General features: G+C 49.8%; 6 protein-coding genes and 1 long non-coding RNA gene across 11 annotated transcripts in view; 6 read left to right on the top strand and 1 right to left on the bottom strand.

Moving 5' to 3' along the window:
* WDR81 (WD repeat domain 81) overlaps positions 1 to 3161 on the bottom strand; it is a 14257-nt gene extending 11096 nt beyond the window's left edge. The window contains exon 1 of the mRNA XM_049636747.1: positions 1 to 3161. This exon is cut by the window's left edge and continues 771 nt beyond it. Coding sequence (XP_049492704.1) covers positions 1 to 2905 — 2905 coding nt within the window. The 5' untranslated portion in view covers positions 2906 to 3161.
* A 4368-nt stretch (positions 3162 to 7529) lies between these two features.
* Positions 7530 to 13085, top strand: LOC125926871 (uncharacterized). Its single transcript, XR_007459187.1, has 2 exons — positions 7530 to 8633; positions 10672 to 13085. It is a non-coding gene; the product is annotated as an uncharacterized LOC125926871 (long non-coding RNA).
* A 1261-nt stretch (positions 13086 to 14346) lies between these two features.
* Positions 14347 to 21416, top strand: TLCD2 (TLC domain containing 2). Its single transcript, XM_049636757.1, has 4 exons — positions 14347 to 14752; positions 15106 to 15188; positions 15392 to 15474; positions 16039 to 21416. Exons 1-4 carry the CDS (start codon positions 14583 to 14585, stop codon positions 16489 to 16491), a joined length of 789 nt encoding a protein of 262 aa, XP_049492714.1. The 5' UTR covers positions 14347 to 14582; the 3' UTR covers positions 16492 to 21416.
* Positions 21417 to 35660: 14244 nt separating this feature from the next.
* PRPF8 (pre-mRNA processing factor 8) lies at positions 35661 to 67246 on the top strand. The gene is made up of 43 exons (XM_049636746.1): positions 35661 to 35767; positions 35959 to 36069; positions 36565 to 36733; positions 38113 to 38277; positions 38356 to 38574; positions 38698 to 38910; positions 39037 to 39162; positions 39243 to 39348; positions 40247 to 40437; positions 40567 to 40686; positions 40777 to 40966; positions 41102 to 41221; positions 41331 to 41465; positions 41823 to 41952; positions 42355 to 42551; positions 43077 to 43283; positions 43411 to 43574; positions 43727 to 43853; positions 43990 to 44182; positions 44458 to 44645; positions 44811 to 45049; positions 45284 to 45430; positions 45621 to 45831; positions 46035 to 46151; positions 57439 to 57686; positions 57788 to 57967; positions 58162 to 58297; positions 58417 to 58586; positions 58726 to 58855; positions 58980 to 59126; positions 59611 to 59771; positions 59960 to 60151; positions 60465 to 60702; positions 60834 to 60962; positions 62078 to 62191; positions 62271 to 62444; positions 62743 to 62936; positions 63664 to 63903; positions 63998 to 64139; positions 66043 to 66183; positions 66319 to 66458; positions 66563 to 66765; positions 66910 to 67246. Exons 2-43 carry the CDS (start codon positions 35970 to 35972, stop codon positions 67062 to 67064), a joined length of 7008 nt encoding a protein of 2335 aa, XP_049492703.1. The 5' UTR covers positions 35661 to 35767; positions 35959 to 35969; the 3' UTR covers positions 67065 to 67246.
* Positions 67247 to 68063: 817 nt separating this feature from the next.
* Positions 68064 to 71993, top strand: RILP (Rab interacting lysosomal protein). Its single transcript, XM_049636756.1, has 9 exons — positions 68064 to 68482; positions 68557 to 68650; positions 68735 to 68841; positions 68933 to 69178; positions 69488 to 69615; positions 70000 to 70122; positions 70801 to 70884; positions 71165 to 71251; positions 71283 to 71993. Exons 1-9 carry the CDS (start codon positions 68255 to 68257, stop codon positions 71386 to 71388), a joined length of 1203 nt encoding a protein of 400 aa, XP_049492713.1. The 5' UTR covers positions 68064 to 68254; the 3' UTR covers positions 71389 to 71993.
* A 41-nt stretch (positions 71994 to 72034) lies between these two features.
* Positions 72035 to 82464, top strand: SCARF1 (scavenger receptor class F member 1). The gene is made up of 11 exons (XM_049636748.1): positions 72035 to 72233; positions 72556 to 72617; positions 72876 to 72977; positions 73848 to 74373; positions 76359 to 76577; positions 76986 to 77114; positions 77925 to 78028; positions 78513 to 78633; positions 79959 to 80080; positions 80165 to 80311; positions 80995 to 82464. The coding sequence occupies exons 1-11, from the start codon at positions 72133 to 72135 to the stop codon at positions 81852 to 81854; spliced, it is 2493 nt and encodes an 830-aa protein (XP_049492705.1). The 5' UTR covers positions 72035 to 72132; the 3' UTR covers positions 81855 to 82464.
* Positions 82465 to 90205: 7741 nt separating this feature from the next.
* SLC43A2 (solute carrier family 43 member 2) lies at positions 90206 to 128089 on the top strand. 5 transcript variants are annotated; one of them, XM_049636744.1, is made up of 14 exons: positions 90206 to 90280; positions 91157 to 91354; positions 100065 to 100272; positions 101556 to 101611; positions 102754 to 102830; positions 116069 to 116161; positions 117560 to 117693; positions 117777 to 117979; positions 118434 to 118580; positions 121669 to 121807; positions 123108 to 123237; positions 125279 to 125352; positions 126653 to 126776; positions 127267 to 128089. In XM_049636744.1, exons 2-14 carry the CDS (start codon positions 91195 to 91197, stop codon positions 127426 to 127428), a joined length of 1707 nt encoding a protein of 568 aa, XP_049492701.1. In that variant the 5' UTR covers positions 90206 to 90280; positions 91157 to 91194; the 3' UTR covers positions 127429 to 128089. The 5 variants fall into 5 exon arrangements, with proteins under 5 accessions (XP_049492701.1, XP_049492697.1, XP_049492699.1 ...); XM_049636740.1 differs by lacking the exon at positions 90206 to 90280 and adding an exon at positions 90370 to 90759; XM_049636742.1 differs by lacking the exon at positions 90206 to 90280 and adding an exon at positions 90669 to 90988.
* The last annotated feature ends 10692 nt before the right edge of the window (positions 128090 to 138781 follow it).

Raw genomic sequence — 138781 nt, 5'->3', positions numbered from 1 at the left:
CAATGAGAGGCTTCAGTAGGTACTTATTGGCATTTTTGGGGCCCAGGGCCTTAGCGACAGGTTCAAATAGGTACCAGGCTGTGTACACAGCCGTGTGCTCCTCAGACATGAGTGACAGCACGAAGGGCAGCAGGATCTCCAGGCCCTCCGGGGTGATGTCACTCAGCACCGCACCCAGTTGCTGCCACAGAGCAAACACCAGCTCCCGCCCCTGGGCCTCGTCCTCCACGCGTCTCGCCTGATACAGGAGGATGAACTTGTGCAGGGCCGGGAAGTACGGAGGGAAGGGAACCACGGAGCTGAAGGGGCTGAGGAGCTGGGCCGGACAGGGTGGAGGCAATCCCCGGGAGATGGGCCTGTACTCAAAGAGTGGGGCCAGCTTGCCCCTCCCTGCTGTCACAGGGCCTTCGGGTCCACTGAGCTGCAGGAGCATGTCCAGCACGGGCTGCAGAGACACGGGGATCTCCTTGGGGTGGCGTGTGCAGAGGCCCCGAACGGCCTCGAAGCGTACCCACAAAGGCGCGTCAGGCTGCAGTGTCCGGACCCTGGCGGCAAACACCATCTCAGCCAACAGGACACCCAGCGCCTGCATGTCCCGATGGAAGAGGTCCTGCAACTGCACAGGTGGCTGGACCTGGGCATGCTCAGGCACCTCCAATTGGCCCCCTAGGCCTTTGGTCAGGAAGTTGCCTAGTTTCTCCAGCCCTTCCAGAGCCTGCACAGGATTGAAACCCTCGGGAAGAAGAATCTTCCCCTCCTCACCTTCCCCAGGGTCGGCCCCAGCAGCTTTGTTCCTGCGGCCTGCTCGAGAGGCCGAGGCCACTGAGAAAGACAAGAGGCCTGGGGAAGCTTGACTGGAGGAAGATGAGGAAGAGCCCAGCTGGTCACCTGCTTTCCCTGCGAGGGAGATAGAATCCAGAGCTTCTGTGGCCTGTTCCAAGTCATCTTCCCCTGCCACGGGCCTCTCCCTGGCCCAGCCAGCCTCACAGGGAGTGGCCTCCAAAACCAGCCTGCCCACCCCATTTGTAAGCTGTCCTGGTAAGTCCTCCCGGCCTATGCTCTCCTGGATGGTCTGGAACAACACTCTGGGGATGAGTGGAGGCTCAGGGGCCAGGGCAGGAGCCCCAGCCAGGCGTTGGGGGTGTGGCTGATCGAAGAGCTGCACCACGCCATAGCTGGTCAGGTGTGTGTGGGCATCCACCAGGTGCAGGCACACATTCTTCTCTTTCACAGCCTCCTTGCCCTGGAGTTTGTAGCCAAATGTGAGGTCAATCCAGTGGTGCAGGTCCTGGGACACCTCTCGGCTCTCCAACAGTGCCCGGTGTGCAGACACGAACTCCTGACTGGAGCCACACCAGGCTGGCACATCTAGGTCAGGCATGTCAGGGTGGATGGAACAGAAGATAGAGGGATCGGTGTAGAACTCAGGAATGCACTCGTCGGGTGTCCAGTTCTGCATACGTTCCATGCTGGCGGGATACTCATGGGGCTCCCACTGCGCCCGCACATGTCCACAGAGCACCGACCGGGATGTCCTCCGAGCCTTGTACACATAATATGTGATGTCGGAAAGCACGTCCGAGATGTGGTGAGGAACGTGAGGTGGCTCCCCGCCACCCGCACCACCTGCTACAAATGCCTGCCGCGTCATCTCGTATGTGAAGTCCAGCTGCTTATCCCCCTTGTTGAGGCGGAACTTGGACTTGCGCAGGTCTCGAAAGCGCCCGTGGGGTGTGGTGAAGTCCACCACCCAGGGCAGCACTGGGTGGTAGTTGGGATCCCCCTGCCGCCGACCTGCCAGCCTATTTAGCTGCATGAGGTAGTGAAAGTTGCTGATGCGGCCATGGACCCAATCCAACACAAGGCCTCTAAGTTCCTCCCGGCAGGTGGGACACCCAGCCCCCCCACCTCCCTCCTCTCCAAGTTCAGTGCCTGGCCCAGCCCTCGATACAGGGGTCTCCTCATTCTCATCCTCCCTGGGCCTCTCGTAAGCACTCAGGTCCAGCCGGAGCTCGCTGCAAAGCTTCTCATCCACAGCGATGTGGTGCAAAGTTAGGGCCCCGCAGGCCAGTCCCTGGCGGTGACAGGCATCCATAGCCCTCAGCACACGGAAGAGAATGAAGAGCACCTTGGCTTGGCTGTTGGTCAGCTTGGCAGGGCTGAAGGTGACCACATCGTGCAGGGAAAACTGCACATAAGGGTGCACCACGTACAGCATCTCTGGCGACTCCAGCAGGGCCTCAGCTCGCAAAAGACTGGGACAGGCCAAACTGCCCCGAGGGGGACAGGGACCATCTCTTGTATATGATGGGCACTGGGTAAATTCACCCACTGACAGGAAGGAACAACCATAGACCCTTTGCAGAGCCTGTCGTACTAAGTCCAGGGCAGGGACAGCTGAAGGGGCAGGGCTATGACTATACGGCTGCCCATAAGTACGATAAGCATGGCGCCACAGGTTGCGATAATTCTGGGCAGCCACATCCTGCATGAAGCGAGTGAGGGTCTCAGGGCTGCTGGACCCTTCCTCGAAAGGCAAGCCGCCACGGAGCGGGTAGGACAGCCTCCGCTTCCGCAGCCCGTGCACCTCCACGCGCGTCCAGCCGGGGGGCAGCTTCTGCACGGAGCGTTGCAGAAGAGTCCTCACTTCCGCCTCGCTCAGGCCCTCTGCCCGGGGGCAGGGTCCCAGGGGCAGCCGGCGCTCGCGGAGGCTGGCCAGCCAGCGCGCGGGCACTAAGGCCACCACGTGGGTGCCCCCCGGGGCCGCAGCCAGCTGCCGGGCATCGATGTTCAGGTCCCTCTCCACGCTCTGGAGCAGCTCCTCCATGTCGGGGCTTGGGGGCGGGGACCAGCCTTCGGCCCCGTTGGTAAGAGCGACTTCCCGCCCCCTGCTCCCCGGGGCCATCCCCTCCTGGCCGCCTGGGGGCAGCGCGGGGCTGAGCCCGGCCACGGCCCTTCCCGCGACGGCTTCCGGGGTGCCAGGCCGGGCGGGTAGGGACGGGCGAGGGACCCGGGCTGAGGCAGAGGCGGGGGCGGAGGGGCCGGGGACAGAGGAGGGGAGGGCGGGGACGCTCTTACCCCACTGCAGGGTCCTGCGCTCCGGGCACAGCCGGGCAGGGGCTGTGGGGCGCCCGAGCCTGGCTCTGCCGTGACCGGTCAGCTGACTTGGCTCACGTGATCGCCCCGGCACGGAAACAACCGCACGTGGCTCAAATGGGCCGGTCGGACCGCGCCTCCCGCCGGCGCCACCGCCTGGCAGGCCTCGGTGCCCTCCCTCCCAGTGCAGTTGTGGCTTCGCTCTCTCGGGGTGCAGGAGAGGGGGATGCTGAACAGCCCATGAGATTTCCCTCCCTGCTTCCTCCTGCACGCACCAGGACGTGGATTTAGGAAGGATTTTGCCGGAGATCCCAGCCTTTAGCGGGCTGATACCACCGCCCCTCTGGTTTTGCAGATAAGAAACCGATGGCAGAGCCGGGCTTTTGACATTAAGTCCCTTCAGCGCCTCCATGCTGCCTACCAAGAGAAGGAGCTTTTAATTTTCCAATACATTTAATCAGTAGCATTCCATTTGGCTTTTACAACACCCCTAAAATACAGAAGACAGTTAATACTCTTTATATTTCACAAGTCATAACCAAGAGCCGCCAAAGAGACTTGCCCAAGTGGCAGAATGGCAACTTAGAAGCTGGTGCACACACTTTCTGTCCTACAGTACCCCCCCCCTCCCCAGCCCTCTCAGGGCTCTTTCTTTCTCTCTTTCAAATTCTGAGCCATCTGAGAGGGAGAAAAGTGGCCCAGGCCCAGAGGCCTGTAGTTCTTGGGAGGAAAGGTTCCCCCCAAGACTTCCCGTTGAAGATCTGCCTCTGAGGTGCCAGAGCCTGCCTGCTGTGGTCAGAGCCTTGCAATTGCTACCTTGGCTAGGGGAACGGTGCAGCACAGGACAGGGAGCAGAAACCAGACAGCTGGTGCCAAAACTATCCGGGGGGTCTCGGTTCTGACCCATTTGAAGACATTGTAGCAAAACCACTGGCTCTGTTTTTTTGAGTCTCACTCCTAGCAGATTTTGCCTCAAGTAGGAGTTTGGTGTAGAGGGAGGAATCCATAAAGGCACTCAAGAAAAACTACTGTCCCGGGGCTCCTGGGTGGCTCAGGCGGTTAAGCATCCATCTCCATTTCGGCTCGGGTCATGATCTCATGGTTCATGGGTTCGAGCCCCACATTGGGCTCTGTGCTGCACTGAGTCTGCTTGGGATTCTCTCTCTCCCTCTCTCTGCCTCTCCCTTGCTCATGCTCTCTCTCTCTTTCAAAAGTAAATAAATAAAACTTAAAAACAGTTTTTTAATTAAAAAAAAAAGAAAAGAAAAACTACAGTCCTAATTAGAGAGGAAACAAATGGTTCAGCTATGATCTGATTCCATCTGCATCCTCTTGAAGACACAGTGGGAGCCCCGGATGTGCTTGTTCACATGGCCTTGGGCAGTTATAACTTACAACCATCATTCATGGAGCACTGATTAGGAGCCAGGCACCCTGCTAACACTTTGCATATCTTGTTTTGTTTAAGGAGTTATTTTTATAACCATTTAGGATGAGGAAGCTGACTACCTTAAGCAACTTGCCCAAGGTCACACTGCTAAGAGTTGGTAGAGCCAAATTTCAAACCCAAACTATCTCATTCTAAAACCAATGTTCACTGTGCTCCTTGGCCATGAAGTTTTATTTTTTCACCTGAGAAATTAGGCGTTCTTTGACAGTCTCGCATCCCGAAGTTTGGTCTGAGTACCTGAGGCCAGAGAACGGGTTTTGATGGTCAGTGGGTAGTGCCTGCTTCTTAGTACCAATAAAATTGGGTCCACCTGGTCTTTGCTCGGGTTTGTTTACCTAGTCTGAATAGGCACTACTTTTTCTTTCTGTAAGTTCGTGTATGTCCTGCCCTCTAGTGGTTTTGGCTTGCAATACAACGATGACCTTGAGTGTAACTAACCTTACGAATTCTTTTCTTCCTTTGAATAGGATGTCCTTACAATGCTGGGCACTAAGATTTCTGGGGCACTGACACCTTCCCCAACCTGAGGCCTAAAACAGTGGTTTTCAAACTTTATGATGTACTTCTGATTCAGTAGTCCGGAATGAGACCCAGGGACCCGAATTGTTAACAAGCACCCCAGTTAATTCTGATGCAGGCAATCTGCAGGCCACATTTTGATACAATGCTCTGTAACAGCTCAATTCCCAAGTTTCCCTGGAATCCCAACCCAAGCACCCTTGGGCTTTGGAGAATCTGGGACCAAATTAGCCACTCCCTTTCGCCAACTTCAATATTGAGTTTCCTGGAGGTCATGGCTTGGATAGTCAAAGAGGGAAGTTGCAGCTGCCCCGGCAGTCAGCCCATGCTGAGTGAGGTTAGTTTTTGCTGATCTGGCAGGGAGAAAAGTGAAGGAAGCTAACATTTAGTGTGCCAACTGTGGGCCAGTGGGCCAGGTACTGTGCTAGGTGTTTTCGAACATAATCCTTTTCCGGGCACCTGGGTGGTTCAGTAGGTTTAAGCATTTGACTTCAGCTCAGGTCATGATCTCACCATTCATGAGTTCAAGCCCCTCACTGGGCTCTCTGCTGTCAACACAGAGCCTGCTTCAGATCCTCTGTCTCCTCTCTTTCTGCTCCTCCCCCCTCATGTGCTCTCTCTCTCTCTCTCTCTCTCTCAAAAATAAACATTTTAAAAATTTTTAATAAAAACAACATAATCCTTTTTTAATCCCTACAATAAACTCTGAATTTATTATTCACTCTATTTTGTGGATGAGGAAATTGAGGTGCAGAGATGTTGAGCATCTTCAAGTTCAGAGCTGGTAAGAGCTGGAATTTGAATCCAAGTTTGTTGATTTCGGTAGTTCTCAACTGGGGGAGATTTTGGCCCCCAGGGGACATCTGGTAATGTCCTGAGACATTCACGGTTGTCATAACTGCAGGGTGGGGGTGTTGCTAATTCCATCTAGTGGACCAGGGATGCTGCTAAAATATGCTACAAACGACAGCCCCCACAACAAGAAATTATCTAGCCCAAAATGTCAATACTGCTGAGGTTGAGAAACCCTGGACTCAAAGCCTGTGCTTTTGCCCAATGGGGTGGGAGGGGTGAGGGGGAATGGAGAGTTAGCAGAACAAAATGGACATGGGCCTACTCCGAGGGTCTTGGATAAGAAGGGAATGAGACTTCCACTGTAAGGATAATGGATAATGGGGGCAGCTGGTGAGGTTCCTCTTTCTTCCAAGCTTGGCCAAGGCCCTGCTCAGTTTCTCCCAACCTTGCCAAGTCAGTCCTGGGACTTAACACTAAGCTTGTCCTGGAATGACCCTGACTCCCTGCTCAGGGCTGGGGTAAAAATATTTACCTGGGTCTTCCTGCAGGACTTCCCAGCCAAAGCCTCTGGTTTCTGGGATCAGTGCATTCCACTTGCAGTCTCTGGGAGGCTCCACATTAGCACGCCTGCTGTGGAGGGTGAGAGTGTAAATAAAAAAAGGGCCAGGTGGCATCTAAGTTATAAGTGGAGTGAATGGGTGAAGCCAAGAGAGTCCCATTAGCTAGTCCCAGTGTGGGAAGGAATAAGGCAACTTGAGTAGGGAGTAGGGGGCAAATGGCCTGCGGAGCAGGTTTCTGGCCCCAGGAAGCGTTCTTTCCATGGCTATTCCTCTCCTCTAGGTTTGGTTTGCAGCTTCGCTGGACCTTTCCCAGTACCATTCCTGGAGCACCCACACACCCAGCCAGCCACCATTCTGAGCCTCCCCAATACTGGCCTCCTTCTAGACCTGGGAAGGCGGGTATGAGCTGAGTGTGAACTGGCTGTGCAGACAGGAAATACCGCTCGTTCCAAGCTCAGACCTCTGAAGAGCTAAACAGCAGATGGGAGGTTGGAGGGGGGGAGATAGTCTTGGAGTGAAAGAGGAAAGAACATACAAGCAGGTCCCCCATATTTGGGGTTCCATCTCCTGTCTCTCCTGAAGACCCAGGAGGGTTGGGGCGGAGGTAGAGTGGGGGGTGGGGTGGGGATAAGGGGATGGAGGAGGGCAGGCCAGGAGGAGGATGTGGTAACAGCTGATTCGTCCCCTGAGGTCACACTTTCCAGCAATCAGCTGTTACTGGGGTGGAAGGCAGGAAGTTTCCTTAAAGGCACATTGTTCTGAACACAGGCTGGGAATTCTGGAGTTCCTAGGAACCACAGCAATTACTTGGTGGAGCCTATATTTGATACAGAGGAACTGTCTCTCACCCCAGGCTGATCCTTTTCGGTATCCTCATACTCAACTGGGAGTCTATGGAAAAGTCACGGATCCTGTCTACACGTTCCTCTTTTTTGGAACGGGGCGGGGGGGGGGGTGATAAATTGCGATGCGTCCCAGACTTGGCCCTTTAAAAAAGCGGTTTAGCAGCTTTTGCCAAGTCATTGGGTTCCTCTTCGTTTTGCCCATCCCCCGCCCCCCTAGGCTCTGATTGGCCCCTGGGGAAAGGGGCAGCCTCCCCATTGGTCTCTACCTTTGAAATCTCTTCCTAAGTAGGCCCGAGTCAGTGAAAGGCTTCTGGAGGGCGGGACAGAATAGGGGTATTAGGCGGAGGATGGGGTTACTTACCAGTTGACACTCTGGCAAGACCCATCCCCTAGTTTCCCACCACCAGTCTTGCTTCTACCCTCAAGTGAGGACTGTACTATGAATCTTTTGTTAGGAAGCTGCTGCTTGAGAGGCTCTGCCTCTATGCGACTGGGACGAGACCTACTCTACAAGAAAAATCTCCTGGTTATTAAGAGCCCGCCAGGAGAGGAGGACTAGATCTCTCCAGTGAAAGCTGGGACCAGGAGAGGTGGACAGTTTTCCCTCCCCCAAAAGCCCTCAAGAGTCCTCATCCAAAGGAAGAGTCTGCTGCCCGGGAGGCTGATTTCCACCTTCAGTTCTACCCACTCCTGCTTCGCCTGCTCCACCTTTCCCTAAAGAACTATCGCCTCATACACAGAGGTCAGCGAATCCATTTTGGGGTAGTGTAAAACAAGCACGCACGGCCCAAAAAAGGAGGGGCTGTAGCCCTTTAAGGACTTCGCCAGGATGGATTCGGAGAGGAGTTTAAAAATGCCAACTCACAGAGCGCGCTGGATTCTGGGAACGAGGTGCCAGACCGAGAACTACATTGACCAGTGTGCAACGCAAACACACACGCCTTTACTTCCTTTTGCTCTTTAGGACTCTGGTTTGACGTAGCGCTCCTCAAAGCAAGCTGCCTTAGGCTTATGGCTCAGCCACACCCTTTCACCTATTGGTGAGCTCGTGAGTTGGTGGGCGTGGCCTAGCGCAGCTCACCCAGGCAAAGGGGTGGCCTCCTTGCCAATCAGAGCTAAGACGGCCGGAGAGGCGGGACCTGGGCGAAGTGCTGGCGCCCCAGAGTGGGTGTGGTCACGCTGCCCAGCAGTGGGCGGTGATTGGCCCTGGGCGGTGCAATCGCAGCTTGTGCGTCACGACGCCGCCAGCTGATCGGAGCCTGGAGCCGGTGTGTGCTGGGCGCAGGGAAGACACAGCGCCGCCGGCCGTGGGGGACGGACGCACTGATTTGCTCCCCTACCCTCAGCAGCCCCCCCACCCAGCACCAGGTGGGTGTGAGCTGGGGTCTCCGCCGCACAGGAGGGAACCGTGCTAACAGGGTAACGGGGGAAAGTAGGGTCCTGGTGGCCACACCCTGCCCTTCCGGGGGAGGGGAGAGGGGGCGGCGGGGGTAGGGGAGCTTTGGGGCAGAGGGGCCTGAACTGACTGGAGTAGTGTGGCAGGAGGTTTAAAGAAGGAGCCAGGACAGCAGTAGTGGCGGAAGGTTTTGCAGAGTGGCTAAAAGGGAGACGAGGGGCTGGAGGGCTGGGGGCAGCTAACCTGGGCGCCCCCTGGTCAAAGGATATGAGAACTGGCCTTCTAGCTTGCGGAGGGTTTGGACGCGGCGGGTAGTGAGGAGGTAGTTTTCCTTTACTGGCAGTCAGTGGGTCAGGGCCAATTGAGCGCCCTGGCAGGGAAGGGGTCTCTGGGCGGGCCGGCCCCTCCTCTCGTTCCCTCCAGGGGATGTTATGTAAGGGGGGAGGGGAGAGGAGTAGGGGGCGGCGGTGCGGGGGCCTTATGCAACCCAAAGGTTAGGGTTTCACCGCGGTTGGTGGGGGAAGCGGGCTGGAGGAGGACCTGGAAACTCTAACCCCCCCTCCCCAGCCTAACTGGCCGTCTTGGGCCCAGAGAAGGTCACCTCTGCACCTCCCCCCAGCATGTCCGGTTGTGGGGCCCCTAGCCCAGGCCTGGCCCTGACCGCCTGGGAAGCCGGCTGACTGGGTGGGGCGCCTGGGTTAGTCATCACTGGGCTCCCTCTCTCCCCACCTCTCGGCCAACTCTTGGCCCCTCCCTATGGCCTCTCGCTAGGCTATCGCCCCCACCTCCCTCCGGCCCTAGTTACAGCCTCCAACTCATTTGGCCTGTCATCCTGGCTGTCAGACTGGGCTAGGAATTGTCAGGGTGCCAAAGGGTTGATGGAGCAGCTGGTCAGAGGGTCAGTGCCCTGGGCCCACCCCGCCCTGCAGCCAAGGGCACCTGCTTGGCACAGACTCTGAGCAGCCGCTGAGTCCTATGGGCTGAACAGAGCTGGCTCAGACAGAGGAGAGTGGGAAGGAGTTGGACTGGTCACCTGGGGGAAGGAAGATACCACAAAGTTCATGTCTCCCAAGAGGGTTTTGTAATTTGAAAACCTCCCACCCCCACCCTAGTCTTTCTTATCCACTGAGTATAGAAGTCTGAAAGCAAGACTGCCTTGGCCGCTCACACTGGCATGGGCCATGCCCTTGGACTGAGTGTCAGCACAGACCCGCCCTCCCCAGCTCACAGCCCTCTAGCCTGCCACGCCCCCAGCCCCCTCCCTGGGCCATGCTGCAGGGCCCGGCTTTTCCTGCTGATTCATGCGTTGGAACTGTGGGGGCGGGGCTTGGAACTTGGAACAAAGTTCAGACATGGAGGGGCCGGCAGACAGCCTGGAATTCATACCAGATGTACCCGGAATGCGCAAGCGGAATGCCTGGCATTTGAGAGTCTTGGGGAAGCTGCCCATCCACCCTGCCCATACCTCCCTCCCCTCCAGCCTTTGGTCCCCTGTCCTCTCCTCACAGTCCCTGGAGCCTCTGCTGGCCTTCCAAACACTTCCTTACTCTTCCCCAGATGTAGGCCCCCAAAACTCTTCTAGCTGAACTCTTTGGGAACAAGTCAGTTGGGCTGAGCACTGAACTCACATTTTTGGACCTAAGGTACAACTTCTCACCAAGTACCTGGGAGATTGGTGGGACGTGTCCAAGGTTCTAAGTCCTGCCCTCTCTGAATGCTGAAGAGGAGGGGCCCTCCGTGGGTAGCTGAGGCAAGGGGTGGGGGGTGGGGTGAGAGCAGGCCTGGGTCTCTACAGCCTTCAGTTCTGGAAAGAGGTGCAAGGAGGTATGTTTAGAGCTGCCTCTTGCTTCTCACTGAAGTTAACCGCTCCTGCAGGCCCAAGTCAAAGCCAAGAACCCTTTGTTACAAGGTTGAGCATCTGTTGGAGCTGGACTTTGATGCCAGTGGGACAGTGTCCCTGTGACATGGCCCTGCTCAGATCCTTCCCATTTTTCTTCCCTTTCCTTTTAGGAGCCTGTCCCTCCCACATCCTCAACTGGCTGAGCCGCAGTAGTTCTTCAGTGGCAAGCTTTATGTCCTGACCCAGCTAAAGCTGCCAGTTGAAGAACTGTTGCCCTCTGCCCCTGGCTTCAAGGAGGAGGAGGAAGAGGAGAAGGAGCTGCTTTCCCCCTCATCTGGAAGGTGATGGAACTGGGGCTGGGAAGGTCAGAACAGCGGGAGTGGTGATGCCTTTTGGAAAAGGGAACCTTGTTCAGTTGGAGACCCTTCAGCCAGATTGGCCCAGCAAGAGAGAACAGTTGTAGATTAGAGACCCTCGTTGGGTTGGGGACTAGATGGCTGTGACTACCCAAGGTTAGTTGGTCTACATGAGTGTGCGACAAAGGGAAGACAATGGGAGCAAAGAAAACTGGCAACACCTGTACTCAGATGTCTTTCTTGACCCTCCTTCCTGTCTCCCTTTCTTTCCTACTGCCTTTCCAGGTGAGGTCCAAAGTAAATTTCATCTTCAGGGAAGAGCTCATACTGAAACTCCCGTCTGAGTAGTCAACCCCATGCTCTTAGCTTTCCCTGTATTTCCTCAGACTGGCCTGGACTCCAGTTACAGGGATAAATCACCTATATGTGGGACCCTTGGGCCTCTTGTCTCAGCTTCAACACCTGTGAGATGCAGAATCATACAGTTGAATGTGCAGGAGGGAATCAGAAGCCTACTGTGCAGACTCAGAGCCCGGGCTCTCCTCTCCCTGTGGGTGGGAACAAAACAGCTTTTCATATAAGCTGTTGCCCCTCCCCCCATCCCTAACCAACACAACCCCAGGAGCTGGGGGTGGGGGGAAGATTAGAGGGAGGGGGCTAGAGTTAGACCAGGGCTAGGGGCTGGAGGAGCTCAGTCTCTACATTGACTTCCCACCATGCAAAGGTGGCCCCAGGTTTCCTCTGCCACCCAAAACAGAACTGCAGCCCCTGATGGGGTTCCAACTGCTGTTCCTCTGTTTCTTCTCTCACTTTACCTTCCAGGATAATTTGTGAGACTCAGCTCAGGCTTACGAGGCAGGAAATTCTCTCCAGCAACCAGGCGAGATGGGTTGTGGGATGTGACCCCCTCTGGGGAATCAAGCTGTGTAAACCTAACACCCCTGGCTCCTGATGCCATGTAACTCTTGGGGCTCAGGCTCTGGTGTGGTTCAACCGTGGCCCAGCCTCCCTGCCTGAAGGTGGCCAAATTCAGGGGCTGCAGAAAGCTGTCCCGCTGTGGGGCACAAGATGTACAGGTAGCTGGGTCCTTTTCTCCATTTATGAGAGAGATTTAGGGGAGAGTAGATCATTGAACCCACCCTTCTGCAGCCTAGGCTGGATGTGTGTGGGACTGCGGCGGAGGGGGTGGGTAGACTGGGTCCACTCATAGGCTGCAACAAAGATTGTTCTGTCCCTGGACATTGCTTCCGTCCTTTCTTCCCCTCTCCGCTTCACTGGCCACAGTGTCTCCCTCCAGCCCTGGGTCTGTGGCTCTGCCATCCTCACCCGTCATGGAGCAGAGATGAGGAAGAGCAGCCTGGGAACACAGAGGCAGGCAGAAGACCAGTGAAGGACCAGGCCCGGAGAGCACAGGGTCCTGTCTGGGCACCCCGCAGAGGGGACCCATAAAGGCCAGGAGCACCCCAGGAGGAGGGAGGACGGCCAGCCTCCATCAAGAACAAGCTCCCGGCCACTGGCTTCATTCACTATTTCTCTCCAGTGTCACTACCTCCCTGAGATATGAGACTGTGTTAAAATGTCCTGTCACTTCATCCTCTTACTTCTACTCCCTACCCTATAGAGTGATATAAAGCAGCCTCAAGGAGCAAGAACCAGCTGTGAAAGGACATATGTAGGGAATTCATAGAAGAAATTCAAATGGATAAAACCATGAAAAACAATGTGTGCTTCATTAGTAATTAAAGAAAGACAAGCATAGCTGAAAGCATTTTTCCCTCGGCAAACTATATTTTAAAAAATAAAAAAAGGAAGACCCAGTATCGGCAAAGGAGCACTAAAATAACACTCCCATACCTTGCATATGGGGGTGCAAATTGGTATAGCCTTCCTGGATGTCAGTTTGGTAGTATGTGTCAAACATTCTAAAAGTGTCCATCGCCTTTGACCTAGTGATTCTACACTTGGGAATTTATCCTAAGAAAACCATTAAAGATTCAGTTACAAGATGCTCACCCCAGCATTGCAATAGAAAAAATGAGAAGCAGTTGTCTGATTGGGAATTCACTTCTTCTTTGCTGTAATGAAAATTTGCAATGGGGGATTGCTTAAGTAAATCATTGTATATCCATCCAGATGGTGGAGTACTGCACAGCCATTAGAAGTCATGTAGAAGAACATTTGACTGGAAAGAAAAATGCTCTTTGAATATTAAAAAGGTTATGAAAATAGTGTCTATTATGTGATCTCAATTTTTTTTAATATGGGTATATTCTTGTATATATAAAACAGATAAAGACTAAGGACATAACTCTTAAATGTTAATGATAGTGATTATCTTTGGATGGTGGAACAAAATCATTGTGATTTTCCTCTTTGGCTTTTCTATTTTAAAATTTTCTACATTGTGTATGGTTCTCATATAATAAATAAAATTTGAAAGAATCAGTGTAATTGTTTTAAAAACTTGGAGAGGCGGGTGTGGAGGAATGAAGGGATGCCCCTAACCCTTTGGACGAAATGGGGTTTTGGTGAAGAAAAGGGGTTGTGAGAATGTGAAGAACTTCATTCTCCAGGAGTAAGTAGCTGGAATCTACCCTCTCCACCTACGAGAAACAGCTCTCTGAATTGCTGGCTTTCAGCCAGCTGAAGAGGTGTGGTGTGGAGTAAGGAAAACAGTAAAAACCTGTCACTCCAGGAGATGGAAGGTGGGGGCGTCGGGGAAGATTTTATCTCCAGGCTGAAAGGTTCTAGAATCCTATCAGTCTTTGATTTTCTCTTTGATTCTGCCCCAACCTGGAGGTGACCCTGCGTGACCTCTCCTTGCCACCTCAGATTGGAAGAGAGAATTCTATTCACCTAACTTGTACCAAGCCCTGGGGGGAGGGGTGCTTTTCAAGACTTGAGCGCTAAGTGGTCTCTTTTTCCCTCCCCTCCTAATAGCAAGGGTCGTCTGTAGGGCCCCCAAAAGCGGTTGGGGGGAGGAGTCCCCAGCGGGTCGCTTCTCCAAAATGGGAGCTGTTGTTCCATTTGAAGGCACTGTGTAAGGGGACAGGACTATTGGGATTAATAGGGTTGCCATGATGTGTTAAAGGTCTGGAAACCTCGCAAAGTGGAAAGGGTGGCTCGAAGGAAATGAGGTACCCCCACAGCTGAGACGGGTTGGGGGTGATGTGGGGCAGTGCGGTGATGTTTAAGCAAGTGGGAGTGGGTGTGCGCTGGCCTCTACCCTCAGGTCGGTGAGCGTGCCAAGAGTGGGATGACCAGCAGGTGAAAGGTTAGTATAGGGAAGAGGAGGTGAAAGACAATGGGGCGGGGCCTCTGGGGGTGTCAGGTGAGTTTAGCGACCTATTTCGGGAGTTCCGAAGGGTTTGGGACACAGGAGTTGGGGAAGAACCCTGTCGACAGCCTGGAAGTCCCCCTGAGCTCCGTTGCAAGGCGTGGTCCCCAGGAGCCCCCAACCCGCCACCCACCCTAGGGCGGGACAGGATCTGTTGGCTGTAGCTCCGGGGCGTGGCTCCTCGGCTGCTCCAATCACCACCTAGCCGAGTGATGGGGGCGTGGTCGAAGCCTAGAAAAGTTAAAGCGGATTCCAAAGGCGCGGTGGGCTGGGGAAGTCAAAGACCCGTTCTTGCGCGAAAACCAACTCGCAGCCCCCGCAGCTGACATTGGGTGCGTCCCAGCTGAGAGCGCCGGCGCCCAAGGGACTAAATCGGACCTGCCAGGCCATGTGGGGGCTCCTTGTGACCGGCGCCTCCTTCGCCGCCTTCCGGGGGCTGCACTGGGCGCTGCAGCTGCTGCCCACGCCGGGATCTGCTGCCCAGGACCGTTGGAAGTGGCGGAACATCTGTGTCTCCCTGGTGCACAGCCTGCTCACAGGGGTCGGGGCGCTGCTCGGGTGCGGGGCTTAGAGGTTCGGGAGGCACCGGGGTGAGGGGGAGCGGTCGAAAGTTGAGATTAAAAGACCCATAGGGGCACCTTCAAGAATCGAAGCAGGACCTTACACAACCCTTTTTCCTTTTCCTTTTCCTTTTCCTTTTCCTTTTCCTTTTCCTTTTTCTTCTCCTTCTCTTCTCTTCTCTTCTCTTCTCTTTCCTTTTCTTTTCTTTCCAAGTAGGCTTCACTCCCTCGAAGCGGGACCTTGAAAGTCTGACACTGGGTGGGGGCTGTGAATGGGTGGGTGAGCGTGCACAGCGGGAGAATGGGGTCTGAGTCTGCACGATGCCGACTATGGTCCCCCATCTCCTACAGGCTCTCGCTGTACCCTCAGATGGCTGCCGACCCGATTCACGGCCACCCGTTCTGGGCCCTGGTGCTGGTGGCTGTGTCCGTGGGTGAGTCTGCAGGGAAGGTTGGGCAGGCTTGGTGGGGAACAACCTTCCGATGGTAATTCCAGGTCCCCAGGGGTCAAATGTTTCTGGCAGCTTTGCTGAAGGAAACTAAAGACCTGGAAAAAGGAGGGGATGAAGATTCCTCTCCAGGAGGTACAACAACTTGGGGAGGCCTAATGGTCCTCCCCCTCATACCATGCCCATAGGTTATTTCTTGGCGGATGGAGCTGACATGCTGTACAACCAGACCTTGGGCCAGGCCTGGGAACTTCTCTGTCATCATTTGGTGGTGAGACTTGGGGAATGGGAGACAGGAAGGGTGGTATGCTCGGGGTGGGGGCCCCCAATCTCTCTTCAGGTTTCTGTCCAGTGACTTTCCAGAGTCTCTGACCCTGTTGGGGCTTGATCCTCCCAACTTTGGGCTGGTTTGGGGGGAGAGGATTGACTGCTAGCCACAGCTGGAGTCTGAGCACTGCCTAGGTAGCTTGGATTCCCTCAGGTGGCTCATAGATTGCAGAAATGTTGAATAGGGAGATTTTCTGAGAAGGGGGAGTCCCAGTACAGGGAGTGGGGATGGGGCATCAAAACCCAGGATTGGAAATCGGGGCGGGGTGGGGGTATACTGTGCAGACGCTGCTGCTGCCCCAGGGGAGACAACCTCTGGGCCGAGGGTTATTATGGAAGAGTTATTTTAATGCCATTTAGGCCCCCAACGTAAGGGTAAGCCTAAAGGGCAGGTTTTTGATAGCATACCACAAAATGCTTAGGAGCCCCTGTCTTAGGGACTGAGATGTTGGCAATGATGGTCAGCAGTTCCTGGAAGGTCCTCTGACCTCTGACCCCTGTTCCCTAGGTAGTGAGCTGCCTCAGCACCGCCATTCTGTCCAGCCACTATGTAGGCCTCTCTATGGTGTCTTTGCTCCTGGAGCTGAACTCTGCCTGCCTGCACCTACGAAAATTGCTGCTGCTTTCCCACCAGGCCCCATCCCTGGCCTTCAGCATGGCCAGCTGGGCCACCCTGGCCACCCTGGCCCTCTTCCGCCTGGTGCCTCTGGGGTGGATAAGTCTGTGGCTGATCCGGCAGCAACACCAGGTGCCTCCTGCTCTGGTCATCCTTGGTGGAACTGGACTGGTGACTGTGGGTGCCATGAGCGTCATACTGGGTGTCCGTATTTTGGTCAGTGATGTCCTACGGTCTCGGCACCACCCGCCCATCCCTGGGCACAAGGAAACCAGGGACACAAGGAGATGTTGTGATGGTGAGCTTGTCACCAGGGATGGTTCCATTCTCAGCCTGAAAGACTAGAGAGAAGCGTCAGGCTCCTCTCCGGCCAGTCCTGGGGGAGACATGGCCAGGACAAGGACATGGTGGTCTACAGTGCACTGTCCCTCGATGGGGTAAGGACCGAAAGGAATTTTCAGTATCTCAATTCCTTTTCCGGCTAACTCACACCCCTCCCCATTCCTAGGATCTAAGAAGAAATGCTGATGCTCATGATGGGTGGGAAACCGGGATCCTGGGCTATTGTTCACTGAATCCCATCATCAGATGACCGCTTCGTCCAGCAGACTAACTCAAGAGGTACAGCCAGTTCTACCAATAAGAGGTGGCAGGAGGCATGAAGCTAAATGAAACTACCAATGAAATCCTTTGCTTTAGCATGGGAACAGGTGAAGAAAGGTGAGGTCCTGTTAGGATCAGAGAGATCTGGCATAGAGGGGGTGGGGTCAGAGGAAGAAAGACCTCAACTGTGACCAAATTCTAGCAATGGGAGGAGGCCACACAGGTGCTATCAGTAGCCAGTGGGGGTGGACATAATAGTCACCAAGAGACAGAAGAACTGGGCCACTACAATTGCTGCTGATATTTCTGGTTCTCAAAGCCACACTACTGTGTTTGTACTTAATGTTAGTTCTACTGCTTTAAAAAAATTTTTTTCTTAAGAGAGAGAGAGAGTGTGGGGGAGGGGCATAGAGAGAGAATATTTTTGTAATGTTTCTGTATTTTGAGAGAGTGCATGCAAGCAGGGGAGGGGCAGAGAGAGAAGGAGAGAGAGAGGATCTCAAGCAGGTTCCGTGCTGCCAGCACAGAGCCTGATGTAAGCCTCCATCTCACAAACCGTGAGATCACAAGCAGAGCTGAAATCCAAGAGTCCGACGCTTAGCTGACTGAGCCACCCAGGCACTGAGAGAGAGAAAGAGAGAGAGAGAGAGAGAGAAAGAATCTTAAGCAGGCTCCGCACTCAGTGTAGAGCCCAACTCAGGGCTCAATCTCACGACCCTAGGATCATGACCTGAGCCAAAATCAAGAATTAGATGCTCAATGCACTGAGCCACCAGGTGCCCCTGCCTTCATAATTTTTAAAAAGTCCAGCATCTTCCTTTTAAATTTTCTTAGTATCTTCTGATCTTTTCAAAGATTCTTCTTTTTTAATTTTTTTAAATGTTTATTTAGTTTTGAGAGAAAGAGAGTGTGAGCAGGGGAGGAGCAGAGAGAGAGGGAGACACAGAATCCAAAGCAGGCTCCTGGCTGTGAGCTGTCCCCACAGAGCCCCACACAGGGCTCGAACTCAAGAACCGCAAGATCATGACCTGAGCCAAAGTCAGATGCTTAACTGACTGAGCCACCCAGGTGCCCACCAGGTCTGTCTTCTTAAGACAGCACTAAAGCCCAGAGCCACGGCAGGGACTCAAACACCTGATCTGGGTGCCGACTATAGGGTTTTCCCAGGCCCTGTCTTTCATGGAAGAATGAGGGCAGAGGCAGAAGTAGATGAGGGAAGGCTTCCACTTGGCTGCAGAGGGACTAAGGTGTATCTGACTCCCTTCCAGGATTCCTTTGCGAGCTCTCCCTCTCCTTTCTCCCCTAACACTTCTGCTGCGCTTTTGTTTTTCACCACACAAAATCTCTTTTCTTCAGGCAGAACAGCCAGGTTATGGGAAGTGTAGAGGGGATTAAGTTTACTATTCTACAAAGCAATGGACAGAAAGAGATGACCCTTAATCATCTACAGAAAAAAATACATGAGCAGAAGCAAGAGACAGGAAAATTAAAACAAAAAAATCCTGCCCCAATGCTGAGCTAGAGAAAGACAAAAGGGATAGGAGAAGTGGACATACATAGATCAAGGGACAAATAAAAGGATCACCTGTATGGAAGAGACAGAGGTGAAGACAGATGGAGGGCAAGACAGGGAATCTTTGGCGGAAACGTTGAGAAAGACCCTCATGGTTGCTGACAGGAAGCAGTCACAGAACTGGTAAAATGGTCATAAACAAAGAGGACAAGGACGAGGAAAATCAGTATAAAAGCTGACAGGAAGGGCCCCCAAGGGTGCAAGGCACAGATGGTTTAGACAGAGAAATAGAGTGAGTGACAAGGAGGAACGACCCGACTCAGGAGAGATGGAGGTAACAGAAGCCTTTAGAGAGGTTAGCAGAGCGAGAGAAGAGAGAGGTGGAGATAGAGGCTGAGGGGGATTCGTCAGGGGAGCTGAGAAGCAAAAGAACAGAAGGTGGAGAGGCACTCAATGGGAAGATTCACTGGCAGAAAAAGAAAGTAGGAAATATGTGGCGTTGGGGACAGAAAGACAAAGGACAAACGGCTACACTGTATAACACAAAGCCAGAGACTGCCAGGAACTGTTAGGCAGAGACTGGTAGGAAGATGAGGAAAAATAAGAATCAGGGATGTAAATTGACATAGAAGAATAGGCAAAGGGACTGAGGAGAACCACAGAGGGTGAAAGAAGGGGGAGGGGTGGGTGGAGAGGGGAGCAGACTGAGTAAATAAACATCCAAAGGAAGGGGCACCTGGCTGGCTCAGTTGATGGAAGATGCGTGATCTCAGAGTTGTGAGTTCGAGCCCCACGCTGGGTGTAGATATTACTTAAAAAAAAAAAAAAAAATCTAGGCGTGCCTGGGTGGCTCAGTTGGTTAAGCGTCCAACTTCAGTTCAAGTCGTGGTCCCAGGGTTTGTGGGTTTGAGCCCCACATCAGGGTCTCTGCTGTCAGCACACAGCCTGCTTTGGATTCTTTGTCCCCCTCTCTCTGCCCCTACCCCACTTGCTCGCTCTCTCTCTCTCTCTCTCTCTCCCCCTCTCTCAAAAGTAAATTAAAAAAAAACATTAAAAAATAAATAAAATCTAAAACAAACAAAAATGCCCCAAACCAAACCAACAAAACATCCAAAGGAAAAATCAAGGAGAAGGAGGGAACAGATGAAGAAAGAAAGAAAGAAAGAAAGAAAGAAAGAAAGAAAGAATAGAGATAGGGAAAAAAGGAAGGAGGGATAGTGACAGATACCCATCAGAGATCATTAAAGCACAAAGTGGGTGGGGCACCTGGCTGGCTCTGTTGGAAGAGGATTCAACCCTTGACCTCAGGGCCAAGAGGTTTTTGTTTTTTGGGTTTTTTTAATGTTTATTTATTTTGAGAGAGAGAGACAGAGAGAGAGACAGAGCACAAGCAGGGGAGGAGCAGAGAGGGAGAGGGAGACACAGAATCTGAAGCAGGCTCCAGGTTCTGAGCTGTCAGCACAGAGCCCTACGCAGGGCTCGAACTCACAAATCGCGAGATCATGACCTGAGCCAAACTTGGATGCTTAACTGACAGAGTCACCCAGGTGCCCCTCGGGGTTGAGAGTTTGAACCCCATATTGGGACTAGAGATTACTTTATAAAATTAAAACGTCTTTTTAAAAAAAGTTTATTTATTTATATCTCTAAGTTTATGTATTTATTTATTTATTTGGGAGACAAACAGAGAGAGGGAAAGAGAGGCTCCTAAGCAGGCTCTGCACTGTCAGCAGCTCAAACTCACGAACCACAAGATCGTGACCTGAGCCAAAATCAAGAGTCGGACGCCTAACTGACTGAGCCACCCAGGCACCCCCAAAATTTGAAAATCTTAAAAATTTCCAAAAAGCACAAAGGGAAAGAACAACACATAGAGGCTGAGAAGAAATTGCCACAGTTGGAAGCAAACACAGGCAGACAATAAGAGCAGAGACATCAAATGTAATCAGACAAAAGCCAGAGAGGCAAAGGTATAGAAGTTGAGACAGAGAAACAAAACAGAGTTGTGTCAGAGAGGTTGTCCTTGATAGAAGTAGTATCTTCAAAACTCAATTCGCCATCTTAACTGAATACCTTCATTAACAAAAACACTATCTTGAGTTTTCAAAGCAAAAGAAATGTGACAAACTCACGGAAGAAATCCGTTCCCTAAGTATGTGTTGAGGTCAATATTGATTTGTTCCAAGCCCTGCATGTTTTCTTGTGCTGCCGACACAAGTTTATGGTTCAAGCGAGTACCCCTCAAGTGACTAATTGATAGTATCTTGTGAGAGATGCCAAGACCTTGACCATTATGGAAATATAGCTGTTCCTGTGGGTTAACTAGTAAAACTTGTACAGGAAGGGTAAGATTAGCTACTAGGTAGGGGTAGGACATAAGCAAACACTTGAAGAATTTGGGATCAGACAAATTTTCATCACAGTGACCCAGTGAAACTTCAGGAAGGCAAGACTGCATTATGATTGTAATTGATTAAGTAGATATCTCATCACAGAGACCAGTTATAGATGGTGTGGACCAGATATAGATGATGGGAATTGGAGAGGCATGGTCAGTTGGGTCCCTAGAAAAGAGAAACTCAAAAATGCAGAGGTTGGCAAATGCTGCATTTGGTACAATGAGTTGGGTCACCGTGGCAGTGACCTGTCAGACCTCACCATGGCCTAGTGAAGTGGCCCTCAAGACTGACTCCATGCCTACCAAGCTATCGGCTGATGAATTATTTGTCCTCTGGCACAAGGGAGTGGCTTCCGGGATGGGAGACATTGATATTTTATAGTCTTGAAACACTATCCTGATCATAAATTAATAAATTGCTATGCACATAATTGCAGTCTTTTATGAATGCGGTTTCTTTGAGTCATGTTTTCTTGGTTCCAATGGCGGTCTGATTTATAATGAAATGCTGGACTGTGGAAGCTTTGCCTTGGGAAGGTCTCGTCTTGGCACCAACTTTTTGACCCACAAAGCCCTAAAGTGTTGGAAGATCCTCTACTATCAAGAAGCAAACCCAGAGCACCTGGATGGCTCACTCTGCTAAGCGTCGACTTGGGCTCAGGTCATGATCTCACGGTTGGTGAGTTTGAGCCCTGCCTTGGGCTCTGTGCTGAGAGCTCAGAGCCTGGCGCCTGCTTCGGATTCTATGTCTCCCTCCCTCTGCCCCTCCCCCACTCATGCTCTGTCTCTCTGTCTCTCTCTCTCTGCCTCGCAAAAATAAATAAATGTTAAAAAAAAAAAAAAAAAACAACCGCGGGGCGCCTGGGTGGCTCAGTCGGTTGAGCATCTGACTTCGGCTCAGGTCATGATCTCGCGGTCCGTGAGTTCAGGCCCCGCATCGGGCTCTGTGCTGACAGCTCCGGAGCCTGGAGCCTGTTTCAGATTCTGTGTCTCCCTCTCTCTCTGACCCTCCCCTGTTCATGCTCTGTCTCAAAAATAAATAAACGTTAAAAAAAAATAAAATTAAAAAAAAAACCAATTTATTCAATAGAATGGGCTTAGAGCAAGAGAATGGAATCAGACAATTTAGAGTGATTTGTCAATGCCAAGGTTTGAAACCAAAAGAATCTTTTAGCCAAATTAATCTTGAGTTAACAAGAAAATTAACAGAAATCTCTATACCTGAATTGTCAAGGCTTTATCGTATATAAAATCTGGATTTCTCAGGCTGAAAATTAGGAGCCCTCACTAGACAGGAAATTGTATAAGGGAAGTTACTCTTTTTTTTATGTTTATTTTTAAGAGAGAGAAAGACAGAGCACGAGTGGGGGAGGGGCAGAGAGAGAGGGAGACATAGAATTTGAAGCAGGCTTCAGGCTCTGAGCTGTCAGCACAGAGCCTGACAAGGGAGCTTGAACCCAAGAACTGCAAGATCACGACCTGAGCGGAAGTCAGATGCTGAACAGACTGAGCCACCCAGGCACCCCAGGGGAAGTTATTCTTTAAAGAGTTGCACTTACATTGAAATGTTTATTAGAATCACTAACTTAAAGTCACAGCTTCCCAAACTAAACATTTGCCATGCCTCCACCACGTCATGTCATCAGTCACCTTTTATGCTTTATCCTATCTAACCCCACTCAACAGAGATGAATCCCATTATTTAGTTGAGAAAACAAAGGCTCAGAGAGGTTGAATAATTTGCTCAGGTTTAACTAGCTAGCTAGTGGCAGGGTCTGGACTCAAACCCATTTTTTTTCTATGATCCCACCTGTGGTCAACATCTGCTATTTTTGCCTGCCTAGCAGTGTAGAGATTTTCCTTAGAAAACCCTCCTCTCTCACTCCCCTCTCAGTGGGCATGTGACCTAAGCCTAGCCCATCAAAACACCATATCCTCTTTCCCTGAAATGAATGCTTAACACATAAGCAGAGCTTATGAGCCTCAGCACCTTGACTTCTGCTTGACCTTTTAGCTACGTGCACTATGTGTGCTAACATTGCTAAGCCAGTAGGATGTGAGGGAGCATCCCTGAACATGAAGGCACCACAACAAAGAGGGGTCAGAGGTGGAGATCTCTAACATCATCTGAGTGTCTAGATCAAGCTCTGCCTGAAGCCAGAACTTTTCTCCTGGACAATTCAGTTACACAAGCCAAAAAACTCCTGATTTGCTTAAGTGAGTATGAATTGAGTTTTCTTTTGTTTTTTCACTCGTAACAGTGAGTCTTTGTTAATACATCACCTTCAAGACTATTCAGTCTTCCTACTTCAATTTGCAGGAAATTGAAACCTAGAAAAGTTAAGTGACCCATCCAAGTACACCCAGCCGGTTTGTGGCACGGCCAGACTTAGAATCCAGGTCTCTGCTTTGGTTCAGGCCTCGTTGTTACACACTATGTTGTCTTTTTCTTTATAGAAAGGCCGAGGAAGGGAGAAACATCAAGGTAAAAAGATAGGAGGCAGCTGACAACTGAAGATCTATCAGATCAGATAAATTGCCTCTGGAGTGGCTGTTTCTAAGTCAGAATGCTTCAGTTTGAAAGCCAGACTTTTATATTCACCAGGTATTGATCCCTGTGCTTTTCAGGAATGTAGCAACTGCCTCTCAGAGGTCCATTTCAGCTTTCCCCTGCAAATAAGAACACCACTTAACTCCATGGTGTGAGCATATTCTTTCCCCACCTCTAACCGGGTGGGAAACCGCCCTTCTTGCCACATCTTCTGCAGGAACATTCTGCAGGAATGTGTAGGTTTGACACAGGTGAAAGGTTATTAGACACGCCATTGTGCCATAAGGATTATTCTGAGCTGAAGTCAATTGAGAAACAGATACAGGAAAAGTTCTCTGTCCTCTCCATCTCTGCCTAGAGGCAGAATGTAAATTTCCCTTTTTTTGTTTTTTAATTTATTTATTTTTGAGACGGGGGAGGGTCAGAGAGAGGGACACACAGAATCCGAAACAGGCTCCAGGCTCTGAGCTGTCAGCACAGAGCCGGACGCGGGGCTCGAACCCACGGACCGCGAGATCATGACCTGAGCCAAAGTCAGACGCCCAACCGACTGAGCCACCCAGGCGCCCTGTAAATTTCCCTTTGTGAAGGTGTGAAGGTGTGAAGGTGTCCACCCCGCCCGGCGCCCACCCCCCACATCTTTTATCAGGAAGGGGAGAATGACTCCTAATCACCAGAGACACTCTTATCACACCGGAGGTTGAATAAGATTTAATAAGGTCTGCATAGCAGACCTTATGCAAATAACCCTTATTATCGCGGAAGTGATTCTTAGAGTGAGTTCAACTGAGGATGCAGGCCACGTGACCTTTGGGGGGGGGGGGAGAAGAATGGGAATTCGTTTGTGCAGTGCGACGGGAGGGTCCCTGCAAAGGGCTCCCTGCCTACCACCGCCCACCCCCCAACTCCCCACTCTGGGGTAGTATCTGACCTTCCAAAGGACCCCTTCGCCTCCTTGAACTTCACTGGTTGGCATTGTGCAATCCTGGGAGCTGAGAGACTGACGCGGTGTGTGCCACAGATCTCAGGTTGGGGCATGGCTGCAGGAGGACCGAGGGGCCTGAAGCACTGGGCTGCCACAAATTCCTGCTGCTACTCTGCTGTTGTTCCCTAACCCTAACTCTTCACAAAGTCCAAAGGATTCCCGGACAGCAAGCAACGGTGAGGAGCCAGGGAGATGACAGAAACGGGGGGCAGGGACACAGGGGGCACTGCCCAGGGAGGGCAGCTACAGCAGCATTGCCTTGACGTGTATTAAATTTTAGACATTCAGGTGAACTTTGCATCCTGCTTCAAGGTCTATTCATATCCGTTTTAATATAAAATACCATTTGCAATTACTTAGGGGTTATGGTCCGTGATTTTAAAAATTTTTACAAAATGTCAAGTGAAATTGTCGGTTTTACCATTCAGGAGGATTGCCATCGTTTTTAAAGTTTATTTTATTTATTTTGAGAAAGAGAGAGAGAGAGAGAGAGAGAGAGAGAGAGAGAGAAAATGATTGGGTGGGGGAGGGGCAGAGAGAGAGGAAGCGAGAGAATCCCAAGCAGGCTCCGTGCTGTTGGTGTGGGACCTGATGTGGGGCTTGAAACCATGAACCATGAGATCATGACCCTAAACCAAGAGTCAGGTGCCTAACCGACTGAGCCACCCAGGTGCCCTGGAGATGTGCCATTTTATTCTGTGGCTCCAACAATCAATGGCATGCTTCACTGTTTCTTTATTTCTCCTTTCAACAAGAACTTATAAAGTATAACATTGAGTAAACAAGCCATATCTCTCGCAGGCTAGGGGAAGCCTGCAACCAGGATTTTGTTAAAGTGGGAAATTGGGAAAGAAAGAATCATCCGGCGGAGGGAGACCAGGGGTAAGAAATGTAGAAACAGATCACCGTGAGACTGAGAACAGACAAACGACGTACAGGGAGGTTGGGATTGTTGCATTCTGACATCCGAGGGGTTGTCCAGAACCTAACTCGGGATCTTTCTTCCCAGACCTGCATCCTTCCCAGTGTTCTCCCAGTCTTCCAGTCTCCCGGTGCATGGCACCGCCATCAACTCACTGTAGAAGTCAGGAATTTAAAATCGTCCTCAAGCATGCCACCCCATGTCCACCCCATACATACGTATCTGATTATCACTCAGTTGGGCATGGATCCCACATCCATTCATTCCTTTTTATTTCCTGCTTTCCCACCCTGGTCAAAGTCACCGCCATCTCTAGCCTGGGTGACATGACGATGACTTCATAACTATCCTCCACGTAGCAGCCAGCCTGGGATTGTTAAAATGCAGAGCTGATCCTGTCATTCCCCTGCTTCATACCATCCAGGTGCTCCTCCTTCTTTTTAAGATAAAGGCATGACTCCGGGCACCTGGGTGGCTCAGTCAGTTAAGTGTCCGACTTTGTGAGCTCAGGTCATGATCTCATGATTTGTGAGTGCAAGCCCATGGTCGGGCTCTGTGCTGACAGCTTGGAGCCTGGAGCCTGCTTCGGATACTGTGTCTCCTTCTCTTTCTGCCCCTCCCCCTCCCTCAAAAAAGAAATAAACATACATACATACATACATACATAAAGATAAAGGCATGACTCAGAGGCTGTCCTATCGTGTTCTGCATAATCTCCCCTTGTCTACTCTCTGGACTCTTGGGACTTTCTGTTTGACTCTTTGTCTCATGCTTCTTTCTCAGGACCTTGCACAATGGCCAATGCCTGGTAGGCTTCCCATTATCCCCTGCTCCTGTCTTTCTGGCTGCCCTCCTGCTGCACCCCCTGTATCTTACACACTCTCTTTTCTTTCTCTCTCTCTCTCTCTCTCTCTCTCCCTCTCTCTCTCTCTTTTTTTTTTTTACATTCTTACTTTTCAGTGCTCATTTCCAACATGTCTTTTTCCGAGGAAAGTTCCATGACCCTCCCCCTATAATTAGGTCAAATCTCTCTGTACTTTTCACTGGAAGCACTTATTACAAGTTTAATTGAAGAACCGATCGTGCTCATTTGAGGAAAGCCTCTAACATGATACATGTAGAAAAAGAAAAGGGAAAACACGCAAAAAGCAAAGACTGCATGGAGAATAAAACTTCAGAAAAGCTCTTAATTGTTTTCCTCAGATAGACAAGAGAATATATTGCAACCAAGACATAAGAGCATACTAGCAAAAAAGAAAGAAAGAAAAGCATTCAGAGAAAACCAAAAGGATATTTTGAAATTAAAAATGTGACACCGGAGGGGCTCCTGGGTGGCACAGTTGTTTGGACTTCTAACTCTTGATCTCGGCTCAGGTCACGATCTCATGGTTCAGGAGTCTGAGCCCCGCATCAGGCTCTCTGTTTCGGATTCCATGTCTCCCTCTATCTTCCTCTCCCCTATTTGTGCTCTCTCTCTCTCTCTTAAAATAAATAAATAAACTTAAAAAAAAATGTGATACTGGAAATGAAAAATTTATGGAGGAGTTGGAAGATAAAGTTGAGTGAATCTCCCAGAATTAGGACAGAAAAGATGAGACAATCATGGGACCAGTCCAGGAGATCCAACATCAAAATAATGGAAAGGGGCACCTGGCTGGCTCAGTCAGTAGAGCCTGTGACTCTTGATCTCAGGGTCATGAGTTCAAATCCCATGTTGGGCATCGAGTTTACTTAAAAAAATAATAGGGGCGCCTGAGTGGCTCCGTCAGTTGAGCATCTGACACTTGATTTTGGTTCAGGTCACGATCCCAGGGTCATGGGATTGAACCCCACGTTGGGTTCCGTGCTGAGCGTAGAGCCTGCTTAAGATTCTCTCTCTCTTAGGGTGCCTGGGTAGCGCAGTCAGTTAAGCATCTGACTTCGGCTCAGGTCATGATCTCATGGTTTGTGAGTTTGAGCCCCACTTTGAGCCCTGCGCTGGGAGTGTGGAGCTTGCATGGAATTCTCTCTCTCTCCCTCTCTCTCTCCCTCTCTCTCTCTGCCCCTCACTTATTATTGCTGTCTCTCAAAAGTAAACTTAAAAAAGATTCTCTCTCTCTCCCTCCCTCTGCTCCTCTCCCCCACTCATGCTCTCTCGCTCTCTAATTCTATAATTAAAAGAGAAATAGTAATAATAATGGGAATCCCAGAAAGAGAGAACTGAGGAAAGAAAGACAATCATCAATGAAGTAATAAAAGAAAATTCCTCAAAACCAAAGAACACGTGTTGCAGGTACTACATACTGATGGGTCCGTGGACCAGTGAAAGAAAATAGATTCACATCAAGCAACATTATAGGTAAATTTCAGGACATTGAGATTAATGTTCCAGTGGGGAGGGAAAAGTTATATACAAACACCAGGCTGGGTGGCTCAGTCCGTTGAATGTCCGACTCTTGATTTCAGCTCAGATCATTTCACCATTCATGAGACCAAACCCTGTGTTGGGCTCCATGCTCAGCATGGATTCTTTTTCTCCCTCTCCCTCTGCCCCTCCCTGTCTCATGCATCTGCGTACTCTCTCCCTCAAAATAAATAAGTAAACATTTTATTTTAATTTTTTAATGTTTATTTATTTTTGAGATAGAGTGTGAGCAGGGGAGGGACAGAGAGAGAGAGAGAGAGGGACAGAGGTTATGAAGTGGGCTGTGAGCTGACAGAAACGGAGCCCAATGTAGGGATCAAACTCATGAACTGCTAGATCCTGACCTGAGCTGAAGTCAGACACTCAACCAATGGAGCCACCCAGGCTTCCCAACAAATAAACATTAAAAAAAAAATGACTTTGGACATCTAAACAGCACATGGGAACTAAACAGTAATGGAGTGATGTCACCAAAAATCTGAAGGAAAATTATTTCAAACTAGGATTTGATACCAAGCCAAACTACCAATTGGGTGAGAAGGTTGTCCTCCAAAATTTATTTTCCATGCACCATTCAGAAAAAGCTACTGGAAGATACATTCCACCAAAAAGAGGGAGTTAAACAAGAAAGAAGAATACACGGATAATGAAAACAGGAGATTCAACATAAAAGAGAAGAACGGACTTCGCAGGATAATGTTGAATGGGGATCCTAGGAAGAGGGCTGTATGGTAAGCCAGTAGAGAGGGAAACAGGTGCATTCTACAGCGGGTCATAAATCTCCAGAAGATACTTTTTTGGGAGACTATCTTATATGTCTGAATATTTGGGAAGAGATTTAAAAACTAATGAGGAGCCAGGGGAAACATTGCGAGAATCTATAGAAAATTGAGCAAATGCATCTGTCAATTATAGACAAAATGAACAGTTGCTTAGGAAAGGAAATGCAATCACACTTTATTACATGAATGAGCCGCAGATCCATGGGTACCATTTGCACAGACAGGCACAATAAAGTTTTCTTGTTTGGTGGGTTTTATTTTTATTTTGTTTTGTTTTACATTAAAACCTTGTGTAAATTACTGATGATAGACACACAAATGGCAGCTGGAGGTGAGTGCACTAAACGGGGGGATAGGAGGGGTAATAACTTACAGGGAAGGTTCAGGGGAGGTATAGATTCCCCCCTATTTTTCTGAGTCCCAGTATCTTCATCTGTGCAATGGAATGACAGTAATAGGATTATCATGAGAATTAAATGAATTGACATGTGCAGTGTGCTTAGACAAGGGTCTAACACAGACTACATGCTATGTAGTGCTATTGATATTGCATGCACAATTACATAAGCTTGCTTGTTAATGTTGCCAAAATTATAATATAAGCAGGCGGGGAGGATGAGGTGGTGGGAAGGGCATGCATATGTATGGGAGGCTAGGGGGAGTTGGATCTCCATTTTCTACAGTGGGAAGTGAGTGGATAATCTCTAAAAGCAAAAAGTCAAGTGGCTCAGTTGGTTGAGCAACCGATTCTTGGTTTTGGCTCAAGTCATGATCTCAGGGTTGTGGGATCAAGCCCTGCTTTGGGATCTGCGTTGGGTGTTAAGATTCTCTTAAGATTCTCTCTCCCTTTCCCTCTGCCCCTCCCCCTACTGGTGCATGCACGTGCTCTCTCTCTCTCTCTAAAAAAATAAAATAAAATTGGGGCACCTGGGTGGCTCAGTTGGTTAAGTGTGTGACTTTGGCTCAGGTCATGATCTCACGGTACATGAGTTTCAGCCCCACATCAGACTCTCTGCTGTCAGTGCAGAGCCTGCTTTGGATTCTCTGTTCCCGTCTCTGCCGCTTCCCCACTGGTTCTCTCTATGTCAAAATAAATTTAAAAACTTAAAAAAAAATTTTTTTTTTTTTGAGAGAGAGATAGAGAGTGAGCTGAAGAGGAACAGAGAGAGAGGGAGACACAGAATCCGAAGCAGGCTCCAGGCTCTGAGCCGTCAGCACAGAGCCTGACCCGGGGCTCGAACTCACGAGTCATGAGATCATGACCTGAGCCAAAGTCAGATGCTTAACCGACTGAGCCACTCAGGCACCCCTCAAAATGATTAAATAGACTTAAAAAAAATAAAAGCAAAAAGTCAAAAAGTAGCAATACACACTTGTTTGGAGATATGAGAATAAATGCCAAATTAATCAGCTAAAATTGATAGCTGGGAAAGGAGAAATGGGCAGGGGAAGCATAGGCAGCTGTTCTTTGTCACAGATTCTATGAGACTATATAACTTTGTAAAAACTGAAACTACAAACATTCATCGTATAACTAGCTGTTTAATATCCGCAGGCAAGCTCTGAGCAGGCACGGCCTGGGTCTGGTTGGCTGTCTTCTGTACCCTGGCACCCTGGCAAAGCCAGCACCTGGAGGTGTGTATTCAACTTTTGTAGAAATAAATCTTTAAGGGCAGGTATGCTTTAGAAAGACTTACTGGATTGAATAGGAGTTTGGACAAGATGATCTCTGATGTCTCTGCCAGTTCTATGATTTTAATCTACCTTGCCTCTTATCTCAGTTTCTCTCTCTCCCTCTTTTTTAAACGCTTATTTATTTTTGAGACAAAGAGAGACAGAGCATGAACAGGGAAGGGTCAGAGAGAGAGGGAAACACAGAATCTGAAGCAGGCTCCAGGCTCTGAGCTGGCAGCACAGAGCCCGACGCGGGACTCGAACTCACAGACCGCGAGATCATGACCTGAGCCGAAGTCAGACGCTTAACCAACTGAGCCACCCAGGAGCCCTTTATCTCGGTTTTTCTTAACCCTCTTGCTACAGTCCAAATTCTTGTCTTTCTTTTATGCCCAAATTTTCAAATGAACCGTAGATTCCCCCCTATTTGTCTCCGTAGGAACCTCCTTGGCAACCGGCAACCTTATTGTCCCATAATTTTTCTGAAACTGCTCTCCGAGGTCAGAGAATTCTTTCTTGCCAAGATCGTGACTTTTCTTAGTCTTCCTCTACTTGCATCATCTAACATGGTAGAGGGCTTCCTTTTCTTGAAGCTCTTCCTTCCTGTGGGCCTCTCCCAATCTTTCCAGCTATTACTTCCCCAGCTTTTTCTGGCATCCTCCTGTTCCAGACCGTGTGTCCAGGCTTTCTCATCTGCTTTTCTGTTATTCTTTTCATGGCTTTACTATCTATCAGCTTTGGTCTGTCTGGTCTGAGCTCCTAGACTTCACACTTGTGTATTTCTAGCCAGAGGACTCCTTCATTTATATGACCCACAGTCACCTTCAAGTCCAGTTTTAAACTCCTTAAACAATGAGGAGACTGGTTTGGCTGCAATGAATGGGTCCATAATAATGGCAGCCAATATTGTCCCTTCAGATCTGTTCCCAGCTTTGTCACTTTGCTACTCAACTGAGCTCCATCAGACTAACTCAAGCTATGTTTGACCAGTGAAGAGAACTTAAGAGAAGTTCTTAATTCTTTAAGTCTTAAAGTTTCTTCATTTGTAAATTATTTCTTTTTTTAATATTTTATTTTTATTTTTTAATGTTTTTAGAAATAGAATTTCGTGATTCATCAATTACATGTAAGGATATACCCTGTATTCATCCCAACAAGCATCCTCCTAATGCCTCTTGCCCACTTAGTGTAAATTACTTAATTTGCACAAATGTTTTCCAGCTTTAAAAGAAAAAGCTTGGAAAACATTGGCAAATAGATCGAATCATTGGTAAAAAGTCCAAGTGCTGCCTGAGCTCTGGAATTCAAGACCAGCTACAACTTAGCCCAAATTTTCCCATCCAACAGTATGCTTCTTGGCATGACCATAGAAGTTGATGTAGCTGTATGGTCAAGAACATAAGCCCCCTGGGCACCTGGCTGGTTCAGTCGGTAGAGCGTGCAACTCTTAATCTCAGGGTCGAGAGTTTGAGCCCCATGTTGCGGGTAGAGTTTACTTAAAAAACAAACAAACAAAAAGCCTGTAAGCTCTGGATCCAGTCGCTTAGGGTGAGACGGAGGCTTCATTATTTACTCTCTGTGGGGACATTATTTACTGTCTGTGAGCAAGTTGTCAGTTTCTTTATCTACAAATGAGGCTAATAAGAGTAACTACCCTGTTGGATTATTGTGACAATCAGGTGAACTAATGCATATAAAGTTGTTAGAACCTACACATACTTCATGTAATTAGCCATGTAACCCAAGACAGATTACTCGACCATTCTGAGCTTGGGTTTCTCATCATTAAAATAGGGATAATAATAACATCTATCTTGTAAGGTTCTTTTGAGGATTAAAGTCGCTTATTTATTTATTAACTTAAAAAATAATGTTAGGCTCACATGAAATTTGCAAAAATAGCACAGAGAGCGCATAAAGAGAAACAGATAGATCAATGGAATAAAACTGAGAGTCAAGGAACGAACAAATGGTCAACCGATTTTTGTCAAGGGAGCCAAGACAATTCAAAGGGGAAAGAATAGTCTTTTTAACAAATGGTCCTGGGACAACTGGATATCCACATGCAAAAGAATGCATTTGGACTCCTATCTCTCACCACACGTAAAAATGAACTCAGTGACTCAGTGTGAATCGTAGACCTACATGTAAGAGCTAAAACTATACAACTCTCAGGAAAAAACATAGGAGTTCATGTTTGTGAGTTGGATTAGGCAATAATTTCTTTCATTTTTTTCTCAATATTGTTCAGGTTTTTTTAGATTTATTTAGAGAGCGAGAGAGCACGCACGTGAGCTCACATATACCCGTGTGAGAGCATGCACTGGAGAGGGGAGGGGCAGAGAGAGAGGGACAGAGAGAATCCTAAGCAGGCTCTGTGGAGTGAGACAATGCGCTGTCAGTGAGGAGCCCAACTCAGAGCTTGAACTCATGAATCGTGAGATCATGACATGAACCAAAATCAAGAGTCTGATGTTTAACTGACTGGGCCACACATGTGCCCCTAATTAGGCAATAATTTCTCCAAGATTTGATGCCAAAATCATAAGCAATAGAAGATTTGATAAGTTGAACTTTATCCAAATTAAAAACCTTTGTTCTTCAAAGAACACCGTGAAGAAAATGAAAAGATAACCCTAAGAATGAAAGAAAATTTTTGCAAATCATGTAAAGGACTTATATCTAGGATAAAGAACTTCCAGAACACAATAATAAAAAGACAACTCAATTTCAATATGGGCAAAGGATCTGAATAGACATTTCTCCAAAGAAGATTTTGTATATATGTATATGTATGTATAGGTATACATATGTGTGTGTGTATGTATGTATGTGTATATTTTGAGGACGAACCTCAAAAACATGCTAAGTAAAAGAAGCCAGTCACAAAGGATCACTATTCTATGATACTAATGATGAGAAATGTCTAGATCAGGCAAAAAACTATAGACACAGAAAATAAATTAGTGGTTGCCTAGGGCTGAGGGGTAGGAGGTAGGAGGAAATGGGCAGTGAGTGCTAATGGCTATGAGGTTTGTTTTGGGGATGATGAAAATGTTCTGGAACTAGATAGTAATGATAATTTCATGACTCTATAAATATGCCCAAAGTCATTGGATTGTACACTTTCAAGAGGTGAACTTTATGGAATGCAAATTATATCTTAATAATGCTGTTTAGAAATAGTACAGGGGGGGCACCTGGGTGGCTCAGTCGGTTAAGCGTCCGACTTCGGCTCAGGTCACGATCTGGCAGTCCGCGAGTTCGAGCTCTGCGTCGGGCTCTGGGCTGATGGCTCAGAGCCTGGAGCCTGCTTCTGATTCTGTGTTTCCCTCTCTCTCTGCCCCTCCCCCGTTCATGCTGTGTCTCTCTCTGTCTCAAAAATAAATAAATGTTTAAAAAAAAATTTTTTTAAAGAAATAGTACAGGGGCTCCTGGCTTGGTCAGTTGATGGAGAACATGACTCTTGATCTTGAGGTTATTAGTTTAAGCCCCAGTTGGATGTAGATTATGTAAAAATAAAATCTTTTTTTTTTTTAAATAAAGAAATAGTACAGGGAATTCCCAGTAGCTTGCTACCTTTCACCCAGTAGCAAACTTCTTACATGACAATAGCAGAACAACTGAAACCAGAAGTTGACATTGGTACTATTGACAAAACTATAGACAATACTAGTGATTGGGAAAAGTCTGTTATATGATGGCTGACAGTACTGATAAGGGAATTTCAGTCCCTGCCTGAAGACTTCCCTTCTGGGTTCTTCTTCCACCCTGCTTGCCCCAGGCTCCAAATTACTACTAATGAGGAATGCAGAAGTAACAGATTATAACTTGTCCCCTCTATTGATGTTCTGGGCTCAGACCTCTGGAGAATGATCTCCTCTGAGCCCACCGGTGTAAAATAAGCCTCCTGCCTTCTAACCTCTCCAAGTGCCACTTGGTTCTTCTGTCAGGTGATCCAGACCAGTTTCCATAACACCAGTTTCCATAACTGGTATTACCAGGGTTTAGAACAATACCTCCCACCCAACCTTATGCAGGTGGAAGGACTCCACAACAATGACAATGATGAACATAATAATGACAAGAGTGGAATTTCTACTGCTGCCAGATTGATTGGCTGTTTTCAGAGCATGCCATATTGGTTCCTCTTTTTTTTTTTTTAAAGTTTATTTATTTATTTTGAGAGAGAGAGAGCGACTGCACATTATCTGGGGAGAGGCAGAAAGAGAGAGAATCGCAAGCAGGCAGAGCCTGATGTGGGTCTCAAACCCACAAACTGTGAGATCATGACCTGAGCCAAAGCCAAGAGCCAGATGCTTAACCGACTGAGCCACCAGGCACCCCTATTGGTTCCCCTTTCTTTTAAATTTTTTTTTCAACGTTTTTATTTATTTTTGAGACAGAGAGAGACAGAGCATGAACAGGGGAGGGGCAGAGAGAGAGGGAGACACGGAATCTGAAACAGGCTGTAGGCTCTGAGCAGTCAGCACAGAGCCCGACGTGGGGCTCGAACTCACAGGCCGTGAGATCATGACCTGAGCCGAAGTCGGACGCTCAACCGACCAAGCCACCCAGGCGCCCCTGGTTCCCCTTTCTAAACTTCAACTCTAGCAGTTTCCACCACCTGGGATTTCTTTCTCCTTCCTCTTTCTTTACCCCCATCAAATCCCTCACATCTACCCATTTCCATCAAATCTTTACTAATCTTTACTTGTCTGGACTCTCCTTTGCATTTTTCTCTAATCATTTCACCTTTGAGTCCTACATTTTCAACCAGTTTGAGAGGTTGTATGGGTTACAATTCCTCTGCATACTCCACAGTAAACTGTGTGAGTTCAAACAAACTTACCTGTTGACTAAGTCAGATTTAAGGTTGTTAGGATGCAATAAGAGAGATAGAAAGTGAAACCAGGATGGCAGGAGATGGAGAGCAATCCAAGTAGCAAGACATAGGCAGAGCCTGAGGGAATCAAGAAGCATTTATGTCCAGTATATACTCAGTGGTATATAATACACTATATTACACAGTGTGATCATTGCCAGAGACAGAGAGAGAGAGAGAGAGAGAAAGAAAGAAAGGAGAAGGAGGGGAAAGGTCACCCAGCAGTGTTGATCTCCATGGCCTCTTTATTGTTCTAGGTGCATTGACTAACTCCTTGACTTCACTGGCAGGGTTAAAATGTCCTGCCCCTGAATTCCCATCACATTGCATTGTAAGATCCTGGATCCTTTGGCCGCTACCCTGTGAGTTCCATGAGGTTGGCTTCCCCTCCCCCCTGCTGTTTCCAACCTCTGATACATATTGAGCACTCAATAGATGGCTTAGTGAATGAATGCATGCATGAACAAAAGAAGGATGGACTCCGAGCTAGCGGACCTCAAACCTACATTTATGAAACTAGACACAGTATAACGTGCAGATTGTTACAAATTTATTTTTCAAAACTAAGGTCTGTCGTAGTCTGATGGACCCCAATAGCAGATTAAAGTCTAGATCCGTATACCCCAGGTCCCAAAAGCAGCCCGAAAAAGGAGGGAGGCGGGGCTTGCGCCTACCCGACCCCACCCTCTTGCGTTTTAATATTTCCGCCTATGGACCGCCCCCTCTTGTCCTATGTGCAACTCTAATTGGTGAGCTCTCTAATCCGTCTGGGCACTTGGGCGCCTATTGGGTCGACTGCTGAACGAGAGTTGCGTACTTCCCGGCGTTGGGAACGCACAGCGGACGTAGGCTTGCCGCCATTGTGTTGCGAAGAAAGCGGCTACCTGTGTGGGGGCCTTTGGGGGTTCGTGGCGGGTTTTAAGGGCTGTGTTGCGGGAGGTGTGAGGGGGTCGGGCTGAAAGGCCTGAGGGTTGGGCTGGGCCGGGCTGGGCATACTCTGAGCAAGGAGGAACTGCAGGTCGGGGGTGTTGACGCGTTCCTGCTGGGCCCGGGCCCTATTGCTCGATACAGTTTTTCTTTCTTTGCCCCCCCCAGATCCTCCGGGAATGGCCGGAGTATTTCCTTACCGAGGGCCGGGTAACCCGGTGCCCGGCCCTCTAGCCCCGTTGCCAGACTACATGTCGGAGGAGAAGCTGCAGGAGAAAGGTGAAGAACGCGTGCGGGAACGGCGCCTGCGGGCCGGGAGGCTTAGGGCGGGTGTGCGCGTGCGCGCAGCGGGTTTGCTTCTTTTCCCCGTTTTGTTAACTCGGCATGAGGTGTCAGCTCACTTATAACCCCATTTGTTTTTTAATCTAATAGGGTAGTTAAAGGTATCTGTTATTTGCAGGCACTGATCCAATGGGGATACAATTGCAATGAAAAAAAAAAAAAAGCCCTACTCTGATAAGGGTTAAGTTGCAATGAGTGAGGTAGACAATAAAAAACTTAAACATGTGTAACAGGAATGTCAGACAGTCATAAATGTGATGAAGGAGATAAAGGAAAAAATAAAGCAGAGTGAGGTAAGAGAATTGGCAAGGAGTGCATCTACTGTATGCCTGCCCCTTCTTCATACATCCTGACAGGAGCTTACCCTGGGGCAAGAGGTGGGGATGATTAGGCTGAGGGTGTGTAGGTCTTTAAACTGAGTTGTCTTTGTAGCCCGAAAATGGCAGCAATTACAGGCCAAGCGCTATGCAGAAAAGCGGAAGTTTGGATTTGTGGATGCTCAGAAGGAAGACATGCCCCCAGAACACGTTAGGAAGATCATTCGAGACCATGGAGACATGACCAACAGGAAGTTCCGCCATGACAAAAGGGTCTACTTGGGGTAAGGAACCTCTTGGAATTATGTCATTTACAGTTTGGCCCCTCTCCTTTGTTCCTGTCCCATAGGTTGTAGTCCTGGATAGCAGCTCTCATTTGGGGACAGGAATCCTCAATGACAGCCCATCTTGGTGGTTATAAGCAAAGGGAGAAAACTAGGATTCTGTGATAATTTTCAGATCTTGCAGTTATTCTCTTAAAAAAAATTTTTTTTAACATTTATTTATTTTTGAGACAGAGAGAGAGAGCATGAACAGGGGAGGGTCAGAGAAAGAGGGAGACACAGAATCTGAAACAGGCTCCAGGCTCTGAGACGCGGGGCTCGAACCCACAGACCGCGAGATCATGACCTGAGCCGAAGTCGGACGCTTAACCAACTGAGCCACCCAGGCGCCTCTTGCAGTTATTCCCTTGATTGCCCTGATTTCTTTTCTTGATCTGCCTCTAATTCGTCCTGTTGAAGCTATGTTAAGATGTCCCTATATTTGAAGGGGTTGAAACCCAGAACAGGACACTGCTTTCTTATTGTTAGTAACTCCTCAGTGACCAGAATCCTGAGGTTCAGGATATTTAACTCCTGAAACCTCTATACTTTTGTTTTTCTCTGCTCCCAAGCTGAGTAATTACAGGTATAAGTGCCTTAGCAAATCTCCTTTCTATTTGGACACAAAAATGTTAGCCACTTAATGGTCTAAGGTGGCCATCTAAAAAAAAGAGGGCCATATGTTCTGTTTATCTATAAAAAGTATTTTTTGAGAAGTGTGCTAGGGATAGAGCAGTGAATAGGAAGTAATGGCCTTTCTGGATCTTCTAGTCTAGTGGCATGGCCGATATGAGACAGATGGTTACAATAAAGTACGACAAATATTTTATTATTTTTTTAAGATGAATAATTTTATTTAATATTGGTTTCTTTTATTTATGTTTTTAATTTGGGAGCAATAGACTGCAAGCGGGGGAAAGGGGTAGAGAGAGAGAATCTCAGCACAGAGCCTGACATGGGGCTCAATCCAGTGACCCTAGGATCATGATCTGAGGTGAAATCAAGAGTTGGACGCTCAACTGAGCCACTCAGGCGCCTCTTATTATTATTTATGGGAAGGTACAGAGAACGTAGAATGTGTGACAGCCCGAAAACTATCTCTAGAGGAAAAGAAACCCAATACTGTAGGACTGTGAAGTTTAAGAGGAAGAGTGGCACAATTGGAGAGGAGGAGGCAGGGCTCCTGGTCAAGGAAGGCCTGTGTGCTAAGTTTGGGAGTTTGGACTGTAAGGCAGGCTTTTCTGTGGAATGCTGTACTCTGATAGCATGTGGCTTCTCTGCATGGCACAGGTAGCAGAACACCTTGTCACTTGCAATCGTCTTTCTCCCTAATGTTGCAGTGCCCTAAAGTATATGCCCCATGCAGTCCTGAAACTCCTGGAGAACATGCCTATGCCTTGGGAGCAGATTCGAGATGTGCCTGTGCTGTACCACATCACTGGAGCCATTTCTTTTGTCAATGAGATTCCCTGGGTCATTGAGCCTGTCTACATCTCCCAGTGGGGGTAAGAAGGGCTGGAATGGGGGGAGGGTGGTTTGGGGACAGTGAACAGAAACCATAGTATGACATTTTTGGCTTGTAGGTCAATGTGGATTATGATGCGCCGTGAAAAAAGAGACAGGAGGCATTTCAAGAGGATGCGTTTCCCCCCTTTTGATGATGAAGAGCCACCTTTGGATTATGCTGACAACATCCTAGATGTCGAGCCACTGGAGGCCATTCAGCTAGAGCTGGACCCTGAAGAGGATGCCCCTGTATTGGATTGGTTCTATGACCACCAGCCACTGAGGGACAGCCGGAAGTGAGTGATGGTTAAGTTACTGCTCCTGTGAGAGTTTTGGAATTCCAGGAGTCCTGGGAGAGCAATAGGTAGAATGGCTTGGCTAGCTGGTATACCTAACTGACAGAGGCCTTTTTTTCCTAGGTATGTGAATGGCTCCACTTACCAGCGCTGGCAGTTCACACTGCCCATGATGTCCACTCTCTATCGCCTGGCCAATCAGCTCCTGACAGACTTAGTAGATGACAACTATTTCTATCTGTTTGATTTGAAGGCCTTCTTTACCTCCAAGGCACTCAATATGGCCATTCCTGGAGGCCCCAAATTTGAACCTCTTGTTCGAGACATCAACCTCCAGTAAGTTGAAGAGAGTGGGGATTTTAGGCACTTTGGGTTGAATAAGATCTAATCTTGATCCTTGAGAAACGTTTGTAGTTTCCAAATTCCCCAGCTGGTCTGCTCATCCTTGATTTTGTACCCTAGGGATGAAGACTGGAATGAATTCAATGATATTAACAAGATCATCATCCGGCAGCCTATCCGCACTGAATACAAGATTGCTTTCCCGTATCTGTACAACAATCTTCCACACCATGTCCACCTCACCTGGTGAGAGCTAGAATACATGTTGGGGAAAAGAGAAGGCTGGAGAGTCAGGAGAACTTGAGCTGATTGTTCTTCCATTTTAGGTACCATACTCCTAACGTTGTGTTCATCAAAACTGAAGATCCTGATCTGCCAGCTTTCTACTTTGATCCTTTAATCAACCCAATTTCTCATAGGCACTCTGTCAAGGTGAGAAGAGGGAACATTTGACCTTAGTTCTTGCAAGAGAAATTTCATGACTGTGGCTTAAGTGTTACTAGATGGAAATCAGCTAGAGGGAGACATGTTTGTCATCTGCTTTAGTGTTCCCCTTGAGCTTGAAGCTGATTTGACACTTTGGCACTTGGCTCAAACCAAGTTATTGGTGTTTAATTTGTGTTTCTGTGATTGGGGCTTTCTGTATAGTCTCTTCTGGTCCGTTTGCATTATGGCTTTTTTTGGAATCCTTTTATTAAGATAGAGTTCACATACCATGTAACTCACCTATTTAAAGTGTACAATTCAGTGGTTTTTAGTGTATTCTGAGTAGTTCAGCCATCTGTACAGACAATTTTAGGACATTTTCATCATCCCAGAAATCCCTGCACCATTAGTAGTCACTCTATTTCTGTTGAACCTCCCTTGCCTAGGCAACTACTAATCTTTCTGTAGATTTGCCTATTTTGGAGATTTCATATAAATGGAATCTTCCAGTATGTGATCTTTTGTGATTGACCTTTTATACTTGAAATAATGTTTTTGATGTTTACCCATGTTCCATAGTGTTAACAGACCTCCTTCCCCCAGCTCAGGTTTTGGAGCTTGGGCAGGAGGTGATTGCATTGTGTAAGGTACTGGGGCTCCTTGGGAGGCCCTTGGTGATGAGCCATTTGGGGTGTGAGGAGTGATGCTTGCTTTCCTGATTGGCCCTGGCTTGTTCTCTGCTCCCTTGGCCCCCTTTGCCCTGGCTCTTTAGGGCTTTTCTTGTCTGGCAGCCTAGTTTCCATGGCAGATGTAGCCACTGTGCTTGGCCCCAGAGAGTTTTCTTCTCATCCCAATTCTCTTCCAAGTTCAGTGGGAGCTGAACCCTTGGGCATTCTCGTTTCAGAGCCAGGAACCGTTGCCTGATGATGATGAGGAGTTTGAGCTCCCAGAGTTTGTGGAGCCCTTCCTGAAGGACACACCCCTCTACACAGACAATACAGCCAATGGCATTGCCCTCCTCTGGGCCCCACGGCCCTTCAACCTACGCTCCGGTCGCACCCGCCGGGCCCTGGATATCCCCCTTGTCAAGAACTGGTAAGGTTTCTATCTGGGGAGATGGTAATGGATGTATTGGAGAGAACACTACAACTGGGTGGGATTGCAGCCTTTACCAGAGGGACTGGAAGGAGAGATGGGCTAACTCTGCTTGGCTTGTTTTCCCAGGTATCGAGAGCATTGTCCTGCTGGGCAGCCTGTGAAAGTGAGAGTCTCCTACCAGAAACTGCTTAAGTACTATGTGCTGAATGCCCTGAAGCACCGGCCCCCTAAAGCCCAAAAGAAGAGGTAAGGTGCCTGAGGGTCATTGCTCAGACTTCTTTTGTTCCAAACATAATCAGGAGCTAACTCTCACTCTCCCTCTTATTCCCACCCCAGATACCTGTTCCGTTCCTTCAAAGCCACCAAATTCTTTCAGTCCACGAAGCTGGACTGGGTGGAGGTGGGGCTACAGGTTTGCCGCCAGGGCTACAACATGCTCAACCTTCTCATTCACCGTAAAAACCTCAACTATCTGCACCTGGATTACAACTTCAATCTTAAGCCTGTCAAGACCCTCACCACCAAGGTGTCTGCATTTCACCTTAAGGGTCTTCTGGGTTTGAGGGATGTTACTCGTTTTGCTCTGTCCTCTGGGGAAGGAGTACATCTAGTTTGGACCATTGCTAATTAATGTTTTTTCTATTTTTGGTATCTTCTCCAGGAAAGAAAGAAATCTCGTTTTGGGAATGCTTTCCATCTCTGTCGAGAAGTTCTGCGTTTAACTAAGCTGGTGGTAGACAGTCATGTGCAGTATCGTTTGGGCAATGTGGATGCCTTCCAGGTGAGGCTAGGTATCCTTGATCCCTGCCCCAGGGGGGAAGCTCAGTGAAGCCTGATCTCATCATGGAACTGACTCTAGCTTAAAGCCTGATGGGGTAATTGTGTTGCAGCTGGCAGATGGGTTGCAGTATATCTTTGCCCATGTGGGGCAGCTGACGGGCATGTACCGCTACAAGTACAAGCTGATGCGGCAGATTCGCATGTGCAAGGACCTGAAACATCTCATCTATTACCGCTTCAACACGGTGGGACCCTGCCCTCACGCACTTACTTTCTCCGATCCATTTTAATTTTTATGTCTAGTCAGGGCTTTTTCCAGGGACCTGTTTGGAGAGAGGCCTTAAGTATGTCCTTACTTGCCCTCACTGTGTGTACTTTAACACTTCCCCTAAAAGTCCACCTTTAAATAGGGAATTTCAGTTACTGGTTTGTACCTTAGAATTTCTCACCTATTCTATTTTAGATGTTGAAGTCCAGGAGTTTTGCTTCTTTTCCTTTTATTGTCTTTGATATGTTTCCCATGACCCTACCTGTGCCCAGTTTTCAATTGCTCTCTAAAAGAATTGCTAACTTACTTTCTTGATTTCTGCTTGGGGCCACAGGGCCCTGTAGGGAAGGGCCCTGGCTGTGGCTTCTGGGCTGCAGGCTGGCGGGTCTGGCTGTTTTTCATGCGTGGCATCACCCCTTTGTTGGAGCGGTGGCTAGGCAACCTCCTGGCCCGACAGTTTGAAGGTGAGTGGTTTTCTCTGTGTCCAACATTTTTTTTTTTTTTTTTTTTTAAATCCCTTCAAGGGTAGATCATATGTTCCCATTCTGTCCCCTCCCCTTGTTTGAGACTGAGAATCCCTTCCTGCTGGATTGCCTCTAAGTCCCGCTCTTCAGTGATTCTGACTTGGCACTGTGTTTCTTGGGCTTCTCTCCGGGGCCTTGAGGCTATCTTGGATTTGTAGGATGGAAATTCCTCAGAAGCATTGTTGTGACTATCTGAGGTAGCTTGTCTTTTTTGCATGTGCTGGGTGTGTGGACACTTTGTTTATACTTGTTGATTTCAGTGTACCCATGGTTAATGAGGGGACATGATGGTAGAGACTCACTGAGAGCAATGAATCTTGCCTTTAATCAATTCACTTCTAGGCCGACACTCTAAGGGGGTGGCAAAGACTGTAACAAAGCAGCGAGTGGAGTCACATTTTGACCTTGAGCTTCGGGCAGCTGTGATGCATGACATTCTGGACATGATGCCTGAGGGAATTAAACAGAACAAGGCCCGGACGATCCTGCAGCACCTCAGTGAAGCCTGGCGCTGCTGGAAGGCCAACATTCCCTGGAAGGTGGGTTGTCACCCCAACTCTGAGAAGGCAGGAACGTCATTTTCTTAGGGTTAGGGTTACCGCTCCCGGGGACACCTGGTGAGCTCGATTGAGCATCCGACTTTTGATTTCAGCTCCAGTCATGAACCAGGGTTGTGGGATGGAGCCCTGCATTGGGCTTCTCTGTCTCCCTCTTCCACTCTCTGTCTGTCTGTCTCTTTCTCTCTCTTAAAAGAAAAAAAAAAAACTTTGGGGGGGGCGGTGCCTGGGTTGCTTAGTTGGTTGAGTGTCTGACATCAGCTTAGGTCATGATCTCACAGTCTGTGTGTTCAAGTCCTGCCTCAGGCTCTGTGCTGACAGCTCAGAGCCTGGAGCCTGCTTCAGTTTCTGTGTCTTCCCTTCTCTTTGCCCCTCGCCCGCTCACACTCTTTCTGTCTCAAAAATAAATAAATGTTAAAAAAAAAAAAAAAAGATTATCATTCTCAGACTCCCTTTGGGAGCTATGTGGCTCCTGTCACTTTCTCACTGTGCCTTTTGCACTTTCAGGTACCTGGGCTGCCAACACCCATAGAGAATATGATCCTTCGATATGTGAAGGCCAAGGCTGATTGGTGGACTAACACTGCCCACTACAACCGAGAACGGATCCGCCGTGGAGCCACTGTGGACAAGACTGTTTGCAAAAAGAACCTGGGCCGCCTCACTCGGCTCTACCTGAAGGCAGAACAGGAGCGGCAGCACAACTACCTGAAGGTTGGGCAGCTTAGGCTGGGCTGGGCGTGGGGAGTGGGCAGGAGAATAGACCGCAGAATTGGGACTATGCCTTGTCCTGTGGGGATTAGGCTACACTGGGGGGCTAATTATCATGTCTCCTTTGCAGGATGGGCCGTACATCACAGCAGAGGAGGCGGTGGCAGTGTATACCACCACTGTGCACTGGCTGGAGAGCCGGAGGTTCTCACCCATCCCGTTCCCCCCACTCTCCTACAAGCATGATACCAAGTTGCTCATCTTGGCCTTGGAGCGGCTCAAAGAAGCGTACAGGTAAAGAGTAGAGAGTGGATTCCTTTGGGAAGGTGAGAGCGGGAAGGACAGCATCATTGTCACAGTCCAAAGAAAGAAGGTTTAGCTTCCGTGGTTTCTGGTTTTGGTTTCCTTCTTGGTTTTTCCATTCATCTTTCCTGTTTCCTTATCAGTGTGAAGTCTCGGTTAAACCAGTCTCAGAGGGAGGAGCTAGGTCTGATCGAGCAAGCCTATGACAACCCCCATGAGGCATTGTCCCGCATCAAACGTCACCTCCTCACTCAGAGAGCCTTTAAAGAAGTGAGTAAGATGCTTCCCACCCCCCCCCCAGGTTGTCTATTGCTATTCGTTCATGGCACCAAGAGTAGTGGGTCGCTACCAAGAGTAGTAGTAAGTGATTGGTGGATCCGTGTAAGCCAGCTTCCCTGTTCTGCAGGTGGGCATTGAGTTCATGGATCTCTATAGCCACTTGGTGCCGGTTTATGATGTGGAGCCACTGGAGAAGATCACTGACGCCTACCTGGACCAGTACCTGTGGTATGAAGCTGACAAGCGCCGCCTTTTCCCACCGTGGATCAAGCCTGCTGACACAGAACCACCCCCTCTGCTTGTTTACAAGTGGTGCCAAGGTAAAGTTTTTCTGGGTTTGCCCTTGGGAATTGAGGTGAGTTGGGTTGATTTGAGGTGAATTAAGTTCTGCATTAAAGTTCTCATCCAGGCAGTGTAGCTGACTCTTGCTGCGTAGTGCCAAGGAAATAGTATTGACGTGAAACTGAGCACCGCTGGCACTCCTATCAGTCCACACGTGGGAATGGAGGGCAGTGTGATGAGGTTATGGACTGTGGTAGCTACCACGGGATGGGAATTTCTAACCTGCTGGACACCTGTCTTGACTACTTCTCAGGCATCAATAATCTGCAGGATGTGTGGGAGACAAGTGAGGGTGAGTGCAATGTCATGCTGGAATCGCGCTTTGAGAAGATGTATGAAAAGATCGACTTGACCCTGCTTAATAGGCTGCTGCGACTCATCGTAGACCACAACATAGCCGACTACATGACTGCCAAGAACAACGTGGTCATCAACTATAAGGTATGTCTTAGGGGCAGGGTAGCAAGGAATTGGGGAAGGGGTGTGTCTGGGTCCCTGAGGTAGGATTTGCTGAAGGGAGGACAAAAGAGGATAAGCCCCCAGAGAGGCTTCAGACATGGCCTTGGGTTAAGAATTGCCAAGAGTTTGTAAATCTTTTCTTTCTAGGACATGAACCATACAAATTCTTACGGGATCATCAGAGGCCTGCAGTTTGCCTCATTCATTGTGCAGTACTATGGCCTGGTGATGGATTTGCTTGTGTTGGGATTACATCGGGCCAGTGAGATGGCTGGGCCCCCTCAGATGCCAAATGACTTTCTCAGTTTCCAGGATATAGCCACCGAGGCTGCCCACCCCATCCGTCTCTTCTGCAGATACATTGATCGCATACATATTTTCTTCAGGTGAGGACCTTGCCTGGAGTCTTATCTTTGCAGGGCATCAAGACGTGTGCCCAGCCTCTGGACACAGCTTTTGTTCCTTAGTTGAGGAACTAAGGTTCCTGCTGCTGGATCGGGGCTCTAAAATGGAATGAAGTCCCGTGAGTAGGGTGGGGGTTGGAGGTGGGCTCTACAAAGCTGTAGGTCTCATGAGGTTCCAGTTTATTTGGGTCTCAGCCACGCATCTTGCTGGTATAGGTTCACAGCAGATGAGGCTCGGGACCTGATCCAGCGTTACCTGACAGAGCATCCTGATCCCAACAATGAAAATATCGTTGGCTATAATAACAAGAAGTGCTGGCCCCGAGATGCCCGCATGCGCCTCATGAAGCATGATGTCAACTTGTGAGTTTAAGTTGGGGGCTGTGGAAGCTGGAAGGACATTGGTCTGAGGGACCCAGAAAACAGGGAATTTATGACTTTGTGTCCTGTGTGGGAGGAGTGTACTCTGTTAGGATATTGTCAGTCTGGCCTTCTGAGGGAAATTCCTTCAAGTTCCAGGAAACTAATGTGACCATATGTTCCCTGTGAGCAGGGGTCGGGCAGTGTTCTGGGACATCAAGAACCGTCTGCCACGATCAGTGACTACAGTTCAGTGGGAGAACAGCTTCGTATCTGTGTACAGTAAGGACAACCCCAACCTGCTGTTCAACATGTGTGGCTTTGAGTGCCGCATCCTGCCTAAATGCCGCACCAGCTATGAGGAGTTCACTCACAAGGATGGGGTCTGGAACCTACAGAATGAGGTACAGTCCGGAAAGGGGCTAGAAGTAGCATTTTCACCCCCGTACCTTCGGGATACATAGGGTGAGGAACATCACACCTTTTCGTTATCAGTCATTTGAACTTTGTTGGGTGGTAGGGCTTAGTGAGGGGTTGTGGTGTCAAGAGTTGGTCCTTGCTCCCGTAACAGTATCAGAGACAAATTAACCTCGACCTTGTGATTTAGGTTACTAAAGAGCGGACAGCTCAGTGTTTCCTGCGAGTGGATGATGAGTCAATGCAGCGTTTCCACAACCGCGTGCGTCAGATTCTGATGGCCTCTGGCTCCACCACCTTCACCAAGGTATATAAGTCAGTCAGCCCCAACCTCCTTCACGTCCTCTATCCATCTCCTATCCTTTTGAACTCTTCCCTTGGTTTGCTCTCCTTTTTTCCCAGCTTGGCTCAGTGTACCAGTTTCTATGCTTTATGATATAGAACCTTAGAGTGTCAAATCAACTCAGTTCCTTTCTGAGAATACCCTGTAGGGATTGTCCGTGTGATGACTGAGTTAAGGTAAGAGTAGAAGTGGGATTCTTTAATTGGGACAAAACTTGACGTTTTTTACATCTTCCCAGGGGGCTTATTGTCTATTCATATAGCTCATTTTTTAACCAGTAACTGTGTATGTTAAAAAGCAAGTATAACTAGTATTCATTTTCCCCTTCAGTTGCTTCCAGACACCCACCTGAAGGCAGCTGGAGTTAAGAAAAAATAATCTGGAGATTTGTTAACAGTGCATACCTAAGCTTCTGCGAGGTTTACAACGTCACCTTGTTCTTCCTGCTGTCTTTCCATGGTGTCGTAAAGGTGCACATAATGTCTTGGCTGATGCTCTCAAGAACATCAATAATGCCAAAAAGAGAAATTCAGGTTCTTACTAGGCTGTGCTCCAAACAGCGCTTTTAAGGATACATTTCTGTATCTTAGTTTTTATGTTTTATGTAAGTAGTCTCTATACCCAACTTGGGGCTCAGACTGTTCACCTTGAGATCAAGAGTCGCATGCTCTTCTGGCTAGGTCAACCATGAGCCCTTTAGTATTTCTTAAAATTTCTTACACATTTTGAGTATAGTACAAGGGGAGAGTTTACCTTTTCAGGTCTCTCTAAGGGTCAGGTAACAAGAATTCCGTAACTCATTCATTCCATTGGTGTTTATTGATAACTACTGCGTTCAAGGCTCTGTGCACACTGCATGTACCTTCGAGCTCACCTACCTAGTTGGAGAGACAAGATCCATAGACAAGAGAACTATACTAGGATGTAGTGTTTATAAAGCTATGGTGTTATTTGGGAATCTGTGAGAACACTCAAGTTAATGACTAGCCCAGTCTGGGAGAAGGAGAGGAGAGTCTTCCTGAAAGAAGTAATGTGTGATGAGGTAGATGAGGGAGGGCCTTCCTTCAGCCTTAGGTATGGAGAGGTAACTAGCATGAAATGTGTGGAGCTGTGCAAATTCAGGGTTTACTGGAGTATAGTTATGGAGTAGGGACTGTTAGGAGATGGGGGCGAGACAGATCAAGAGCCAGATCATGGAGGGGATTGCATGGCTTGTTAAGAATTCTGTGAGGGTTTTTTTTTTTTTTTTTTTTAATGTTTATTTATTTTGAAAGAGAGCACTTGCACCCGTGTGAGCGGGAGAGGGGCTGAGAGAGAGGGGGGGAGAGAATATCAAGTGGTTCTGTGCTGTCAGCACAGAGCCTGATGTGGGGCTCGATCTCATGAACTGTGAGATCATGACTTGAGCCAAAATCAAGAGTCAGATGCTTAACCAACTGAGCCTTCCAGGTGTTTAAAGAATCCTATGAGGTTCTTAAGCATGGGAATGATTTTCCCAGCTTTCTGTGTTAGGTCCTTCACTCTTGTAGCTGTGGGGAAGATGGGTTTAGAGAAATTCGGTGGGAGATCAAGTTTGGGGATTTCTGCTGAAGTCCTGATGATAGAGATGAGAGCAGTGAGGAGACAGGAGTAGATCTGAGAAGTAGTTAGCAGGTGAAATCAGCAGCCTCATTTTGGTGGGACGCCAGAGGGAAAGGAAAATAACACTCAGTTTTTGGCATGGCTGACTAGGTGGATATCGGCACTGCCAACTGGAAGAGTACAGGAAGAAGAGCAGGTTTAGGAGGGAAGATAAATGGATTTCGTTCAGGATGTAAAAAGTTTGAGGTTCCTAAGAATATCCAGATGGAGCTGTTTGGCAGGCACTTCTTATATCCTCTGTTTTCAATTCCAAGATGAGTGTGTGTGTATGTGTGTGTATATATGTATATGTATGTATATATACAAATGTATACACACACACGTGTGTGTTTTTTCCACCCTAGTGATGCCTATTAAATTGATAATCTCTTAGATTTGCTGTAAAATACTTTGAGCTTGAAGCTTCAGAGAGAGAAATGAAGTGAGAAGATGAGAGCAGTCAGGGATAACTTCGAGGCTCCTGTAGGATGTCCAAGTGGAGATATTTTGCAGTCTGAAGCTTGGAGAAGATATCTGGGTTGAAGATGTAGGTTTAGGAGTCTGGTGGTTTAGGAGGTGGTTTAAAACTCAAGAGCGAGCAAGATTTCACAGGGTAAGGAATGAGAAGAGCAGAGGGACAGGTTTGGAACCATAGGATACACTGAGCAACAGCATGGCCAGACTGGGAGAGTGCTGGGTCATGGGAGCCAAGGATGTCAGGAATTGGGGCGGGCATTTAACAGTGTCAGTTGCCTAAGAGTCTTTCAGTTAGATAAGGCCTGAAAAGTATCCATTGGATTTGGCAGTCAGGACGTCATTGGTGACCTTAGCAAGAGCTGTTTCAGAAATAGTGGGGATAGAAGCCAGATTGCAGTGGGTGAGGCTTTATGGGAAGTGGGGGAGTGGAGACAGCAAGGACCGTCAAATTGCCAGAGCTAGAAAAAGAGGAAGGGCATGAGATGCCACCTAGAGGGAGATATAGGTCAAGGCAGTATTTTTAAATGGTGTTGAGTGAAGAATGTTCTGATTAAGAAGGAGCCAGGAGCAGTTCAGGGTGTAGTAGACCAGTGTAGTAAGTGATGGGCAGCGTTCCCCAGAGTTGAGTGGGGGCAGAGTAAAGGGGAAGCAGAGGGAACCCTCCTCTAAACCTAAAAGAAAAGAGGTCTGGATATATGTGAATGTAAGGTTGAGTGGGAAGTTATAACAAATACTGAATTTTTCAGCTTTGCCTGGGTTGGTCACAGTGGTGAGGGTGTGATACAGTTTTTGAAGAAACTGTGTGCTCCAGGTGGGTTTCAAGAAAATAGAAGACAGCTGTGAGTGTGAGTTCTTCCCAGAAGCACTCAGCTACTCAGTGACAGGATGGGCAAAGTGGATATATTCTATTGGTAGTTCAGGTTTTGGGGTTTTGCTGTAGGACTCTTGTGGAGTGGTAAGGGATTGAATGCAGGAGAATCAAGAGTGCTGGCCCCTATTGGGATCCTGGATTATTGGGGGTAGCGGGGAGTGAGTAGGAAGAGACTAGAAGAGGCCAGTGGTCTTGAGTTGTAGGGATCAAGGGAGTAGATGTGTGAGAGGTGAGAGCCTGAGTAATGTCAGATTAGGGAGGCGATTTACTATAGTGGTTAGAAGTCAGATTGGAGTTCAGATCATAGCTCTGTCACATGACTAGTTGAGATCTTGGATAAGTCACCCACTTTGGGCCTCAGTTCTCTCTATAGAATGGGGATACCAATGATGGGGTGCCTGGCTGGCTCGGTAGAACATGGAATTCTTGATCTCGGGGTTGTGAGTTTGAGTCCCATGTTGGGTGTAGAGATTACGTAAGTAAATACACTTTTTAAAAAAAATGGGAGGCAAACCATAAGAGACTCTAAAAAACAGAGAACAAACTGAGAATTTTGGAGGGGTGTTGGGTGGGGAGATGTGCTAAATGGGGGTGGGCACTGGGTGTTCTGTGTAAGTGGTGAATCACTAAATTGTCCTGAAACCATTATTATACTATATGTTAACTTGGGTTTAAATAACATTTCAAAAAAGTAAATTAAACCAAGAATACTGGGGCACCTGGGTGGCTCAGTCAGTTAAGCGTCCGACTTCAGCTCAGGCCATGATCTCACAGTTTGTGGGTTTGAGCCCCGCATCAGGCTCTGTGCTGATAGTTTAGAGCCTGGACCCTGCTTTGGATTCTGTGTCTCCTTCTATCTCTGCTCCTCCCCGCCTTGTGCTCTGTCTCTCAAAAATAAATAAATGTGAAAGAAAAAACAAAAAACAGGAATACTGATGTATTGCCTAGCTTTGAGGGCTTATTGTGAGAATGAAATAGCAAATGTAATAAGTTAAATTATTCAGTAAATTGTTCAGTAAATGTTTGCTCTCATCAAGTAGAGGGATCCGGGTTTTGATCAGGTAGTAGAATATTGGAATTTGTTTCCTGAGGTGTGTTAAGGTAAAATAGTTCTTGTAACACTTCCAAGGTTGATAATAGAAAGGAAGTATCCATTAGGGTGAGAGGTGGCTGGACCTTGTGGCCCTGTTCTTGTCCTCTAAAATTGGACTCTTGCAGTCATTGCCACCACTGCCACTTTAGGTGCTCTCACCATCCTTGCTTTCGGGTGTGTGCAGCACACTAGCCCAAGCGTGCAGGCAGGGACCCTTCTCTTCGGTCCCAGTGGGAGCTAGAAAATAAGGCTAGAACATTTAAGCAGGGCTTTCATAAGGGCCAGGCATAACCGGGAAAACAGAGATGGGCATAGATAGTCTGACTTACAAGGTGCAGCCTACTTAGCTTCAGGTTCCGAAGGGCCTTACTGCTGCCTTCCTGCCTCTTTCACTGCCTTCCCAACACGGCAGGCCCTGTTTGCCTCACCAAGGTGTCCCTTTCACCATGTCCGGATGACTTGAAGTCTAAAGCCTGAGGCAAAGACCTCAAGAGAACATCTTTGCCTGGCAGGAGATGTATTTCTCTGTTCTTTTTTTTTGAGTTTCGTTCTGACTTCTATTTCACATTATTTATTTTGAGACTTAATTTTTTAAAACAATTCAAAAAAGGGCACCTGGGTGGCTCAGTCAGTAAAGTGTCTGACTTCGACTCGGGTCATGATCTCACGATTCATGAGTTTGAGCCCCATGTTGGGCTCTGTGCTGACAGCTCGGAGCCTGGAGCCTGCTTCAGAATCTATGTCTCCCTCTCTCCATGCCTCTGTCTCTCTCAAAAATAAATAAATGTTAAATTAAAAAAATTTTTTTAAACTAAAACAATTTTAGTTTTATAGTGAAATTGAGAGGGAGGGACAGACTTTTCATGAACTCCCTGTCCCCGTACATGCAAGCTTCCCCTATTAACATCACGCACCAGAGTGGTATGTTTTTTACCAAGAATAAACCTACACTAACGCATCATGATCATCCAAAAGCCATAGTATACTTTCGGGTTCCATCTTGGTGATATATATTCTGTGGGTTTGGATAAATGTATAATGACATAATCGATTATTAAAACATACAGAGTGTTTTTGCTACCGTAAAAATACTAACAAGACCTAGAAAATATCTAGAATCCTGTTGTCCTAACATCAGTTTTTATTTTTCCACATTCGTTTCGGGTCATGAGGTGTGTTGAGCAAGTTGTAGAAGTTGAATTTGTTTCTTTTATGAAGACTTAAAGGCATAATGAGTGTAAAGTTCTTAACCTTGGTACCTAGCACATGTAGTCACTGATGCATTTTCTTTCCTGCCTCCCTGAATCCCCAGCAACTCTGGCTATTCTTTTTTTTTTTTTTTTTTTTTTTTTTAAGGCTTTTTTGTTTGTTTTTTATGTTTTATTTACTGATTTTGAGAGAGAAAGAGAACAGGGATTGGGGGGCGGAGATTGAATTCCAAGCTCCCAAGTGTGGAGTGTGACATGAGGCTCCAGCTCACAAACTGTGAGATTATTACCTGAGCTGAAATCAAGAGTTGGATGCTTAACCGACTGAGCCGCCCAGGGACCTGCTATTGTAAAGGAATGTAGAATACTCCTGTTATTCGTAAAGGACTGTGGTACTTCTTGGGAATTCAGACTTACTCCCCTCCAGGAATAAAGCACTGGTAACTGCAGAATACAACTGGTGTGTTTTGTGATAAAAACCATGCAGCTGGCAGTTCCTAGAGCCAATTACAGTCGAAGAGCTTACTGAGCCTCACAGTTGTCCTACTCAAGTCTGTTTGACTTTACTCCCAGATCCAGCCCATTCTGGCCCATGGCCTTCCTTTCTGTTCGTCTGTTGTCTTCGTTGGTTCATCTTGAGTACAAGCTAGATGCTCAGTGTAGCTTTTGTGATTTGGTTCACGCTGTTACCTAACTCTAGAAAGTCCCTTTTATCTTGCCTATCTGAAGACGGCTATTTGCTCAAGACTAATTTCCATGGTTACTTCAGCCAGTGTGATCTTGCACTTCAGTAATTGTCTAGAAAACATAGTCCTTACCTTAAAATCTTGATTATATCATTTGGTATTTTGTAGTTTGCCTTTTTTTTTTTTTTTTTTAATCTTAAAGAACCAGCTTTGGTTTCATTGATTTTTCTCTGTTCTGTTTGTTTTCAAAATGCTCTTATAGTATTTTTCCTTTTGTTGGGTGTAATTTGCTTTAAAGTTTTCTGGTTTAAGGTAAAAAGTTAGATCAATTTGGGATCTTTTTAAATATAAGCATTCACTGCTGTAAATTTCCCTCTTAGTACTACTTCAAGCTGCATCCCTCAAATTTTGATTAAGTTGGGTTATTTTCATTCAGTTAAAAATATTTTCTAATTTCCCTTGAGAGTTTTTATTTTACCCATATGTTATTTAGAAGTATGCTGTTGAGGGGTGCCTGGGTGGCTCAGTTAGTTAAGTGTCTGTCTTGAGCTCAGGTCATGATCTTGTGGTTTGTGGTTTTGAACCCCGTGTGGGGCTCTGTGCTGACAGCTCAGAGCCTGGAGCTTCCTTCAGATTCTGTCTCCCTCTCCCTCTGCCCTTCCCCCTGCTTGTGCTCTGTCTCTCTCTCAAAAATAAACAAACATTAAAAACTTAAAAAAAAAAATAGTATGCTGTTTAATTTTAAAATATTTGAGGGCTTTCCAGATATTTTTGTTATTAGTTGCTAGTAATTGTTATAGTCAGAAAACATACTTTTTATGGTCTTCATTTTTCCAGATGTCTTAATACTTGTTTTATGGTTGTGAACTTGAAAAGAATCTGTATTCTGCTTTTGGGTAGAGTGTTTTATAAATGTTAGTTAGGTCCAGTAGGTTGAATGATTGTGTTGTTCAAGTCTTTGTATATTTGTAATGACTTTTTTGTCTACTGTCAATTACTGAGAGAAGAGTCTTGGAAATCTCCAACTATAATTGCGGATTTATTTATTTCCTCTTTCAGGTCCATTTTTTTTGTGGTTGGAGTTTTTTTGTTTTGTTTGTGGAAGGGGTTATTCAGAGACACAGTTAACTTTATTAGAGACATCCAAACTTTTAGCATAAAGCCACGTGATATTTTTCAAGAAAATTGTATATTTTTTGAGCATGAAGAATTTCTGAAGTTCAGAAATCTGGAATTCTTAAAATACTTAGAACAAAATTACTCACATAGGTTGTAATTGTATAAAAAGGCAAATGATCAGGACGTTTTGTTGAACATAATTGAAAGGTGGGCAAAATGTATTGGCTTGCAGATGGAAAACCAACAAGGAATTCATCTAAGATATTAGGCTTAGGGGAGAGGGGAGCCATTGCATTGATATCAAAATGCAAACTGACAGACCTTTTGTCCAAGGAACATTGAACCTGCATACAAATGATGACCAGGGGAGTGTGCCAGATGGAGTGTTGTCATGTACCTAAAGAGACAGCTGAAATCAGAATTGGGCCTTACAGTGGAAACACATAGATACTTCTGTACATACAAGCAACTCTGTTGATACCCCTGAAAGGAATATGTAGTGTTCATGATTATTTTTGAGTTTTCTGCTTCAACATCCACCTGTTTTTACTTTATATAAACAGTTTAGAAGCTCTGTAATTAGGTATGAAATGTATTTAGGGTTAACATATATACATATACATATTTTTTTTAACATTCTTCAAACATTTTGGTGGGGGTGGGGGGGAAGAGGGGGAGAGAGAGAATCCCAAGCTGTCTCCACACTGTCAGCGCAGAGCCCAATGTTGGGCTCAAACCCACAAACCATGAGATGATGACCTGAGCCAAAACCAAGAGTTGGATGCTTAACTGACGGAGCCATCCAGGTGCCCCAAGAATTATTATATCTTCTTAATTGACTTTCTTATCATTATGAAATGTTCTTCTTAATTCATGGTAATATTTTCTGTCCTAAAGTCTACTTTGTCTGATAGTAGTGCTACTCAGACTTTGTGTTTGCATGGGTGTCTTTTTTCATCTTTAAGCTTTTTTTTATTTAAAAAAAAATACATATTTTTTACATTTATTCATTTTTGAGAGAGAGAGAGTACAAGCGGGGGAAGGGCAGAGAGAGAGGGATACACAGAACCTGAAGCATGCTCCAGGCTCCAACCTATCAGCACAGAGCCTGACGTGGGGCTCGAACTCACAAACGTGAGATCGTGACGTGAGCCGCAGTCGGATGCCCAACTGACTGAGCCACCCAGGCACCCCAGATTTTGTTTTTCTTAAGTAATCTCTACACCCAACGTAGGGCTTGAACTCCTAACCCTAAGGTCAAGAGTGGCATGCTTCATGCTCCACCAGCTGAGCCAGCCAGGCACCCTGAGTGGGCTTGTTTATTTCACTCTTTGCTTAGTAACTACATTTTTTTTTTTTTAAGATTTATTTTTAAGGAATCTCTACACCCAACATGAAGCTCAAACTTACAACCCCGAGACCAGGGGTTGCATGCTGTAATGACTGAGCCAGCCAGGCGCCCCTACACTTTTTCTTTTTTTTTTAATTGGTTGCTCTGTACATCACTGACTTACCATGGTCTACTGTCACCATTAGTCTTCTAAGATCACTTTACATATAGTGTAAGAACCACACATTACACTTCCATTTTCCCTTCATTCTTTGTAGTATTTTGGTCATATGTTTTAACTTTACCTGTATTATAAATACATTACTTTGTTGCTAATTTTGTTCTAAACAGACTTTATTTTTTTACAGAAACTACAAAATGAGCAAAAATATCTTTTACATTTTACTCACATACTTTTTCTAGTATTCTCTGTTACTTGATGTAGATCCAGATTTCCATCTGGTGTTGTTTTCATGGTGCTTAAAGAATTTCCTTTAACGTTTCTTATAGTAATGATCTATTGGCAGTGAAGGCATTCTGCTTTTGTCTGTCTGGGAAAGTGTTTATTTTGTCTAATTTCTGTTAATGTAAATCATTGTTTTCTTTTGCAGTTTTACAGAGTCATTCCATCAGTGTATTTTTTTAATTTCAGATATTATAATTTTCATCTCTGGAAAGTTCCATCGAGGTGTTTAGTATCTTCTCTCCTTATTATGTTCATATTTTCCTTTATATACTCCAGTGTAATTATAAGATTTTTTAAATGCTGTTTTATAGTCCTTGGTTACTAATTTCATCACCTGTGTTATTGCTAGGTCTGTTTCTATTGATTGATTTTTCTTCTGGTTATGGATAATTCATTCTTTTTGCATGAATGATCATTTTTATTACATGCTAGAAATTTTGAATTTTACATTATTTCTAGGTTTTGTTATGTTTTGTTAAAGAGTATTGAGTTGTGTTCTGGTGTGCAGTTCAGTAACTTGTGGGTTAGTTTGGTCCTTTTAAGGCTTGCTTTTAAGTGTAGTTATGGCAACTCTATAGCACCCTTTGTTCTGGGGCTAATGAACCTCTGCTGCTGGGTTGATAACCTTCTGGGGACTCTACCCAATTCCCATGTATTACAGGTTCTCTCTAGTTGGCTGGTGGGAACACAAACTGCTGCCAACCTTATATGACCCGTGGGACTTGCTCAGCTTTCTGATCTCGGGTGTTCTTGGAGTTTTACTCCATACACATTGGTACTCATCCAAAATCATGGGGAATCCCTTCATGGATCTCCAGAAATCTCTTTTGGAGACCTTGCTTCTCTCCAGTACCTCTGCCCCACAAATTGTAGCTGCCTTGGCCTCCTGAATTCTAATCTTGATCTCTTCAATTGAGCGAGACTATTGGGCCCTGTTTCTGTTACTCCTCTATGTGTATGCTGCAGCTTAGAAACTCGGCAGTAAGTTGTGGGGGACAGTCGTGGAGTTTACTTCATTTGTTTCCTTTTCCTCAAGGGTCATGGCCCTTAGGCCTATGTTGTCTATTTGTCAGTTGTCTGAAGATACTGTTTTATATCTTTTGTTCAGTTTTCTAGTTGTTTATAGTAGAAGGCAATTTCTGTGGCCCCGTTAGTTTTTATTCCCTCTATTAATTTTTAGTAGTTTTTCTCATCCCTTTTTCTCCCCCACCCACCCCAGGATTACTTACTATATTTGCTCTTGAGTGTTTATATTGCCTTAGTTGATTTTTTTATTGAGATGAAATTCACATTGTAAAAAAAAAAAAAAAGTACAGTTCCGGGACACCTGGTGGCTCAGTCGGTTAAGCGTCTGACTCTTGACTTCGGCTCAGGTCAGGATCTCAAAGTTCATGAGTTTGAGCCCCACGTTGGGCTTTGTGCTCACAGGACGAAGTCTGCTTCAGATCCTCTGTCTCCCTCTTTGCTTTGTGGCCCTCTCTTGTTCACACACCCTCTCTCTCAAAAATAAATAAACGTTAAAAATTTTTTTAATAAAAATTAAAATAATGAAATGTACAATTCTTTGGTTTTTGGTATATTCATAAAATTGTGCACCTGTCCCCACTGTCTAATTCTAGAATATTTTCATTACCCCAGAAAGAAACCCTGTATCCATTAGCAGTCATTTGCTCCCCATTGCTCCCCACCATTCAGCTCCTGGCAAGCATGAGTGTACTTTCTGTCTATATGGATTTGCCTGTTCTGGATATTTCATACAAGTGGAATTGTACAATATGTGACCTTTTTTGGTCTGGTTTCTTTCACCTAACATGTTTTCAAGATTCATCTACATTGTGGCATGTATTAATACTTGAAGAATCCTTTTCACAGGTGAATAATATTCTGTTATATGGATATACCGTATTTTGTTTATCTTTGTCAGTTGGTGGACATTTGAGTTTTTTCTACTTTTTGGCTGTTACGAATAATGTTTTCATGAACATTTGGTACAGATTTTTGTGCAGATGAATGTTTTCATTTCTCTTGGTTATATACTCAAGAGTAGAATTACTGGATCACACAGTAATTCTGTTTAACCTTTTAAGCTACCAGGTTGTTTTTCAAAGTGATTGCACCAGTACACATTCCCACCAGCAATAGTAGAGGAGTGTTCCATTTTCTTCACATTCTTGCTAACAGTTGTCATTGTTCTGTAGCCATTCCTGTGGGTGTTAAACAGATTCTCACAGTGGTTTTGACTTGTGTATACTTCCCTAATGACACTGAGCTCAAGTCTTCCTTGAGAACTAGGAGAGTGTAATCAGCTGGACCAAGTAGTCCCCACCACTTGTCCCCTCCCATGGCTCACCTATAATTTACCTTCTCCCCACTGTTTTCAGATTGTGAATAAGTGGAACACTGCTCTTATTGGCCTCATGACATATTTTCGGGAAGCTGTAGTGAACACCCAGGAGCTCCTGGACTTGCTAGTGAAGTGTGAGAACAAGATCCAGACACGTATCAAGATTGGCCTCAATTCCAAGATGCCGAGTCGTTTCCCTCCTGTTGTGTTCTATACCCCTAAGGAGTTGGGTGGACTTGGCATGCTCTCAATGGGCCATGTACTCATCCCCCAGTCTGACCTCAGGTAGGACTTGCTTGAAAACCTTCTAGATCCTGAGGGAAGGGGATGTTTCTTTACTTTTAGGTTTTATTTTTTTCTCTAATCTTGGTTGTGCCCCCAAACAGGTGGTCCAAGCAGACAGATGTAGGTATCACACACTTTCGTTCAGGAATGAGCCATGAAGAAGACCAGCTGATTCCCAACTTGTACCGCTACATACAACCATGGGAGAGCGAGTTCATTGATTCTCAGAGGGTCTGGGCTGAGTATGCACTGAAGAGACAAGAGGCCATTGCTCAGAACAGGTACACATCCAGGAAGGCATAGCAGTCCTGTCAGGGGTGTGCAGCCTTGCGTGGAGGTCAGGAACAGAGCGTGCTGTATTTTAATGGAGACCAGGGAAGTAGGTTCTACATCTGACCCATCGGTCCTTGGCCAGGAAGGAATGCTAAATAAACTTTGTGTGAGCACATATTTGACTTCAGTGTTTTTTTGACAGACGACTGACCTTAGAAGATCTAGAGGATTCATGGGATCGTGGCATTCCTCGAATCAACACCCTTTTCCAGAAGGACCGGCACACGTTGGCGTATGATAAAGGCTGGCGTGTTCGAACTGACTTTAAGCAGTACCAGGTACATGGAGGGGATAGTACAGAGATTTCCCCTGCATTAGAGGAACCCACGGCTGTGCCAGGAATCTGGCTGGGGCAGTAGGCTCCCAGAAGCTTGATGGTGCTTGCTTTGCCATCTAGGTCTTGAAGCAGAACCCTTTCTGGTGGACACACCAGCGGCATGATGGGAAGCTCTGGAACCTGAACAACTACCGTACAGACATGATCCAGGCCCTGGGCGGTGTGGAAGGCATTCTGGAACACACACTCTTCAAGGGCACTTACTTCCCTACCTGGGAGGGGCTTTTCTGGTGAGGATTCTCTTCTCCCCTTACCTGTCATAACCCTCTGAGCTCATCTCTATTGTGCCTTTGTGTTCTGTGGCGTTTACCAGAGACCAGTGCTCTGGGAGATGGCAGGGTATCACTTTACCTGGTCTCTTTTTCCCAGGGAGAAGGCCAGTGGTTTTGAGGAGTCTATGAAGTGGAAGAAGCTAACCAATGCTCAGCGATCGGGATTGAACCAGATTCCCAATCGTAGATTCACCCTCTGGTGGTCCCCGACCATCAACCGAGCCAATGTGAGTGTGATTGCTAGACCTGGAAGACAGGAAGCTAAAAACAAGAGTTTCTGTTTCCTTCATTGTATCCTGAAAACAAGTGTCTTGATGTCTGGGTTCACTTTCAGTCTCTTTTTCCCGTCAGGTATATGTAGGCTTTCAGGTGCAGCTGGACCTGACAGGTATCTTCATGCATGGCAAGATCCCCACACTGAAGATCTCTCTCATCCAGATCTTCCGAGCTCACTTATGGCAGAAGATCCATGAGAGCATTGTGATGGACTTGTGTCAGGTGGGCCAGAAGTGAGGGGAGAGGGTACCATGAGAAGTCAGGTCAGCTCGGGCTCAGTCAGTTAAACATTTGACTCTTGGTCTTGGCCCAGGTCTTGAGTCACGGTTGTGAGTTCAAGCTCCACCTTGGGCTCTGTGCTGGGTACGGAGCCTACTTAAAGAGAAAAGAAAAAAAGGAAAACTGTATTTGGGGTGCCTGGATGGCTCAGTCAGTTAAGGACTCTTGATCTCAGGTCATGATTTCAGAGTCATGAGTGCAAGCCCTGCATTGCGCTCCATGCTGGATATGACGCCTACTTTAAAAAAAAAAAGAAAGAAAGGAAAAGAAACGAAAAAGCTCACTCTTGGTATGGGAAGTCCACCCTGGAAGCACCAAGGAGGAGACCTGCATTGTGGTGCCAGGTGCCACATTACCTGGACTCCTACAAGTCTCGTTCTAAGTGGGCTCCCATAAGCAGTCATAACCTTTCTACCTTTGCCTTCAGGTATTTGATCAGGAACTGGATGCACTAGAAATTGAGACAGTACAAAAGGAGACAATTCACCCCCGAAAGTCCTATAAGATGAATTCTTCCTGTGCAGATATCCTGCTTTTTGCCTCCTATAAGTGGAATGTCTCCCGGCCCTCATTGCTGGCAGACTCCAAGTAAGTGCATTATAACCCAGCCCTTGTTATCCAAGAAGCTTGCTTACTGTTCTACCTGTGCTACTTTGGAAACTTTCCTTTCTTTTTTGAGAGTTAGATGTAGCGATTGAGAGTTCATGTAGTTGTTGGACATTGGTTGTGTCAGTGGCTTCCTAACGCCTGGATTCCTAACCTCTCTCCACCCTCAGGGATGTGATGGACAGTACCACCACTCAGAAGTATTGGATTGATATCCAGTTGCGCTGGGGGGACTATGACTCCCATGACATTGAACGCTATGCCCGGGCCAAGTTCCTGGACTACACCACAGACAACATGAGTATCTATCCTTCACCCACTGGTGTGCTCATTGCCATTGACCTGGCCTATAACCTGCATAGGTAAGTTGGTGTTCAGAAGCATGTATGTAATGTCAGCCCCATACTTTATTTTTAAATTTTATTTTTTTAAGTAAACTCTGTGGCCAGTCTGGAGCTCAAACTCAACAACTCTGAGATCAAGAGTCACATGTTCTACTGACTGCACCAGCCAGGCACCCCAGTCGGCCCCATACTTTAATGTACACGTTTTTTTAGTTTGCCTGTGTGGCCCTTTCCTCTTCTGGGTCATTGACCTTTTCTTCTTGCCTCTGTGTACATGGGCAGACACTTGTCAGCCTGGTCTTCACTCTTCTTGCCTCTTCTATTCTCATAGTGCCTATGGAAACTGGTTCCCAGGCAGCAAGCCTCTCATACAGCAGGCCATGGCCAAGATCATGAAGGCAAACCCTGCCTTGTATGTGTTACGTGAACGGATCCGCAAGGGGCTGCAGCTCTATTCATCTGAGCCCACTGAGCCCTATCTGTCCTCTCAGAACTATGGTGAGCTCTTCTCCAACCAAATTATCTGGTTTGTGGATGACACTAATGTCTACAGAGTGACTATTCACAAGGTGAGAATTAGAAACAACCTAGGGATGTGGGACTATATATGCCTGTGAGAGGGTGATGAGGCAAATGTGTGCATATGGGAAGGTAGGGTGGTTGTGTCTAGGCCGCACTAACTGATGATCTCATTCTTTAGACCTTTGAAGGGAATTTGACAACCAAACCTATCAATGGGGCCATCTTCATCTTCAATCCACGCACAGGGCAGCTGTTCCTCAAGATAATCCACACATCTGTGTGGGCTGGACAGAAGCGTCTGGGGCAGGTGAGCTGGTTAAAGGGTAGAGAGGCTGTGGAACCTTGCTGCCCCTTTTTCTCTGGGGAGCAGGGAGCCAGGGCACATCCTCCTGTTTCTCTCTGTGAGAGATTGTGTCTCATTTGAACCTTTGCTCCAAATTACTTAACTTGGGGAGTACTCTACAGGGGGCCCAGCAGTATGTGAGGTCCTTCATTACCTACCAGTTGTTCTCTCTGTTTCTTGCATCTCCCATCTCTAACCTACCTTGAACAAGACTACCAAGAATCATCTTTCTAAAGGGAACCAAGTATGCTTAAGACCTCATTTTTGCCAAATCTCTACCTCTATCTATCTAACTCTTTTTTTGCTGAATTAACTCTTTTCTGGCTTCCTAGACACTTGATAATTTGGCTGAGCTACCACCTGTCCACCCATGGTTTCTCTTCCTTTAAAACCTGCTTCCTGGGGCACCTGGGTGGCTCAGTTGGTTGAGCGTACGACTTCAGCTCAGGTCATGATCTCGCGGTCTGTGAGTTCAAACCCCGCGTCGGGCTCTGTGCTGACAGCTCAGAGCCTGGAGCCTGTTTCGGATTCTGTGTCTCCCTCTCTGCCCCTCCCCTGCTCATGCTCTGTCTCTCTCTCTCTCAAAAATAAATAAAACATTAAAAAAAATTTTTTTTTAATAAAAAATAAAAAAATAAATAAAACCTGCTTCCTCTTAGTATCCCCAAACTCTGACATCCATTTCCACTTCTGTGGCTTTGCTCATGTATCTTTCTTTCTAGAATGATCTCTCCCCTTTACTCTGTTAATCAAGTCTTTCTTATCCCTTAAGACCTGTTTCTTTGTATAGCTTTTTATCAGTTTTAGCCTTAATTTATTTTGTCCCAGACACTTGGTATTATATAATCAAATACCGGCTTGTGGTATATCTTGTGTGAGTTTTGTCTGGCCAGCTAGGTTGAAAAACCCTTTTGGGCAAAGCCATCTGACACTTCTTTTGCACCTCCAAAGTACCTAACATTCAGTAGCGGTGTGCAACAGAAACATAGGTTGATTATCTCAAGACCTAGGCTGTTTTGTTCTAGTTGACCTGTGGTGATAGACACTCAATTTCCACTTCCTCCCCTCTTCCTTTTTAGCTGGCCAAGTGGAAGACGGCTGAGGAAGTGGCTGCCCTGATCCGATCTCTGCCTGTGGAGGAGCAGCCCAAGCAGATCATTGTCACTAGGAAGGGCATGCTGGACCCATTGGAGGTGAGAGGTGGATGAGGTAGAAGAAAGGAGGGCTGAGACGTATAGGCTATTTCTAATCTTGGGCTTGATCTTGTCTCAGGTGCACTTGCTGGACTTCCCCAATATTGTGATCAAAGGATCGGAGCTCCAGCTCCCTTTCCAGGCTTGTCTCAAGGTGGAAAAGTTTGGGGACCTCATCCTTAAAGCCACTGAACCCCAGATGGTTCTTTTTAATCTCTATGATGACTGGCTCAAGACTATCTCATCTTATACGGTATGAAACTGCCTAACAAAGAAGGTCACTCTAAGAGGAGTGGGTTGGGGGTCATAAGACAATCCTGTGCCTTCCTTAAGTTTTCCCCAGGTCCCCTATGGGGCCATTTTCACATCTTCAGCCTGTGGATGAGACAGCAATTCTGTGCTCTGCATAAAAAGTTGACTGGGAGAGCGGTGGAGGCTCTACCTTAGAGTTTGAAATCAATTTCTGGGTTCCCTGAAAGAACAGAATCGAGGAAACAGGGAGGACCTCAGTGTCTGACCCCCCCGCCCTTTGTTGCCATACCTCTTCTCAGGCTTTCTCCCGCCTCATCTTGATTCTGCGTGCCCTGCACGTGAACAATGACCGGGCGAAGGTGATCCTGAAGCCAGACAAGACGACTATTACAGAGCCACACCATATCTGGCCCACTCTGACTGACGAGGAGTGGATCAAGGTGGAAGTGCAGCTCAAAGATCTGATCTTGGCCGACTACGGCAAGAAAAACAAGTGAGCGCTGGTGGGTGGGAGACATCCTAAAAGGGTGAAATGAATGGTTTGGTATGTGGTTTCTGGGTTTTTGGAAACATTTAAGGCTCAGAAATTTCTCAAGGAATTGTCCTGGAGATGCCTCCAGAAAAAAGATAGTGTCTTCAGATAATGTAGAAAATGTCAGTGTTTCAGGGTTTCCATCTGATTCTTGGGCATTGTTTCATGTTGCCATTTTGAGCAGGGCATTTCTTTACCGTTCATGTTACAGGCAGTTTTAACATCCACATCCCCAGGTACCACTGCTAACAGCACACACACCCCTTCCTTCCCTCTTCCTGTCATTTTGGCAACCAAGAAGAAAAATGTCCATAGATGTCCAGGTACCCCCCCACCCCCACCCCGACCCAGGATGACTGAGGTGACTGACAGTACCAGCAATGATTGAGAACGTGTTCTAAGGGTTTCTGTTTTTGAGAATTGTTCTATAAACCAGGGCACTTCTTGTCAAGGAAAAGAGGGAGGTATGGTTACTGAGCAGGTTTGAGTGTTGCTGAAAGGGTGTACATGCTCAGGGCCATCCTGGGCTGTGATAAATCTTAACCGGTATTGGGACATCTCCACTATACACTTAGGATTGTCTGGGGTAAGGGTATGGAGTCCCTTGTCTTACCAAGTTACACTCTTGCCATTGAGGCATATGACCAAGGGAAGGGATCTTGTGGTGTGACCCATGCTGTCCCCGCAGCGTGAACGTGGCATCACTGACACAATCGGAAATTCGAGACATCATCCTGGGTATGGAGATCTCAGCACCATCACAGCAGCGGCAGCAGATCGCAGAGATCGAGAAGCAGACCAAGGAACAGTCGCAGCTGACAGCAACACAGACTCGTACTGTCAACAAGCATGGTGATGAGATCATTACTTCTACCACCAGCAACTATGAGACGCAGACTTTCTCCTCTAAGACTGAATGGCGGGTTAGGTACTGTAAGGGGAAGAGGTAGGGGTGGCAAAGCCTACTGATGCTGCCTGTGGTGCTCGGCCTGAGAAATGCTTACATTCCTCACCATTTGTAGGGCCATCTCTGCTGCCAACCTTCACCTGAGGACCAATCATATCTATGTTTCATCTGATGACATCAAGGAGACTGGTTATACCTATATCCTTCCCAAGAATGTGCTTAAGAAGTTCATCTGCATATCTGACCTGCGGGCCCAAGTGAGTAAGTGTGCTCAACTAAGCCATAGTGTGTGCCTGGCATTTTACATGCCTAAAACTCAGAGACTGCCTGGAACGCAAGGTACATAAGAGTGGCCGAAACGGCAAGGAGGGTTTTGGCTCCCACCAAATATTAAAACCTTATAAAGCTATGGCAGTTAAGAGTTCCAAAAGTTTTTGGAAGAGTATAGCATATAGTCGGAAAGGGATTCCTGTGTACATAATAAATGTGTATCAGATCTGTAGGATTAAGGATGCTCTGTGGCATTGGAACAGTCAGAACACTGCCTCACAGCACTTAAAAAATGCAGGTAGAGTAAAGACCTGAATATAAAATACTAAGCTGTAGAGTATTAGAAGAAAATATCTATTATTGTAATGCTGAGATCGCCTTTTTTTTTAAAAGTTTATTTATTTATTTTGAGAGAGACAAAGACAGCCTGAATTGGGGAGGGGCAGAGAGAGAAAGGATCCCAAGCCCAGAGCCCAACGTGGGGCTCGAACTCAAGAAACCATAAGATCATGACCTGAGCTAAAACTAAGAGTCAGACGCTTAACCAACGGAGCCACCCAGGCAGCCCCAAGATAGCCTTCTTAAGATACAAAACCATGGGGCACCTGGGTGGCTCAAGTTGGTTGAGCATCTAACTTTGGCTCAGGTCATGATCTCATGGTTCATGGGTTTAAGCGCTGTATCAGGCTCTGTGCTGACAGCTTGGAGCCTGGAGCCTGCTTTGGCTTCTGTGTCTCTCTCTGTCTCTGTCCCTCCCCTGCTCACTGTCTGTCTCAAAACCAAACATTAAAAATTTTTTAAAAAGGACACCAAACCGTAATCAAAATCAATAGCTTGTGTGTGACAAAGGGTGCTGCAAAAGACACACTAAAAACAGGAAGAAAATTTTGCATAATTCTAAAATAAGGTGGATTAGAATCTAGAACAGGGAAGTTGATTTTTAAAAGTAATTGTAGGGGCGCATGGGTGGCTCAGTCAGTTGAGCGTCCAACTCTTGATTACAGCTCAGGTCATGATCCCAGGGTTGTGAGATTGAGCCCTGCATGGGGCTCCACACTCAGTACGGAGCTTCTCTGTCTAAAATAAAAATTAATAAAATAAAAAAATAACCAGAAGAATAGGCAAAGAATATGAAGGTAGTTCAGAAATGGAACTACAAATGGCAAATGTCATATGAAAAGATGATTAGGGGGGTGCCTGGGTGGCTCAGTCTCGATTTCAGCTCAGGTCATGATCTCACAGTTTGTGAGTTTGAGCCCCATGTCGGGCTCTGTACTGACAGTGCGGAGCCTGCTTGGGATTTTCTCTCTCTCTCCCTTTCTCTCTGCCTCTTCCCTGCTTATGCTCACACTCCGTTTCTCTCTCAAAAATAAACAAACTACCTTGAAAAGATGTTTAGCCTTACTAGTAATCAGGTAATTCATATTGTATACAATACCCAATTTGTGGCCTCAGGTTGGTGAATTTGAGAAGATTGTTAATAGAAGATTGTGGGTGGGTTTATAGGACACAGGTCCTCTTTGTCGATGGCCGTGTAAAATTCAAAATACCACCTAGTGGTGGACTTAAAGATGTGTTCATCTTGTGAAAATTCATGAGCTGTGTGTTGGTGTGCTCATTTATTTATGGATACTGCTTAATCAATTGGGGAGTGTGTGAGCAATGCAGATTCTTGGACCCCACTTGAGATTCTGATGTGATAAGTCCGAGATGAGGGCCATGTTTAACATTTCGAACAAGCACCCTAGGCTACTGTGATGCAAGAGATTCTGACCACGTTTTAAGAAGCTCTCCTTTGTTCTTGGGGAAGGGAATGAAACACAGGGCTGATAGCCCAGAGTCTGGAATGGTACTAAGAATCGTTTTGGTTCTTGACCCCTTTGTTTCCAGATTGCAGGATACCTGTATGGGGTCAGCCCACCGGATAACCCCCAGGTGAAGGAGATCCGCTGCATCGTGATGGTACCGCAGTGGGGCACTCACCAAACCGTGCATCTGCCTGGCCAACTGCCCCAGCATGAGTACCTCAAGGTCAGTGGGGGTGTGGAAGAATGGGAGCTTTCTTCTGTGAGAGTGGTGGAAGGAAGGCAGCCATGTTGTTCTCATGGGGTGATTCCCGTCTGCAGATGAGGCTCCAGATAACTTTTCACCTCTCTTTGCCTATAGGAAATGGAACCCTTAGGATGGATCCACACTCAGCCCAATGAGTCCCCCCAGCTGTCACCCCAGGATGTCACCACCCATGCTAAGATCATGGCTGACAACCCATCTTGGGATGGTGAGAAGACCATTATCATCACCTGCAGGTAGACTTGGGCCCCTTTGGGAGGAAATGGGGTGCGGCAGGCATTGCAGCACAGGGCCCAGAATGGTGGCCTGAGCTCTGACTCTGTCTTCATCGCTCTGTCAGTTTCACACCAGGCTCCTGCACACTGACAGCCTATAAGCTGACCCCCAGTGGCTATGAATGGGGTCGCCAGAACACAGACAAGGGCAACAATCCCAAGGGCTATCTACCCTCGCATTATGAAAGGGTCCAGATGCTGCTGTCAGACCGCTTCCTTGGCTTTTTTATGGTCCCTGCCCAGTCCTCATGGAACTACAACTTTATGGGTAAGTTCAGCATGGGGAAGTGGGGCTGGGGTAGGCCATCCCCCTTAGCACTTGGGGCTTGACTCTGGTTTGGAGGTGGCCAGGGTCCAGGCTGGGTGAGGCAGGTGCACCTTGTTAACACTAGACCATTCCTTCTACCCCAAGGTGTGCGGCATGATCCCAACATGAAGTATGAGTTGCAGCTGGCAAACCCCAAAGAGTTCTACCACGAGGTGCACAGACCTTCCCACTTCCTCAACTTCGCTCTCCTGCAAGAGGGCGAGGTCTACTCCGCGGATCGAGAGGACCTCTATGCCTAGTTGTATCCTCACCTCCCCCTGCTTCAGACGCTCCACAGGCTGGAGTCTTTTACCCCCAAAGACAAGCTGGTGACATTCAGCAGCTTGGCCCCATTTTCCTGTCTTTGTGCTTCTTGTGTTATTGATCTCTGGTGGCTTGTAGTCCTGAGTAAAGTGTAATAATAAATTTTGTATAAATAGGAGTTTTTGAGTTGTTGTTGTTTTCCTCCTGAGCTCAAATTCTGGATGTAGGGAGGCTGGACTTGTTCATAGCACCATGCTGGCCTCAACCTTAAAGGGGCATGAGCCTCCTTTTCATGGGCTGTGGGACCAAGTAAGTATCCCTTAGATTCCGGGAACAGAGGTGGGGTTGGGCTTTCACACCCTTACTGCTTGACCACATTTGTCAACATCCCTTCAAAATATTTGCAAACCGGGGCACCTGGGTGACTCAGTCAGTTAAGTGTCCCGACTCTTGATTTTGGCTCAGGTCATGATCTCATAGCTGTGAGATCAAGCTCTCTGCGCTGGGTCTGGACCTGCTTAAGATTCTCTGTCTTTTTCTCTTTCTGCCTATCCCTGCTCTTGCATGTGTGTGCGCTCGTATTCGTTCTCTCTCTCTCTCTCTCTCTCTCTGTCTCCAAATCACTCCTATTCAACATCCTTTGGAACAGTTGCTGCCATTTTCTGAGTCTGGAAGCTTGTGGATTTGCCCCTCCAACTGTGGTGCCCAGCCTAGCCCCTTAAGCTTTGTGTCACTCCTGGTTGGGGAAATAGGCACGCGGCTTCACAGATGACTGTCTCTGAGACCAGGGACAACCCTCCTACCTCTCACCTCTTGCCTGTAGTGCTTGGCTGCCAAGTGGAGCCTCATGACACCAGACACTGGGGTGGAGCCTGGACTGGAGGCTGTGGGGAGGGATTGACGAAAGTGACCACTTAGAGCCCTGAGCCTCAGCCCTGGGACGCCTGGCTGGGCTGGAAGCAGGCCGTCCTGCTTCCTGTGACCTTGGGGGATCCGAACAGGACAGGGCCCAGGGGACCCAGTGCACTACCTCCTTCCCCACGCCTTTTCCCTTAATCGCTCCTCCTCTGTCGCCTCTTCCCCGCCCTCTACTGCCCTAAACTGCTTCCTGGGCCGAAACTGTTTGGCTTTTTCCTGCCCTAGTTAGGGTTGGAGGGGGTGTCGCAGCCTTTGGCCTTGTGGAACCATGGAGCCCAGGGGGACGATACCCGGGGTGCCTGGCTGCGGGCCTCGAGTGGCCGCCGGGTCAGGGACGGCCGCGGAGCTCGTGTACCATCTAGCAGGGGCCCTGGGCACGGAGCTGAAGGAGCTGGCGCGCCGCTTCGGGCCGGAGGCGGCGGCCAGGCTAGTGCCGCTCGTGGTTCGGGCGCTGGAGCTCCTGGAAAAGGCTGCCGTGGGGCCCGACCCGGACTCAGTGAGTCACCGCCCCCTCCCCTCGCCACCCGCAGGGCTGGTGGGAGCGTAGCCCTCACAGCCTGGACTCCCCAGCTGCAGGTGTCAGCGCAGCAGGCCGAACTAGAGCTGCGGCGGCTGCGCGAGGAGAACGAGCACCTCCGCAGACAGCTGCACTCTGGGCCACACGGTGAGTGCGGGCACGACCAGGGTGTGGGGTGGGCCGGCTCAGGGCCCCCACCCCAAGCCGCTGCTAAGTTCGCCCCTTCCTCAGAGGAGCGCGCTCTTCTGCGGCAGCTCAAGGAGGTGACCGACCGCCAGCGAGACGAGCTCCGGGCGCACAACCGCGACCTGCTGCAGCGCAGCCAGGAGACGGAGGCGGTGAGGGCGGGGCGGGGCGAGGGGCGAGGGGCGGGGCTCTCCACCTCGCCCACCGACACCCCGCCTACCTTCTCTTTTGCCCCGCCCCCAGCTGCAGGAGCAGCTGCAGCGCCTCCTGCTGGTGAATTCAGAGCTGCGGCACAAACTGGCAGCGGTGCAAACCCAGCTGCGTGCCGCGAGGGACCGCGAGGGCGAGCGGGAGCTACAGCGCCAGGGGGCAGTGGAGCTGGCTCAGGAGCCGGCGCAGGACCAGGCCAGGGGGGCCGGGTACGAGCAGAGGCAGGAGCCCGAGCGGGCAACCGCTGAGGCGGGAGCCCCAGGGACCCCTGAGGACCCGGTGAGTGCCCGTCGTAGTATTCGCAGGTCTGGTACTTGGTGGGCACTCGGGAAAGGTTTGCTGTGCGGCGTTAGCAGGTCCACCGGGAAATTGGAAGGTGGCATACAAGTGTGCGTCCCCCCCTCACCAGCCGGCCTCTGCTCTCACTCTCAGCCAGAGCACTGGTCTGTCATCTGTTGCAGTGCCCTCGCCTCCCAAGTCTCCCTGCCAGTCACTTGCTCTAGCATTCCTGGGATGGCCCTGGGGGGGGGGGGGGGGGGCAGGGGAACGCCAGCAGAGGCACCCCCATCGACCAAACCCGTCCTTCAGCCAGGGCGCCCCTCCAAGGTAGGACAGTGCAGCTTCAGTCGAGAGGAACTTGAGCAGATCCTTCAGGAGAGGAATGAACTCAAAGCCAACGTGTTCCTGCTGAAGGAGGAGTTGGCCTACTTCCAGAGGTGAGGGCGGTGGGCGGGGTCTGGGAAGCTGGGGATGGGGGCGCTCCACTCACACCCGTTCCCAAGTCTCAAGTCACCAGTTTCATTTTTTGGCTCACTGATATATCCACAGTGACATGTGCCAGGCACTGTGCAGGACACTGGGAGGACACAGCACCTGCCCTCCAGGAACTTCTTCCAAATGAGGGAGGAGGTGGTACAAAGAGTCACAGCAGTGGTCAAAGAAGTACTCCTAGGAAAGGGCAACAACTAAGCTAAGGTCTGAGGGGTGTTAGCAAGGCGGAATGTTTTAAAAAGGGGGGGGGGCAACATGCACAGGTACTTGGGATGAGACCTACTGTTGGCATTCCCACTGCTTACTCGGCCCCTCTCCCTCCTCTGCAGGGAGCTGCTCACGGACCACCGGGTCCCTGGGCTTCTGGTTGAAGCCATGAAGGTGGCTGTCAAGAAGCAGCGGAAGAAGATCAAGGCCAAGATGTTAGGGATTCCAGAGGAAACAGAGAGCAGGTAAGTCCCTGCCTCCATTCCCACTGAGCCAGCTCTCCCTTCCTCTTTCTGTTGAGCCTGATGTCCCAGCCTGGTCATGCTCTAACCCAGCCTAGTCACCCCTTGAGCTTACCACCTTAGCCTTACTCCCTGAGCCTGTCACCTAGTTACGGCTTAAACCTGCTAACCTGGCCTGGTTACCCCCTGAGCCTGCTGTCCTGTCTGTTCTGCTGAACCTACCACTCTGGCCTGGTCACCCCCTGGACCTGCCGTCCAGCCTGTCCTGTTGGGCCTTCCATTCTGGCCTGGGCACACCCTAGCCTGCCACCCTTCTCTCTGGATTGCACTGCACCCACGTGCCGTGCTCACTGTACCTCCTGGCAAAGAAACCTGGTAATGCTGCTTCTTCACATGAATTTTTCAGTTTCCTGTCTTGGCTGGATCTGTTTGTTCTCAGAAGTTTCAGACTGTAGTTCCAGCTATGTCAGGGCTGGCCGTCAGGCTGTAAAGTAAAAGCCTCAAGATGTCTTTTATCTCCCCAGCACCACCTTCTCTCCAGCCTTGAGGGGCCCAGGGTCACTCTGTCCTCCCTTGGCCATTCCTGGGCGCTGTGCAGAAGCCTGAACATAGCTGGACTCCTGGCGTCCCCTAGGGCCTTGATTAATGACCCCTGCATCTCCTCTCTCCTCTTTGCCTCAGTGACGATGAAGACAGCTCATGGCTCCTACTCTCCAGTGATAAGGGAGCCTACCCTCCACCCACTGAGTCCCGAATACAGAGTTTGTATGTTGGGAGAAGAGGAAGGGGAAAGGTTGTGGGGGTGAAGGAGGGGCCCCACCTTTGTTCTTTCCCCCTATCCTGCTCCACTGATATTCGTTTTGCTGCCCTGAGCTCTGAGCATGCCGCCCCACATTGGCCCTGGCCCCGGCCCCTTTGCCCCCTCAATACCTCACACTGCCCTTTCTTCCTGTTGTATCCCTTTTCTCACCAGCCCCTGCCCTCAGCCCATATCGTTGACTTCTCTGGCATCCAAGCTCAGCGTGCCTCTTGATTCTCCCCCCAGCTTTGGCCTGTCCTATCAGGGTGAAACAGAGGCCCCTGAAGCCCAGACCAGCAGCATGGCCCCCAGTAAGCTAGGGGGAGAAGAGGAGACCCCACAGCCACCCCACTTGGAGCCTGTGGGCAGCCCCACAGTCCTCAACTCCTGACCAGCCGTGCTCTGCACTCGATGAACATCTTTGTCTCAGCTGCCCCAGAGACCTGACTTTGGAATCTGGCTATGGGTAGATGTGTGGCCTCAAATGAGGACAGGGCTTCCTCCTTCTCAGCCCTCCCCAGGCTCTTTCGCGATCCTGGCCTGAGCCAGGGGATGATGAAGAGCTCAGCCTACCTTCCTTCCCTGTATCTCTGTGCCAAGCCTCCGGGGTCACATGAAAGCGCTTCCTCCCTGAGTCTCCGTTTTCCCATTCGTAAAATGGAGAGCGGGCTACCTACCTCCCAAGGGTCTATGCGAACGGCCTAAGCCAATGTAATAAAGCCACTGCCCACGATACCCAGAAACTGCTTCATGTCTGTGTGTGACTGGTCTGCCTCCGCCTGACTCTGCCAGGACCAAAGGCAGGCTGAGGTTTCCTCACAGGGTCTTGTTGGTTGTTAGTGGGTGGGGAGGAGTCACCCAGCTAGGGCCTCAGTTGGGTAGCATGACCTAATGGAAAGATGTGGCTCCCACTCGCACCCCACACCCTCGCCTGTCCCCAGTACCCTGGGATTTGCAGCTTCATCTTCCTGCCCCCTCCACACTGAGACCAGCCCCTTAAAGCCCCGACTCAGCCTTTGCCCTCGGCTTTCCTTTTCATTTCTCTGGCGTCTGGTCTTCCCAGCACCCACCCGCCCGCCCTCTCAGGGAGGTGCCTCATGGCAGCCCGCCTCTCAGCACTGGTTTCCTCAGGAAAGGCCTTGGAAGGAAGCAGGGAGGGGGTTGGGAGCCGTGGGGGCCAGACTAACCCAAGCCCTCCCGCTGGACTGGCCGCCATGGGGCTGAGGCTGCTGGTCTCACTGTTGCTGCTCTGGACACAGGGGACCCAGGGGTCCAACCTGGACCCCAACGGGCGGCATGTCTGCACGGCTGGCAGGTGGGTCTTTGTAGGAATCTGATGGGGGCGGGGGGGTGCCTGAACTGGTATTGCGGCATTGCAGGGAAGGAGGACATGAGGGAAGAGGTCATGGGCTGAAGGGAGGGGGGCTTGGGGACAGCCTAGAAGGTGGTGGGTAGTCAAGACAGAAGGTGGGAAGGCCAGGGAAGGAAAGGGAAGGAATTGGGGACACTGTGGCTGTGACTCTTGGCTAGGCCTGCCTGATGGGGCTGAGGCAGCCTCCCACATCTCAGCCAGAGACAGTGATCCACCCGCGGAGCCACTCTGTCTGTCCCCCGGCTGACCCCTCTCTGCCCCACAGCCCCTCTGCTGAGCTCCAGTGCTGCCCAGGCTGGAGGCAGAAAGACCAAGAATGCACTATCCGTGAGTAGCCAGAACGGATCCCCACCTGAGAAGAAAGGAGAACATAGTCCAGTGACCCTTCCTGCCTCCCCTCTTGGGGCCTCCTATTTCCCCTTCTGAGCCCTAGAGCTAGGGTCCATTCTGACAGCCCCCCCCCCCCCCCGGCCCTGAGGGAATGGCTCTTGACGGGGCAGGGCGCTGGGAGCCAGTGAGAGGGGCAGAGTGTCCCCTGGTGGTGCCATGCCACCGTCCTTCCCACCTGGGTGGGGTGTTTTTCAGCCATCTGTGAGGGGCTGGATGCTTGCCGGGAAGATGAAGTGTGCGTGAAACCAGGCCTCTGTCGTTGCAAACCTGGATTCTTTGGGGCCCAGTGCAACTCCCGTGAGTCCTGAGTTTCATCTGGAGGGTGAAGTTGCCAGGCAGAACCAGGGAGGGGAGCGGGGAGGCAAAGCGGGTAGAAATGTGATCTTAAAACGGCAGAGCCAGAATCCCTCCAAGCCTCACTGAGGAAATTGAGGCCCAGAGTCAGGAAGTGACGCATTCCTGGAAGATGCCCTGAGTCATCTGGTTTTTACCCATATCCACAAAGCCCTACCCACACTTTCAGTTCTGGGCCCTTCACCATCCACAACTTCTCAAAAAAGATGGTGGTTATCCCTGTTGATCACAAAATGGACACGTTCTCCGTCTCCCTCGTGTGCACTTTATACATGTGTGGAGGGTGGAAGGAGATATCTGGCAGGGCTCTGCCCTGTCCTGGTGGGCAGGATGGCCAGAGAGCAGCCACCAGGAATCAGGGCTGAGAGGAGACGCAAGGGGGGAAATGTGGCTTCTCTTGTGACCCTCATGGTCAGTATCCAGGCAGGGGTGGACACTGGGACGCTCTGTCATCTCTAGTGGGGTGGGGGTGGCGGGAGGGGGGATGGGCATGAGAGAGAGGAAGGGACGTGAATGAAATCCTACTGCTGTGTGACTCTGGGCAAACCTTTCCCACTCAGGAACTTTAAGTGTGTTCTGGAGTATGAAGTGGGAGTCTGGGCCACTCCAAAGGCTTTCTGTAGTTCGTGAGTCTGAGGCAGGAAGTGAGCTGTGCCCCAGGAGGTTAGGCTGCCAGATGTTCAAGGGTCTGTCTCCGGCTCTTGGAGGGTGGGCCTGGCGCCTCTCTTCCTTGTGGAAGGGCGCGCGGGGCGGAGATCCGTGCCTGGCCCTGAGCCCACTGACCCCTTTATGTTCCCCACCCGACTCCTGCAGGCTGCCCGAGTCAGTACTGGGGCCCAGATTGCCGTGAGACCTGCGCCTGCCACCCGCACGGCCAGTGCGAGCCGGCCACGGGCGTGTGCCACTGCCAGGCGGAACGCTGGGGCAGCCGTTGCGAGTTCCAGTGCGACTGCAGCCCCCACGGGCGTTGCGACGCCGCGACGGGCGCGTGCCGCTGCGAGCCCGGCTGGTGGTCACCCACTTGCCGCCGTCCGTGCCAGTGCAACCCGGCGGTGGCGCGCTGCGATCAGACCAACGGCTCCTGCCGCTGCGAGCCGGGCTGGTGGGGCCGCCGCTGCAGCTTCCGCTGCGCCTGCCACGGCTCGCCGTGCGCGCAGGAGACCGGCCGCTGCGTCTGCCGGCCGGGCCGGTGGGGTCCGGAGTGCCGGTATGAGTGCGAGTGCGTGCGCGGCCGCTGCAACGCCGTCTCCGGCCTGTGCGCCTGCCCGCCCGGCTTCCGCGGCGCGCGCTGCGAGCTGCCCTGCCCCGCCGGCAGCTACGGGCCGCACTGCCGCGACAGGTGAGCGGGGGCCGCGGGGCTGCGGCTAGGCTGCGGGGCGTGCGTGCGGGGGGCGGGTGCTGACGCGGCTCACGTAGGAGCCGGGCAGAGGGACGGGCCGCCGGCGGTGGGGGTGAGGACAGAGCGCGGGGAGGGCGGGCGAAGGAACTGAAGGGAACGGGAGAGAAAGGGGATGGGCCCGGCAGGGGCGGGGCGCAGGGGGAGCGTTGCGCGGTGCCCTCGGCAAAAACATACAGGGACGGGATGAAAGGGGGAAAAAGACCCCCGACGCCCCTAGGTCCGGCCTCGCCCACCCTACGTCCGGTTACTGTTAAACGGACAATAGGAGTACCAGCAAGCTCTACTTAGAAGCAGATAAAAGATGAACCACGTGACGAAACGAGTGCAGGGTCCCTTTTAGACCTCGTGGCTTTCAAACTTTGGGCGGCCCCACCCACAATAAGAAATGGGTTTTAGGAGTGCCTGGCCGGCTCGTAGGTAGAGCATTTGGCTCTTGATCTGGGGGTTGTGAGTTCAAGCCCCATGTTGGGCGCTGGGGATGGCGCTTACTCAAAAACAAATAAAACGAGCAAAACAACAACAAAAAGAAATGCGTGTTACATCCCCCCTATCTCATTCACACCCCCCTGTGGTAAAAGCTTAACAACATATACTTATCTTTGCTTCATATATATAATATATATTACATATGTGTGTATAGATACATATATGTGTGTATAGATACACACATATGTGTATATATACTGTAATGTTTTTATTTTTCTTTTTTTGATGCTGGTCTGCTAAGTTGATTTTATGAACAAATGAGTCTGATCCAAGCATATGACTCCAAATAATTATCTGGGGGGAACCTTGTCAAGAAACTGTTAAGAATCAATAAGAAATTAGAATAAGGTAAACCTTGTTGGAAAAGTTGCTAAGAGAGTAGATCCTAAGAGTTTGCATCACAAAGAAAAAAGCCATTGTTTTCCCTTTTTTGTACCTATATGAGATGAGGGATATTAACTAAACCTACTGTGGTAATCATTTCACACTATATGTAAGTCAAGTCATTATGCTGTGCACTTTAAAGTTGCACACCGTTGGGGCGCCTGGGTGGCTCAGTCGGTAAAGTGTCCGACTTCGGCTCAGGTCGTGATCTCGCGGTCCGTGAGTTCGAGCCCCGCGTCGGGCTTTGTGCTGACAGCTCAGAACCTGGAGCCTATTTCAGGTCCTGTGTCTCCCTCTCTCTGCCCCTCCCCCGTTCATGCTCTGTCTCTCTCTGTCTCAAAAATAAATAAACATTAAAAAAAAATTTTTTTTAAGTTGTATAGTGTCAGTTATATCTCCAAAAAACTGGGGAAAGCATTTTTTAATATATTTATTAAGTTATTTATTTTGAGAGAGAGAGAGAGAGAGAGAGGAATAGGGGCAGAGAGAGAGGGGAGAGAGACTCCCAAGCAGGCTCTGCACTGTCAGCCCAGACCCCGATGGGGGGCTCGAACTCACAAACTGTGAGATCATGACCTGAGCCGAGATCAAGAGTCTGAGACTTAACTCCCTGAGCCACCCAGGTGCCCCAGCATTTTTTTTCAAACATAAGATAAACTTGAAATTATAGTGATGAAAACAGACATGTTTTAATTTTTATGGATCTTTATGTTATGAGATAGAAGAGTCACATTCATACCAGACCTCAGAGATGGCGTGGGTAGGAGGAAGAGAGGAGAAAAGATAGGAGGGAGAAGGTTGGACAAGGTATCTTGGCTGCTCTGCCTGGGCTAATCCTGGGACCCTGGGAAGGATGGGTCCTGGAATGGGAAGTTGGAAGGAGAGGGCTGGAATCCTACGGAGATCATCTGTCCGGCCTTTTTGTTGTACAACGTGGGGAAACTGAGGCTGAGACCTGCCTGAGTGTCCTGGATGCTCTCCAGTGTCCCTGGAGGCCTGGGTGGGCATTCCATCCATGGGCTCCTCAGTGCTCCCATGACTCCTTCTCTTCCCAGCTGCGGCCACTGCAAGCAGAACAAGCCATGCTCTGCAGATACAGGCAGCTGTGAGTCCTGCGAGCCGGGCTGGAATGGAACCCAATGCCACCAGCCCTGCCCACCCGGCACCTTTGGCGAGAGCTGCCAGAAGCAGTGCCCCCACTGCCGGCTTGGGGAGGCCTGTCAGGCAGACACTGGGCACTGTCAGCGCTGTGACCCTGGGTGGCTGGGGCCCAGGTGAGGGGGCCAGCCTGCTCAGGGTGGGGGGCCCCCCTCCTTCAGGGTCCTCATTCCAGCCCTGGGATAGCCGGCCCCTCCCCCACTGGGGGCCTGCCTCCTGGCCAAGACTGACGGAAGAGAGAGGGGTGCTGATGAGGCCCCGGGGCAGGCTTCTCTTCCAGCTCCCTCACCGCTCAGGTATCCTGCTCTCTTCCCCCTCCAGGGATCTGTAATCTTGTCACCTCTGGGATTTGGCCCCAGGTTCAAGGCCCTGTTAACACCTGAGCTTCATTGCTGAGGCATAGACAGTTGGGGCCCTGAGTCCAGAAGCATGGGGGAAGACGGGTAGCACCTTTTTTTTTTGGGGGGGGGTCTGCCCTGCCAGACCTGCCCTGCCCTCCTCTTCCGAGTCTCACCTCACCTCAGATGTGAAGACCCCTGCCCGCTCGGCACCTTTGGGGAAGGCTGCACCTCTACCTGCCCCACCTGTGTTCAGGGGGCCTGTGATGCTGTGACTGGGGAATGTGTCTGCGACGTTGGCTACTGGGGACCCAGGTGAGAACTGGGGCCCTGGCAGGGAGGCACGGGCCTCGGTCAGGCGTCAGTGCAATCTGTTTCCTAAACTTCCCTTCTCGGGGCTTCTCCGCCTGCCTCCCGGATAGCCACCCAGCAAGCTCTTAATGAAGAAGTTGCCCTCCTGTTGTGAGGTCTGCACCTTCTGAAGAAGGGTCAGAGTGATCTAATCTTAATCTCAAAGACCTGGCTGTGGAACTAGGCCGGGGAAGTTATTTAGGGGTGGGACTCCCAACTCCATTGTTGTTCCCGTGAGGCCTTCATGTGGTGAAACATAATCAAGGTCAATGTCTCCAATGTCAGGTTTTCCGCCTCTAGGACAGAATGTAGTATCAAATGGAAGAGACCTCATCTCATAGAAGAGAGGACCAAGGCCCAGAGAGTTTGGGGGCAGGGCCGGACTCAGACCTCCAGACCCTGAGGACGTTTCTCTGGATGCCGTTGGCATCTTGCTTATTTCACATTAGTGTTGGATGGGCTAGGGACGAGCATCATGAGGGGTGGATCTTGCCCTATACTCTGGGGTATACCCTGGGGGGCTGGGGACCAAGGGGCAGCTTGTGGGGTGGCCTCTCTGGAAGATGGGCTTAGGGGCTAGGGGATTCTCCCAGACATGGCCAGGGGTACTTAGAATGTCCTCAGAGGTCGGAGGAGTCTGCTTGGGCATCCTCCAGGGAAGTCTGCATGGCAGGGGTTGGGGAGCAGTGCCCAGAAATCCACCTTCCCCTGTCCCCTGCCCACCCCTATCCCTTCTCACCAAGCCTTCAGCCTGTTTCTCTTGTCACCCCATAGCTGCAACACTTCATGCCCATCTGGCTTCCATGGCAACAACTGCTCTATTCCCTGTGAATGCCCAGAGGGATCCTGCCACCCTGTCTCTGGGGCCTGCCAGCTGGGTAAGGTGAAAAGGCGGGTGTGGGGTGCAGTGACCAGGGAAAATGGGCCCTTTATATGGCTTCAGGGACGTATCACTTGCCAGGGAGGCTGGGCTCACTTCAGAGACATTCCCTATACCTGAAATCTGTATGGATGCTCTGGAGACCCCTGAAGATATGATACGGCCCTTGCCTGCTGAGACACCAGGCTCGCATCCAGGGCTGACATCCGTGAGCAGGCAGGTCTGGACACCGGGATGTGCATCAGGCGTGACAGTTGGGAGCAAGAGCTTGTGGGACATGGGCCATGAAGAGGGGACAGGGTAGCAGAGAGGCTGCCTTGGGGAGAGGGCCTCCAGGCTGAGCAGAGCCTGTCTCTCTCAGAAGAAGGGGAGGGACCCACAGGTGGAAAATTCCGGGGGGGAGGCAACTCAGAGCTGGAGATGAGATGCGATGTGGAAGACAGGAAAGCCCTGAACTTTCGGCCATCCCCCGCTCTCCCCAGGGCCTCACGGTCAGGATGCCGCCCTCATCGCGGGCATCCTTGTGCCTCTGCTGCTGCTGCTCCTGGGCATTGCCTTCTGTGCCTGCTGCTGCTGGGCCACCCGGTTGGACCCCAAGGACAGGTGAATGCCGGCTCACCCCTTCCCCACCCCCAGCTCAGGCCACAGGGTGGGAGCAAGGTAGCATCTGGTTTCCTTTCAGCGGCGGGGAAGGGCTGGTCTTGTCGCGCATTTAGAGGGCATGAGGTAGTTGGCAGTGGCCATGGCCTGGAGACACCAGGTCAGCTGCCCGCCTTCCCTGCGAGTGTCCGAGTTGCATGTGTGTGCGCAGTGGGCGCTGGGCACCAGGATGGCAAATCTCAAACCTGCAGCAGGAGGCCGAGGGTTTAGGGACCAGAGGGGGAATGAGGGGAAGGCAGAAGCAGCAGGGCAGCTCTGGGCAAGGAGGGGAAGAGACGAGGCCTCAACACCCTCCACCACCCTCGAAGGAGAGTACAGAAGTCTGAGCAGTGGTTTAGCAGAGATAAACAGAAGTTCAACAGAAGCAGAGTTCAACAGAAGTCTGAGCAGTGGTTTAGCAGAGTACCTTCCTGAGAAAAGGAGATAATAGGAAGGATTTGGGCTTGCGGGGGCCTGCTGCAGGGGAATGTTGCTTGCACAGGGCTTTGTTCCTTTACAAAATCCCTTGGAGACTCACAGCAGCAAGGTTTAAAGCAGGGAATGTGGGGGCAGGAGGATTAGTGTTCTCAATTCACAGAGGAGGACATGGAGGCCCAAGGTGACCCAGCCTGTCACTAGCACGCACAAAGCCCCTGCTCTGTTGTTCTGGATTCTCTGTCTGGTGCTCTCTTATTACTTCGTGCACTGAGCCTTGAGCACGTCCTCCTCTGTGCTATGGGGGATTCACAGTTGAGCAGACCCAAAAGCCCCTCCCCTGGGGGTGGGGAAGAAGCCACTCACCGGAGGCCAGGCCGGGAATGACAAAGGCCGTCAGAGGGTTGGTAACAATGAAGCAGCTTGGGGATGGGGTCAAGGACAGGCTTCCTGGAGGTGGTGCCACTTCCAGAAACATAGCTGAGCTGGGGACTCAGCCAGATGATAACACAAAGCTGCATTTTGGGGAACCTCAGCAGGTGCCTGGAGCTATACTGGGTCCTGAAAAAGAGTCTCAGAGCTAGGAGTTGTCCCCACTTTACAGATGAGGAAACTGAGGCCCGGAGAGGGGGAAGCCGGAACCAGAGTTGCTACCCAGTTCTATTTGAGCTATGCTGCCCTCTCTGACAGGCCCAAATCTCAGGCTCAATGGTTTGGGTTTTACTCTGTCGTCAAAGGGCACTGCCGAGGTAGACAGTCGCTGTGTCGGCCTGCCTCTCTCACATCGTTCTCTCCTGCCCCCACGCTGCCCCAACCGGTGGTCTTGTGCACTGACTGCCCTCCTTTCCCCTCAGGCCAGCGAAAGATGAAGCCACCGTGTCCAGGGTGAAGATGCAGGTCTGGGGGGCGCTGACCAGCCTGGGCGCGGCGCTACCCTGTGGTTCCCTCAGTAGCCACAAGCTTCCCTGGGTGACAGGTGAGTGTGGGTGCTGCAGGTCAGGGGCTGGGACGGGACAAGGTCTTCCATGGAGCTCCGTGCCTGACCCAGAGCCCCCTGCAGTCTCACACCACGACCCGGAGATCCCCTTCAATCACAGCTTCATTGAGCCGCCCTCCGCCGGCTGGGCCTCGGATGACTCCTTCTCTTCTGATCCTGAGTCTGGCGAGGAGGACGAGGGCCCTGCCTACTGCGTGCCACCCCAAGAAGGTAACCAACCCCTCAACAGCCCGCTTGGCCCCGAGCAGCCCTGCCCACTACTTCTTTATTCCTTCAGCAAACGTGTATCAGCTGCCCATTCAAGTGCAGGTCACTGTTGCTGGCTGGGGGACATAGTAAAGAACAACACGGATTCCCATCCTCACCAACCTTCTAGTGTGGTGGGCAGGAATCAGACACGTGTAGGACCGGGTGATGCACGCTTTGATGGGGGGACATACACGTAGGGGCTCATAATCCAGCCATGTCAGGGGTGATTAGGGGCAGGGAAGATGTCTCCGTGTTCGTGATATTGGAACTGAGCCTGCTAGACTCAGGAGTCAGGAGTCAACAAAGTGCAAGTTGAGGAGGGACGGGAATGGTGTTTCAGGAGGATGGAACAATGCACGTGAAGGTCCAAGGTGAGAGGGACATGACTGTGTGGCACTGAAAGAATGTTAGCTTGGGTAGAGTGTGGGTTAGCTTGGTTAGAGTTGGTTAGCTTGGTTAGTTCAAAGTGGGAAGGGGTGGGGAGAAAAGTGTGTAGAAGGAGTAGGCTCTTCTCCTGTCTCTGTACCCTCACCCTCTTCCTTGCCTCACTGATGAGGATCCCCAGCAGATGCTAAACTGAGTAAACAGGACGGATTGGGGTGGCCAGCCCAGTTTTGGCCAAGCTCTTCTGTCTCCTCTGCCAGGGATGGCCACTGTGGCCCACGGAGAGTTTCCAGAGGCCAGCCTGGCTGGAGGTCCCATCCCTCCCCCTGAGGACGCCTCCACACCATTCCCTATCCCACGCACTTCCAGCCTCGCACGGGCCAAGCGGCCATCAGTCTCCTTTGCTGAAGGCACCAAGTTTGCACCACAGAGTCGCCAAAGCTCAGGGGAGCTCTCCAGTCCTCTCCGAAAGCCCAAGAGGGTCTCCCGAGGGGCCCCGCTGAGTCCGGAAAGCCAGGAGGCTGAGGAGTCCTCGGGCCCGGAGAAAGCAGAAACGGATGAGACCCTTCCTGGTGCTGCCAGCCCCAGGGATCCAGCCATTGGCCGCCGCCGGCTCCCACTTGGTGGCCGGACAGTGGCTGAGCGTGTGGAAGCCATTGAAGGCAGTGTCTCAGAGGGCTCAGGCTCCGTGACCACGATCTACATGCTGGCAGGGACACCCCAGGTATCTGAGGGCCCTGTCCGGTCTGTTCTCCGTCGTTTTGGTAGCTTCCAGAAAGGCCAGGCAGAGCCCAAGGTCAAGAGTGCCATCCCCAAGCCGCCACGCCGGGCCCTGAGTCGAAATAAGGACAGCCCCGGGCTGGCCTCCGGCACTGCCAGTCAGAGCCCCAACTTAGCCCCGAACCATGAGCTCACTAGGGCCTTAGAGTCTGCGGGAACTGGACCAGAGGAAGTGGCCGGGGGACTAGGCGATGGCACCAAGAACTCGGGGAGGGCCCAGGAGCTGACCCCTGAGGGTGGCCCCCAGGAACAGGATCCCCAGAAGCTGTCTGATGAGGAGGGGCAGGAGGAGCCCCAGTATGAGAATGTTGCACCCATCTCTGGGCCACCAGCACCCTGAGAACCTTGAATTGGGGGAGAAGGAAGACTATGGATGGAGGGTAGGCATACGAACTGCCCCTGGCTCAGATTGTGTTTTGCTGGAAAAAGATCCCAGGGCCAGGAAAGACATACCAGAGCCTCTGCCCTTTCGTGGGGAAACGTCAGAGTTGGAGGCCAGTTGGCTCTGGGCCCTGGCAGTGCTCTGGGAGTGGTCTCGAAGGCCTGGGCAGCGACCCCCATTGGGTGTGGTCAGGAAGGGGAAAGAGATGACCGTGGGGACTTTTTCTCTGTTGTCCCGGACTCTGTTTGCCCCCAAAGGCTATTCTTTTCTTCATTTGGAGAACATTTTTCTGAAATGGGAAACAACCTAAATATTCAATTATAGAAGATTGGCTAAAGCAAGATTGCTTATGATACTTTCCTAAACAACCATGAAAAATCATGTTGTGCAAGAAGACTTAATATGGGAAATATGGGAGACTGTTTATGCTTTACTGTTAAGTGTAAAAAAGTACGTTTTCTTCTTATAAATTTCATTTCCTTTTCCTTCACGATACATGTTTAGAATCCTTCCGTTTTGTGTGTGTTTTGTGATTGTTTTGCAAACTCTTTTTTTTTTTTTTTTTTTGTATATGCATAAAAAAGATTCGGGGGAACAGCATCAAGTGGCATTTTTTTTCTGGGAGGTGAGATAGTGGCTGATATTTATTTTCTTCCGTCGTAAACTTCTGTATAATTTGTAAATGTTCTATAGTGAACATTCTTTTTACTTTTCTCCCTAGATTTAATTTTTTTTTTACAAAAAAAATTAAAAAAAACAATGTTGTTAAAAATAAAAAAGTACTAACATTACAGATATGTATAGAGTAGAAAGGAGATTCCCCCTTTCCCCAGAGGAGTCTGAGGGACAGGGGAGGGGCCAGACTTACTTGTCATTGAATGCCTTTTGGTTCTGAATTCTTTTCTCACATACTTGAATTACCGAGTCAGGACAGAAACAGCAGCTCCCTCTTCCATCCCAGAGCTCAGAGAATCTTGCAGACAGCTTAGATCCTTCCTTTTAGAGGTTTTCCTGTGCACATATCGTTGTAGAATTTGGTTTTTTACTTAAATATGCTCTGGATATCTTCTGATGTCAGTAATTATAAAGCTACCTCTTTTTATTAAAAAATGGCTGCATGGGATTCCATCATGTGGAACTAACACAGGTTATTTAAACCATCCCCTACCCATGGGAAGTTGGGTCATTTCTAATTGTTTTGATACAATAAATGATTCGGTGTACAACTTTGTCCATATTTCTTTTTGCACTCATGGAAGTTTTTTCTGTAGAAGAGATTCCTACAGGTAGAATTGCTGGGTTATAGGGTAAGAACATTAAACAACTGAGTACTGGGGTGCCTGGGTGGCTCAGTCACTTAAGCGTCCGACTTTGGCTCAGGTTGTGATTTCACGGCTTGTGAGTTCCGGCCCCTCGTCGGGCTCTGTGCTGACAACTCAGAGCCTGGAGCCTGCTTCCGATTCTGTGTCTCCTTCTCTCTCTGCCCTTCCCCACCTTGTTCTCTCTCTCTCTCCCTCTCTCTCTCTCTCTCTCTCTCGTAAAAATGAATAAACATTAAAAAAAAAAAGTAACCATTTGGGTACTTACTCCAAATTACCGTCCAAAAAACTTATGTGGTTTTGCATTCTCGCAAATGATGATAGGAACTGTGTTCCCACACCCAGTCTAATAGGTTGAAATGATGTCTTATTATTATTATTATTATTATTAATTTTATTTTTTTTAATTTACATCCAAATTAGCGTATACTGCAACAATGATTTCAGGAGTAGTTTCCTTAATGCCCCTTCCCCATTTACCCCATTCCCCCTCCCACACCCCCTCTAATAACCCTCAGTTTGTTCTCCATATTTATGAGTCTCTTCTGTTTTGTCCCCCTCCCTGTTTTTGTATTATTTTTGTTTCCCTTCCCTTATGTTCGTCTGTTTTGTCTCTTAAAATCCTCATATGAAGGAAGTCATATGATATTTGTCTTTCTCTGACTGACTAATTTCACTTAGCATAATACCCTCCAGTTCCATCCACGTAGTTGCAAATGGCAAGATTTCATTCTTTTTGATTGTCGAGTAACAACTCCATTGTATATATATATACCACTTTTTCTTCATCCATCCATCGACAGACATTTGGGCTCTTTCCATACTTTGGCTATTGTTGACAGTGCTGCTATAAACATGGGGGTGCACGTGTCCCTTCGAAACAGCACACCTGTATCCCTTGGATAAATGCCTGGTAGTGCAATTGCTGGGTCGTAGTGTAGTTCTATTTTTAGTTTTTCGAGGAAACTCCATACTGTTTTCCAGAGTGGCTGCACCAGCTTACATTCCCAGGTGTCTCATTATTTTAGCACAATAAAAATAATAACGTGATAACATGCTAAAGTTTCTTAAAAAGTTAACATCTTTGTACAGATAAAAGTTTTTTTTTGCATTTGTTTTTTTAGCCATCAAAAATTATATCATTAAAATGTAAATTTCTATGATTATTCTAAGGTTGAGCTGCTTCTTGTATCTTTAATAATTACTTGTATTTTTTCCTATGAGCTATCTGATTATATTCTTTCCACTATTTTATTTTATTATTTTATTTTTTTAATGTTTTTATTTTTGAGACAGAGAGAGACAGAGCATGAATAGGCGAGGGGCAGAGAGAGGGAGACACAGAATCTGAAGCAGGCTCCAGGCTCCGAGCTGTCAGCACAGAGCCTGATGCGGGGATCGAACTCACAGACTGTGAAATCATGACCTGAGCCGAAGTCGGACGCTCAACTGACTGAGCCACCCAGGCGCCCCATATTTTTTTAGATGTTTATTTTTGAGGGAGAGAGTGTGAGTGGGGCAGGGGCAGAGAGAGAGGGAGACAGGGGATTCAAACCAGGCTCCAGGCTCTGACAGCAGAGAGCCTGATTAGGGGCCTGAACCCACAAACAGTGGGATCATGACCTGAGCTGATGTCAGATGCCTAACCTACTGAGCCACCTGGGTGCCCCTCTTTCCTCAGTTTTCAGGTGAGGTGTTTCTCTTTTCCTCACTGATTTATAATTGCCTTTATGTGTATCAAGGATATGAATTCTTTGCCCAATTTGTGATTGGTCGGTTAATGGTGTTTATAGTTTTTTTTTTTTTCCCTCTGTAGAAATTTAAAGTTTAAAAAAAAAATTTTTTTTTTAAACATTTATTTATTTTTGAGACAGAGGCAGAGCATGAACAGGGGAGGGGCAGAGAGAGGGAGACACAGAATCGGAAGCAGGCTCCAGGCTCTGAGCCATCAGCCCAGAGCCCGACGCGGGGCCCGAACCCACGGACCGCGAGATCGTCACCTGAGCTGAAGTCGGACGCTTAGCCGACTGAGCCACCCAGGCGCCCCCTTAAAAAAAAATTTTTAACGTTTATTTATTTTTGAGAAATAGAGACAGAACACGAGTGGGGGAGGGGCAGAGAGAGAGACACACACACACACACACAGAATCCAAAGCAGGATCCAGGCTCTGAGCTGTCAGCACAGAGCACAATGTGGGGCTGTGAAATCATGACCTGAGCCAAAGTTGGATGCTTAATCAACTTAGCCACCCAGGCACCCCAGAAATTAAAAAAAAATTTTTTTTTAATGTTTATTTTAGAGAGAGAGAGCAGAATGCAAGCAGGGAAGGGCAGAGAGAGAGGGAGACAGAATCTGATGCAGGCTCAAGGCTCTGAGCTGTCAGCACAAAGCCCGATCCAAGGCTCAAACTTGTGAACCAAAAGATCATGACCTGAGCCGAAATCAGCTGTTCAACTGACTGAGCCACCCAAGTGCCCCAGTGCCCTAGAAATTTAAAATTTTAACTTAGTCTTTTTGTCTTATGAGTTTCATGTCATTTTTAGTGGAAAGGTCTTCTCTACCCTAAAACTAGTGAAACAATCATCTGCATTTTCTTCTAGTACTTTAAGTGATTTTATTTCTTTATGATTTGCCAGCAGTGCTGGTTTTGGAGTTTTAATATCCTTGATAAAAAGACTGAAAAAAGGGGCACCTGGGTGGCTCAGTCGGTTGAGTGTCTGACTTTGGCTCAGGTCATGATCAAGTCCCGTAACAGGCTGTCTCCTGTCAGGGAGGATCCTCTGTCTCTCTCTCTCTGCCCTTCCCCCTCTGTAAGCTCGCACTCTCTCTCTCAAAAATAAATAAACATTGGGGTGCCTGGGTGGCTCAGTCGGTTAAGCGTCCGACTTCAGCTCAGTTCACGATCTCGTGGTCCGTGAGTTCGAGCCCCACGTCGGGCTCTGGGCTGATGGCTCAGAGCCTGGAGCCTGCTTCTGATTCTGTGTCTCCCTCTCTCTCTGCCCCTCCCCCGTTCATGCTCTGTCTCTCTCTGTCTCAAAAATAAACGTAAAAAAAAATTTTTTTTAAATAAATAAATAAATAAATAAACATTAAAAAGACTGAAAAAAAAAAAAAAACAAACCCAGAATTTCATTCAAATAGCTATGGATTCAAATCTCAGTTCTGATATACTTGTTTTGTGACTTTGGAATGGGGTTAATGGCCATCTCCCAGAGTTACAGAGGGGATTAAATGCCACAAACTAAAGCATCTAGTAAATTTTTAATTCTCAATGAAGGGTAATTATTATAGTCATTACCATCATTCTCCCAGCTTTGAATCCTTTGTCCCTAGAAGCATGTACCTTCCACCCCTTTTCATTTGTTCACGTTTTCACTCAGTCACAGTATTGTGCATCTGCTTCATGCTTCCGTGTTAAGGGGGGTGGTGATTTGAAGTTGAGTAAGACCTAAATAGTTCATAGTCAGTGGGGAAAGGGAGAGACAAACAGATGAGCTGATGGTTATAAAACAGTGCAGTCAGTAGACTAAGATAGTGAATGTTTTTGGGAGTGGTTAGGGAAGGCTTCCTGAAGGAGGTGCTATCCAAGAAGAGGGTATGTTTGAGGGCCAGAGGTGGTGAGAGAACAGCACGTGCAGGAACTACAAGCAATTCCCTGTGATTGAAGCATCAACTGGCCTCTAGGGGGTGGAAGACTGGTGGGGAGGAGTCTGTGGGTCAGGCTAAAGAACTTGAACTTTACCCTACAGGACAAATGGTAGAGTTTCTGAAGGATTTTAGCAGAAGTCACATTTACTAAAGTTAGATTTACATTTCCCACAGCTCACTGGGATGGGGTTGGGTAAAGAAATGGATTTGAGGGGCTGAGATTGGAGGCTGGATGAACAGCAGTTGCAATCCTTCGGACACAGATGATTTTTTTTTTTTTTCAAATATCATATATAAATATTTATTTTTTTAACTTTATTTTTTATTTTTTAAAATTTACATCCAAATTAGTTAGCATATAGTGAAGCAATGATTTCAGGAGTAGATTCCTTAGTGCCCCTTACCCATTTAGTCCATCCCCCCTCCCATAACCCCTCCAGTAACCCTCTGTTTGTTCTCCATATTTAAGTCTCTTAGGTTTTGTCCCCCTCCCTGTTTTTATATTATTTTTGTTTCCCTTCCCTTAGGTTCATCTGTTTTGTCCCTTAAAGTCCTCATATGAGTGAAGTCATAAGATCTTTGTCTTTCTCTGACTGATTAATTTCACTTAGCATAATACCCTCCAGTTCCATCCACGTAGTTGCAAATGGCAAGATTTCATCCTTTTTGATTGCCGAGTAATACTCCATCGTATATGTATACCACATCTTCTTTATCCAGTCATCCATCGATGGACATTTGGGCTCTTTCCACACTTTGGCTATTGTTGATGGTGCTGCTATAAACATGGGGGTGCATGTGTCCCTTCAAAACAGCACACCTGTATCCTGTGGATAAATGCCTAGTAGTGCAATTGCTGGGTCGTGGGGTAGATCTATTTTTAGTTTCTTGAGGAACCTCCATACTGTTTTCCAGAGTGGCTGCACCAGCTTGCATTCCCACCAACAACGCAAAAGAGATCCTCTTTCTCCACATCCTCGCCAACATTTGTTGTTGCCTGCGTTGTTAAAGTTAGCCATTCTGACAGGTGTGAGGTGGTATCTCATTGTGGTTTCGATTTGTATTTCCCTGAGGATGAGTGATGTGGAGCATGTTTTCATGTGTCGGTTGGCCATCTGGATGTCTTCTTTGGAGAAGTGTCTATTCATGTCTTTTGCCCATTTCTTCACTGGATTATTTGGGGTTTTTTTGGGTGTTGAGTTTGATAACTTCTTTGTATATTTTGGATACTAACCCTTTATCTGATATGTCATTTGCAAATATCTTCTCCCATTCTGTCGGTTGCCTTTTAGTTTTGCTGATTGTTTCCTTTGCTGTGCAGAAGCTTTTCATTTTGATGAGGTCCCAGTAGTTCATTTTTACTTTCGTTTCCCTTGCCTCTGGAGATGTGTTGAGTAAGAAGTTGCTGCAGCCAAGATCAAAGAGGTTTTTGCCTGCTTTCTCCTTGAGGATTTTGATGGCTTTCTGTCTTACATTTAGGTCTTCCATCCATTTTGAGTTTATTTTTGTATATGGTGTAAGAAAGTGATCCAGGTTCATTTTTCTGCATGTCGCTGTCCAGTTTTCCCAGCACCACTTGCTGAAGAGACTTGTCTTTATTCCATTGGATATTCTTTCCTGCTTTGTCAAAGATTAGTTGGCCATACGTTTGTGGGTCCATTTCTGGGTTCTCTATTCTATTCCATTGATCTGAGTGTCTGTTCTTGTGCCAGTACACAGATGATAAATATTTAGGAGATACGGCTGTATTGGTGGGGTGGGGATGGGGTGAAGGAGAGGGAGAATAACAGCAGTTGCCCAATAAATATTTGTTGAAAAGATGGTTTTATGGTAGTGGTGCTATTATCTGAGAAAGAATGGGAGGGACAGTTTTGGGGGTAGAGGGTGAATCATTTTTGATGGTTTTTGAAACAGTTCAGAGATGTCTATAGAACAGCTGCCTGAAGACGTCCCTTAGGCCGGTGGAAGTAGGAGAGAAGGACTGAAGTTTATCAAATGACAGTCGCAAGTGAGGAGTGAGTGGGTGAGATTCTGTGAGGGTGGGTAGCCTGATAGGTAACCAGCCAGTATCTCCCCCAAGCCCACAGCGCCAGGCGTGGTGTGAGCAAGGTTGCCAGCGGTGGGTTCATGGCGGCAGGGGGCGCACTCGGATTCAAGGACATGAAAGGGGAGGCTGTTGAGGTTCCCAGAGCCCTGGAATAAGCCAGCTCCCAAAGCGAGCCGAGGGAGACCAAGCTGAATCTGGGGGAGCCCGAGGGTCCTCAGAGATCGGGCTGGCAACTCCGATCCGGAAAACTCATCTGGGCTGCTGAACCTCCCCAGTGCCGGGGCTCCATCCCCCTGCCCTAGCAGTCCTGGGGACAGGTCCAGCTCTGATCAGACTGAAAGCCCAGAGTCCTCCCCACTCCACGCGCTTTCCCCGAGGCGCTGCCCGCCGCGTCACCAGAGAGGGCCCTTAAAGGAGACGTCCGGGAATGGGGCGTAAGGGGGTGGTGGCGGCGCAGGACAATGGGGATAGGATGGGCAACTCTGGGTAGGGGTCCCCAAGTGGACCAAGGACAGCAGGAACGGGTGGGCGAGGGATCAGTGGATGGGAGAAAACCGTCCTAGGGTATAGACAAGCCCCAAACTCCCACCTAGGGATCCCCCAAGAGCATATTCTAGGGATCGGGCAGATGGCACCCAGAAGGGTCGATGAATCAGGAGAGCAGGGAAGAGGCATAGCACGCCTGCACAGGAGTCCGGGGATCCGGGATGTGCAGACAGCGCCTGGATGGAGAACACTGGGGACAGGAGAGCGAGAAATCAGAACACAAAGCCCGAGGCAGCCGGGGATGGCAGCCGGGGATGGCAGCGTTGCGTGGGAGAGGCAATGGAGACGGCAGGAGCGAACGACCCACACGGAGCCAGGGCATCGGGACGTGGCGCCCAGGACAGAGGGGAAGCTGGGGACTATGTAGCGGGCTGGAGTAGAACGGAGTGTAAGAGCCCAGCTGGGTGTGCGAGGGAGGCAGGCATGCAGTCCACCAGAACATCCACAGAGGGGACCGAACCCAGGGTCAGAGCTTCGGAGTAAGGCTCTAGAGAGACGCTGGGGCAATGCCCCGGGGAATTCCCAGCCCGGCTGTTAACTCCAGTTTAAGGCAGCACTAGCAGTAGAGGCAACCCACCGCTGCCCCCGGCAACCCCCCCCACCCCCCCAGCTCTCTTGTTTGTCTCTCAAGTCCGGCCGGAACCGGCTTCTGCTCGCCGCCGGGAGGGCGGGTAGCTGCTGATTGGCCAATGCCTGTTTCCAGCCCCCACTCAGCCAATCAGCGTGCGACAGTGTTTTCGTCTTGGGGTCGAAATAAAAGCTCTGGAATAAAAGGAGGCAGAAAAGGCGCCGGCCGGGCCCGATACACGCCAGTAGAAGCCGGGTGAGCTGGATCTTGGGGATCTGGGAGAAGGTGCTAGGGGGACAGAAAGCGCACGAATAGGGGCATAGGGAGAAGATGTATAACTATGAGAGGAAACAGATTGGATGAAGGTCTGCCAGGGAAGAGATGACGAATGGAGGAGGCAGCTCGGAGATGGAAGGACGGGGGGTCCGCTTCCATGGGAACAGACTAAATGGCGCGGAAGCAGCCGGAATGGGGGTCGTGCAGGTGGCTCGCGCCGCCGGTTTGAACCGGCTTCGCCTCTCCCATGCGGGGTTCGCGTGGCCGCAGCGCCTAGCGACCTAGACAGCGGCCAATGGCGCAGCAGTTCCTAGCCGTCCAGCCTATGAGCGGGCCGGGGGCGGGCCGTTCCGGATTCCCTGCGCTGATCTTGTGGTTGAAGGAACCAGCTCTGGGGAAGGGTCTCGAGTGCGGGCGGGAGGGCTCCTGTCAGGGTCCCAGGGAGTGGCAGTCCTCAGGTATGGCCCTGCCCAGGTATCCGGACCCGAAGGTGCCTCCCCTGACAGTCCCCAAGCTATGTCAGTCCTGCGGAGAGCCAGGATTAATTCCACGTCCCTGAGCATGCGTTAGTCCCTCCTGTTTTCATGCTTCAGGTTTCCTCGGGATGAGCCAAGGGAGAGGTCTCCCTGCCTGGCCGGGGCCGCTGTCCCGTAGCTGAGGGCAGACGTACGAGCCAGCCGCGGACAGGTTGGCCTGGGACCCAGGCAGGGCTGGGGCTTCCTTCGCTGTGCGCACCCACGGTCCGGGCCGCGGAGGGGTGACAAGCTGCGCGCGCTGCGGCAGCGGCCCGGGTTGGCCACACAGGCTGGGCAGGGCCGGGCGCTGACGCTGACGCTGACTGGGGTCTGTGTGCAGGTGGCTGCAGAGCCGGAGCAGGGCCGCCGCGCCGCGCCATGGCGCCCACCCTGGCCACTGCCCATCGGCGCCGCTGGTGGATGGCCTGCACAGCCGTGTTGGAAAACCTCCTCTTCTCGGCAGTCCTCCTGGGCTGGGGCTCGCTGCTCATCATGCTCAAGTCGGAGGGCTTCTACTCATACCTGTGTACTGAGCCAGGTGAGACGGGCGTCTCGGGCTCGGGGTGGTTCCCGGAGTGGGAGCTTTGGGAGAGGGCGAGATGGCAGTGAGGACCCGGCCCGCAATACCGCCTCGCTGCGCAGCGCCTCCCATTTAGCAGAAGCCCCATTTGATCGTCCGCCAGCTCAGCTGGGTACATATCATTGTCCCTGTTTTGTGGGTGAAGAAACTGAGGCTCAGACAGATCTGCTGACTTGTCCAAGGCCACACAGTTGAGGACTCTGGTAGTTCCAGAACCTCCAGGTCCGGGATGTTCTTTCTGCCACCTAGGAACCTTGCTGGATTTCTCTCCTCCTCGTGTCTGACGTATCACTTGACTTGAACTAAATATGTTGCTCTCTGACTGTGAGAAAGAGGAACTCCTGACTCAATGGTTGGGGTGCAGCAAGAGAGAGAGGAAGTGGCTTGGCCTCCACCCCATCGAAGTTTCATCTAGAATCTAGATGTTTTTTAGGCCATTATGGAGTCTCTTAAGGGCATGTCAGCTACAATTTCTTGTCTGTTTTTGCTGCTTTATGATTTTCCAAAGGACATTTCTCCCACAGGCCATGAGAATGTCTCTGTGGCCTTCTATCTGCCTATCATGGTAGGGGAAGGCAAGGGGAGTATTTAAGGATATAACACTAGTTCTGTCCTCTCCCTTTGCTGCATCATTGGTGTTGCTGACGCAGGTTGAGGATGCTTGTCTACAAGGAGTGTAACCCCCACTCCTACCCTCACATGCCCCCTGACCCCGTTTAAGGATCCTAATTGCTATAGGCCAGTAGATTAAGCCAAGAAGTGGGACCCAAGTCCCCACCTCTACCCTGGATCCCCTTTCTTAGGTAACCTTGATAGGAAATGTTTCCCTCTGCCCTCCTGTTGTCCCCAACAGGGGCTATCTAATAGTTGAACTCCGGAATATCTCTTCCCAGGTCCTTTGTCAGCCAACCCCTGTGCGAGTCCCCTTAGAGGGAGATAGCTTAAGTCTGTCCCTCTGAATCACACCGCTGGCATGCCTTTTCTTCCTAGAGTTCTAAATTGGGGGGGGAGAGAAAACTTTGGACCAGCTCACGCTGCCTGGAACCCCATGTAGAAACCTTGTTTCCCTCTCCTGACAGTCCCAGGAGATCCCCAAGTGTTTCAGTCTCTAGGCAAGCTTTGCGGGACAAGTTTAGAGCAGGAGAAATGGAGGAGATGTAGAGGCCACCTGGGAGAGAGGACAGAGAGTATGTCATTTATAACCTTTAGCCTTTAGCTACTCAGAAATATTTCCAATAGCCTAAAGGTTCTTGGCAGAACTTTCCCCACATCAGCAAGAAATCTTGGGAGATGGGAGAGTCATTCAGACCTTGTTCCTTGAACGAGCTTTCTGCTTTGCCCAAGAGATGTTAGCAGATTAAGGACTATCTGGAAGGAGCAGTTGGAGTGTTTGGCTCCTCCCCTGCCCTCCTGCTTTAGATCATGACCCTTCCTGCTTGCCTCTGATGGATTCTTTCAAGGTACAGCGAGGGTTTTAAGAACAGCAAGAAACATCATCATCCCCAGATGAAGCTTTTAGCGTCTCGTCCAGACTGAGGGACTGTTGTGGTCGATTTTTTTTTTTTTTTTTTGGACCTCTTGTGGAAGGTCCGATTCTAGGGTTTTATCCCCCAGATTGTCCACTGCTTAATTATTTTATGGTATTGGCAGCATCGAGGCTGGTCATTTCATTCCTGCCTCGACCTTGGCTTCTTCCTTCGTTAAAATGGGAGGAGTCCTGGAGATTGTGCCGACACAGTGCTGAGTTGGTGTTTAAGCCCTAGAGAGGCTTGACCCGTCCCTTCTATAAAGCAAAGTGAAGGTGAAGGGTCAGGTTGTAGGTTGAACATCAACTTCTTATCCCGTGCCTTTGCTCCTGCCTTTGATTTTGTTTTTTCTGCCTACCTGGCAAACCTGCTGACCCAGCACCCTTGACGGACAGGCCTGCCGGTTCCACTTAGCTTATCTCTGGCCTCGCTGCTCCTTGCTTCTTGGAGTCCAAGTAGCCTGTTGCCTTTGGGGGCTAGGAGTCTCCTCCATGCCTAACTGGGAGTGTCTGGAGGATTTAGGGTCAAGGTTTCTGCTTAGGCCTAATATTTTCAAACTTGGTAGGTGGCTGAACTACAGAGAAGCCTTTGGGCCATTTATTGAATTAGACTGTGAAAAACATACTGGTCTACATCTGATTGAGATGCAAATTTGTCAGCTTTTGGTTGCTTTTAGGACCTTTGATTTGGTTTGTTCTCTAAAGAAAATTTGCCTGAACCTGTTGAAAGGTTCTTGGGACTCCAGCCAGAATCTCACCACAGACACGGTGTTGGGTTCCAGCATAGTGAGGTGGGAGAAGGAAAGAAAATGAGCGTTTCTCTGTTGCCTCTCAGCTCTTTTTGCCTTGCCCACCAGACAGGATTGATAAGGACTGGGGGTGGGCCTTTGGGCTTTGCCTCCTGGTGTGGATAGGAAGCTGACTGGCTTCCCAGCCCAGGAAGAACAGGGCTTTTCCAGAACCGTATCCTTCTGGCCTCCGGATGGCTGTCGTACCTACCCACTCTTGACCTCTTTCTTCGTTCTCTCTGTCATCTGATGGTCCTCTTGGACAGGGTCAGATCAGGGGGCTGTTAATCTCCTCTTCATCTAACCTCCACGCTCAGTAAACATTTAATTGAGGTGCTGTGCTGGGGGTGTAGAGCAGTCCCGAGGGAGTCTGTAGTCTGCCAGCATTAAACACACAGACCATATAATTCCAAGAGGGGGTCAGAACTCCAGTGGAGAGCAAGGTGCCAGGAAGGAGAGCCACAGAGGGCACCTGCTTCAACTTGGGTGTCAGGGCCTCTCTGATGTTTAGAGGGCCAAGAGGGGTGAGTTGGGAGAGGAGGGGGCAAGGAGAGTGGGAAGGAGCCAAGGCCCATTGGGCCTAGGAGGCCACTTGGGGAAGTTGGATTTTATTTAATTAATTAATTATTTAAAACCAATTTTTTTTAATGTTTTTATATTTTATTTTTGAGACAGAGACAGAGCATGAGCAGGGGAGGGACAGAGAGAGAGGGGGAGACACAGAATCCTAAGCAGGCTCCAGGCTCTGAGCTGTCAGCACAGAGCCTGATGTGGAGCTCAAACCCATGAACCGTGAGATTCTGACCTGAGCCGAAGTCGGACGCTCAACCGACTGAGCCACCCAGGCGCCCCGGGAAGTTGGATTTTATTCTCAAGGCAGGAAGAAGGGACAGAGGCAGAAGAGGGTGACCATCACGTTCACCTATTAGATTCTTAAAAATTGTTGAGGTCTTGCCACATTCTGGGCGTGGGGTGGGGGGGGAGGGGGCGGTGGAGCCGCGGCCTCTGCCTGAGGAAGTCTCAGTGCAGCTCCTCCGTGGATACCGAGGCAGATCCCAGTTCTGTGCTCTTGACCACTGCAGTCTCTCTGCCTGTGGTGGCAGGGGAGCCGAACCCCTCACGAAACAAAGCTGGGCCCTGAAGGGGCAGAGGTGGTGCTGTCACAGCAGGGAAGCAGAGCCAGGACTGGTCCCCTGCAGGTGGGCTGAAGCTGTAGATGTGGACAAGAGACATTCCCTGTTGCTTAGAGACCCTCTTTTAACGGTCTCTGCCTCACTCAAAGGCTGCTGGCCTTTGATAGCTTTTGAAAACCCACCCTTTTACTTGTATTGCTGTGAATGTGACTGTTTCCATCCCTCCCACCCCCCACCCAGTGTATTTTGGATTAAAAAAAAAAAAAAAAAGTATTCTGTAGCAACGGATAAGGTCTAAAGGCTGGTGCCCTCGGCCTCAGGATGCATCACAGAAAGGAGCTGGCACCCTCAGCGTCCCTTCCTACCACCCCTGCCTTCCTCCTGTCCATTTCGTGACCCAGTTTCCCTCCCCCACATCCGCTGGCCCCACCTGCCGTCGTGGTGTTGCATTAAGGTTCTGTTCAGCTTGGGTTGTCTTTCAGGGAGGATCTTGGGGACGGTCCCATTCACACTAGGTGTCATTAAGAGCCACCTGGTGCTGTCCCCGACACTGTGACAGCCTTGGGCTGGCTCCATTCCCTCAGCATATTTTCTCTGAAATGCCTCTAACTCAGGTGGTACAGCATCAGCACAGCCTGAAGGTTAAAAGCAGGAACTTTGGGGTCTGGCAGCCTGGATTCAAGTTCAGCTTCCCCATAATGTACTGTCTGGGAGACCTTGGGCAAGCAACTTGCTGGTGGCCTCGTGTGGCGTCTGGGTGGGGGTGAGAGGGCACTGAGTGAAACAGAACGAATACCACTGAATACAGCAGCCAGCATACACAGGCAGTCCGGGACCGCAGCAAGGGGCTAGGCCCTGGCCTCCCCACGATGGCCCTCTGTCTGTGTCCTGCCTTTTGTTTGCTCTGTGTCTGAGACTGACCTCTCACCTACATCCCCCTGTTGGACTGAGATGCTGCTTCCTGTTGCCGGATAGACTAAGGATTTGGGAGACAGACAGGAGATCCTGGGGCAGGGACCATCAGCAGGGAGGTCCAGGGGCCTGCATCCTGGGTGGAGGGCCCAGTGAACAGCCAGTCAGAGAAGGGGGCTGCTCAGAAATTTGGAGGGGTCTCCAGCCCCGTGTCCCTCGCTCCCTTAAGCATCATGCAGCCAGCTGTTCTGTTCCTCATTCCCTTTGTTTCTCTGGGGCGGGGGGAGCTCCCTCTTTGACCCAGAGATGTCAGGGGAACCTGAGTGGGGTCATAGCACCCCCTTTTGTCCCCTACTTTCACTGTGCAGATTGTGTGCGAGTCTTCTGGGAGGAGGGCTGAACAGTGCAGGCATTGTTCTCTCTTCCCTGCCCCTAAGCAGCCTCGAAGCTATTTTCTCAGCACACTCGGGCCACACCAATTCCTTGCCTGTCCTCTTGATTCACCTTTCCCGGCTGGGCTGGGCCAGGCCACCCTGGCCGCCCACTGCAGAGACAGACATCTGTTTGATAAACAGGTGCAAGTGAGGTGCAGAGCAGGCCGGTTTGGAGTGAGGCCTGAGCTCTAGGCTGGGAGCAGAGGGGCACCCCAGGGCTTGACACTTCCTCTGTGCTTATCTGTTTGTGTCTTTCCTGGCCCACGGTGGCCCAGGTGAGAGCAGAGGGAGAGGAACAGCTTGGGTGTGGCTGTGTTTGGGCATCTCCTGGATCTGTGACTATTCACGTGGACTGTTTACTGCCAACAAAGCTTGTGGGCTCACCGAAGATTTAGCCCCTTCTAGGAGCAAGGGACACTTTTAAATTGCTTCATGAGCAGACGAAGAGAGGCCACTGGGACCCCCCACCCCAGGCTGATCTGTTGCTGGACATCCCTGCCTAGAGGCAGGAGGGCAGAGGGCCAGGCAGCCCTGTTGGCAGGGAATTTTTTAAGGAGAGAAAGCCGGTGGCCCAAGGTGTGTAAGGTCCCTGCTCCTGTGTGCAGTGACTATAAGATGAAAGACGGGGGACAGATATCCTTCCCCCTGGTGTTGCCTTTCTCCTTATGAGCTTCTCTGTCTAGCTATCTCTAAATAATTCGAGATGTTTCCGTGGACATCCCCACTTATGGCAAATCAGGGAGACTGCTTTGGGTACATTGCCTTGGGATTTATCTTCTCTCTGTTGGTGAGTATCATCATGGATTTAGGAGTCCAGCTCTGGGGAAACTGAGGGTGGACACCCTGGGGCCTCTACCCAGAGATGGTGCTGCCTGGCTCCATCAGTTCCCGGTCCAGCTCTGGCTCCCTGCCGGTAGCAGCAGATCCTGCCGTGCTCCCGAGTCCTGAGTTATTTTGTGTCATTTATTTATTTATTTATCTTTAATGTTTATTTATTTGTGAGAGAGAGAGAGGGCGCGCACATGTGTGAGCAGGGGAGGGTCAGAGAGAGACGGGACAGAGGATCTGAAGAGGGCTCTTCCAGCAGCGAGCCCGATGCGGAGTTTGAACTCACTAACTGAACTGTGAGGTCACGACCTGAGCCGAAGTCGGACGCTCAGCCGACTGAGCCATCCAGGCCATTTTGTGTCCTTCAGTGCCGTCATGGGCTCCAGACCCTGCATGGCCGCAATCAGGGTTCGCCAGCCAATGATCCTGGGCCCTGAGGGGCCTTCTGCACCCATCCAGCCTGTCACACGTGTGCTGCTTTGCCCCTATCTGCACACCAACGTGGGGATGGCCGTTGCTGTGTGGGGACCCCCGTCCTCCCGCTTCCTGTTGCTGCTGGCTGAGCTGTCACCAGAAACCAGTGCCAGCCTGTGAGGCAGCCCCGGCTCTGCAGAGGCTATCCCACAGTGGATGAGCGGCTCGGGCCCGCTGGCTAAGGCAGGGTGTGTGGTGGTTCTGACCCGGATGCTGATGGACTCAGATGATCCTGTTTGTCCTGTGTTTGGGCTGTCAACGTGGTGGGGCCTCTTTTGGAAAACTGGAAGTGGCAGAGATTGGGGGTGGGGGGAGAATCTGGCGTGCTGGGTCTTGTTTCTGTGGCTTTAGGAGGTTAGCAATGTGCCTGTCATCTCCGTACGTCCCCTCTATTTTCATGGTTCCATATGTCCTAGTTCCTTTCTTCTCTCTGGGGCCTTTTGGCTGTTGTGATCTGATTCCGTTGTTTTCATTCATTCAGTAAATAGCTACCGTACACCAGGATCTGGGTGAGGTGCTGGGGACACGGCCCCCAGCCTAACAGGCGACTAGATGCACATTCATGCTACGCGCACACAGTTATGGGACCCTGCACCCAGTTACTTTGTCTGGCTCTGCCGCCACCCAGGTGCACCCTCCCAGGACTCCCATGATAGTAATAATAATAACTCATAACTATTGTTCATTGAGTACTTTCTACGGCCATGTGAGCCCCAGAGCGTTATCTGGATTTTCTCATTTATCTCCCGGGCAGACTCTAGGGGGTAGATACTGCTATTACGTTATGCCATTTTACACATAAAGAAACTGAGATAGAGTGAGATTAAGTCACTTTTCTGAGGTTATACAAGTAGGAAGTAGAGACACAAAATTGGAACCCAGAGGCCGGGTTGTAGCACCTCACCCTCAACCAGTGTGCCCCCAGCAGGGCTTGTTGGTTAGGAGGTTGGCATATAGCATGATTCACCTTAAGTGCATCCTTTTCCGTGACCCTGGGGCAGCCCTGAGAGGCCTGGGCAGGCCTTTGCAGCCCTCAGCTTTATAGCCCTGGCGCCAGAGGGCCGCAATCCGGAGTCAGGCAGTTATCTGGAGAGAGGTGTTTCCTTGACTCTCCCGGTGTGACCTCGCATCTAATCAGAGGCTGCTCCTCGTGGGATTAGTCAGCATCTCTTAACTAGCAGTCAGGGAGGGAGGGCTTCTGTGCCGCCTTCCGGCCTGCACTCCACCCTCCAGCCCTCAGCTGCTCCATTGCTTCTTCCTCCCTAGTTTTTGTTGTCTTGGTGCTGGGTGGATTTTGGAGAGGCGGTTAAGGGCTGAGATTGCAGCTCAAGATTGTGGCCACAGGGGACAGCAACACTTGACCCCAGCAAGAAAAATAAGAAAGGTGAACCTCAACGAGTGAAAGCAAGTAACTTGGGACTGTTTTAAAAAAATCTTTCCTGGGGTGCCTGGGTGGCTCAGTCGGTTGAGCAACCGACTTCGGCTCAGGTCATGATCTCACGGTTTGTGAGTTCGAGTCCCGCGTTGGGCTCTGTGCTGACAGCTCAGAGTCTGGAGCCTGCTTCTGATTCTGTGTCTCCCTCTCTCTCTGTCCCTCCCCTGCTCATGCTCTGTCTCTGTCTCAGAAATAAATAAATATATAAAAAAAAAAATTAAAAAAAAAATCTTTCCTGGGGTGCCTGGGTGGCTCAGTCAGTTAAGCGTTCGACTTCGGCTCAGGTCATCATCTCACGGTTTGGGGGTTTGAGCCCCGCATCAGGCTCTGTGCCGACAGCTCAGAGCATGGAGCCTGCTTTAGATTCTGTGTCTCCCTCTCTCTCTGACCCTCCTCTGCTCACTCTCTGTCTTTCTCTGTCTCTCAAAAATGAATAAACATTAACACATATGTTTTTTTTAATTGAAAAAATAAAAAAAACCTTTCCCAGGGATTCTGTGACACAGTATGTGTGGTGGTCGATGCTGTGAAAATACCCGGGGGAGGTAGCAGGTGTAGGTATGAGAAGTCTCCTGTACTTAGCAGTAAAGGAGACCCGCTCACTCTTCCCTTTGGTTGACCAAGGAGAACCGGAGTGTTGCGGTGAGACCAGCAGCCTGTGCTTGCCAAGTGATCTAGGATCGACCGCCTACATACTGGCTGCTGTCCATTTCCAGGGACAGAGCTGCTGAGGAGGTTTTAGCCCACCTGCGGCCCCACAGCCTACACTGGGTCCTGAGGCCTATTCTTCCAGAGCATAGGTTACTCTAGAATGGGACTCCCAAGCTGGGGCTTGTGTGTTTCAAGGGACACATAAAACTCCTCAAACTGTGGACAAGACTTCACATGCATTTTCTGAGGAGCAGGAGTAGAGCCTCCTCCGTTGGATTCTCCAAAGGGTTTGTGCCCTCCACAAAAGACCAGGGCCTCCACCTTATCGCTCCAGGGGGCTTGGGCCAGATGGACAGCCACACCTGCTGTGGGGGAGCCAGAGCCAGCCCTGACATTTCCAGTGGGGTCTGAATGTGCGTTTGCCCTCTGATCTTTGGGAATCCTGGCCTCAACCCTGTGGTCAAGTTTCCCTCCTTCTGCACACACAGAGAATGTCACCAACGGCACAGTGGGGGACACGGAAGAGCTGGAGCACGAGGAGGTCAGCTGGATGAATGGCTGGCTCAGCTGCAAGGCCCAGGATGAGATGCTAAATTTAGCCTTCACCGTAGGCTCCTTCCTGCTCAGCGCCATCACCCTACCTCTAGGCATCGTCATGGACAAGTATGGCCCGAGGAAGCTCAGGCTGCTGGGCAGGTCAGTGCAGGAGTTGGGGGTGGGCAGGTGGGACTCCTGGGGCTGAGGTCCCCACTGTAGGGAATCCTTGTACCTGCTATCAGATGCACGGTGGACCTCCCTAAATGCCCACCCGGAGTGGGCTTCCTACTCATTCCACCACCAAATCAGTAGGTCCTGTGATCCTTGAGACATGCCAGTACTGCATAAAAAAGGATCAGGGCCCCAGGCCCGCCTGGGAGGGTTTGGAGTTGCTTATCATTAAGAACACTGGTTTCTACCATCTTTTTGACCTCTCCCATCAGAAAAAAAGATTTTGAACGTGTACGTCCAATATAAGCATGGAATTATCAATTATATACACATATGCCATTTTTAATGTTTTATGTGCTTTATGATGCATGTACAAAAAGTGTCAATTAAAGTGGCTAAGATTAAAAATAATAAAATAGTTTCTTTTTTTAAAAATTGCAAAAAAAAAAAAAAAATCACTGAATTCCAGTCCTGAAACCAGTATTGCACTGTATGTTAGCTAGCTAAAATTGAAATTTAAAAAAATTTTGAAAAAAGAAAAAAAAAGCGATAAAGCAGAAGTCCTCCTGTTTCCATCACCCCCCGGCACCGCAGTGGTTCATCTTGTGCACTTCCTGATATGGTCCATAAAGCTCCAGTCTGCCAGACTCAGGGTCAGTCCACCAAGAAGCTAGCCCTCTCAGGCCAGCATCCTCCCCAGACCAGGACCACTGGGAACGATCACATGCAGGGCAGTGGTTTGCAACGGGTGAGGCCTGTGACCGTGAAGGGCATGGGTAGGGGATCAGTTTCACTCATTCTTTGGAGCTTGAGAGGCCTCTGTCCCCAGGATGGAGCCAGGCAGCCAGGACTCAGAAACTGCCATTATCTCCCTCATGCTCAGTGCGGTTCTGTTCCTCCCCTGGCGCAACGGGCAGAGGAACCTGGAGAATGGATTGTGCTCTCTCTCACTTCAGAGCTTTGGCCTCTCCAGTCTGAGGATGGGAGGGGAAGGCACAGGGGACAGTGGTATTTACCAGATCTGCCTTCGGGCCTTGAATTGCAGTTTAAGATACCTCCTAGCTATGAGACTTTTGAGAATGTAGTTTGTTTATTTCTTTCTTTTTGTTTAGTTTTCTTCATGAGTAAAACGGAGCCAATTATACTCCTTAGAAATGTTAAATGAGAGAATGTATATGCATTTTCTGAAAACATCTGACCTATAGTAAATACTTCCAAATAACACTATTTACAACAATAATAAATAACGTACTATTTCTGCTTGGTTTTAGTGCCTGCTTTGCTGTCTCCTGCTTGCTGATTGCATATGGAGCAAGTAACCCAAACTGTGAGTATGCTTTTCCTCTACTCTTTGGTCAGGGACTGGGGAGAGAGTGCCCAGAGGTGCTCACAGGTCCATCTGCTCTAGGAAGCCATGCCAGGCCTTACTGCTCAAATTAGAGGGGATGCCTGTTAGGCCTTCACGCAGTTACTTATCTCAAACGGGTGGCTGGGTAAGACAGCAGTCCCCCAGACAGACGTCTGAGAGAAGCTCCTGGGGTGTACCGTGCTCCCATCTCATCACAAGCCAAGCCAGTCCCTGATGGCCTCATTGATGCCAACCCCAGACAAGTTCTAAGAACCAGGCTAGCTGAGGGGTGTGTCCAGAAGTTGGGAGCTGAGTCCCCTGAGGCAGCCTAGGCCAGCACTGTGAAGTTGGCTTAAAAGCTGGGGCATCTAGGGGGCGCCTGGGTGGCTCGGTCGGTTAAGCGTCCGACTTTGGCTCAAGTCACCATCTCATGGTTCGTGGGTTCGAGCCCTGCTTCAGGCTGGGTGCTGACAGCTCAGATCCTGGAGCCTGCTTTGGATTCTGTGTCTCCCTCTCTCTCTGCCCCTCCCCTGCTCGCACTCTGCCTGTCTCTCTCTCAATTAAAAAAAAAAAAATTAAAAAAAAAAAAAAAGAAGCTGGGACACCTGACTGGCTCAGTCAGAAGAGCATGCAACTCTTGATCTCAGGTAGTGAGTTCAAGCCTCATGTTGGGCATAGAGCCTACATTTTTAAAAAATGGCTTAGAATCCAACTGGTCCCCAACCCTGTTTAGGTGGAGCTGTTGCTTCAAAGACTTTCAGAACAAACACCAAAATAGAACTTGGGTTTCATCAAAATCTTAGCTGGGCTCATCTACTGATTTTTGAAGACCCGTATTTTTGGTTTCGGTGAAGCAGCTTCTTTGGGCCTCTGGCTTGCTCTAAGGTTAATGGAGAAAGGAGGGGGTGGCGTCAGACCTTTAGCAGGAGTCCAAGTCCTGTAAAATCAAAGAGGAGGGTGGTGAGGAGGAAGAGGCTGTTCCAGCTCCCCCTCCCCGGGTGTCTGGCGCTAGCCCCCGATGGCCCGTCGTCCATTCTGCTTGCTCTCTGCGAGGCAGTGGGCCAGGCCTCCCTGAAGCTCAGCCGTGGTTCCCGGCTGATGAGCCTTCTGTTTCCTTCCAGCTCTGTCTGTGCTCATCTTCATCGCCCTGTCTCTGAATGGCTTTGGTGGGATGTGCATGACTTTCACCTCGTTAACAGTAAGTATTGATTTTTTAAAGCTCTCTCGTTTGGTCATCTCCTTGTGAATCTGAGGCAGCTTTTGTTGGCTTCAGTTGCCCTGCTTTCCGTTGGCCTACCTGCGCCTGGATATCCCAAGCAGGAGAGGCTGCTGGTGATGAAGCGGCCTAGCAGCAAAGCCAGTCATGGCCTCCCGGGCTGGGAGGTTCCGGAGGCGGGCCCGAAGGCAGCAGAGCACGGCTCTCGGAGTGAGCCCATCCCCTGCCTTCTGATCTTGGCTTAGGTACCCAGGAAGCCACCTCACTAGCCACGTACCCAGAGAAGACAGGAGCAGGAGGGAAAAAAGCTGCTGCCCACTTTCTTTCCTCTCCTTTTCCATGGCAACTCTGGCTAATAGTGCACTCTAGAAACAATCCTCCCTTGGAATCTCCTCGCCCTTCACCATTGCCTTTGTCCAGAATGGAATGGAAAGCTCAGGGGAGTACCCGGCTGCGTCTCTTCTTGGTTTTCTACATGCCAGGGCACAGTGAGCCGACCTGAGGAGGGAGATGTTTTCTTGGGATGCTTGAGCACCTACCTTACCTATAGCAGTAGAACACCACAGAATGTGTTTCTTTTTGAGGTGAGAGTGGTTGCAGGAAGGTCCAGGTTGAAAGAAAGAGAGTCAAAGAAGGCCAAAAATGTCTTCCCCAGGAAGACGAAGGGAGCTTTCTGCAGGCTTGCCCTTCAGAGCTGGGTGATGGGAAAGAAGTGAGAATACTACGTTTCTCAGAGAGATTTCCACCCGACAGCAAAGTCTGGCTTGCCTTAGTTTCCCCTTGAAAAACTTATATGATGTAATATCTACTGTTGCCATTCGCAGGGCACTCTGGTTTCTGATTTCCCTTTCTACTAGTGAGTCGAGTCATGCTATTGAGGGGCCCTGGGACTGCTGGTCTTCTTGGAAGGAGCTTAAATAGGTAGCTGGCATCTCCATGACCCCTCTACCTGCAGGCTGTGAGCCCATGGCCAGGCCCAGCCCAGGGCCTATCCTGTTCACTTTGCCTTATTAACTTTGTCCTGGTGGGAAGGGGTAACCGTCTGGTGGAGGCACATGGAAATGGGGAGTTCAGAGAGATCTGTGTTGTGTGAGAAGGGCACAGCACAGGGCTGTGTATGTGGGATGCTCAGGGTGTGGGTGACAACTCGGGTGTGGGTGACAGGCACAAATCTGGGAACTCTGCTTGCCTTGCCCTCTGTGACAGGAGGGAGATTTACTCTGTACTCTTTTGTGCATTTTTATTTCTGTTTTTTTTTAACCAGGTAGATTTTTTTGTTTTTAATGGATATATCCCTCTTTCTCTCAAATTCTCAGGGGAAAATAGATACCAAAACTATAAGAAATATATCAAAAGTGTCCAAAGTACACAAGTCCCACTAAGTTGTGTAAATTGTGAAACAAGAGTCATGGTTCTGTTTGTTCTTTGACAGAGTGAAAATGACCAACTTTTTTTTATCAACATGAAAATTAAAAACCTGGCATCATCTCCATTACTTAAGTCAGGCTGTGCCTATGTTATGGCAGTTCTGAGTTTTGGGATAAAAACAAAAGATGGGCCTTGAACATCAGTAGTTTATGCTCTGAGACAGAGAAGGGTGCTCTATTGTAATCAAGCATAAGACACATGGATAAAGACGACCACACCATGAATCACCTTTAAGAAAGCCTTTAGGGGCACCTGGCTGGCTCAGTTGGTAGAGCATGTGACTCTTGATCTCGGGGTCATTAGTTTGAGCCCCAGGTTGGAGGTAGAGATTACTTAAAACAAAAAAAAAAGAAAAACCTTTAAAATGAGCTTGTGGTTGTTATCAAGGAACATTTAGGGGAGGCTAGTAGGCTTATAAGGATTTATTTTCTGAATGTTTTTTATGATTATAAACAAAAATGTTTTTATGTTAACAAGTCAATATTTTAAGGGCACCTGGATGGTTCAGTTGGTTGAGCATCGACTTTGGCTCAGGTCATGATCTCGTGGTTCGTGAGTTCAAGCCCTGAGTCAGGCTCTGTGCTGACAGCTTGGAGCCTGGAGCCTGCTTCGGATCCTGTGTCTTCCTCTCTTTCTGCCCCTCCCCCACTTGTGCTCAATCTCCCCCCCCCCCCAAAAAAAATAAACATTAAAAAAATTTTTTTAAGTCAATATTTTGGAAATATATACTGTAAAATTCTCTAAGTACACCTTCATCAGCTTAGACTATATCTTTTCAGTATTTTAAAAAAATCTGTGCCTGGGTGGCTCAACCGGTTGAGCATCCAACTCTGTTTTGGCTCAGATCATGATCCCAGAGTTGTGCGATCGAGTCCTGCCTCCGGCTCAGCACTGAGCATGGAGCCTGCTTGAGATTCTCTCTCTGTCTCTGCCCCTCCCCTGCTTGCGCACGCACTCTCTTATAGATAAACAAACAAATCTGTATATACCCGTGTTATTTTTTTAAAAAGGCTGGTACAGCTTGCCTTTTTCAGTTAATATATCTTTCACATGTTTTTCTGCTGGCACTTAGAAATCTGCCTTATTGTTTTAAACTTTAGAGATCTACTCATTGTGAAATAGTGCTATATTATTGTGTAATATAGATGTACCATGATTTATTTAACCAGTTTCCTGCTAATGGACACTTGGGTTGGTCCCCAGTATTTCTAAACTTTTTTTTTTTTTTAATGTTGTTATTTATTTTTGAGAGAGAGAGAGAGAGAGGGAGAGAGACAGAGCTCGAGAGGGAGACACAGAATCCGAAGCAGGCTCCAGGCTCCGAGCTGTCAGCACAGAGCCCGACGCGGGGCTCAAACTCACAAACCGCGAGATCATGACCTGAGCCAAAGTCGGATGCTTAACCGACAGAGCCACCCAGGCGCCCCAGGTCCCCAGTCTTCCTGATTTATGATGATTCTAAGGTGCACACCCCCATACGTATATTTCTGTAAAATAAACTCCCAGAAGTGGGATTGCTGGTCTTCCCCATACTGGTTCTGGTGGACCACCAGGAGTAAGAGTGGCCCTTTCTCCACACCCCTTCCTGTGCCCTGTTATTAGTCTTTTAAACATTAGCCAGTCTGATCTGGTGAAAATGATATACCATGATTTTTTTTAATTTGCCTTTAATTGTTTACGAGGCAGAACATCTTTCCACCTCTTTTTTTGTGGTCTTTTGTATTCTGTGAATTGCTTCTTTGTGCGATTTGTCTGTTTTTCTACAGGGTTGTTGATCTTTTTTAAGTGTTTTGTAAGAGCTCTTTTGTATATAAAAAAAATTAGCTCTCTTTTTGGAGTGAGCAAGGGATCTTCCCCTAGGGTTTTGAGGCCTCTGGGTGATCATGAATAAACTTAAGGAGGACTGTACACCCCCTTAAAGTTGTATGCAAGCAAATTGTGTGTGCGTTTCTCTGCGGGAGGGTCTGTTGCCCTCATCAGCCTCTAACAGGTCTGTGTGTTAACACAGACCAAAAGCACTCACAGTCCAAAAGCACTGTAGCAGGAGCACTCCCATTGGCTCCTCACCCGCCCACTGGGAGGTCAAAGGTACATAGGATACATAGTGACCAGGCAAGAAAACCATCTGATTGTTACTTAAAGCGTTTGGTTAGCAGCTGTCTGTTTAAGGGAGGCTGGTGGCTTGTCTCCTAAGGTCTCCATTCTTGTGTGTCTAGAGCAGGGGTTAGCACACTGCTGCCCCTAGGCCAAATCCAGACCACTGGTGGGTGTGGGGCAACCGATCAGGTAGAGGCCAGGTGGAAGCCGGAGGCGAGGGCAGTGAAAGAATTCACCCAAGGCAGAACAAAGGAGATGGGAGTTTATTGAATACACTGCAAGGGAGCGGTGGGTGAACAGCCAAGGAGAGACATCTGCCAGGAGGCAGTGGTGGGGGGCTGTAGTTAAGGTGGGGAGTGAGGAGTTATGGGAATGTATGCTCCTTCTTCGGCACCTGTGCCCAGTTGTAAGTGGCCCATTGGTCAGCTGGGAGTTATGGCTATTTTGAGGTGGGTCACCTAATGGGCCTGTTTGTACTCAGCCCAGTGGTCACCGTGCGCCCTTTTCCCTTACTCAGGTTTCCATTGCTCAAGCCTGTTGCCTAAAAGAGGCCTCTACAGTGTGGGGTGCAGATTGTAAACAAAGTTTTTATTGGAACATAGCTGTGCCCACTTGTTTACTATTGTCCGTGGCTGCCTTTGTGCTGTAGGGGCAGAGTGAGGGAGTTGTACAGAGACTATATGGCCTGCAAAACCTAAAATATATACTGTCGGGCGCTTTACAAGCTTTGGTGCAGGGCGCCAAGAAGCTGCTCAGTTACTATTCCTTGTCAGAAGGCAGGTGCTGCCCTCACCCCCTCATCCCCTCACCCCCATCCTACTGATCCCCCTCCTAGGTACATGGGCCAACTCCCTAAGCACTTTCTAAGTCATTCCCCGCCTCCACCACTGCCCCTGGCCCGAGGGATCTCAGTGGGCATTCTCTTGTCCCATGTGGTCTCAGATGGGGGCTCTTGTGGCTGTCCTTTCCAGAATAGACCCCAAAAGGGGAATGAGAAGCAGGTCAGTGAGGACAGAGCCAGAGCTCTTGGGCAATGTTTTAGGGCTGGCCGAGGCTTCTGCTGAGCAGAGCTCAATCTCTTTCTGACACAGCCCAGGCCTTTAAAAAGCAGAACTGCCAAGATTGCCCCCCAAAGATGCCAAGCTAGCAGCACAACGGCACTTTCTGTTTTGTCTCCCACCCATGTTCTAATTTGGGGGACAAAGGAGTCTTTAGGGTCGCCTTTAGGAACTTCCTAAATCAAATCTCCTATCACTTCTTTGGGGCAGTGGATAATCACTCTGTGATAACCTGGGAATTTGGGGGAATGTGTTGCCATAGAAATGCTAATTTGGGGACTTTCTGAGTTCTAAGAAGTTTTGTGTAGTATGGGCTGTGGTGTAAATAAAAATGACCAGGGGCTGTGAGCAGTCACCCTATTGGTGGAGAAGAGGCCCCAAAGTTGGCAAAATGCCTTTTCCCCACAGGCCAGGGCGAGATGGTCAATAGTGCCTGAGAGGCCTGTACTCCTGGGTGATCCTTCCTTCCAGAGCGGAGGCTCCAAAGGGCAAGACTGAAATCCCATGCCCGTGGGCTGCCGACAACCAGAACTGACTTTCCTGGGTCCCCACAGCAGAGGGCCTGAACCTCGTGACATCCTCAGGGGAGGGTGAGGTCATTCCATGGGAACAGAGCACTCCCCGAGGTGCAGAGCCCAGCCTTCCCGCTGGACATCTGGACAGAACACTTTGGTCTGTTTGCCCAATGTCTAGCGTTTGTACAACCCTTTAACTCGCTTCATTGGCTGGAGTGTAAATACCGGCCGGCGGCTGAGGCTGCATCTTTGGGTTGCCACCCTGCGATCCAGGGCCCGGGGTTGCTTAGAGATGGGAGCAGATGCGACCAACATTGTGAACATATCTTTTCCACTTCATTACTCTGCCCCCTGTCCCTGTCGGCGGGAGTGGGTTCTGAGCTGGAAACCTTGCAGCAAAGTGGTTCCAAACTGTTGTCAGGCTCCTTAATGAAAAATTTCTCTGTGGGCTTTTCCTATTTGATTCATTGAAGTCTGACTTTAAATCTGAGGAAGAAATGATCCCATGGGAGTTGGGACTAGAGTTTGAGGAGAACAGAATAAATATCCCTCTTTAAATACCAAGAAGAGGTGAGGCAAAGGAATCGGGCACAGCAGTGAAGCATGTGCCCCCTGGTGGGGGGATGGGAATTCGGCGTTGCTGTTCAGCTGGCCCATTTCTACCACCAGGAGAAAATCCCCACAGCACCCCAGCCAGCTCTCTGGGAGCCCACTTTGGGAGGCCAAAGTGCCAGGTGAGCAGGACTTTCAGTGCCTGGAGCCAGCTGTCTTTTAGCTTCTATCCCGGGCCTTGAGAGCCCACTAACCAGCTGATCACCACCGACCTGGGAAAAATTCACCCATCCGAGAGTTCTGCCTTATGAATTTGTTCACCATGTGACATGTTCGGGGGTGAACAGAAGGTGTAGTGGAGGCATCGGCAGGGCTGGCCCTGGCTGGGAAGGCAAATGAGGTGGTTTCGGGAGTGGAACCCCTCCTCCCCACCCCTACAGCAGTGAAGCGGAAAGGTGACCACAAGGACCTTTTCCTGGCAGTGTGTGCTTGGAGCTGCCCGGTTGTTTGGGGTTAGGAAATAGCCTAGCTTTGCTGAGTCTGCTTGTCCAGACTGGTACCTGGATCCCGGCCTATACAAGTTGTACAGGGCTCTGGGTGTGTACACCAGCCACCTCTGGAAGGGGCCTTGTGTCTTTTCCCTGAGGGCCAGGGTGCACCCTTAGCTGGTGGGCTTGGGGGACCATGGATTTGGAAAGTCAGTTCGAGGGGCTATACGGTGGTCCTTCTGTCCCTGCCTGCCAGCCAAGGCCTGTCTTTGGGGCCCCTGAGTAGAGAGGCATCTTAGGGTCCTGCAAGGACGCTAGCCAGTCCTCACCATCACGGAGCCTAGGCCTCTGGGTCCTCTTGTCCAGTAGCCATGTTCTGTGGCCAGAACTCCAGGGGAGGGCTGCCTGCAGCTGCTGTTTTCCCCTCTGGGAAGGTCACAGAGCCAGGGCCTGTTTACAGTGCAGCCACGGGGCTGAGAATGAGTCACCACTGGTATCCCCGAGTGAGCTAGAGTGAGCTAGGCCGTGGGTTCTGCCCTGCGACTATTCCAGCCCCAGCCCTTGCAGAGACAGCAGAAGTGGCTACAGGAAGCACCCAGAGCGTGGGGAGGGGGCCTGCCTTCCCCCCATGTGAGTGCAGTTGTGAATCCAGAATCAGGAAACCCCTCCTGCTGAGTGTTTTCCCCTGTCGTCTGTCTTTGTAGCCTGGCTCCAGCTTCCTACTTGGCTCCAGCTTCCTACTTGGCAGAAGAGCTCGTTCTTCCCTCTCCACCTAGCGCTTGAGGCCCGCACTAAGGCACTCTGCTCAGTGCCCAGCCATCACTCCATCATCAGGGCTTCTGAGCCATTATGTGCAGATGAGGTCATTTGGAGCCAGAAGGAGGGAGAGGGTGGGAGGGAGGAGACCAGAATGGGAGGAGACAGACATGAGGAGGAAATAGGAGAAAGTCCAAGGGCAAGTGCAAGTCTACTTGAAGGTGTGGCCCTGGACCATGGGGAGGTCAAGAGGAGGGAAGGGGCAGGTAGGTCCAAAAGGAGCATTGGAAGGGACGTAAAAAAAACTCTAGTGGGTAGAGCAGACAGAGTGCTTAATAAGGAACAAATAGAAGCTTGAGAGGTGATGGTAATTGCCCTGGGGACCAAACTCAGATTTCCAAGAGGCAGAGTAGTCCAGTGGCTATGCACGGAAGCTTGACCTGCTTTGAATCCCAAATTTGACCCTTACCGGTTTGAGGGTGTCCCTCGACTTTTCTAATCCTAGAGTTTTATACCCAACAAGTGAGTGTAAAAAGTGACCCTTGGAACCTACCTTGGAAGGTTGTTTTGAGGGTTTTTAAGATAATACCTACAGTAGGTATTAAAAATGGTTGCTATTATTATGATAATGCTATTGTCTTATTATTATATGCTATTATGCTAATATAATTATGCCATATTATTATATATTATTACTTAATAATAAGAAAAATCATCTAATCAAGCTGCTTCTGGGCATGGCAAATGGGGAAAATCTCCTGGCAGGCATGACAGCTTTAGGAGGAAGGGAAGGAAGTGGCTTAAAGGAAAAACACAATTAGTATTAACATTTAAAAAATAATTAGCGTCCTTAGGGAAACCTTCTCTTCTCCTGTGCTTGCTATTCTTTTGTGACCACACATTGACATTGTCAGGATGTTTGTACTTTGGGGTTCATTGGTCAAGGTCACCCTTGATGTTCTTTCAGAGAGATTTCATCTGACAGAAATTCTACGTAGGCCCTAAAAGCTGACACACACTTTGACTACCTATTTAAATACTTCTGTTGATCAAAAGAACACCATGAACTAAGAAGAAGGTAAAGTAACTAAGAAGTTAAATGACAAACTAGGAAAATATACCTGCACTCTATGGACAAACCGTAACTGTCTTTAATATATAAAGAGCCTATATGAAATCAATATAAAAAGATTAACATCCTCATAGGAGAAAAGGACAAGTGAGGAATACAAATGGCTGATTTTAAAAATTATAGAAAATGTTGAAAGTCATTAGTAACCAATAAATGTAAGTTTTTTAGTTTCATTTTTTAGTCATGGAAAAATTTAAATATATACATGGTATTAGAATAGTATAATGATCCCATGTGCCCATCTTGAACTTCAACAATTATCAACTCACAACCAGCCTTGCTTTGTTCCTGTCTCTACCCACCATCCAGACTATTTTGAAGCAAATATTACTCATTCATTTCATCCATATACACAAAGAAATGGATTTTAAAACAAGGATGTTGGTAAAGTGGCAAATATTAAAAATAACACGAAATGCCAGAGTGGATACAGTGAAATAGACACTCTACTGTACTTCTGGTGGGAGTTATCAATTGGTGTAACTTTCTGGAGGGCAGTTTGGCACAGGATATCACAAAAACTTAAGAATGTGTATTCCCTTTTGCCTAATGATTCTACTTTTGGGAATTTACCTTAAGGGAATAATAGCTATGTGCACATAGGCTTATCTTTAAGAATGTTAATTAAAAAGGACTTGAATTCCAACATCAGAGAAGTGGTTGCATAAATTATAGACCATCCAGATAAGGAAATACCAGACAGTCATTACAAATTATGTTGAAGGTGAATACTAAGTTAGAAAGCGTTTATAGGGGTGCCTGGCTGGCTCAGTCAGTGGAGCACGCAATTTTTGATCTCAGAGTCGTGAGTTCGAGCCCCATGTTGGGTGTAGAGATTACTTAAAAATTAAAAAAATAATAACAAAAAAATTAAAAGTCTTAAATAAATTTAAAAGGAAAGAAAACATAATATATCAAGTAAAAGGGAAAAATTGTAGAACGACATGTAGCATATGATCCCAGTTTTGTTTAAAAGCTACAGTTATTTATAAGACAAAGGTTAATGGGAAATATATAAAAAATAGTTAATGGGTATATCAGGGGGATTTTTATTTTAAGCTTTCTTTATGTATACTTTGTTCCAAATGTTTTACAATGAACATACATTACTTTTGTAATCAGAAAAAAATAACCCTAATTTAAAATAAAGGATATAGGTGTTGGTGAGAACACTGTGTAGTACAGTTTGACCTGAGGCTATACTCCCCCTAAGAATCGCCCTACTGACCAAAATAACATGTTGGGGCAAATTTTCTTGGTGTCGCTAAGAGTGTTCTAGGCAGGGAGAAGTTGGACAGCTAAAAAGCCACTGTCCTTGTCTAGGTATGAGGGCAAGGGCCTCATCCATGGGCAGATGGGAAGTCAGTCCTCTTTCTCAGCTTCCTGTTCTTCCCTGCCCTGGATATTTTCTGGGGAGAAGACTCCAGAAGATCAGGCCAGGGTTGTATGCTAGCCCGAGTCCATTGTTCTGTTGGCCTCTAGCCTAGGTTAGGATTAAGGCAAACTTGAGCTTAAGAAGGAAAAAGGCTAGCTAGCAAGCTGTCTCCTTTTTAAGAGTATTCCCAGCCCTGTTGAAAAGTTGGGAGATACCTTTTTGTGCTTCAAGGTGACTACAGGCAACAAGAGTGTTTTTCTGGCTTGACTTTGTACCAAGTAGCCTTTCCTGTACCGGGCGCTTGGCCTCCATGCGCTCTTCTGGTTCGGTTCCAAGGCCTCTTTGATCCCTTTCTTCCTTTATTTCCCATGGCTGGAGTGGCATCCCAGGTTGGAACAGTTCCTTCCTTCCATATAAGCAGAACAAATCTTTGGATTCTCCCTGGGGCGGATATGACCCCAGAAATGCCTCCGCTGCAAGGTTGCCTTGCTGGGTGAGCCAGCACAGAGCAGCCCGAATATGTGAGCTCAGGAACAGAGGCATGTCCTCTGAACCGCAGCATACCTGGGAAGCAGGTGTGCAAAGAGTAAGATTAGGCACTTTTCGTAGTCACCTAGGTGTTCCCGGGCACACATGAGCGTTCACATTGCCTCTGTTTCCTGCTGGGGGGAATTTCAATATGCTCTCTATCCCCCTTTGATCCTATCTGAGAAGCCTGAGTGGACAGAGGGTCCACTCTATGTCAAGGCTGGAAGAAGAGCTCTTTGTGTGCTTGCAATTCTTAGGGGAGCCTAGATGGCCACCCTGGCCCTATGCCATAGAATGGCTTATTGGCCATACACTATAGATTTATTCATTTTCCTTCTTAATCCTGGGACCCCAAATCATCTTATGTATCTTACTCATGTATTTTTTAACAGTGATGTTGAGACAAATTTACATGCCATACAATTCACCTAAAGTGTACAATCGAGTGTTTTTAGTACATTCAGAGTTGTGCAGCCATCACTGTAATCAATTATATCACCCCAAATAGAAACCCTGTACCCATTGGCATTTCCTCCCTATTCACTCCCAGCTTCCTCTACCCCAGCCCTGGGCAACCACTAATCTATTTTTTGTCTCTATGGATCTGCCCATTCTAGACATTTCGTATAAATGGAGTCATACGGTATGCGGTCTTTTGTAACTTGTTTTTTTCATCTCTCATAATATTCTCAGGGTTCATCCATGTTGTAGTAGGTATCAGTACTTGATTTGCTCTTGTGGCTCAATAACATTCCATTGCATAAATAGACCACATTTTGTTTACCCATTCATCTACTGATGGACATTGGCCTTGTTTGCCCTTCTTTGTTATTGTGAAGAATGCTGCCACAATTTTTTTTTAACAATTATTTATTTTTGAAAGACAGAGTGAGACAGAGCACGAGTGGGGGAGGGGGTGGGGGGAGGGGGACACAGAATCCAAAGCAGGCTCCAGGCTCTGAGCTGTGTCAGCACAGAGCCCGACGCGGGGCTCGAACTCATGGACTGCAAGATCATGACCTGAGCTGAAGTCGGACACTTAACCGACTGAGCCACTCAGGTGCCTCCCAATTTTTTTTTTTTTTTTTGAATGCTGCCACAATTTTGTGAGTCCATTTTGTTTCCATTTCTTTTGGTATATACCTAGGAGTGAAGTTTCTAAGTCATATGGTAACTCTGTGATTAACTGGTTGAGCAACTGCCAGACTTATCCAAAGTGGCTGTGTACCATCTTATATTTCCACTAGCAGTGGATCAGGGTTCTGATTTCCTATATATATCGTCAACATTTGTTATTATTTGATTTTTTTATTATAGCCACCCTAGGGGGCATGAAGCGATTATCTCATTGTGGTTTCAACTTGCATTTCCCTAAGATGAATAATACTGAGTGGATTTTCATATGCTTATTGGCCATTTGTAGATCTTCTTTGGAGAAATGTCCGTTCAGATCTTTTGCCCATTAAAAAAATAGGTTAGGGGCGCCTGGGTGGCTCAGTCAGTTAAGCGGCCAACTTCGGCTCAGGTCATGATCTCACGGTCCGTGAGTTCGAGCCCCGCGTCGGGCTCTGTGCTGACAGCTCAGAGCCTGGAGCCTGTTTCAGATTCTGTGTCTCCCTCTCTCTGACCCTCCCCCGTTCATGCTCTGTCTCTCTCTGTCTCAAAAATAAATAAACGTTAAAAAAAAATAATAAATAAATAAATAAATAATAAATAAATAAATAATAGGTTATTTTTTTATTATTCAATTTTAGGAGTCTTTTATATATACATAGTGTATAGACACATGTCCCTTATCAGATGTATGATTTGCAGACATTTTCTCTCTTTTGTGCATTGTCTTTTCCCTTTCTTCGTGGTGCCTTTTTTTTTTTTTTAATTTTTTTAATGTTTATTTATTTTTGAGAGAGAGACACAGAGTGCAAGCAGGGAACGGGCAGAGAGAGAGGGAGACACAGCATCCGAAGCAGGCTCCAGGCTCTGAGCTGTCAGCACAGAGCCCGATGCAGGGCCCGAACTCACAAACCGTGAGATCATGACCTGAGCCGAAGGCGCATGCTCAACCAGCTGAGCCACCCAGGAGCCCCTTGATGGTGCCCTTTGAAGCACAAAAGCTTTTAATTTTGGTGATGTCCCTTCCTCATTTTTAATTGTGGGCAAAACAGGCAGAAATGATGAGGGGCAGGAAAGGCCAGTTCAAACTGCCTGCACTCAGCAACAATGGTTTGGCTCCCAGGCAGCAGTGTTCCGTGTTTAAGAAAACCCCAATGTGATTCCGGACAAATGGGAGAGGGGGTCATAGATTAGGTCCATATGAACAGCCTGAATTCAGTGAAGCAGGTTGGATAGCTACACAGAGAGTGATCTTGATGCTCTGGACACTGTGGACGTGGGACGGGAGAGCTTCACAGCATGGCAGTTCCGTCTCTTTGGAGGCAAGGGAGAGGAGATACAAACTGGCTGTTTGGGAGGATGTACTTTGCCCTAGGTCTGTTTGCCTCGGTGACTGTGTTGTCACATTTACTGTGCCTGGATTTGTGTAGAATCGCGGGCTGGGTGGGTCTTAGCTTTGAAGTTGTGGCGGTAGGCCCAGAATGAGCTGATAGGAGATGTGTGAGCGACCTCGCTGGGACAAGAGACTGAGTCTTTCTTGCCATCGGTCTCCTCCGATGCCCATCACTGGGGTAAAATGTGAGATGGAGAGGGAGGGCTCTCCTTGCACTTAAAAACCAGAAGCAGGAATCCCAGACTAGGCTGGCTCCCCTGTCAGCCCTGAGGAACTGTAGAATTCAGATTGGCACCTTCCAGAAGCTTACTGTCTTAGAACCAAAAGCAGCTTTTGCTGACATCTGGTCCTTCTGGGACACTGATATTTTTATGTATACAGTGACACTCTCATCCCCAAATAGATTCTTATTTTTAACAGGCTTGCTCCCTTTGAGGGATGCCTGAGGCTCCCGACTTTGCTCGCTGGCATCTCAATGAAACCCTGCAAAGACGCAGAGGCCCCTGGCATGAGCAAAGAGGAGGGACACTCACCAGCCAGGAAGTCCAACAGCTCAGAGTCTGACCCGGTCTCCGAGTTCTGCATTAATCTCCCCTCCCCTTATCAAACTAAGTCCCAGATGAAAAGCCGTAATTACCCACTCCCCACACCACCCCCTCAATGACACAGGAAGGAGAGCTGATAAGAAATGGAACCTGAGGATACCTTGATTCTTTCCCCCACGCCTCCCCCACCAGTCCGCTGCCCATTCTCTCAGCAGGTCTCCCTTGCTTCTTGTCTTTCAGCTACCCAACATGTTTGGTGACCTTCGGTCCACGTTTATTGCCTTGATGATTGGATCCTATGCCTCCTCAGCAGTCACCTTCCCAGGAATCAAGGTGAGGGTGTGACCAGCCTCACCCTCTTGTCCTAATGTCTGAGCAGAGCCCTCTCCCAAGGCTCTTTCAGCCTCCTCTGAAGAGGGAAGTAATTGTGGGTTCTGGGGTTCGCCCCTCCCCACCACCCACACCTGGGAGGATGCACCTGGCCACCACAAGAGTAAGAAAAGAAAACCACTGAGCCATGGGAGACGGAAAATTCAAGCATATCACACAGGGTGTTACCGCAGGCCGCCTTTGCATTTCTGGGCTGGGGTAGAGAAGAGGGATGGGTGGGTTTGTCCCAGGTCACCCCACCCCCAGGTCTGTTGTTGTTGGGCTGTTACTCCTCATTAGCCAGAGCGCTGCTCTTGGCTAAGTTGGTTCAGCTGTTTCCCTCCCAGGCAGGATTCTGAGCCCATGGAAGTCACACAGGGTCAGGAGGAAGCAAACACCTCACAGTCTGTCAGCCCCGGCACCCGCTCCAAATACTGTTGCCCCTGCCAAGTCTTCGAAAGGGGCTTGTCCCACCTGTGGTCTCAGCACCAAATCAAAACCCCTTTCCTGCGATACATGGCGGGGAGGCCATGGATAAGGAGGAGGAGTCGTAGACGCGGGCTGGCCACCGGGGAATCAAGGTACCTGGAGGGTGTGGAGCGAGCCATGCTGTGGCCTCCTAGGCGTTCTCACCCTTCCGGAGTGTGGAGAAGTCTGCAAGTTCCTCCTCTACCTCTTCTTGCTGTCTAACCACTGGTCCCCTCCCTGGGGAGCTGGGCAGCTGTCTGCCAGGATTCTGGCAACTCTTGTGCTGGAAATAAATGGTAACAGTGACAACAACGGCTAATGTGCTTGCTCAGCAGGCTTCCCACCTGCCAGGCCCTGTACTGAGCACTCTGGGGATCACATCTGCAGCTCCTTGAGGCTACAGGACAGTGCTATGCCCATTTCAGACAGGAGCAAAGTGAGACATCCATCTGCTCGTTGGGTGTCTTGGGGCACCTGCCACGTGCACCCTTCAAGGCACATCCGTGAACAAGGCTAGCAGGTTCCCGTTCTCAAGGAGCTGGACTAGTAACAGACTAGGAAAGTAATCAAGAAGTCAGTAATCTCAGCCAGGGCTGTTCACTGTGAACTTGTGAGGTGACAGTGACGGAAGCAGTCAGGGAAGGCCTCTCCAGGGAGGTGACGTGTGGTCCAAGTTGGAGGCACAGGGGGTTAACGACGTGCCAGGGCAAGCTGGGATTGCTGGGATGCGGGGCCTCTGACGACCAGATACCCAGGCTGGCGGGGCCGTGCCTCCTTACGCAGCTCAGCGCAGGAAGAGCAGGGCTGACAGATGCCCCCTGCCCGCCACCTGCCGTGGCTTCCCTCTGCTAACTCTGCCCCCTGGCCCTGCGCCTACCCCATTGTGCCTGTCAGGTCATCTACGACTTTGGTGCCTCCTTCATCATCATCCTCGTGGTCTGGGCCGGCTGCTCCGGATTGGTTTTCCTCAACTGCTTCTTGAACTGGCCCCTGGAGCCTTTCCCAGGGCCGGAGGACATGGACTACTCGTAAGTGGATGTGCCGTCCGCCCCACCCCCGCCCTGGCCAGGGTCCCGGGCAGCACCGATGGACACTCTCCTGTGGCCTCCAGGGTGAAGATCAAGTTCAGCTGGCTGGGCTTTGACCACAAGATCACAGGGAAGCAGTTCTACAAGCAGGTGACCACGGTGGGGCGCCGCCTCAGCGTGGGCAGCTCCATGAGGAGCAGCAAGGAGCAAGCGGCACTGCAGGAGGGCCATAAGCTGTGCCTGTCCACCATCGACCTGGAGGTGAAGTGCCAGCCAGACACCGCAGGTACCCGCCTCGTGACCTCACCTTCAGGGCCTGCCTAGGACGTCGGCGGGGCTGTCTGCACCCAAACCCGCACCTCGGCGGCGGGGAGGAGGCGGCCAACCCATCCCGGAAACCCCTTCGCCGGGGCCAGCAGCAACTGAGGGCTTCGTGGGTGCCATCTCACTTAATTCCCACTTGATCCCCAGAGGGCAGGCGGCACCCTGCACCCGGGCTGACAGATGAGCACACTGAGGCCCAGAATGGGGAAGGGATTCTTCCAACTCACTTCACACACCTGGGTGACCCAAGTCCAGCACCCACACATTTAACCTCCCCCGGGCCCATCCCTGCATCCAGCATAGGGTGATCTGGTCAGCAAATCAGGCTTCCCCTGGACGGTGGGTAGGCTGTGGGCCGGGGGCGGGGCGGGTAGGGGCGTCGGTTCTCCTGAGCACCCCTGGTCTTCTCCCCGCAGCGGCCCCCTCCTTCATGCACAGCGTGTTCAGCCCCATCCTGCTGCTCAGCCTGGTCACCATGTGCATCACACAGCTACGGCTCATCTTCTACATGGGCGCCATGAACAATATCCTCAAGTTCCTGGTCAGCGGTGACCAGGATGTAGGTAGGTGGCCCCCCCCGACCTCGATGCACTTCCCCACAAGAGGGCACCCCGCGATCCGTGCTCATTCCTACCCGCCTGAGGTTAAGCCCACCGCCGGGAAGATACTAGTCTGGAAAATGGCAGGCTCCGAAGGATTCACTGCTGATGAGAGCCATTTCACCCCAGCCGGCCCCCACTGTTCTCTCCCGTTGCCATTAGAATTTCCCGGTTTAGAGGCGGGGGAGGGGGACTAAAATAATTACATGTGTTCAGGGTGTGGGGCGTATGTTTTTCATTGCCTCGGGGCCATTGGCAAGCCTGTTTGTGAATGAAAACACTGTGGGGAACGGAGTACTCCACCTGAGAGCTTGTTGAAAGACAGGCAGTCAGCCCCGTTGCCAAGGGTCTCCCTGCCCTGGGAAACCGCAGGCACGGCCGTGGAGAGGCTCTGTGCGAAGGGGCAGGGGTGGCCCACACCGCTGGGTACTCAGGGTCTGTACCCAGAACTGGGAGGCAAGGCTGGGCGGCGGCTTCCTTGTGCGTGTGATCCAGTCGAGGCTTGTCAAGTTCGGTAAACAGAGCTGATAACGCACACACCACTTTTCTAAAACAGCACAGAAGGTCTTCAGCTGATTAGAGGTTTTGATTCTACAAAGAAAATCAGTACTTCCTCAGGGCCTGAGCTGAGTCAGCTTTAGTCATCCCTAAGCTGGACAAACACAGTCGGTAAATCCTTTTTATTGGCATTCTCACTGGTGTGCAACTGTTTGTTGGTTTAGTTGGTTTTCCCTAGGGGTAGTTACACTAGGGGTTACAAGGAATCAAATATAGGTTTTTTGGTGTGTTTTATTTTTATTTTTTTAAATTTTTTGAGAGCTCATTCGCACAAATGGGGGAAGGGCAGAGGGAGAGGGAGAGAGAATCATAAGCAGGCTGCACACCCATCTCCCGATGAGGGGGTCCATCCCACGACCGTGGGATTATGAGCTGAGCCACAAACAGGAGTCGGACGCTCAACTGACTGAGCCACCCAGGTGCCCCTGAAATACAGTTTTTAAAGGGGATGAGTCAGTGAGCAGCCTGCCTGGAATTCTCTCTCCTTCCTGTCTCTCTCTTCCCCTACCCCATGCACATGTGCACTCTTGCGCTCTCCCTCTCTCTCTCTTAAAATAAATAAATAAACTTAAAAAAAGAGAGGGGTGCCTGGGTGGCTCAGTCGGTTGAGCATCCGACTTCGGCTCAGGTCATGATCTCACAGTTCATGAGTTCGAGCCCCGTGTCGGGCTCTGTGCTGACAGCTCAGAGCCTGGAGCCTGCTTTGGATTCTGTTGTCTCCCTCTCTGCCCCTTCCCTGCTCACACTCTGCCTCTGTCTCTGTCTCTCTCTCTCTCAAAAATAAACAAAAAAAACAGCTTTAACAAAAGGGAAAGATGACAAAGGGACCTGGACAACACTGGTTCCACTGTGAAAATGGATGTCCTGTGGTGAAGTTACCATGTGCCCTTGCAAAATTTCATAATGGACGCTGACACAGTGAAGGCCCTAAGAGAGCCCTATAGGAAAACATAACCTATTTAATTTTGTTTTGTCCAATGATTTTTCCCCAAACTTCCACCACAGGAACACTGTTATGGTATAACGCTCATTAAAATCTGTGGACCGCACTCTGGGGAAAGCTGATCTATCGTGTCTAAACACCCTCTGTTATAAACTCAGGCCCCAAGAAGTGAAGTGAGGGCCCACTGGCTCTTAGAAGGCAAATCTCCCTGCTGCTGAGTCGTGGACTTTCACTCCAGTTCTCTAAGAAATCTTTTGCTGCTCAAGAGGATTTTTTTTTCCCAACTGTTTCCCACATTCAAACAGTCAGCTTTGAGAAGTAGAGGAAGTTGGGCCAGGAAATCCAATCTGCAGCTGACGGGGCACCGGTTTTCCCCACTCTGCTCCTGTGAGCTGTTGTTCCCGACCCCCACAGCCCCGGCTGTCCCCAGAGGGGCTGCCTCAGGCTCAGGGAGCTGGTGGAATAGAAGGGACCAGCTCTGGCTGTCGGAGGGAGACCCATGGTGTCAGTGTTTGGCTGGGGGTGGGGACGGATTCTTTGACCTAGGAGGTGTGACAGAGTATGACAGGGCAGTGTACATGTGGGGCCCTGGTTGGCCGGGTCTTTGGCACCCACGCCACTTCCCCCTCCTGGTCCTCGGCAAGCACCGCAGGCCTGATTCACCAGCCTGCCTGTGACGAGGCCCCGGCTGCACGTGACTGAGGCCACAGCAGACCGGAAACCATCAACAGATGCCCGTGCTGGGCCTCACCCGCCTGCACTCCCAGAAGCCTGACTCAAGCTGGGCGTCCCCTGGATGCTCTAAGAGTCTGGTCTTGGTGGGAAATGGCATGTGTGTGCTGGGCCCAGAGCTGGCCTGCTACCACGCCCCATCTCCCCATAATAACCATTGAGATCTTTGCCGCTAACCTCTCTCCTTTCTGCTTTTTTACTTTTGCTTTCCTGATGCAGTGATGGCTACCGGTAAGCCAGGGGGATTTTCGAAGAACACTGCAACATCCCCTCCAGCCAGTCTCTGACCAAGAAACATCCTTCTTGGCCAGAACTGTGGGTGGGGGAGGGGCAGTCAACCCTCAGCTTCTATTTGCCCGAAAAAAAATCTCATCATAATTTTAAGGCTCTTTGAAGACTGGAGCCCTTACGTCAGAGCCCCTGTGAGTGGTGCCTTCCTGGTATATTTCTAGAGGCAGAAAACTAATGACTAGTCGTACACAAAGCCTCAGTCCCAGGCATTGGTAATTTTGTGGTTCCCGAGTCATAGACGCTTCCTGGAGCTTCTGGGGGATGTCATTGTGACATACTGGATTTCATTAGCTGTTTCTTGGAAATAAGCAGACGATTTGGAGAAGAGAATAGGGTGCCTGCCCCTTGCTCCACCTTTGATTTTGGAGTTCAAAGTCTCTGGGCTCCCCTCAAGGCCCACGGTGAGGGGTGGTGGGGGGGTGGTCTGTCGAAGACCCCGGAAGGGCCTATGGGGTCTCAGGCTCTCCCAGCACCTGCCTCAGGCTTCTGCTAGGGGCCCCCCACGACGCAGCCCATTTTCCTCCCCAGTTGGCCTCTACACCTCCATCTTCGGTGTGCTCCAGCTGCTTTGCCTGCTGACAGCCCCTGTCATTGGCTACATCATGGACTGGAGGCTGAAGGAGTGTGAAGATGCCTCTGAGGAACCTGAGGAGAAAGACGCCAACCAGTGCGTAGACAGGGCCTGTCCCCTAGCTCCTGGCCCCAGAGTCAGCTGCTAGGCAGGAACCGGGTGGGTGGCCTAGGTTTTGAAGTCAGCAGGAGACGCAAGAGGGGGTCGTGCCCAAAGCTATTCGTAAGGGCTTTCCGACACTCTCTCACTTAGCTCAGCACAGATTTGAGTGTATCACTTCGTTATGGAGATCCTTTGGTACCCGAAAGTTTGGAAAAGCACTGGGCCTGATGGAAGAACGGGAGAAACCGGAGGAAGGTCTGTGTGCAGACACTGGGTGTCCAAGGACCCACTCAGGAATAGCACGGTGGTAAACCGTGGTAAAGTCCTGCTTGCCTGCGAGGCTCACTCCACTCGGTGGGAGTAGTAGGCTGCTATAACCGCAGAACTGCTAGATCTGTTCATAATTGTCAGCATGAAACAAGGTACTGGAGCCCCGCGTTCGTAAAGGTTGGGCTCCAAGATCAGAGGGTGAGTTAAATGCTGTCTTCATGACTCCACCTTAATATAATAAGCCACTGTTTATTGCTCTGGGCCCCATGCCAAACACTTGATGCACAGTATCTCAGTCAAGCCTCCGGCACCGGGATGAGGCGCGTACTAGTGTTGAACCCACTTTTCAAATGCGGGAACTGAAGTTAGGACTTTGAGTAGCTCGCCTGGGGGGTCACATAGTGAGGAAGTGGTGGGTCTGGGACTCCCCGGGTCTCCAGCACTTGGCATTCGTTGTTGCATGGCCTACAGTTGTCTGTGGGTTATCTGTGTGGGCAGTGGGACTGGGATCCCTAATAGTGAATCCACAAGGAAATAACTACAGAGAATGCTCCGTTATCTAGGTCAGGTCCTAAAGCCATCTGGTTCCATCTACTGCATATTTGTTTCTCCTTCACCCCTTCCTGCCCCCAAAGGGGAAATCCACTCCCTCCCTCGTTTGACTTATTATCTGGCTTATCATCAGCTCCCTGCAGGATCTGGGTGAAGTTGGAGTCCACGGTGAAGCGGGGCTTCACCACATCCTGACTTGGGTGTGCTCTGCTGCTTGCCTCCCCGTCAGTCTTCACTGAGGCAGCGCAGCGTGTTAATGACCTTGCATCCAACCTCTCCACTGCGGTTCACACCCAGCACTCAGTCCAGAGGGCGCAATGGGGGCATCCCTAGGGGTGGTCTCGCCCTGACAGTCCCTCAGATGTGCTCGGGTGGTCTCCGAGTCTCGCATCGTCTGCAAGCTGTGACTTCCTGGGAGAGCCCATCCTCCTTCAGGGAGCTCCCAGCTCCGCTGTGTGCTCTGTCTCCACAGGGGCGAGAAGAAGAAGAAGCGAGACCGGCAGATCCAGAAAGTCACCAATGCCATGCGGGCCTTCGCCTTCACAAATGTGCTGCTTGTGGGCTTTGGGGTGACCTGTCTCATTCCCAACCTGCCTCTGCAGGTGGGTACGGGGAGAAGAAGAGGTCGGGTGGGATGTGGGACAGTGAGACTAGAAGGGACGCGATGTGTCATGGAAGCCATCAGCAAAGACCATGGTGACTTTTCATTCATTTATTGCAACCAACAATCAACCAGCCCACTGTTATTTACCAAGGGCTTCTTACTTGCCAGGTTCTGTGCTTAATGCAGGGGGTGAGCTCTAAATGAAACTGGGATTGCCTTTCACAGAAGACTCTTCTCTATGAAGGCATATCCTTCTTCATGGCCTTTTGAGCATCTTGCATGCCGTGAATACCACCACCATACCGTCCCCCAGAACTATGTGGGGTAGTTGTATGGCTCCTTGTTTTGCTTTTGCTCACACAGTTGAAACCTGAGGTCCAAAGAGGTCTGGCTAATCTGTGGCATTGATGGGACCATCTACTCTGGTACAAGAATGCCTACGGGGTATCTGTGTTGTAGAGAGTTGGGAAAGACTGTGATGATCACTGGGCATCAGGGTTCAAAAGTTTAATTCCTTTTCACAAGATTTCTGATGCTTTTAAAAGCTGGCTTTTGGCAGACATTGCAAGCAAAGTAGATTTTGTCACCTGCCCAGCTCTACCCTTACGTCCATGAAAGTGTTCTAGTGCCAATCTCCAAGTTTGTTTATTTTTATTATGACGATTTTTTAAATCCCCAAGTTTATGAACTTTGAAGGGACCTGAATAATGGCATTGCTTCCACATGGATTAGCTCAAGTCCAGATAGTATCTTGGGCCAGGTCCAGAAGGAAAGCCAGAGTCTCTCTCTCTCTCTCTCTCTCTCTCTCTCTCTCTTTTTGCAATTGGCCATGTGTTGAAGTACATTGAACACCCAGCTGTGCACCACCCATGGGTACTATCATGTGCATGTGCCGACATTCTGTGTGAGACCAGAGTAAACCACTGGAGGCTTGTTCCAGTTCCCAGTGAGAGTGTCTTTGTATTCCTGATGCCCTCCCAGCTTCCTGGTGGCTGTCCCCTCTTACAAGGCTGGTCGATAGATCCTTGCCTTGACCACCTTGTCTAATGAAGGGGCAATGCTCACTAGGGACAGTCTTCTGCTTTTTGTTTTATTTAGTTCTTGTTGAAAGAAAAGTTATGAAAAGGCAACAAGATACTTGAAGTGGAAAGGGGGAACCTGCACAAGGATGTGTGAGCAAGCATAGTTGGGCACAGCCCTCTTGCAACACTGCAGAGAGCAGCCCCTGCCCCCTTTGCCGCCCACATTCCTGGGAACAGGTCCTGGCTGCTAAGCAGGATGGCAGGGCCGTGTGCAAAGGGCGAATAAAGGGTCCCAGCGGCTGTGGCAAAATGGACAGAGCTCTCTTGCTCCTCAGGAATTATCTACAAATGCTTCTTGGCGCTTGCCAAGCCGGCCAGCAGTGGCCTTTTTAAGAAGCTGAACTTTCGGGTAGGGAGAAGGAAAGCTATCAGCCGTTAGGACCTGAGTGACCAGACACAGAGACCTCTGGGCACCATCCTCAGGTCAGCAAAGGCAGGAGATCAAATCATGATTAATGACCTCCTATTTAGTGCTGTGTCAGTACATCTATAACTGCTGACTCTGGGTGGAGGCAGGAGGAGCCCTGACTCAGTGTTTGCCAATTTCCTTGGTGTAAATGCTTTCACCATGGCTGATTTCAAGCGACATGACGTCTCCAAATGTGCAGTTGGAAAGAGATTCACAATGACATCCCATCATACGGTACTCCCGCCGTACTAGACTATAAACGTAGAAACCCCCAGAGCACAGATAATAGCAAAATAATTAAGAAATGGTGAATTCTGAGTATCCGTTACCTCTGTTTTTATATTTGTTTAATTCTAAGTCTTTATGAATTTAATTTTTAGTAGTGACTGTCTCATAGCTGGCTCACAAAATCCCTGACAACTCGGGCATTGGCCCGTGGAGAGCTGGTGTGAGCCAACACCAGTTGCCAGTGCTGCCATTGCTCAGGACCCCAAGGACTGTGGGGACCCTCACGTTTCTCTGCTCACACTCTGCTCTCCCTCTCTCAGATCCTCTCCTTTATCCTGCACACGATTGTGCGAGGATTCATCCACTCTGCCGTCGGGGGCCTGTATGCCGCCGTGTAAGTGCTGGTTGCCGGGGGTGGCCTGGGCCGACAGTAAGGGAATGACCTGAGGGAGGTTCGTGGGGGGACCGAGGTCCTGGAGGGGGCCAGCCTGCCCTCTGGGCTCATCTTCTTGTGCCAGGGGATGGGTACCAGGGCTTCTGTTGGGTGTGTCAAGGGAAGGTCACACCTGACGGGAGGTGGGTCAGCGGGCCGACAGTTGGGTGCCCACAAGCCTTGGCATCTAACACGAAGTCAGTTCCCCCGCCAGGGTCAGTGCTCCCGTGTAGCTCGTTATGCCTCGGGGATGGCTGCTCAGCTGAGCCCCGGGACTGCCCCTGGTTGCTCACGGGAAGGACAGGGGAGGGCTCTGGCTGCCCAGAACTAGAGGGCCTTCCACAGGGGCAATGACATGGAAAACTGAGCCCATAATGTGTCAGACTGTTCTCACCCAGAGTCTCAAAGGGCCTGGTTCTGCTCCTGGCCTTTTTGGGCTTTGGCTAAAATGAAACCTGCCTCCTTTTCCGAGAGGCCACACATCCAGAAGGAACCACAGTTGTTTTTCCCCCTTGGGCTGGGGCTTGGCTCGAAAATGGAACTCCATGGGGGTGCCTGGCTGGCTCAGTCAGTAGAGGATGTGACTCTTGGTCTTGAGGTTCTGAGTTTGAGTCCCATATTGGGTGTAGAGATTAATTAAAAATAAAATCTTTAAAAAAAAAAAAAAAAAAAAAAAGGAACTCAAACACCGTCTCCTGTGTGTCTCTGACCAAAGACTAGCCTGTTCCTCGCTGGGAGCCCTTTCTCACCTCCGGGGCCACAAAGCTTGACATTTCGCTGAGATTTTCTCTCCCCTCCCATCGCATCCCACGGGGGTCATTCCAGGTCTGCCTGTCGTCCCCCGCTCCACCCGATGCCAGGAGGAAGTTGCTGCTGCCCTGGCAGAGTCTGAGAGTCCACCAAGAGTGTGATGCCGAGTTTCCGTGATTACACAATGCTCCTCTGGATGAGGGCGTAGCGGAGCCAGGGCCAGCCTCCAACCTGCTCCCTGGGCCTGTTTGCCAAGCTGCAGAGTCCTGCTGGCACCACTTTCCACTCAGCTCGTCCAGACACCCATGGACCTGGGGCACGCTTGGGTGGAGTGGGGTCCTCCCCAGAATCAGGGGTCTCACGCTGGTCTGAAAGAGAAATTCACAGTCACAGGACTGCTTGGCAGAAACTAATCCGAGGCAGGCACACCTGGGGCCAAGTTGAGGCAGAGGAGCATTGGGAAAGCCTGAGAATGGCACCTGTGGTGACAGGTCCCCTGTCTTCCCGGCAGGTACCCCTCCACCCAGTTTGGCAGCCTCACAGGACTGCAGTCGCTGGTCAGTGCACTCTTCGCTCTCCTGCAGCAGCCCCTGTTTCTGGCCATGATGGGTCCCCTCCAAGGAGACCCTCTATGGGTAAGAAGGGTGTGGGGCAGTGGGGTATGGGCATCTGCCCACTCAGAGCTGGGAGGCATTGCTCAGGAGCTTCCAGGGCCCCAAGGAGAGGCAGTTTGGAACTTCGGTTAGGATGAACTCAGGGTCCCTCTGTGAGCGGTGGCTGTGTAGGAGAAGAAGAGTATCCTTTCTGGACCTGATTTTGGGGTAGCCCTCCTGCTGAGGGTTGGCATTTTTAACCAGGTACTGTGAGCGTGCCCCACTCCTGGCCCCACCCCTGGATATTCACAACTGGAGATCAGAGGCGGAGGGCCCAGGCCCCGAGGGCTTCTCAGCTGGGAATCCTGATACTGGAATGTGGAGCCACGGGCCCTGGGCCCTTCGTCCAGTTTCAGCTTTTCCTTTCCCCTCCTGTGACCTCCCCTCGTCCAAACCTGAGTTGGGGAAAGACCACAGCTCCTGCCCGACCCCCTGCCTCATGTGACGGCAGCTCTCATTTCTGCTTCTCCAGGTGAATGTGGGGCTGCTTGCCCTGAGCATGCTGGGGTTCTGCCTCCCCCTCTACCTCGTCTGCTACCGGCGCCAGCTGGAGAGGCAGCTACAGCAGAAGAGGGAGGATGACAAGCTTTTCCTCAAGCTGAATGGCTCCTCCAACCCAGAGGCTTTCGTGTAGCGCTCGCCGCCTCGGAACTGTGGCCTCCTGCCCTTGCTTCAGTGACTCACCGGTGTCCTTCTCCCCATCCCAGAGGACCTCCGTGCACCCTCAGGATCCTCTCCTTCACCATTTTGGAGTCCACGCTCCCTCCCAGGGCCCTGGTCCTGCCTTGGAGCTCTGCAGCGGAAGGACGGACGGGAGAGGGCCCGGATGTGCGATGTTCCTACTGCTGGAAGCAAGGGCTGGCCTGGGCTTTGCTCTGCCACTGTCGAGGGGCCCCGGGGCCTTGAGGCACAATGGTGCCTGCAGGAGGAGCAAGGAGGACCTCCAGCAGGCAGGCTCTCTCTCCCTTAAGTGTCTGGATTCTGCCTCTTGCCAAAGCAGAGGGGTCTGCCACCTACTGCCTGCCACCTGCCCCTCAGCTGCATGCCCACTGGCCACACCTGCCCAAGGACAAAGGCTTGCACTGTCTGCGCGCCCTCGCCTGGCCCCTCAACCTCCTCCCCTGGCCAGTCTGAGGCTGCCTGAGGAAGGAAGGACCCACTTCCTGTTGTTGGTGCTAACTCCTTTGTAATTCCAGCCCCCTGTGGCCTGTCCGTGACCTGTCCTCCTGTTATAGGCCTGTGGAGAAGCCCCCCCTGGCTTAAAGCCTGGGGAGGGGTCGGAGGGCTGGATAGTCATGCACGGCTAGGAGCCAAGGACAAGGCTACTTAGCAGTCCCTCACCTCCTCCCTCGGGGCAGGGAGCAAGTTTCCACTGCCACCCTTCATCCAGTCTGTGACCCGAAGGGAATTAAAACAGCACCAACAGGGCACCCCCTACACACACAGCTGTTTTTATGGGGGTGGAAGCCAGGCTGCTGCTGACAGATGAGGAGGTCCAGGCCTGGCCAGGGAGATGGACGGTGAGGGGCCTAAGTGTGTGTGTGTGTGTGTGTGTGTACATGTGTAAGTGGGATGTGTGACCATGTGATACGTGTGAGGGATGTGTGTGGTGGGGTGATGGTAAGGTGTGGGCTCTGGGTGTCTGCCCTCATCTTCCCGGGGCCACCCAGGAGCCAGCCAGGCCTGCCACAGGCCCAGGGTCCCGGAGGCAGCCTCACTCTGGGCCTGGAGCTCGTCTGAGGCCGTGGGGCCACAGCGCCCCCTGCCGGCAGACTCCTCCAGGGCCCTGGAGCTGTTTACGGGAAGAGGCCGCCCTTCCTCTGCCAGGCGGGCCTGGCTTTCCAGCCCCCCACCTGACTGCCTCCAGAAATGTGTCTGAGACTTCCTGGGAGTGCTCAGCAGGGTGGGTTGATTTTTAGGTTTCTACTTTTGGGTTTTTTCTTTTAAGTTTTATCAGACTCCTTTTTATAAAGCAATAAATCCATTTTCCTCCTGGTAAGGGACGCCCCTGCTAAGCATTTCGGTTAATGGCTACACGTGCCTGTTTTGAGCTTGAGGAGAAAAGGCAAGACAAGATTTCTCGCCACTGAGCAGCCCCAGTCCTACCCAGCCAGCCGCTCCCCATCTCTCTGGGTGATTGCCATCTTAGAAGCTACAGTGGGGCCAGGAAGAGACCTTACTCCCCACCCCACCCCCAAACTGCGCTTGTACAGACATCTTAGAAGTGTGGGCCAGACTGCCTCTGCTGTTTATCCCAGCCAAACAGCGAGTCCTGATCCCTTCCATCCCCGACTCAGATTTCTTATTCCTGGATCCGCTGCCCTGAGGGTTCCTCCTGAGCTCAGGACACAAGGTGACCCAGGAGAACCTCAGGCTCAAAGAGACAGAAGCAGAAAGTGGTGAGGGAAACTGGTGGGGAACAGTAAAGGACAGACCCAGGCCCAAATTCGAGTCCTGCATTAACGGTCGAGCACCTTGAACACACCTAATTTTCCTAGATTCCAGTCCACTCAAACATTAAAAAACAAGATATTTGTTTGAAACAATTATTTTTACTGTTCTTAAAGTTTATTTTTGGAAGAGAGCAAGCGAGCAAGCCGGGAGGGGCAGATGGAGAGAGGATCCCAAGCAGGCTGTGTGTTGTGGGCGCAGAGCCCAACTCAGCGCTGCATCCTACAAACCGTAAGATCGTGACCTGAGACAAAACCCAGAGTCGGACGCTTAACTGACTGAGCCACCCAGGCGCCCCTAAAACAAATAGTTTTAAAAAGGAGAGAGAACCAGATCAACATTTTCCAAACCGTTCTTCAGAACATTAGTTCTGTGAGATGTTAATTATTCAAATTAAAAAAAAAAAACAAACAACACTTTCCTGGTCAGGGGCACATGGCTGGCTCAGTCAGTAGAGCATGTGACTCTTGATGTTGGGGTTGTGAGTTCAAGCCCCATGTTGGGCACAGAGCTTTCTTTTAAAAATAAATAAATAAATAAATGGTCAAATTTGGGAAATGCAGAGTTAAAGTCAGGCAGGTGTTGTGCTTTTGTCATGTTCGTGGACCTGTGGCTTCCAAGGCCAGGTGGGGTATGGTGTTAGCAGTCAGAGCCGTCCTCCACGGATGGTCCAATGACCACCGGCAGCAGGAACTCCTCGGGTGCTTGTTAAAAAGGTCGACGCCAGGTGTCGCCTCTGGCCCGGAGAATTGACAATCTACATTTTGCTAAGCCCCACCTGGTGATTCTGGGGCACCCAAATTTCGAGACCTAGGGACACAGAGGAGTACAATTTGGGGAGATGGCTAATTAGCAAGGGCCCTTCCGTATTGAGGTTGTACAGACAGGGCCCGTGTCGTCCCCAGCAGCGCCCAGGCCCGGCCAAAGGGAGCTGCTGCCTATCTCTCCCAACCCACCTGCAGGACATGGGCACTTTGTGAGAAGAAGCAGGCATTGAGAAACTAGAGGGCAGGGTGGAAAAGAGTCCAAGGCCAACAGTGCATGGAGCAGTACCAGACAGGTCAGGTAACTGCACCCGCACCCCCTTGTCGGGGGCCAGTCATTCTGCTCTGACAGTACGGAGTTGATGGGTTACATATTTTCCTGTTATCATCCTTGAATCATAATAACCCAGGAGTTAGATACTATCCCTATTTTACAGCTGGAAAACTCGAGGCCCAGGGGGTGGAGTAACATGCTTAAGGTTAGAGCCAGGACTCCTGAAGTCATTAGAGCATCCAAGGCCCTCTAGACCAGGACATTCCATTTGGAGCATCAGCCCCAGGGCCCACTGGGCCTTGGGAGCAGGGCAGCAACAGCCCAGGGAAGGGAAGCAAAAAGCCAGGCATGGTCTCCATTTCCTGGAGCCAAGAGCTTCCTCAGAGCCTGGATTGAGCTCTACTTAGTAGAGTCATCTTGGCCCTGGAGACTGATGGGTACAAGGGGGAGCAAATCTCTGGTCACCCCCACCCTGAGAAGAGTGCCCTGGGGTGGGAAAGGGACCACGAGCTGGTCAAAGGCAGTGGACACCAAGTGGCCACAGCCCTCTGGTCTCGTCCCACTCCCCCAGCCTCCAGGCTCCTGGTGGGAAGGAGCAGGAAGTGATGCCTGGTCCTGCGCTTTTGGTCGGAGAGAGGAAGGGGGCTGGGCCGTCCTCAGGAACGTTGCCAGGGGTCTCCTCCTGTCTAGTCTTCCTGGACTCCTGTCTGGGAGTCTAGTCATTCCTTTGTGGTTGGCTTCCTGCAAACGCTGCTGGGGAAAGTTCCAACCCTTCTAAATCCCACAGGCCCCTGTGGGTTCCTTTTGGTTTTGCTCCATCTCCTTTCCCTCTTGTATCCAGAATCGGCGTGGTCAAAGGAACTTCTGCTCAAGCCCCCATCGTCATGGCCCCGGGGCTATGCAGTCTGAGGGGGGCATCACTCTGCCCTGGGCCCCAAGGACACTGAAAATGGGGACACGCCTGGTATCGGGGGTATATGTGCAGGACTGCCCCAGGCAGCAGCACATTCAGCTCCGTGGAGTTGTTGATGCACTTGCATCAGCCTGTGTGAGTCTGAGCAGACACGTAAGGTGGGGGTGTGAGGACGAGTGGTTGGCACTCTGTGGTCAGGGGCTCCTGTCAGAGAGCTCTGAGAAGTCTTCTCGCCAGGATCGGGCTTCAGAGGCTGTTTAAACACCAGCTCCCCTCTTCTCTGAAGGAGAATATGATGGCTCCTCACAGGCTCTTGGGGTGGTGGGGCGCCTTACCTGTTCCAATTGCCAGGGGACCAACTCAAGGGTGATAGCCCATTTTTCCCAAAACGGTATAGGTCGTGGGGTTGTGAGGATTAGGAGCCCAGGACCCCCAAAGTGAAAGAGTTGGTTTTCCATAGGCTGCAGCCCCCACCCCGGTCCCCCAGGGTTGGGGGCAAGGTCAGGGTGAACAGGTAGGCTCTGTGAGGCTGTTTCCACCCATTTCCTAACTCACCCAAGCCCTGGGGTGAGGACACAGTGTCAAGAAGGAGGTGTGGCATCCTCCACGTGGGTAGCCTGCCACAGCACCAGCCTCTCCCTGCCAGCAGGGGGCCACCACCTGTGCCCCTGGGTCTCTGCACGCAGCACGTTCACCTTTGAAGTCAGTCATTCTCAGCCTCCTGGGTGGATCCGAGACTGAACCCGGGCCCCTGGCAGCTCCCAGCCTCTTGACCCATCCCAGATAAGGCTCCATCTTCCTGTGCCAAGGAGGCAGTGAGAGGAGGAGCAGAGGTTAGAGGCCCCACGGCATATACTGTCTCCGTGGCCTTAGGCAAGTCTTGAGCCTCAGTTTCCTTACCTGTAAAATGGAGGTGATCCCCTCACTGGGAGGTAGGGGGACATGGGCATAAAGCACATGTACGGTGGTATACTGCGGATAGCACAGGGAACAAAGACTGTCCCCACCCTAACCCCATCCATACAACGTGACATCTACCTTAGGCAACTCTGACCGGAACAGACTTGTGGCCAACTAAAGGAAGTGAGGTCCGTTTCCGCTGACCCGTATCCCTCTCAGAACCCCTCTCGAAGCAAAAGCCTTAAGAAGTTGTCCCTTTGTTCATCTTGTTTATTGTTATTTTTCGTTTATTTCTCACATTTTAGTAAGTGACTTGGCCCCAAAGCATCTCAAGATAATTTCTAAGTGGTGGGTGTTCAGGCGCCCCGACAGTTCATGCTAAGCGGGGTGACTCGGGTCACTGCATGTAGGTGGCACCTCCGTACCACCTCCTGCACAACTGCTTGGCTGTGCCTCAGTGTGTGCGTGTGTGCACGTGTGAGTTGAGATGTGCTCCGGGCACGTCAGGTGTGAACGCGTTTTGAGGAGTGTGTAGGAGCTTGTGTGCTGGAGAAGAGGGAGAGGGTCTTGCCTCGTTGAATCCCTTTCCATGGCTGGGAAGGCCTAGGTCCTGAGTGGTGCCTGAAGGGTTCATCGGTTCCCTGTGTCAACCAGGGTCAATAGTGACACCGCTCCTCAGTAACCGACCCTGACTCCCGGCCCTATTGCTGTTTCTGGCACCTGGCTTACTTCCTGGCACACAGTAAGCACTCAATAAATGTATGCTGAGAATGACTAACAATTACTTCCTCCTCTGCTCCTGTGTCTCTTCCTAAGTCCCCCGTCTTTCTGCCCCTTACCTTTTGCTCAGATCCTGTGTCACTTGTCTGAAGTGTGCTCCCTGACCCCCACCCCTCCCCTATGGTGCCCTTGCCATGGCCCAGCTTTGCTGGCTTGGCCTTCTGCGTGGCCATTTCAAGAGGTGGGGGAGGGACAGAGTGAGGGGCCTCTTGGGTGGGAAGACCGAGGCTTCTGGTGAATTCTGGTTCTAAAGGGAGCTCATCCTCGTCTCTTTTCTTTCGTACTAAGGTGGTGGTCATGGGCATGAGTGCTCCTTCTAAGATTTCCCACCATGCTGGCTGCCCTCCTGCCAGGGCCCTGAGCAGTGGCAGCGAGAGAGAGAGAGAGAGAGAGAGAGAGAGAGAGCGCCACTGGGCCTCTCTGGAGAAGCCACAAGGAGATCCCCACCCCAGGGAGGGAATGGATGGCCTGGCCCCTCACCCTAATTGTGTGCAGGGGGCTTGAGGCCCAGGGGAGGGATGTGCATGGCCTCAGGGGCCAGCTGGGGAAAAGATGAGAGGGAATATTACCTGGGTGTGTGTGGGAGCTCCTACCTGTCAGGATTGCAAATTCAAAATAAGGCTCTGACACATCGCTTTGCTACCTTTCCTTTTCCCATGTTTGACTGAGAAAGCACAGAGAAATATTTCTCTAACGTAAGTAGAGCCAGCATAAGGTCTCTGGTAATGCAGGCGTTGTTAGACCTTGACCTCCATGCCAGGGACACAGGAGGACTTGGGGAGGGGGGACTGGGGGGACCTGGAGGCCACAGCCTCCATCTAAAGGGCAGCCTTGACCCCACTCTATCGTGGCCACGTGGGAATGAGCCTAGTGTTGTCTGTCAGATCTTCTGAGTTTTTTCAGGAGAAGCTGAAAATCCTAAATTTTATTATTTTTTTAAAAATTCTCTTTCTCGGGGCACCTGGGTGGCTCAGTGAGGTGAGCGTCCGACTCTTGATTTTGGCCACGTCGCGATCCCGGGGTCGTGGGATCGAGCCCAGCGTCAGGCTCTGCCCTGAGTGTGGAGCCTGCTTGGGATTCTCTCTTCCTCTGCCCCTCTCCCCAACTTGTGCTCTCTCTCTCTCTGTCTCTCAAATAAAAATTAAAAAAAATTTTTTTTAAGTTCCCATTTTCGATTGTCGGCTCAAAACAATTTTTTAAAAACTCTCATGGCTGCTCAAATAGCTTTCCACTGTATGCAGACCAAACACGCCAGAGGCAAGGAGAGAGGAGAATGTGCAGGGCCTCCTTGCCTCTTTCGGGGGCCCAAAAACAACTGCTTGTCTATTTCCTTGGCTCCAGCAGGTGGCACGTTTGTCTTGCATCAGACTGTGGCCCTATCTGGCCTGGGACCTTTTCATTTTTCCCTTTGTCTCCCCCAAGCCTGGTGCATAATGAATGCTGTGGAGGGAGCAAGTGGGTTAAACACTCTAGTCTGGCTTCTAGAGGGGCCGAGTCTCCATTTAGGGACAGGGAATTGTCAGGCAAAGTGCAGGGCAGAAGCAGCCCGCCCTTACTGGCTGAGTGCCTGCCCGTGGCCTGGACTGGCTGACACCCTCCTCCTCCCAGTGGGTCCAGCCCAGCAGCCAGGGTCACGCCTTTGTCTGTTTTCTTGTCCGGTGTCTGTCTCTCCACTAGAATGAATGCCTCTTGAAAGCTGCCCCATGCTCTGTCCTGGTCACTGCAATACCTCCAGGGCCCAGAATGGTGCCCGGCAAGGAACAGCTGCTCAATAAATATTTGGAAGATGAAATTTAAAAATGGAGAGAGACAGAAATGAACTGAAAAGGGGCTGAAACACACTGAGAAAGGGGAAGAGCATGCCCTCGCCAGCCAGGAAGGGACACAGCAGAAGACGGAAACAGTGAAACACAGTCTCCTCGAGATACCCAGAGGTGGGTTCCAGGTGTGGCTGTGGCCCAAGCAGTCACAGGGCCGGCCAGCCAGGAGGACCTGGGTGGGGGTCGGAACTTTGAGATACACAGACGTGAGGACGAAGGCAGGAGGAAGTCCAAGGTGGAGCGAACAGCATGCAGGCAGGGGCAGGAGACCGCTGGGAAGAGAAGATGGCAAAAACACTGGCTGAAGATCATCACCCAGACAGAGCAGTGTGACAAAGACTGAAACCAGAGGGCTGCAGAGAGGCAGAGAGAGGTCTGAAGAGGACAGGCAGGAGGAGAAGTGAAGAGAGACAGAGAGAGGAAAGACAGAGACAGAAAGATACAGAGAAACAGAAGGCAGAGAGAGAGACAAAGGTACGGAGAGATACAGAGACAGAGATACAAAGAGACAGGAGAGACAGAATTGGTGAGGGAGTATGGGAGGGAGAGAAGACAGAAATTCTGGTGCAGATAGAGATGGAAAGAGGGAGAGAAACAAAGAAGGAGACATGATAGAAGGTCACTGTGACACTCGAGATTTTAAGCCTGGAGCCTGGAGAAGTAGTTTTTTAAATTATTTTTCATTTTCTTATTTGAGAGAGAGATGGGGGGGGGGAGGGATGCAGAGGGAGAGAGAAAGAGAATCCCAAGCAGGCTCCACACTCATCGTGGAGTCTGACGCGGGGCTCGAACTCCTGAACTGTAAGATCGTAACCTGAGCCAAAACCAAGAGTGGGACGCTCAACCCACTGAGCCACCCAGATGCCATCGGAGAGGTAGATTTAAGGGGCGGTGGCGTCCATCCCTCTTTCCTCACAACACCCCTTCCCCAATAATGATGATATGGAAATGTGCCATGCACTGCACAAGATTGCCTCAAGGACACCGCCTCGTCTCCTGATTCCTAGCAGGCAGGCACAATCATTGCCAAGTTTTACAACCGAGGAAGCTGAGGCACAGAGAGGTTAAGTACCTTGCCCAAGTTCATACAGGCGGAAGGACTGGAAGGCATGGGGCACCGGGAGTTCTGCTCCCACAGCGGGGCTGAGGACTCCCAGGGGGCCAAGCTAGAAAGTGCTGTGGCACCCGCATGTGAGGGCTAACTGTTAAACACACCCGAAGCAGAGCTTGCTAGAGTGGAAGATGTAAGAAACATCGCAAAGCTAAAATGTGGGGGAAATGTAGACCTTGTTCAGACACTGAACTTATCTAAAAGAAACTGCAAAATATTTTTTAGATAATAAGAGAAATCTGAATATGAACTGGGTAGGAGATAATATCAAGAAATGATTAGATTAATTTGGGGTGCCTGGCTGGCTCAGTTGGTAGAGCATGTGACTCTTGATCTCAGGGTCATGAGTTCAAGCCCCACGTTGGGGGTCAATATTACTTTAAAAAAAAAAAAAAAAGAGGAGCATCTAGGAGGCTCAGTTGGTTGAGCATCTGACTCTTGACTTTGGCTCAGGTCATGATCCCAGGGTCATGAGATCAAGCCCCGTGTCAGGCTCCAGGCTGAACATGGAGCCTGCTTAAAGATTCTCTCTCTCTTTCTCTCTGGCTCTCTCTCCCACTCATGCTATCTCTTTTTCTCTCTCTCAAAGGAAATAAAGAAACATTAAAAAAAAGAAATTGTTGGGGCATCTTGGTGGTTCAGTCAGTTAAGCATCCACCTTGGCTCAGGTCATGATCTCAAGGTTCATAAGTTCCAGCCCCACATAGGGCTCTGTGCTGACAGCTCAGAGCCTGATGCCTGCTTCAGATTCTGTGTCTCCATCTCTCTCTGCCCCTCCCCTGCTCATGGTCTGTCTGTCTCTCTCTCAAAAATAAATAAACATTAAAAAAAAGAAATTATTAATTTTTTAAGTATGATAATGGCATGGGTTTTCGAGAAAATATTCCTATTCCTAGAATGCATACCAAAACATAGAGGGGTGAGGTGGTATGATGTCTGAGATCTGCTTTAAAACATTTCAGAAAAGGGGCGACTGGGTGGCTTAGTTGGTTAAGCGTCTGACTTCAGCTCAGGTCGTGATCTCACGGTTTGTGAGTTTAGTTCGAGCCCCGCATCAGGCTCTGTGCTGACAGTGCAGAGCCTGCTTCGGATCCTCTGTCCCCCCTTCCCCTCTGCTCCTCCCCCGCTCACGCGCGTGCGCGATCTCTCTAAAAAATACTTAAACGTTTAAAATAAAATGTTCCAGAAAAGAGATAAAGCATGAGTGGCAAAATCTCTCTAACCGTTGGATCTGGGTGACAAGGACTGGGGGTTCCTTAAGGCCCTGGGTGGCTGCCCCCTGTCCCCGGAACAGAGATACAGTTCTCTAGCTTGGCACTCAGTCCCACCTGTGTGCCCACGCAGACCACGCTCGAATGCTAACCAGAGGCCCTCGTAGCATCCTGCCTCTGCACCTTTGCATGTCATAGTTTCCCTCTGGAGATGCCATTTCCTCTTCCAATGTGGCTCAAGTGCCTGTTGTCCCGGGATGCTTCCCACGCCTCTGCAGCCCAGAGAGGCCTCTCCTTGGACCTGTTCTTTGTGTCACACATGTTCCCCTTTGTCACAAGCTACCTTGTGTCACGAGTTACAGTTCTCCAAAACTGCAAGTCCTCCTCCCTGTGAGCGACTCAAGAGCAGGGGCTGTTTCTCAGGCATTTCGATTATTGTTTTGCTTCTTACTTTCCCCAGAGCCCAGCACAGCCCTCCAAGCCCCTTTGTCGCAGCTCTTGTTAACTAAGAGTCTGCTTAGCAATAATTCCTCTCATCATGGAGGGCTCAGTGTAAACCTCGCCTCCTCTAAGCGCCTTCCCTGACCACCCCATTAATGTCACCCGCCACTGCCCACAGTCACCGTGTTCAGCCTCTCCAGAACGTTTATCACTACTTGAAGTTATTTCTGTGTTTGTTTATACTCCACTCCCTCACTCTGAACAAGGGAAGGACCTGGTTTTTCTAGGTCACCCCCCGTGTCCCAAGTGCTGAGAGAAAGGCCCAGGACAGGGCCAGGAGCTCAATCAGTATTTACTGAGTGAATTCACTAGTTGTCCCAACTAGACTTCAGGCTCCCAGAGGGCATGGTTCGGTTACTTTCTGGAGAGAACTAGCACATGGCGATTGTTAAACAACTATTCACTGCTATTATGTAGGAGAAAAAGCCCTCTACTGAAGGGTCAGGGGATCAGGGTCCAGTTCAACTTGGACTTCGGGTGGTAATATCTCTTCTCTTGGCCTTCCTTCAAGGGGCTTGGATTTCTGGGGCAATCCACGCACCTACTTTAGGATTTGATGAACGAGTGGCCAACATGGGCAATACTCAGAGCTGTCCTGGGGTACGAGTCACGGCTTGACAGCAATATGCCACCTACTCCACCCTCCCTTCCCAAATCCGTACAGTGGCGGCCCACCCACCATCACCTGGCTGTCCCTCAAGTCCAACCGTGGAGTCATTATCTTCTGCTGTGCAAATCTACCTTTCTGGTATTCTTCTAAAGACAGTACTGCCCACCCAGGCTCCCAGGCCAGAAACCTGGGTGGTTTTCTTCCTTTCTCCCTCAGCCAATTAGTCAACAAGCCTTGCTGATATTACCTCTTGAGCTGCTTCCCTCCACTGCCCTTTCCCATTGCTGTCATCTTCACCTGGACTTCTGCAGAGGCCTCCTTACTGGTCACCCTGCCTCTGCTCTGGCCCCCGCCATCCCCTCTCCACCCACTGCTCAGAGTGAGCCTCCGAACACCAAACCTGCTTAAAACCCCTAAAAGGCCCCAGCCCCCTTAGGATGGACTCCAAACAACTTATTATCACCTGTCAGGAACTGCATTATCTGCCCCCAACCCTCTCCGCACTCTGCCTGGTAAACTCTCCCTTTCCAAGCTCTCTGCAGACCTCAGCTTAGAACTTCCTCTTCCAGGGAGTGCCTCTTCCACCGAGATGGTGGAGAGGAGTGTGAGGGGGACCTGGCTCATTCCATAGAGCATGTGCCTCTTGATCTCA

This window comes from Panthera uncia, chromosome E1 (genome assembly GCF_023721935.1).
Source record: "Panthera uncia isolate 11264 chromosome E1, Puncia_PCG_1.0, whole genome shotgun sequence".
Taxonomy (NCBI): Eukaryota; Metazoa; Chordata; class Mammalia; order Carnivora; family Felidae; genus Panthera; species Panthera uncia.
The sequence above is the reverse complement of the archived record's forward strand: the minus strand, read 5'-3'. Positions and strand labels throughout refer to the sequence as shown.

Coding starts and splice junctions, on each gene's coding strand:
- TLCD2 (XM_049636757.1), top strand. CDS start 14,583: ATGTGGGGGCTCCTTGTGACCGGCGCCTCCTTCGCCGCCTTCCGGGGG. Junction 14,753..15,105: donor GGGGTCGGGGCGCTGCTCGG/GTGCGGGGCTTA, acceptor CATCTCCTACAG/GCTCTCGCTGTACCCTCAGA. Junction 15,475..16,038: donor TTCTCTGTCATCATTTGGTG/GTGAGACTTGGG, acceptor CCTGTTCCCTAG/GTAGTGAGCTGCCTCAGCAC.
- PRPF8 (XM_049636746.1), top strand. CDS start 35,970: ATGGCCGGAGTATTTCCTTACCGAGGGCCGGGTAACCCGGTGCCCGGC. Junction 38,278..38,355: donor GTCTACATCTCCCAGTGGGG/GTAAGAAGGGCT, acceptor TTTGGCTTGTAG/GTCAATGTGGATTATGATGC. Junction 39,349..40,246: donor CTCATAGGCACTCTGTCAAG/GTGAGAAGAGGG, acceptor TTCTCGTTTCAG/AGCCAGGAACCGTTGCCTGA.
- RILP (XM_049636756.1), top strand. CDS start 68,255: ATGGAGCCCAGGGGGACGATACCCGGGGTGCCTGGCTGCGGGCCTCGA. Junction 68,483..68,556: donor TGGGGCCCGACCCGGACTCA/GTGAGTCACCGC, acceptor TGGACTCCCCAG/CTGCAGGTGTCAGCGCAGCA. Junction 70,885..71,164: donor GAGTCCCGAATACAGAGTTT/GTATGTTGGGAG, acceptor TTCTCCCCCCAG/CTTTGGCCTGTCCTATCAGG.
- SCARF1 (XM_049636748.1), top strand. CDS start 72,133: ATGGGGCTGAGGCTGCTGGTCTCACTGTTGCTGCTCTGGACACAGGGG. Junction 72,978..73,847: donor TGGGGCCCAGTGCAACTCCC/GTGAGTCCTGAG, acceptor CGACTCCTGCAG/GCTGCCCGAGTCAGTACTGG. Junction 80,312..80,994: donor CTGCGTGCCACCCCAAGAAG/GTAACCAACCCC, acceptor CTCCTCTGCCAG/GGATGGCCACTGTGGCCCAC.
- SLC43A2 (XM_049636740.1), top strand. CDS start 90,597: ATGGCGCAGCAGTTCCTAGCCGTCCAGCCTATGAGCGGGCCGGGGGCG. Junction 101,612..102,753: donor TGGAGCAAGTAACCCAAACT/GTGAGTATGCTT, acceptor GTTTCCTTCCAG/CTCTGTCTGTGCTCATCTTC. Junction 117,694..117,776: donor CCGGAGGACATGGACTACTC/GTAAGTGGATGT, acceptor TGTGGCCTCCAG/GGTGAAGATCAAGTTCAGCT.